Here is a 112,129-nt window from a genome sequence, read left to right on the forward strand (position 1 = left end):
GAATTAAATTTGAATCCAATGATATTATATCATTGCAGTATACGAAAAACGATTCCGAGCGAAGACGGTTTATCTGTCTAGGATATATTATAGATTATTAAAAATTTTCAAATCTTAGATTTAAAAAGAAAATTTTTTATGAATTTCTAGCTTAAAATAATTTGTGAATTTTCGTGATTTTTACATAATATGTTGTCAAAACTCAAACTTTGAATGCTTAAAAAAAAATTATGACTATGTATTTTTTTTATTTTGCAACTGCTATTGTAAAAATATGTTAGGAGCCTTGTATTAAATTTTCAAATCTTAGAATTAAAAAGAAAAACTTTTATGAATTTCTATCTAAGATAATTTGAACATTGCCGTAATTTTTACGTATTTAGTCAAAATTTCAACTTTAAATGCTTATAAAAAAAAGTCGCGCCTACGAATTTTTAATATTTTTTAACTGCTATTGTTACAATGTGTTAGAAGCCTTGTATTAAATTTTCAAGTTTTTCTACCGAACAAATACATTTTTATCGATATTTATAGAAAAAAAATTAAAAAAGTTGAAAAATTAAAATGTAAAAATAAATCTAAATATTTTTAAAATTTTATCAGATATATAAAATGCCTATATAAATATTCAGTGAAAATTTCAAGTATCTGCAGTCATTTGTTTTAGAGTTACACCAAAATAAGGAAATCGCTAAAAGTGAAAATCCAATATTGTAAAAATTTAAATTTCAAATGCTCATAAAAATTTAATTTGAATTTCCAGTGGAATTTTTATTTGTGATAAAGATTTAAAAACTTATAAGAAATCTTGTATTAAATTTTGAAATCTTAGATTTAAAAAGAAAATTTTTTATGAATTTCTAGCTTAAAATAATTTGTGAATTTTCGTGATTTTTACGTATTTTGACAAAATTCAAACTTTGAATGCTTATAAAAAAAAATTGTGACCATGAATTTATTTTATTTTTCAACTGCTATTGTAACAATATGTTAAGAGTCTTGTATTAAATTTTCAAGCTTTTCTGCCTAACAAATAAATTGTTATCGATATTAATTAAAAAAAACCTAATAATGATCGAAAATTTCAAAAGCCTATGAATATTTCAACTTGAGTCGAAATTTTTTGAAAATTGCATGGTGGATAGAATATACCTATATAAACATTCGGTGAACATTTCATGTATCTATGGTCATTCGTTTTAAAGTTACATCAAAAACCAAAATCGATTTTGTCGAAAAATGAGTATGCGTAAAATTTACCGTTTTTCCCTTCATTTTTAGTTTGTTTTTCTCGAATATTTAGAAAAGTATTAAGAATTTTTCACTTTTGACTCCTCAAAGTACCAACTAGATTCACTTTTTGATCAAACGAGGCACTGAAGTCAAAAATCGAAGCTCTATTACTGCCCCAAAACGTGATGACAGACAAAAAAAAAACACACACACACATCATGATAAAATCAATACATTCATCGCTCCGCTCAAAATCTAAAATAAATGTCATCATTATTATGCATTAAATTATATTATTATTATTATATACTCCTATGATTTACAAATTAATCAAAACAAAATTATTATTATTATATTATATCATAGGTACGATGTTACAAAGTTATCGACTTTTATTGACTGTGAGTGCTTTGGTATTGTTAAGAGTATCGTTATTTTATCGTTGGGGAAAAAAATAATTATTTAATTAATAAAAATGCAATAAAAAATAAAAATGCATGTTGCTAATTTCTAGATTATATACAGTCAATGAATGCCCACAAATCAGAAATAAAATTTTATGGTGCATATTTTTAAATTTTAAATGCATATAAATCGTTTATCCTTGGGACTCAAATTGCCTACTAACATATTTTTTCCGGGACTCAACTTACCTTCTACCTATTATTCTCCGGGACTCAATTTACCGAGTTAGGGTCATTTGGGACTCAATTTACCAATCCCTTTTTAATACAACCAGACTGGTCGCATTAATTCGAAGTTGAAGCGGGATAAAAAAAAGGTTAGGTTTATGACTGAATAAAATTCATCAAAATTAAGTCATAACTCCTAGTATCTCTTAATAAAATATTAAAAGTTATATCAAACAACAAGTGTCCACAAATCATGTAATAAAATTTCTCTATAAAAAAAATATGACTAACGAATTCAAAAAAAGTAATTAAAAGTGATATTAAAACACGTTACTCGATGATCATCACTAAATGATACAGACAACACAACTATTACCATAAGAAAATATTTTATTTTTCAGTTGTTAAGGGCCTCGCTTAGGTAAATTTTAGCTCAAACAACAGTTTTGACAAAATTCAAGTTAGTTTACGGTAATCCGGTTTTTTTTCTGAAAAAAATTGTACTAGACAAGAAATTATGTATAGATTGTACGGAAACGGAAAACTATTTGTAAAAATTAAATCTTATACCATTATGTACTGTAATTAAAAACTTGAGGATATGATTTTTTCAAATCATGATTAAAATTAATACTTAAAATATATTTCAAATATTTTTCCAGAACCAAACTCACACAACGGTAACTATAACTTTAATTTTGTCAAAAATATTTTTATTATTTAATATTATGTAATATCAGGAATACGACCACAGAAAAAGTGAAACCCATCGGCTATCAACAGTCGAACACTTTTAAAATCTAAATACTAATATTATTTGAAAAAAAAAGTGGGGCCATGGCCTAGCGCACTAAAATTCATGGGCATTGCCATATCAATAATTATCATAATCAACTGTCGTACCATTTTAAACCACAGAATGCCAATTCTTCTCCAGCGATGTGATGGGCTATCAATCTGCTGCAGCTGCAGTGTAACTTCAATTTGTTATTTTTCGATGGTAATATCACAGATTATATAATCTGTGGCTCTATCTAGACGTGTATATGATCAAAGGATAACCGATAAATACAACAAACGTTATCATTTTTATCAATTTACTCTATGAATTTGTTTTATACTTTTATCATAAAATTGCTTTCTTCAATATTTTCTTCAATAAAGTGTGTTTTGTTATTTTGTTAACATTCAACATAACTTGTATTTGTATAGTGTGTAGTATAAGTAGGTATACTGTTCACTTTAATCAAATTTGTTCAGCTTGTCGGAATTGTAACTATACTATGTTTGTGTAAAAAAAAAAGTCGACTTGGTGTAATATTACATGGTGATTAAGCATATGAAGTACCCACAAGTAAGACATGATATCATGATAGTATTTTATAGTGTCCTTAAAAATTAACAAAATAAATACTAATACTATTGTTTGTTTAACTCATAGCATTAATCATTTGACTTATTATGGATGATCCAAATCTGACTACTGCTGCATCTTCTGCTGGATTTTTACCTACTACTTCTGCAAATTATTTAGTTATGCCTTTCACTCCTACTGTACCCAGTGTTCCAATGCCTCAGCCAATGGTTTGGTCTCCAATGCAACAAGCTCCATTGGTTGTACCTGTAACACCACATGTGGTCTCTGCTCCTCCACGTTTCAATCCACGCGCCACTCGTAAAAATTTTCGTCAACCTACACCTTCAGAACCGCCCATCACTGTATTTGTTGGTAACATTTCTGAAAAAGCTCCCGACACTATGATAAGGCACATTTTGGCAACGTGTGGAAATATTGCTTCTTGGAAGAGAGTACAAGGCTTTGGTTTTTGTGAATATTATGGGGCTGAAGCTGCCTTACGTGCCATTAAAGTTTTACACGATATGGAGGTAGGCGGTAAAAAACTTGTGGTGAAAGTAGATGCAAAAGCGCAAGAAACATTAGACCAATTTAAGGCTGAAAAAAAAGGTACTGATGATTCTGAAGAAAATCAACAATTCGAAGTATATTGTAGACAACGTATAAACAGTATAATTACAGAACACAATGATGAAATAACCAAAGAAGGAAAACAAAGTGAAGAAGAAGACAAACTAAGCATAGTTGATGGGGTTGGATTTGATATGGTGCCAAATGAAGATGAGAAGAAAAATTTAATTTTTCGAGAAATAGGCAAGTTTCGAGAAGTTATGAAAAAACGAGAAGAAGAAAAAGAAGTTGAAAGAAAAAAAAAACAAGAAAAGGAAAAATTAAATGGAAGACATGCAACTCCTGATAGTCCAGATTCTGAAGAAAATAGAAGGATACGCCGTAGAGAAGAACGAGATAAAAGAGATAAAGAAAAAGAAGAAAGAGATAAAAGAGAAAGAGAAAGAGAAAGAGATGAAAGGGATAAGCGTGACAGAGAGAAGAAGGAAAGAAGAGACAAAGAAAGAGAACGAGAAAAAAAAGACAGAGAAAAAAGTATTGACAAGGAAAACCGCAAAGAAAAAGAACCAGAAAAAAGCAGAGGCCACTATGATAAAAATAGATTAAGAGAAAAGGAAATGGAAGAAGAAGAGCTGGAGTTAAAAAAAGAGGATGATAGACGAAGAGAGAGAGAATTAGCATACCAAGAGAAACGTAAACAATGGGAAATCAGAGAAAATCAAAAGAAAAAAGATTTAGCCAAAGAACGTGCTAAAAAACAAATGATAGAAGAAGAAAGAGAAAGAAATGCTAAAAAACTTAAAGAGTTTTTGGAAGACTACGATGATGATAAAGATGACCAGAAGTATTATAAAGGCAGAGATTTACAAAAACGTATTGAACTGCGTGAAAAAGAAATAGAAGAAGATGGAAGAGATCGACAAAAAGAAAAAGAAGAACTGGAAATCATTCGAGAAAAGATATATAATAATGTTGAACTGAAAGATCCAGAATTAGAATTTGCTAAGGTATTAAAAGCCAGAGAAGAAATGTACAAGCCCAAATTATTAATAGATGTCGCTGAAAAACAAAAAGATAAATTAAAACGTTATGAAATGGAAATTGAAAAAGAGATTGAAAATCAGAAAAACATAGAAGTTGAACAGGAACGTCAGAGGCATATTATGGAGAAAGCACTAACACCCAGTCCGCAGCAGCCAGCTACACCACCTAGTGTTGAGTCTCAAACACCTCCACCAGAATTTGCACCGATGACTCAACCTACCACTTTAATGATTAAGAAAAGAATGGATGTAAAAGATGTATTTAATAATGATGATGAAGAAATGCCCAGGCCTAAAAAAAGAAAATTGGTTCCTCTTGATTACACTGATAAAAAAGAAGAAGAAAGTAAAGCAGTAGAGGAAAAGAAAAAAAGTATCCGTCAGTTAATTGAGCGCATCCCCACCGATAAAGATGACTTATTCTCATTTAATCTTGATTGGACAGTAGTTGACAACCAACTGATGGAAAAACGCATTAGGCCGTGGATAAATAAAAAAATCATTGAATATATCGGTGAGCCAGAACCAACCCTGGTAGATTTTATATGTTCAAAAGTGTTAGCCGGTAGCAGTCCTCAGGCTATACTTGATGACGTTCAGATGGTACTTGATGAAGAGGCTGAAGTGTTTGTTGTAAAAATGTGGAGACTTCTAGTATATGAGGTAGAAGCTAAAAAGTTAGGATTGGTTAAACTAGAAGAAAATGGCCATAAAGATCCATAGTGTGTACAATAAATAATGTGTAACTTTCTGTAAATATAATATAATTCAAATATTGTGACGATTAAAAATCTATTTACATTTTTACCCCAACGCATTATATTATACACTATGTTTTGTCACTTCATCATTGTTTTCAATATTACCTAATTGATTTTAAATAAAACTATTTATGTGAATAACAAATCTATACTATATTTATTTCGTGTGTCTAAATATAATATACTCTGTGTATTTAAAATATTATAATTTACATTATAATACCTTTTGTACTTTATTCACCTATTTTGTACTAAATAATAATATGTATTGTATATATATAATGCATGGATTTATTAATTTTTTTTTTTTTAAGTTAAAATGTTATAAATATTGAATATTATCCTTGATTAAATACAAGTATACACATAAATTTTAATTTTGAAATATTTATAGATTTAGATAGTTCTAATGTTTTCATAAATATTTAATTATTTATGTCCATCAGTAGAAAGTTAACTACTTTCTGAAAAAATAAGTATTTCAACAATACTATAGGATAAGCTAATTCGGTTATTTGATAAAATGTTATTCAGAAAAAATCTGAATGTTTTATAAACAGTCTTCTTAATAATTACAAAATTTATTGTATTATTGTGTATTTGGAAGAATAATAGGTCATTCTTTGGATAACCTAAGCAGTGGATGGTATTAAACTAGTGTTTAAGTATTAAATTTGAAAGTGATATAATAAATTATTATATTTGATACACAAATCTAAGCATAACTCTTACTGTTATTTCACTAATTGAAAAATCAAGTATCAATATCTTAAAATACAATTAATAAATATTTTAGTTAGAATATTTACTCAAAGCATAAATGGCTTAATGAACCTTTTTTCACAGAAAAATTGTCTGGTTGACAGCTTAAAATTGTATGTATATACAATATTATTGAACTTAATCTTTTGTGTATTTATAATATACTACCTATTAGTACTACTTTAGTATAATTCTATGGTTTGCTAATGGTTAACAATTTCAATTGAAATTAAAAATTGATAACAAATAATATGTTTTAGCAGTTCATTGTAACTAGGGTCTAAAATTAAAAATATGTTCATCCTAATAAACCAAAGTCTACAGATTTAATATGGGTATTGTATCTAATTAGTATAATATCTATAATAAATACAAAATAGGTTTCTAATACAAAAACCTTATAAAGTTTTTTTTCCTGGGTAAAAATCTTGATCATCTGTTAATGGAATTATTTTTTAATTGCATTCAGCATTAGGTCTACTCGATTAAAAGCATTAAAAAAACAGTGCATAATGATGATTAGGGCTCAGATTTCAATGCATTTGCATCTTTTTTTGGGGATATCTTACGCGATGCTTTCCAAGCTACAAATATGTTTCAAGTACTTTGCAATCTAACCACAATAGTTTTTTGGGCCATTTTTAGCGGATTTCATCATTTTTAGGGTATTTTTTGATGGTTTTAATGCATTTTTTAATTTTTTAGTAAATTTTTGACCTATTTGTCGTATTATGACTAAAAAAATTGACCCCATTGAAATATAAGTACTACATAGTAATATAGTACTACGTAATAAAAATTATTTTCATTTTGAACTATTTAACATCAGGTTTTCCGGTTTTTATAACCTTTATGTCACATCATCCAATTAGCCGATATTATTGCACACAACTAAACTTTTATCGGATTATTTTCTTATTGAGTGATAATATTATATTGGTGGTGTGCGTTTAATAAATAATGCATTTTTTGATATTTTTAGGGCATTTAAATCCGAGCCCTAATGATGATATTATAATGAATAGAAATTTCCATTATCAATAAATAATTTTACTAGCCAAAATTGAGTTTTAAAAATGCTCATCATAAATTATTCTATATCCAATTTAATTTAAAAACTTACTAAAAAATTATATTTTGGCATTGACTTACTAGCACGTCTAGTCTTTAATGAATAACATGTTATTAATTAACATTTTTATATGAGTACATTGGCTACTGAATGCTGTTTAAATTAACTTAAACCTCAATATTATTAAAATATACTCAAATTAATTATAATAAAAATATGGATAGTGATCAAATGAAATAAAGTAGCAACTCTAAACATGCAGTAGGCATTTTTATGCAGTAGTCCTTTGTTCTTAGCTTCTAGGTGGGTATTCGCCATCTCCTCTGCGTAGAAGGCAACCAGGAAACCACTGCATAATTTTTTACTGTTACAAAAATATTACTAATGAAATCTGCCTAATTGTTTTTTTTTTTAAATAAAATAGGAACAAGACTTGTGTTTAAAAAAAACTTTAGTTTATTTTATACAATCATTTCAACCAACAACAGGTACAACTGGAACAGTAGGTACTGCTATTTCGGGCTTAGATTTAATATCACTGGTTGGTGCAATGGGTAGAATTTCTTCCTTAGGTTCCGCAACGCTGACATTGTCTGGCAAAGGCTTCTTTGGACCAAGTTTACCTGTTTGGTCCCACGGCAACATAATTTTAACCTTGATACCCAAAACTCCTGTAAAAATAAAGTTTATTAATAATTTTCATGAATTAAATATTAAATTGTATGATAATTACCTTGTCTTAACAAAACGTGTCTAGTAGCAACATTGACGTAATCATTGCATGGGTCACCACTGTGAATCATAAGTCCATCGACGAATTTCATTGATTTGGCACGCTGACCTCTTAATTTACCTGATACAACAACTTCACACCCTTTAGCCCCACTTTCCATGATGAACCTCAACACACCATAACACGCCCTCCTGACAGCTAGACCTCCAATCAACTTGTAACGTAAAGACTCTGCTTGGGCAACAGCACATAATCCACGTTGTGCTACTTTCTCAGCAAAAAGTTCAACTGCCTTGTCTTTGAAGTCGAAACGTTTTTGGATGAGAGATGTAAGCTCGCGAATACGGCGTCCCTTGTCACCCAATACGTTTTGGGTACGTGTTGCAGAAATAACAATTTCTGTACGTGAAGGAGCAGCACGGACATCAACCCCAGAATAACCATCTTCAGCAAGTTCTCGTGTCAAGAACTCGTTGAGTTCAGCACGTAACATACCATCAGACACAAACTAAAAATTAAATAAAATTTATATTATAAAAAAAAATTTAATCTTACATACAGGATAATAGCACTAGTTAATTGACAAGCGGGAATTTTGTTCGTACTGTATACCATTTCTTAAATAGGGGAAAAGATACTTTGAATGTACACCTCTGTAGGAGTCTTAATAAATAAACCTGTCAACTTCACCAATTTAAAATTGTAATTAACGGAATACCAGTAAAGTACAAACCATATGATAACCAAAATTACAAATTCAAATTTCATCTCAATAATATTTTGTCAAATAACATTTCAATGTATTATTAAGTACTATTGTCAAAATAAGTCATCGCACTGGTGCATTACCCTAGGTTAGGTTAACATTGATCATCCAATTCAACTAATTAAACTTTAGTTAGTTGATACAGCTATAAGCTTTAAATCAATAAGTAATAATTAATGTTTAAAGCAATTAATATGTTAAAAATGATATTGACAGGTACAATTTGCTTTCATATAAAAAGAAAGATGCACTTCATTAATAGCATATGATAACCGACACATGCAGTGAAAACATCTACTCAAAAAACAATAAACCAACTAATACTTTCTATGTCAAATTGTTTAAGAACTTTAATAAGAAATAATGTTTTGTGACATATTGATTATAATACTAGTTATTCAAGTAAATATAAAAGAAATAATGAACATGCTAGGTGCACAATATACTCACCCTTTTCTTAACAGAAGTCGTTTTAGCTGGCATCTTTTCTAAAAAATAATGTATGTCATTTAAAGTATATGAAATGGAGATTCTAATGCAATATAAAATCTCTAAAATCTTACCTTTTTAATTATTTCCAAGGGTCGATGGAAAAAAAGAACTTGACGGCACGCTACAATTTTCAGGACGTAGTACAAATGGCCTTAAAAATGTTAACCAAACAATTTCCTTGATGAAATGCCAACATTACAGTGTAACCAACACAATTTTAGTCTGCTATAGAAAGTATAGTTCAATATAAGACATACAGATAGCAATATAGCATAGCATGAATGCATGATAGCATATTTTACAAAATGATTATTAATTGCATTATTACATTATTACATTATTAATTACATCTATTGTTCTGTGTTAATTGTAGACTGTAGTTTTAATTATTATCATAACCGGAAACCGGTCCACTTTGAACAATATGATCCTAATCCTGACCATTTAAACTCGATGCTACTCATGCTAGTGATCATGAACTAAGAAGTTAGAAAATACCTATAATCTACATTCTATATCTTCTTAGACTCTTTAGTTCATGCTGATGATCAATTTTAGTTAGAGAATCTCTACTCAGTGTCTCACAAAGACACAAACGTCAAACACCAACTTACTACTACAAGTCACGATCGTCAATTACGAACAAAGAACTAAGATTAAGATATATGATCTTAAATTCTTAACCACTGTCACTGTCACAACTCAACTCGCTACTCACTAGTTGTCTACTTATAAGTCAGTTAAAGTTAAAAAATAAATACTGACAAGTTTAACATTATTAATTAAATTTTACCTACCTGCTGATGAAGTATTTCGTCATAATATTTAATTTAATTATTTACATATTATATATAATTTGTTGGATTGTGTACAATACCATTAATACCAATACCTATTCAATAACTGTTAACTAGGTAGGTACTAAATGAGTGATATTATGTATAAGTAGATACTAGGTATTGATTATAAATTTTGGTTTCATTAAAATATAATTAAGTGCAATTAAAATGAATTCTAAAATATTGTCAATAATTAATATTTTTAATAAAAATATGTATTATGAGAAAAAAAAGTGGGTAATTAACTCGAAATTTCACAATGCTAAATAGGTAGTTGTGCATTGATTAAATATAATAATAATATACATTATTTAGATAATATGCTTTTTAATGGTAAATGGTAATCATTAACTATTAATTGGTATCTGTTTACAATACATTATAATAATAATATACTTATTTCCATAATTAAATATAGGTATACTTAGTACTTTCTACTGCAATTGTATTTTTAGATTTGTTTAATCGATAAGAAATATGGAAAACATAATATGATATGATATTATGTTCTATTTCTACATTAAAAGTAAAATACTCATTAATTTACAGTTATCATGGCTTTATTTTTTATTTTTAACATATAAATCAGTCTAGTACTATTATAATAAGAGTACCTATATTCTAATTGGAACCTGGAAAGCGGGAAGAAGCAGGTAAACCAAAGTGTTAAGTGTCAAGTGGGTACTCGAGAGACGAGAGTTGTAAGTATTACTTTTAAGGCCTTTACACTTACAACTTACATGTTCTATATTATAATGATTAATGGGTGTGTCAGCAAATTACGATTAGTCTCCCCTTTAGTTTTGTTTTATACGGCCGTGTTGACGTGTTGTGACTTGTCGGGTTATTGTCTATCAGTTGATAATTTAATGAATGTATAATGTACCTATAATCTACATATCTATGTACATAGTTAATAAAAACACTCAAATAATTATTATAATAAAACAATCTTATACCCTTGATAAATTTAAGAGGTATTTTGCTTGATAATTATCATTAAAATACTAAAAAAATAAAAATTAAATATTCATAAACTTATCAATTTAATTAACATTGAACATATAATATAATCATATTCTTAATGAGAAAAAGTAAGCATTGGTTATAGGGCACTGAAAAATATATTTTATAGTTTATACGATAGTTTGTTGGAATATACATGCTTTAATCATTTGCCTGTAATCATTATAAATGTACGGAAATTAAAAAATTAGAAAAAAAATTATTTTTACTGCAGTTATAATAATAACTATGTATTATTATAAGATCGTTATTCAAATTACTATACATTAGTCAGTTATTTACCTATCAAAATTTAAAAAATATAATTTCATGCAATTAATTATAAATTACTTATACAAAGCTAATAGATTTAGCTTTAGCATTTGAGTTATTTATTTATTTAGATAGATAAACGCCAAAGATGGCTTAAGTACAGCATAATGCCATAATATATAATATAACAACATTAACATACCAATAATAATAAATACAATAACATGATTTAACATACATTCCAAACTTTTATAAATTTTAACTTATTATAGGGTTCGTTATAATACAATTAAGAAGATATAATAAATAAGAATTTAGATAACAGTTAACTCATAAATATTCGGTGGATACTTACAAACTAAAGAAATCAATTCCGGATTCATTTAGTATATTAGTTTCAGTAGACCATCCAGATCTAAAACCATGTTGATTAGAACTGAATAGATTTTTAAATGGCAGAGATAAGATGGGTTCTAACATCAGTTTTTCGAAGAGTTTAGGTAAGGAAGAAAGTTCGGTCTGAAATTAGATATATTATTTTTAGGGCCAGACTTGTGTACAGGCGTAATGTAACTAAATTTCCAAGATAAAGGATATAATCCACTTGATAGAGACCTGTTGAAAAGGACAATTTCAGGAATTTTATCTGAACCAGGGTTACAATTAGTATTTAAACTGTCCAAGCCTAAAAATATTTCTGACAGTGAGAACTGTATACTTGTTTATTACATCAGGTAACTGAGAGTTATAATTATTTGAATCTGGGGTATTGATAGAGTAAACCGAACTAAAGTAATATTTAAACAATTCAACTATTTCGGGACCATTCGATTTGCTAATATTATCAAGTTGAAAGTTCCATAAACATATGGTATATTATTATTGTTTTTTAATTTTTTAATGTAGCTCCAGAAAGTCTTAGGTTTGTCGTTTGTATAGATGTGATTGAATAGCATTGATATAATCTCTATAAATTGATTTAAATTCTATTTTGCATTGAGCTCTTGGTTTGGAAAATTCGATATAGTATGAGCGATCATTTGTAGATTTAAATAATTTATAAAGACGTTTTTTATCGCAAATCATTTTTTAAAATTTTTTAGTATACCATTTAGGGAAAGTGCTTAGGAAAGGATTTAGGAATAAATAATTTTATTGAGTTATAAACTATATCATAAAATGTATCAACTGCTAAAGAAACATTATGATGAGAGGGTGACGTAGAAGAACTAAAGGCCAGTAAATGGAACATATTTATTCATATCATTATATTTACCAAGAGAAAAATTAAATTCACGATTTAATTTGTTTAGGTAGTCAGTAGAGATAATCTTAGGACCTATAATTTCAAGTGGGGTATGTGCAGAATCAATTTAAACAAATGGAAATGAGGTTTTAGAGACATTTAAGTTAGCATTATTAGATAATATTAAGTCTAGGATGTTAGAACAGTGGGTTTTAGTAAAATTATGTTGAAATAAATGCAGAAATATGACTAATTCTTTAATCAACTCAGATGTATTGGTCATCAAACCAGTAAGGATAACATGATCATCAGAGTTATCCAAGTGTATACCAGTTAAATTAAAATCACCAGCTAATATGAAGCTGTTATGTGTAGTATAGTAATGTTAAATCGGTTTACCTATAATTTATATCTACCCACAACCTATAAAGAAGTTTAAAATAAATTCGTATATTATGTAGTTGCTATTTTTTTTCGGTTTCATGAGTAATTTATTTTTTGGGATTCCTGCAATAGATTTAATTTACTAATAAAGAATGAAGGCAATATTTAGTTATTGATTATTATTTATCACGTAATTTATTTATTTTATTTTACTTAACTACTTCAGATGTTAGTTTATAATATATAGGTTCGAGCCACGAGGTACCGACTACCGGTAACTATAAAAAAAACTTGATTCTTGATAACTTGAAAGTTAAAGTATAGGTAGGTATATAAAGTAAAAGTTTCAATTTTAAAATAGGCACTGTACTGTCTATACTCTATACTATAACATTCAAAACAAGTAATACTCATATATTCTGAATCAGTATAATATTGACAGCATTCCATGTTTTAATATTGATTTGATTACAAATTGTTTTTAATGTAGATACATTAATATCCTGTGCTGCTGAGCAAATTGTTTCAACGACGAGTATTTTTTAATTTTATAAGTTATAATAGCCTGCTTAGTAAGGAATTAAGGACTCGGCTTACATAAAATGTTTACGTATATTGTATTTAAATATAATAATTGAAGTTCGAAAGCTTTATACTTTCTATAAAAAAGGGATTTCTCCCTCGAGGGTGGCATACTGTTTTATCTGATATATGTTTCTATATATATGTAGTATAAACAACGCTGAGTTACACGATCCCTTATCCCTATTCCATTTCGCCTCAGCTCTATCGACTCTCTACAACAGATACGTTCTATTGTTCACAGAAAAAATAATGTTCAAATAAGTTAGTATATAATTTTACAAAAATTAAGGTTGGTGTTTATAATAGGTAACACTATATTTAGTTAGACATTAGTCAAATGCTTAAATAAATTATTTCTAAGATAGTAAAATACTTTACACAACTATAGAACTTTTTATTTTATATAATATACTCATTAAATTAATTATAATTATTCTCTGTAAATTTACTAAAATTACATTTAATTTTAAATGTTCACTTATCTCTTATCTATATAGGCTGACTATAGCTAAAAAATGAATTGATTATTAGTTATTAATTATTATCTATTTCGCTTTGTAATAGATTCAAAACTATATATTATGTACCTTCTTATATATAACAATAAAATAATGTATAACGTGTAAATCTATTATATTTCCTTTTTATTTTGGCTAATTTTGATTTAATCAAATGCTACCTATTGAAGTATTAAAGATTATATAAATGTGCATGCATTACATTAAATGGAACAGATAAAATCTGGACCTATAAACATTTTATTTGAATTTTAATTAGTTGCCTACAGTATAGGTACGTAATATTGATTTGTAGTTTTGTATTTTGTACTAGTTGAAAATTAATAAAATATTCATTCGTTATTCTCGACTATATTATATTATTTTGTGGTTCTTTGTTTAATGTCTATATATATTATTGTATGTATGTATTATTCGAAAAACATATCCAAAAATGTTTGTTTAAATATTTGTAGGATGATTAACCATTTTTAAAATACGGGATTTTGTTTACTCTAAACATATGTTGTGATTTATGTATATTTTTTATATATTTTAAATTTTAACTGGATCTTTGGATATAAACATATATAGTATATATACGGTGCTCGAGATTATTACTATATACAAAAAATAATACAAACTGTTTAATATAATATACATAGAACTGTTATTTGTATTAGGTATTTAGGTAAATATGTGAAGAAATGGCTGTTGAGTTATGTCTATCATCACGTTTAACAGAACTTCTCGGTGATCGTTTGTTATGCGGTTCAGCGACAGTGGAGCTAAATGAATCGACGTTCAATGGGGCTTTAATCGCTTTGTATTTCGTCCCATTATGCAGTAAAACTGTCAGAACCGACGATCGGGCTTTACGTGATCTATATAAAACCGTAAACGAGAACGAGAAAACACTAAATATTATTCAGATATGTTATCCAGAATTAATTGATGATCGCAAGTATTTTGATGAATTAACCAATGATGTTCCATGGCATTCAGTTCTTTATGAATACGCGGAGAAAAGAGTAAGCATAAAAAATATACAAATTTTCCCTGTCCACAAATATTCAGTAAACAAATATAAAAATATAATAAAAAATAAAAATATTGAAAAAATTTAATGGAAATATATTTAAATTGATTGATTATAATCGCGATAATTTATAACTATTACTATATTATGTTATAATTTTATATTGATAGTCCCTTTCATTTTCCTTTTAGTCTTTAAGTCCTCAAATAGATAAATTTTATCATTTGTACATTATAATGTAAAAGCATGGCGAAATTGTGTGTTTTGAAAGTCTAAAGGTTATACATTTATCACATTATTTACTATAAATAAAATAGATTAGACTTTAAAAGATTAAAATATTAAAAATAAAGTAAGTATGGTTGATCGGTCGTTTAACGATATAACTCACTCGGAGCTTATAAAAATACTTTTAAAAGTTTAAACCATAATCCAATTAAATATTTATATATTGTTTCAATTTCAGAGAAAAGTGGAATAAAACATTTTCACAAATTAAGAGAATTGAAATAAGCCTTATACATACGGTGTTTCATACCAGTATACCACACTGTTTCAAGTTTAGTGGTATTATTGATCCACAAACACATATTAATTTAAAACTTCGCGCGTTAATGTATAATATTTTTTGAACAATAAACTTATATATGTTAAGATATTTGCTTAAATAAAATTATTAAAAAAATAATATAAACATTAAGTCGATTAGCAGAAAATATGGTGTCTCGTATTAAAAGCAACATATTTTTTTATACTTTATATATAATATTATGTATACCTATCTATAAATAATATGTAACAGATCGTAGTAAAAAAATTAGTAGGGTGTTCATTTTACTTTTAGGGATAACGCAGTATAACACAACAGAGACCTCCTATGGTCACATTCCCTAAAGTACGATTTATTGTAACCCCCTCGGGATTCTCACATTTTAATAACAACTAGTTCCTCCTCTCCTATATCATTCTCATTTAAGCTTTCATGCACATCACATCTCCCCAAGATTTGGCACCCCCAGTAATTTATTTTTTGCATTTTATTACTTTGGGGTTGTCCGCTTTGCTTATAGTGACTCTTCAGCAAGCACCTGCATTAACATTAACCATAGTGGGAAAACGTTTCTGATTTATTGCAATTTTACGCATTCAATATTCCTCTCTATTGTAACACTTATACACCGACCATTGTTGAATCAATACTGCCATAAAGTACCACGTTTATGATACACTATACTTTTAATTTTAGGTACTGTTTATAGGAAGCCATTAAGTGAAACAGTTTTTACTACAAATCTAGGCATGCATGATGCTTTTGTTGAAGTGGTTAGTAATACTACGGTATACCTATATGTATACAATATACATGGTGGGTACCTACTATTGATTTTTCGCTCTGTTTAAAAACAGATTTAGTTCATGATATTAACTAATTTTCGGTGTAGGTATATACCTATAGGTATATCTATACTTCGATTTTGTTACGTACATTTTCTTTTCAATATAATTACCAAATCATAGTATATTATTTTATTGCATTTTATCTTGCATTTTTTTATAAACTTACAACTTACATATTATACTTAAAATTGCAAAAATTCACTAACAATAATAATAATTTATTATTTTTTATTGCATACTTCATGAATATTCATTTTACTGCAGCAGAACGCAGAATCGTTTTTCATAAATCAGATAATGATTTTATCATTGAAATAAAATGTGTGCACGACATCTACTAGCCCGGTAGAAACTTTTAATATTTCACTATTATTACCTACTATAATTCTCCATACACGCGCGATGTGATTTAAAAAAAAATAAAAATTTTTTGAATTTTTTGAATTTCAAATTTTGACGAAGCTCGTCAAAATCATAAGAATTTCCAAATTATTTTTCAAATCAATTTTTAAATTGTTATTGTTAAGGCTATAGACAATTTAACACAATAGGTATTTTGACTTCTGCAGAGTGGATCGATAACTGTATATATTAGAATATTTTACACTTTTACTTTATATGCATAAAAACTGTTTGGTAAATATTATGGTGATAATACAAATCTCAACATTTTTCTACAGTATATATAGGTAGATCTATCTCCCAAATAACAAAAAATATAATCTATAGATATAAAAATGGATGTATGTCTGCCAATCTATATAATTAATAAACCTTAAAACTACTGAACCATTCTTTATAAAAGTTATATTAATATATTTCTCAAGATTTGGAATGTATTTATACAGCTTATTATTTATTCAACTCTCAAGAATATAATATCTATACCTAACGGACAGATCAAGAAAAAAAGAATATTTTTTTGTTTATTTGAATGGTTACATATTATTATTTTATTACTATTAAAATTAGTAGAAATATGGCATAAATATTTTTTATTACAAATATATTTACTCGTAAAAAAAACCTTTGACACTGGCAAAGTGGCAACGCGGAGTGGGTTAACTAGTAATGTATAAAATTAAATAACGAATTAACCTGTTGGCTGTTAGTATAATATGCAATAATTTTTTAATTTTATATATTTACTAGCTGATCCCCGCATTTAGTTGCTGGTTAAAAATACCCACTTTATATAATTCAAAAATGTTGGTTAATTCGTCATTTACACCCGGCTAGTCATTCCCTTGGATTTACCCTATTTAAATTTCCATTCAAGTTTTTTAACACAGTTATTTAAAATATACAGGACTAAAAGTATATTCAATCATAATATTTTATCACATTTTTAGCTTTGTAAAGGTGAAACAATTTTTAAAATTGGTACCTAATAACAAATTGCTAATTTCTTATTCGTCATACTAAATTGTATGGTCAATAACAACCATATAATACACAAAAATATATTTAATATTATTGTTATTTCCATAAAAATCACACTATAACGGCTATAATACTCACAAAGAATGTAGCTTTCTTATTGGTGAAAGAATTTTCGAAATTAATTCAGTAGATCCAGAGATTACCCTCAACAACGTCAACTCCTCTTTATATAATAAAGTATAGATATTTATATAGATTTTAGATAATGAAAATATTTATAAATATTTAATTTCCATTTGATATGTATTCCTTATGTTATAAAATTATACTACAAAACTTGCGTAGTATTTGGAGTTATTTTAGTCAAAGGTTGATAGATGTCTTATATAGGCTATAAAATGTTAGAAAGTAGTTAAAATATATTTAAGGTAGCAACCTACTATTGCCTATGGTGAGGTAAATATACAGACCATTTCTCCTTAAAACTATCGTTATTTATCGACGATCTAAAGTCACTGACTTATCGCCCCTCTTATCTCACTCCTAAGTCCTAACCACAGTCATTGGTAAGCTATCACGAAACCTATCACTGCGATCACCTTGACGGTATCGCTCATGCTGACTCTACAATATTAATTAACTCAATAATCAAACACTCAATTATTATGCCATTTTACCAAACCACTAGTCTACAAGCCACTAATATTCCTTTAGTGCTTAACAATATTCCACTTACTATATTATCAGTGTAGTGTCCACTTAATCAAAAAATAAATACTTATGTTTTTACTCAATTTTTTATTTCTCTCGGAAACAACTTTCTTGCTGGGAGTAACTGCAAACATCCCCTTTGGGGATCAAGACCAACAAATACCAGAGACCGTGTCTTGCAGAACTCCATATTGAACCAAAACCTAAAGATACTCTCTCCCCCAAACCCAACATACTGGCCATTGCAAAATAATAGATACCCAGACATCTTTGATTTTTTCGTCACAATACTCACAAATCATATCAACTACAACATAACTAACTCTCTAGATCTCTCCTCTCATAACTCTCCAGTCATTCTACTCTAAACGACGATTCAATAACTACCCAAAATAGCAATATTGTTTCTAACACAACTATACAACTTTATATTCAGACACCAGGGCCGTATTTAGGAATTTGACACCAAGGGGCAAAAAAAAAAAAAAAAAAACGCTTCATTAATCATTATACAAAATACAAATTTAAATTACAAAAAAATTAGCCACCCTCTCCTATTCAGTCGCCCGGGGCAATAGTACCCTGTAGCTCCCTCTTAACACGGCCCTGGCTCAGACTATCCTATTCCCCTGACTCTTGGAAACATAAATTAATAATAAAAAATAAAAAAGGTAGCAACTTACTTTTAAACAAAATAGTTATCAGTTGTATATTTTGCAAATTTTAGGTAAGATAAGTTATAAGCTTTGTTCGGAATAATAGAATCTGAAGAAAAAAAATGATGTTATTAAATTTTAAAACAATATTGTGTACCTATATATATATAACATGTATACTATTTTTGATATTAAATCTATTTAAATGTTTTTAGATTCGTTTGAGACACAAATATTGTGTTGGGAATGCAGAAACTTTGTTAATTCTGAATGATAGCTATTTGGAGAAAGTTCATACTCGAAATGGTCTTAAACTTTTGTCATGTAGTGGAAAAAGTTTTCCATGGACAAACTTATGGATGGAAAAAATTTGTCAAGAAGCTTTAAAACTCTCCTCAAACGAATCCAATGAAACGATATATGGTTTATATTTTTCTGCGCATTGGGTATTTATTACGATTAAGTGTAACAGATTAATTTATAGAACTCATTAACTGTTGTAATTATAGTGTCCACCATGCAAAGCATTTATTCCACAACTCATTCATGCTTACGATAGTATAAGAAAAAGAATCCAGTTCGAGATTATTTTTGTCAGTTCTGACAGGTATTGTATTTTAAACAGAATTTTGATTATATTATTAAATAAGTTAAGATGACGCTAAACAAGCGTGATCGCGTGCGTTGTTTTCGTCTTATAAATGCATAACATAGAAAATTGTATGCTCTAAATAATCTATATAACTCTGTTATGTTTGATATTATAGAGTGAACTAATCTATTATAAAATTTAGAAGTAAAAATTTAGAATATTATACATTGAATATTACAATTTTTTTTTATATTTCAATTTTAAAACGAGTTATTAGCATTTTACGTACCTATGAGTGTAACGTTTTAGCGCCCTCTTATAAATATAGAATACATTTAGACATTTAGTATGTATTACCAGTGTACCACTGTTATTATCACCATTGTAGCTATAATCTATACTCTATAATAATATGTAACCTATAATAAGTATGCCTATAGACCTATGTATCATAAAGACACAAAATAATATAAAACGTTTGAAAATATAATTATATTTTTATTTTTATATTTTTAAATACTATAATTTGATCATTTTGAGGAAACAAAGAATATTATTATACATATAATTATGTTCAATTTTCATTGATTTTACATTGATGTATGTTTTTATCTTTTATTTAATTTATTTTTTGTGTAAGGACATTTATTTAGCAGAAAAATTCTCCGATCATCAACTCCAATGGAGGTTATGGTAGCAGATTTGATGTAGTTTCTACTTAGATAAATTAAAAATAGTCTAGTAAAAAATAACTATGGTAACCATGGTTACTAAAAAGTTAAACCAGCTTCGCTCAAATTTTTGTTTTTCGTATACAATGATAGGTAGGTATTAGTTAAATATCGAGATCAAATTTAACACATCTATTATAGTTAGGTACCAAAATACTTATTCAACAGGGAAGTGCACTCGATACATAATATACTGTACAGAGGAGTTACCTACTTGCCCACTTTTTTAATTTAGATATAATTGAAAATACTTAGTTTTAATAGAAATGTATAATAACACTTATTAAAATGTTGAGTTACATAGTCAATTACACAACCAATTAAGATAAGATTTTCTTAAAATTTAATCTACAACAAAATTTGATAACTAAAAACAATATAACATACTTTTTTCAGAAGTGAACAGTCTTATAATTCTCATGCGTCATCAATGCCTTGGCCTTCTGTTCCATATTCAAATACTACTTTACGACAAGACTTAACTGAATGTTTTAATGTTCGTGGTATTCCTTATCTAGTATTAATTGATAGCAATGGAAATATCATCACTGAAAATGGTCGTGCGGAAATCACGGAAGATCCTGATGGATTGGTAAGATATTTTTCTATTTTTACTGAATCCACGTTAACAAATTTAAATTTTTATTAATAACAGTATTTCCCATGGAGAAGACGATTTGTATATTCACTTTCTTCAAGACTACTACCAAAACTTCAAAGTTACCCAGCTGTTGTTTTATTCATTGAAGGAGACCAAGAAGAAGAATTAGAGTTGGCTGAAGGTGTTTTGTTGCCTGTAGCACAACAAGTTGCAAAGACCCAGTCAAGTGCATTATATGATCTCTTATTCTTTATAGCTCCTGACGTACGTACAATTTATTGTAATAAATTAATATTACATGCACGAGTATAATATAATAATTAATAATAATAATATATACTGATATAATAAATTAATTTTAATATTTATAATCATATTTAATTACATTAGGACTGCACATCAGATACTTTAAGACAGTTTACGAGATTAACTGATGACACAGCTCCATTGTTGACCCTAATAGATATACCAATGGCAAGAATTTCCGTAATGGAATACGGAATTCATATTACAGAAAAATCTATAATGAATTTTGTTCTGGGATTTTTTGATGGTACGATGAAATTTACATCAATACTATAAGCTTAAATTCATAAGAATGAAAATACTTCTATATTATAGTTTAATGTAGAGGTATTTTTATATTATGTTCTTTCAAAAGAGTAAAGACTATATTTCATGGCTAGTAATGCTAGTATATTCAATTATGTGAATTTGGTATTATATATATTTATATCACGTAGTGTGAGATTTATAGATAAGCCTAGAATATTATTATAATACAGAAAATAAAATAAAAATGTATTTAAATAAATATATTAATTAACAATTAAATGTATTATTATTACGATTATTATTATTTTATAAACATATAAGTTATCAAATTTTGTTATGTCAATAATAAATTGTGTCTAATTATAATTTTTTTTTAAATACTTGTAAATTGTATTCAAGTATAAAAGTGATAGTACTATAGAAGTAATATATAGTTATTTTTATTTTTCAATGATTAATAGAACGCTACATAACCATTTGTTGTCTCCGTCTTACAAATGCAAAACATAAAAAATTGTACGTGCAGCAGATCACGTTTAGCTCCGTTAGTTTAGAAATTAGAGTAAATTGACCTATTATGAAACTATTTGTATTAAGAAAATTATCTGTATTTGTGTCTCGTGTGTGGGTTTTTAATGTAATTCAATTTTGTAGCAAGTAATGCGTAAATAAAATACCATAAATTAAAAATGCTCATAACTCACTTCAAAACTAAGTTATCGTAAAAAATCCACATACAAACACAGATAATGTTCTTAACATCAAGTTTCAAAATAGGTAAATTTATTCTAATTTTTAAACTAATGGAACTAAACGTGATCTGCTGAGCGTAAATTTGCTATGTTACGCACTTGTAAGATGTAGCACGTAGACAACAAATTTAATATGTGTGTAGTGTACTCTTAATATAAAATATATTATATGGATACTGGAATCGAAATTGTTGAATAAATATAAAACCTTTTATGATAAATATTAAATACTTATAAAAACTATTATGCAGTTTGTGAGCTTAATATTAGATATTAATATCTAATAATATTATTAAATACACAATTTCAACAATTTTAATTTCATTTAGCCTTTTAGGTATCTAAAGAGTACACTGGCAACAATGTCAATGTGATAAATAATTATGAAAGACATTAAAGCTGTTTTATGAAATGAAGTATTTTTAATTTATTCAATATTCATACATTCAATCAAAAAATGAAAAATGTTGATTAATATACTTATGTATATTAATTATCTATAGCCTTAATTATTTTGAAATAAGTCTTGTGAATCTGTTTTTCTTACCATCTACTTATCTAGTTATCATTATTTGCATTGTTCCAAAAAAATAAACTATGAGCCAAGAGCATTTGTGTTTATCTTTGTATGGGCAAAAAATGTACAATGAACTATACTAATATTATGATGACGCCACATAATGACTTACCTATCTAGTTGAATAGATTATGTACTTATATCTTACAATATGTGAACTGTTTACTGTGACGGTGCTATCGCTACGGCCTATGGATGACTTGGAGGAAAGAAAAGTGGAAGTTTTGTTTAACCATTGATTTTATAATATACTATATATAGTATAAAATCAATGGTTAAACTAATTCTTCTTTTAGCTGAATCATTGACCATGAGTGTCTATAGTTTATCATTAATACATTCTGTAATAATTTATTATTAACTATAAAGTACAAACTACCTATACCTGCAGTTTATACCGGATCGATAGTCGATAAACGACTATAATATTATTGTCTTAATAAATAACCTAGCAATTTTAATTATTTAAAATTATGTCTAGACGAAGATGACTATAATTTAATATTATCTTTTAAGAAAAACATTCAAATTTTCAATTAGCATCTTAGAAAATCGAAATAATTTATTAAAAATTAGCAACACTTATATTATTACGATTAAAAATGTATTTAATAGAATCTATACTAACATAATTTGTTTTGAATTTAACTAAATATTCTAATAAGTAAGTTCGATGATGACATTTTTATACATGCACTTCACAAGCGTAGACGTACATTAATTAAACGTGTTTATTGCTCACTTATCTTATCTTGACGTTCAGTGCCAAATCTCCGAATAAAACGAATTCAGGTAATATTAAGCATAAAAACTTAAACTATAATTTTATTTTAAATAAATTAGTTTTTATATAATATACAAATATACGTAGATACTTAAGAATACGAAAATAATTACAATAATAATTAACTCTAATAATAAACGCATTGTTTTTTAATAATTATCTATTAATAATTAGTTATTAATAGAATAGTCGCATTCAGTACTTTATGAACATAAGTTAACTAAAAACACTTGACAATTTTAAAGCCATACCAATATTGTACAACAAATTTCCAATACACTTAAATTATAATTTACCTACATCAGCACTATAAATTAATTAAATATGGTTTAATTTTATATTAAATAATATACATACAATTATTTGTATTCATCCGTTTTCCAATCAGTCATTTTTGTTTATTTATGCCAAAAACTTAACTAAGACAAAACAACCGGGTATAACGTCCTCTTAAAAATTAATACAATTAAAATAATTTTAACAAATTATTAACAAATTATAACAATTATTGTAGTTCTTGTTGGCTGATTCAGGACTTATGGCATATATTAACACATCATCGCAGATATCAGTGTTGCTAATACATATACCTACTTTTAATAATTATTATTTCACTAAGTACAGACAGTGGCGTGGCGAACTCGAATATTTTCAGAGGCAGTATATTTTGCGATAACCACCCACCCATCAACCATAATTTTGTCTCTCAATTGGAAATAGAGTTGTGGGGAGGGGGGTTGATTGCTTTTCACATACAATTGTACTTATTAGGTAGGTATTAATACCAACTAATGGTTAGTAACCACTGCCTACTGGATACTAGCTTTCGTTTATATAAATATTAGACAATATTAAAATATCATTTTATGTGTTATTTTCCTAAATTCGTTATTATGAATTCAAATTATTTCCCATTCAACCAGTGTCACCCATCACCCACCAAAAAAAACTGAGAGGTAGCCGCCTCTCGATTACCCCCATCGCCACGCCACTGAGTACAGACTAATATTAATATAACTAAACTATGTTTTAATACTTCTCAAATATTATCCACTAAATAAGACTTATTTGATAAGTTGGCATTTATTTTATTCGATAGCGTTTCGCCTACATAAAACACGTTTATTATTGTATTATTGCAGTTACTTGTGTAAAAATGGCTAAGTAAAAAATAAATATTAGATCTTAAGCACTATAAAGATATGATATCATGAATAAATACGAAGTATATTGAATTTAAGTAAACTTATTTGGTTTCAATAATTTTATTTACTTGGTGAGGAATTATTTCTTAAAAGAAACAAAGTGTGATGAACAAAATAATTAAATGGTGAAGGACTGTTATAATACATTATATTAAAATATAACTTATTATTGTTTTGAAAATATTTATATTTATATACTACATATTCTATATAATTCCTCGCCAAGTATATAAATTATTGAAACAAAATAAGTTTACTTTTTTTTTTTTTATTTAATATATTAAAATGTTTCAGCATATTATATGCTATTACAAGTTTACAATTGTTTAATTTTACATAATATAATGTTGTGTTGGGGGGTGGAGTGGCTGAGCGGACTAAGGTGTCGGTTTGAATCTCGGTCACAGGCGGCATCGCTCTTTGGGCATTTCGCGATGTCTGGAGAGAGAGGCCGCTGGCTCCCAACCGGGCATGGCAGAAACCCACGGGCGCCCATTCAAAATTCTGCCAAAAAAACCCACGAGTTAAAACCTTACAGTACCTTCCCCTACAGTTCCCCAGGCTAATGACCTCAGTTGTCGAAGCCCTAACCATAAAAAAAAAAAAAAAATGTTGTGTTAGTTGATTATATAATAGGTATAGATATTTTTAAGTAATACAATGTGAAAAGGAATAGAGATAAGATATTATGTTAATTAATTAATTTTAATGTGGATAAGGTTATGGAATAGTGCTATTAGCTGTAAGTGCATTTAAGAATGATGAAAGAAGGGAGATAAGGGGACTAATTAGTGAGTTTAAATTTGATATAAAACTTGAGAGAGTGTCGGTGATTTTGAGTTCCGTGTGTGAATTTTGATAATTTTTGGTAGCTTCAGCGTAAGATTTGGTATTTTGGTAGGGGTTGGAATCAGAGCCCTTGACAGGGTGGACGGTTTTTTTGTAAGCAGCTTTGTAAACTGGGCATCCTTTAAAGTTAGCAGTATGTTCCTTAGTGCAAAGTGCACATTTGGCGGGACTATATCGGTCTTTGGAACACTCGTTCGTATGATGGTTTTCGCCACATTTTACGCATTTAGGTTGGTGGCAACAGTTATTTCGCGTGTGTCCATAGGATTGACAGTTCTGGCATTGTGGTGGGCCACATCTTTTTTTGTGTGGTTTCTCAATCAATACCTTAGTATTGACTATTGAGTAGAAACTTGATGTCGAAGATGTCTTTGTTATTGTCTTTTGTTAAAATATCCACAAAAAATAAAGGTAGAGGACATTTATTTTTATTTTTGACGTTGTGTATGTGTTTGGCTGAGTGTCCCAGCTCAGCCAAGGCACTGACAATGTCATTACTTAAGGTGGAAAAATTCAGGTTTCTGATTACGACCCTGTAAGTCCGAAGGTTACGTGGGGTGTATGAATGGAAACTAGCGTTAGTTTCATGCAAGTGGTCTATGATTTTATTGAAGTTTTGGCGACCTGTAGGTTGCACGATCAGGTATGATGGTGTTGATCTACAGGTAAAGCCATTTGAGTTGGTGATATTAGTTAGTACCGTATTGAAGGCAGAGTAGTCGGTTATATTCTTGATGTGGATAGGTGGAGCTGAAGGTCCCATGTCTTGTTCAGTGTGAGGCAGATTCACTGCAGTAACATCCCTGAGGTTGGTTGAGGGCATAGTGGGCACTATGTCATTGGTGTCATCAGTGGAGAGTAGGTCGAAGCGATTTGGTGAAACGTAGATTTTGGTTTTTTTGTCGTTTTGACTTGGCGAAATTGAAGAAGTTGACAAATTTCGTTTTGTGGGTTTTGGTGTACGCGGTGAAGCGGAACCGGCTTTATGTACGTTGCTCATCATAAATTGTTATTATAATGTTATACATTGGCGTAATTTCATTAAATTTTAGCGGGTGCAAAATTTTTATCGGTCTAATAACCGTAATGACAAATTGAGTCATATTACTCATATTTAAAGTTAATTGTATTGCTCGCGTGTACTATAGCCTATAGGTATCTTTTTATATTTGATAACAATATAAGATAAACAAATATCAAAATCTGTAGGTACCTGTATTTTAAATACTATAATATGTACTGTATCTGTATTCTGTACTATGATACATTATATACATATAAAAATATGATATGTATATGAAATTAATTAAAGTGATAACGAAATTTTTAAATAAGTTTAAAAAAAATTCAACAAATCAATGAAATATAGTTGATATTGTATTTTAATTGGTATAAAGTTCAGCATATTCTGTAGGTGCAAAAGCATATCTTTGTACCTGCAAACCAGGGGATGCAAGTGCACAATCGTGCACCCCCGTAATTACGCCACTGATGTTATATAATTGGGACTGATAGTTAATAATGACCGTAATAAATTACTAATGAGCGCATACAGCGATAACGGAGTGTATAGTATGTACGATTCGGCGTACGTGTGTTCATGATGGACGCTACAGCCGAACTAAAAGTTTACTTAAATTCAATATAGGTAGTTATTTTAGGTAGTTAGCATTTATTCATAATATCACATATTTATAGTGCTTAAAGATCAAATATTTTTTTTTTCCTTAGCCATTTTTACACTTAGTTTACGAAGGGTTTTGTTGTGATATATTTATTCGTATGTAATACTAGACTAGATAAAGACGTAAAAGTTCATCGACTCCATCGACCATCGACGCTAAGGTAAATTAACTCGCGTTAAATTTACGTAGTATACCTAAAGTTGCCAGCTATACTTACTACCTACCACGGTTATCTACACACATCTAGATAACCGTGCTACCTACCTATATGAGAACATGAATAACGATAATATCATAAAATTAGTTTTTTTTTAGTTTACACGCCAAACGCGTTTATAATACGGTTGTTGAATCAGTAGCGGATCTGAAGATCATTTGAGGAGGGGGCGAATTGGTATCATAGATTGATAGGTAATAAGTAATAACAAAGACGTAACCGAATACACATTTCCGATTTTCATATTAAAAAAAAATACCTTTTTTGTATCATTTATTCATAAGTTTAATGTTATAGCTATGACTTATATCATATTCTTTTTATCATAGTCTAAGTAAAAAAATTTCCTATGGAGGGGTAATCGCCACGTCGCCCCCCCTCAAATCCACCACTGTGTTGAACACAGTATTATTGTACTAAAATTGTTAGTTATTATATTAATAGCATTTAGGCCGGATAGGCCATTCAAGCATTCGAGAAAATCTCGAAGGGCCTCTAACATTTTAGACTGGTATGACTGGTATGATAATTTGGCTGCAATGCCACATACGATTTTAATGACAGCTATACAGTCAACAAATTCGATAAGGTCATTAGTATTTATTAATATTAAAATTTGTCTAATATGGGCTACTATATAGCAAATTGTAGGCCGATAGATAAATATTTTTCTAAGGTCCGAAACTACCCAATAAGGTCCTGATAAAATTAAGTAAAAATGTAAAACAATGCGTAAGTAGATCATTGATCGGAAATATGTATCATCAATAAAAAAAATATTGATCGATCTATTTGTAACTAAATGTTAGATAAACTATTTAACTATGGTCGACCATGTACATTATACTTAAATGTATAGCTAGTATGTATAGTTATATGCGTATAAGTAGAATCTAAACAGTTCCGAAGGAGGCTGGAAAATGTCCATGCCAGTATGCCATCCCGATTTATATAATATATGACGACAGTTCAACAAGAATCATCCGAAACGTGACATTATATTATATATAAGTTATCTCCTATATGTTGGGAAACCATATGTGATGTATGTATTTACAAATTAACATTAATAATCATTGACTAATTAGATTTCGAATTAATTTGCATAATTAACATTTTTTTTATATATATTATATGTGAGTACCTACTTTGATGTAATTTCGCGTGACACATTGTGTGCAAATATAGGTCAGTATACTGACGCTTTATTGTTATATACATGATAGGTAAAAATATTATACACAATCAGCCATGTAACCTACTTATAATAGTGATTCTAGGGTGTGTGAATATAATGACTTGCGTGCGGTAAGCTTAAATAGAATAAATAGAATAAAAATACTGTACAATACAAGTTTAACGCAAATATTTAATAATAAAAACGGAAAATAATATTTTGTATAGGCGTAAGGTTGAACGAGATCTCACGTCCAATCTATCGTCTGAAGCACCCCGGACTTCGTTTTATGTGTAGGTTAACTATATTATACTGGTATGTAAAATATATTATATTATAGACATGATTATAATTTTCATACAAAACGTACTTTATAGTGCAGGCTTCTGCTGAACGAGGTTGTCGAGCAATCAAAGTTTACGTAGCTTCTTCGTCGGTGAACGGTGTTGACGTCGCCGTTGTCATCCGACTGAATATATAGCTAGGAAGCGACGATCTGGGATAGGGTGGACATAGGGATATAATTGGGGAGAAAAAACGTTTATATCTTTTTTTCCTTGCTCCATCATCAATATATACATTATAACTTTATAAATGTCGGACAACGTTTCATATATATTATACGTATATCGTACAATGAACAATATTAGGTATAAGAAAGTCTCAATATAAAAACCTTTTATAACGAATGAGTCCCGGGTGGTTTTAGGTGCAGATTTCATATTTATTGAGCCTCTACTGAAGTACAAACTTCAGACAGTTTTTAACAAACTATTCTACAGGCATGGTTAAAAAATATATTAGTTATGAAAGTTATAATAAAAGCTTATATATTTTTTTCAAAAATATATACGTTATAAGTGTCACTTATCGCCACAGCGAGCGTTCACGTCCATGCTGAACGCTATCAGCGTGTCCACTATCGTCTGGCGGCTCAGCATAGCGATCGCCACGAGCGGCGATCTGGGCTGACTGTCGATGTGTAGCTTGTTCAGCATTTCGGGTTCTACGTACGCCAGCAGGCACTACAAAATGTCTACGTCCCCAGGAAAAAAAAGTATGGTAAGAAATATACATAATCATGCGCAGACTTGGCTCGCAAGATATTTGATTGATAAAATGTTCTCCCCGAGAATATAAATGACACCCTAAATAAATGAACGCACTAATGCTTTAAAAATATTCATTATAATAATTTTTTTTAGCTTCTTATTATTACCTATAGAAAATATTCAACAGTTGTTCTTTTTCTGTAGATGTCGAAATAAAAAAAAGGTACATTTTTTTTTATAAACACGTATTAATTGAAAAGTGTACGTATATAATATAAACTTAATCCTGTAAATAAAAAGGTCAAGGCCCGAACACCCTCCTGAAAAATTTTCCTAATCAAACCATAATTATATCTAATATCTACATTGTGGCCAAGTTTAATTTTGTTTAGTCCATCATATTAAAACAAATGAAACCTAATGCCTATATCACCTAACACTGAAATCAACTACACTAGTGTCTAGTTATTGTTCTTTAAAACTATTTTGTGTATTATATTGCCGGTTATATGAGTGCATGCGTAATATAAATTATTTTACAATGATCTATGATGAGTTAAAATTATCATTTGAACAGTTAAATTTATTAATATAATAATATATTATTATTGTACACTACAGAAAAAAATAACGATATACACTTGCTATAATATAATACCGTGTATTGCAATTATAACTTAGTTAGTCGTATATACTAATTAATTTTTAAAAAAATTTTTACCTAATTATTTAGGCTTATATAAATTTACCATCCGTATATAAATCCATATAATAAAACCGTTTTACGGCAAATAACAAAATATGATATCATTAAGTATAACTTTTCTATAATTTCCTGCCTACACTGTAAGTTGATCAACTATATTATACGTACCTACCTAACATGTGTACCTAACATGTGGTTACCATATCTACTCATATACAACAATAACAACAACAATTATTATATAATATATTTACAATGTTATTTTAAATTTTTTAACACTGTTTTAAATTTTGAAAAAAAATTGCAGTGGTGGACCACGTCATGTCACAATTCGAGCCAAACGACCACTTGCTCTCCGAGGAATTCAACGACTACGAGGACCGGAGACGGTACAATTCGCGACGAGCGACACCAAGTCTCCGCCGGTCTCGGAACCGTCGTCCGTCGGTCGGACCTGACGATTGTGTCCAAACAAAACTTAGCAACGCGGACATAATTCTTATAGTGTTGATGGTGGGTCTGGTGGCTGGAATTGTGTGGATGATATATAACCTGGAGAGTAATAATAACATCGACGATAGTAGACCAATTTGTGCGGGTCTATCACGAGGAAATAAGCACCAGAAAAAAATGCAAAAACCACCACTCCTAAAGAGATTATGGCACGTGGTCTGGCCGTCGAATTCGAAGAGTATCCGCTTCGGTCGATGTAAATACGCATAGTGACGATTGTTTAGTCGAATATTGAGCCGTTGTTTGTTGTTTTATGCGCACCACTATAGAGACTATAGAGACGCTTGTTTTACAGAATATAATAACGCCTGTATGTAGGCGTCTTATCTTAGATATTTTGCTAATGCGCGACAAGACAATAGTATCGGTCCTGTCGGCAATTTAGTCTTGAACCCGACTCATTCGAGTTAAGTAGTGTGCTTGTAGTATAAATTACATTTTTAAAACTAATAAAGTATAATATTCTCATTCAAGTCTAAAACGTGTATTCTTTTTATTAATAAACTATTAAACAACATTTGATTATCACCCGCTACACAGAGAACGGTTTCAACAAATTGTCGTCTTCGGATACAACCAGAGACACAATATAAAATATAACAGAACATCACAGGTATCCACGGTGACGTTCATAACATTGGTGGGATCAATCAACCTAACCCTGTGATGTTCTGTTATATTTTATATTGTGTCTCTGGTTGTATCCGAAGACGACAATTTGTTGAAACCGTTCTCTGTGTAGCGGGTGATAATCAAATGTTGTTTAATAGTTTATTAATAAAAAGAATACACGTTTTAGACTTGAATGAGAATATTATACTTTATTAGTTTTAAAAATGTAATTTATACTACAAGCACACTACTTAACTCGAATGAGTCGGGTTCAAGACTAAATTGCCGACAGGACCGATACTATTGTCTTGTCGCGCATTAGCAAAATATCTAAGATAAGACGCCTACATACAGGCGTTATTATATTCTGTAAAACAAGCGTCTCTATAGTCTCTATAGTGGTGTGCATATAACATTGTGAACGCTCGCTGTGGCGATAAGTGACACTTATAATGTATATATTGTTGGAAAAAATATATAAGCTTTTATTATAACTTTCATAACTAACTTATTTTTTAACCATGCCTGTAGAATAGTTTGTTAAAAACTGTCTTAAGTCTGTATTTCAGTAGAGGCTCAATAAAAATGAAATCTGCACCTAAAACCACCCGGGACTCATTCGTTATAGGAGGTTTTTATGCTGAGACTTTCTTATACATAATATTGTTCATTGTACGATATACGTTTACATATGTATATTATGAAACGTTGTCCGACATTTATAAAGTTATAATGTATATTATATTGATGATGGAGCAGGAAAAAAAGATATAAACGTTTTTTCTCCCCAATTCTATCCCTATGTCCACCCTATCCCAGATCGTCGCTTCCTAGCTATATATTCAGTCGGATGACAACGGCGACGTCAACACCGTTCACCGACGAAGAAGCTACGTAAACTTTGATCGCTCGACAACCTCGTTCAGCAGAAGCCTGCACTATAAAGTACGTTTTGTATGAAAATAATAATCATGTCTATAATATAATATATTGTACATACCTACCAGTATATAGTTAACCTACACGTAAAACGAAATTTTAAGTAGCATACCAGTACTGATCACTAACGGTTGAAGAAATAACGACGTATATCATTTTTCAGTTATAATTTATTATTAATTAGTTTATTTACATGTTGATTAGAAAATTATTAAAAATTTTACAATATCTTTACCTTAAAATCATAGTTAATATTTATATAATAATATTAATTCAATTTTAATTAATTAATTTAGTTAGGTAATTATATATCGTTATATTTTCCCAAAACTGTTTTCTATTAATTGGTATAATTTGATTTAAATTCTAAAGTATATCGTCACGTTTTTCTTGTGGTATGCCACAATTCTTTGTATGCATTGAAAAAAATCAGAGTAACTTATTTTATATTCTGAACGGAGCGATGAATGTATTGATTTTACCATGATGTGTGTTTTTATTTTTTTTTTTGTGTCTGTCATCACGTTTTGGGGCAGTAAAAGTGTTTCGATTTTTGAAAGTGAATCTAGTTGGTACTTTGGGGAGTCAAGAGTAAAAAATTATCAATATTTTTCAAAATAATCGGGATAAACAAACTAAAAATTAAGGGAAAAACGGAAAATTTTACACACAATCAGTTTTCGACAAAATCGATTTTGATTTTTGATGTAACTTAAAACAAATGACCATAGATACATGAATTTTTCACCAAATGTTTATATAAGTATATTCTATCCACCATGCAATTCAAGTTAAGTTGAACTATTCATAGGTATATGAGATTTTCGATCATTATTAGTTTTTTAAAAATTAATATCGATAAAAATGTATTTGTTGGGTAGATAAGCTTAAAAAATTAATACAAGACGCTTAACATATTGTTACAATAGCAGTTGAAAAATAAAAGAAATGCATAGTTAAAATTTTTTTTCAACAAACATTCAAAGTTTGAATTACGACAACTTATGGAAAAACTAAAATCACGAAATTCGTAAACTATTTTACGCTAGAAATTCATAAAAAAAATTCATTTTATATCTAAGATTTTAAAATTTAATACAAGGCTCCTAAAATAATTTTACAATAGCAGTTGAAATATACAAGAAATAGGTAAGTACATAGTCACAATTTTTTTTTACAAGCATTCATATTTTAATTTTGACAACATACGTAAAAATCACGAAAATTCTCAAATTATTTTAAGCCAGAAATTCATAAAAATTTTTCTTTTTAAACCTAAAATTTGAAAAATTTTAATAATCTATAATATATCCTGGACAGATAAACCGTATCCGCTCAGAATCGTTTTTCGTATACAATGATATTATATCATTGGATTCAAATTTAATTCCATCCATTACAGTAACCTACTTGCAACCTACTGTAGTACTGTACAGCAGAGCGATGACATCTACTTTCCCGCTTTTTTTTATATGTACATTTCTTTTCTTTTATTAGCCGCCCTTATTGCATTACCAAAATCTTCAAAACCAATGTTTTAAAGATAGTTCAACTTAATGGTGAAAACTATCGGCTGACCTAAATGTGTGCCCTGCTTCAAAATTATTAAAAATAATTTCTTGGTCACAAATATCACATGAGCCAACTATGCATACTTACCAAAAATTACAATAAAGTATAAACACTAGTTCTTATTAATTTATCGGGTTAAATTACTCGATATGTGTCATCTATTAAATATTGATATAAATATAAATTTGTCAGTTTATTACCACAAAAATCATCAAGAGCCTCTACTTGACCATTGAGATAATGTCTTAATACCTCTATAGAACTCTATCATTTCCTTTTTAAAGCTTAAGGTGGTCAAAAAGGGTTATTTGCATACTTGTATTTTATTACCTCGGTCATCAGCTATATAAAATTTTAAACTATATTTATGGTTAGTAAAGTAAGTGCTTTGTTTACGTGTTTTAACATCTACGCTTTGACACGTACTCAATATGAAAACTACATTCTATCCAAGTCATATCAATATTGAAAATTCACATCAGATCGTCTGTCTTCTGTAATTTTTTCAAAGCACTGTTTTTTACAATTTTCTTTATCACGGCCTGGCAACACTCTATGTTGATCTTTTTGTAAGTCTAATTTTATTTTTATATAAATATACCCCCATAAGGCCAAAACTAATTTTTGGGTGCGTCACTGCGGTATCCTTGTATAATCCTATTAGTATTTATTAGTATTATTTATTAAATAGGTACTGACTTTCAACTAGTTTGTTAAAAAATTAATATTTATTATAATTTATTTATTTTATAGATTAGCTGTAATTATTATTGTTATTAAAAGTATTGGTTTGCTATTCTTGAAGTAAACATAGAAAAATAGTATGAAATTGTTATGAAATTCACTAATATATCCTGAAGTAGATATAACAAAATCATTATACTGTAGGTATTCATTTTTATTTATAAATAAATTATAATATTTAAATTACTGTATTAGGTATGCCTATAGATCTATGATTTACTTGCCATTTACGTAATCGGTTTGTTATTATTAGAGATTAGACTATATATCTGATATCAATTTAAAACAAAATAATAACTAAATTTATAAGCATAGACGTGTAGCTATCAATATATTCATGCATATAAATAACTATTTTAAAAAACGATCAGAATTCTACAATAGTTTCTAAATATTCAAAATCCTAAATTATGCAACAAAATATAAATAATAAGCAACATGCAGGAATAAAAATAGTAAAGAAAATTTCAAACACCCTACTAACGCAATAGTCAACGTAAAACAAATTTTAATTTAACAAATGTGTCTTAACCAAAATTCTATTTATAAGATTAAAAGTAAAATTATCATATAATTTCAATTTTAAACAGAATTTTTAAAGATTCTAAATAATAATTATACGAGTATATTTTATCCGTTAAAATATAGAATTTTTCTACTATTATAAACAATTCATTAGGTTAAGTTGGTAAAGGGATAGTAAAAGAAAAAAATAATGACTGGTTATGTGTATTAAATTTGATACATTATTAATATATTTTTTGAACAAATAAGAATTGTATACCTGTCTTTTATTATACGTATGCAAAATATATATACTTTAGACGACTTTATTTTACAGTATACATGTAGCTCATAGTTATATCAACGTATTTTATGCTTATATAGTCATACGTTATAATATATAATTTACAAAAAGAGGCAAGTTTAAATTATAGGTTCCGGTTCGAAAAACAAAAGAAAAAGTCATCAGTGTCCCTGTGCATGACTTATTAGATATTCATCACTTAGTACTTTAGTAGAACCTTGGGAACCTTTATAATGAAAATCAATAGAATCATTGTTAAAATATTTACGTATATGAACATTATGAACAGAGCCAACTTCAGTTGTCCGTGTGGTTTCAATTGAGTTTCCAATATGAAGTTCTCAATTAATTTCGAATGTTGGTACCAAATAAAAGCGATGACAATTAGAAATATGCTCATTAAACGGAGGGAAATCAAAAAAACAATGTCTGTGAGTAAATGAAATTTTACTATTAAAAATATATATTAACATAGGTGCAATTTCAATAAAATAAAAACCAAGGGTGCTTAAGCTATGTATCTATTTTATCATTTTAGTTTTTTTTTTTTTAATAAGTTTGATACATAAGCACAAACATTATTTGAGGGTACTAATTTAAAAATTGGTGGTGCTAATACCCCCCCCTAAGCCCCGATATTTGCGTCTATGTACATTAATAATAAATTATTAATACTTTATAAATAAATCATTAAAATAAATTAATGTTTTTCAGGAAATCGCGATTCCAGTGTACACTTTAGGGCTTTTAGTTGCGATAAAATTGTTGATACCCAATCCTTATTTTCCACCAGTAACAGTACCTCGAGAATCTCCAGATATGTATAACTATTTGTATGGAAATATAACTGTAGCGCCATCAACTAAACACGTACAGGTAAACTTTATAATTTAATGAATGGATATTAACTTTTGTTTAATTATATAAATATATCTATATAACATTATCATATATGTATATATTATATAGTTAGTTGTTGAATGATAATGTTTTAATTTAACGTGTAACCAAATTATAGATTTTTTTAGAAAAAATGAATGAAATTTGGATGAAACGAGATGGAGAGAACATTAATTTTAGTGTTTATCAAAACAAAGAAGATATATTTGAAATACAGCGAAATAATCCGGAAATGGTTTACATAGCCTTATTATTCGACGACGATCCTATTAAAAATCACTCGATAAGGTTTTATATGGCTATTATTAATAATAATAACGTACCTATGTGGTTATTCCTTATGTTATATTTTTATCGTATACCTACCAAATGTATATATTATCTGATGGAATAAACTAAAACTGAGCTAAATGTTCATACATTTCGTATAACATGGATCACACGATAAAATATTTTATTAAAACAAAACATAATTGTATTTATTATTACAAAAAATAATACGTTTCAAAAAAATAACTTGGCACAGTAGTTACATATTTTTGATGAAATATTTGATTTAATTCTTCATATTCTTCAAATTATTTATAGCAACTATATTAATTAATCCACATTTGTATAATTTTGTTTTAGCTATAAGATCCGTACAAATCCGTTTTATGATTCATCGCCATCACCGTCTAAACTTCATGGATCCAGCCATCAATGTCGAAAAGTGTCAGCTAATAAATTAACGAAAAAGTTTCTCTATCGACATCACCATAATAACAATCAGCACGATGAAGAAATAACATGTCCAGCTATTCATTACATATACTCAGGATTTCTAGCCCTTCAGACTTTAGTTGATATTACTAAGATTTCTCTGGTCACTAATTCATCGATAACATTACCAGATTATAGTTTTGTACTTTTTCCTAAACCAGCATATACAGCAAGTAAGTGTGAATTGTTTTTAGTTTTATTTAGATAATTCTATTTTAATAATAATTGTAAAATCAAAATTATTTGCAGATTGGTTAATGGTATTTCATATGGTTATACCTCTTTATGTAGTGATTGCTTTGTCACAATTTATCACATATCTTTTAGTACAGTTAGTTGGTGAAAAAGAAAGAAAAATAAAAGAAGGTATGGAAATAATGGGTCTTAGAGAATTGGTATTTTGGTGTTCATGGTTCAACATCTACGCAGCTTACGCTATAGTACTATCATTAGCCAGTACTCTAATATTATACTTACTTGGAGTTTTCAATAACACTAATTGGGTATTAATATTTCTATTAGTGTTTTTGTACTCAATTACAGTTATTTTCTTCAGTTTTATGATTTCTCCATTCTTCGATAAATCCCGAGTAAGTACTTACCTGTTCCTTATAGTATCAGTGGCGTATAGTTACGATATCCGTAATATTGGAACAAATTTTTAAAAAATTAGCAAATTTATTTTAACCGTTATTTTAACTTATCCCAAGATTGTTATTGTTTATTTTAAAAATTTCAATAATGTCACCTGATATTTTATGATTTTATGTTCGTTAAAAATAGCTGAGACTTCAATCACTCAGTTTCTAGCAATTATTTACTTTAATTAAATGATTTAAAAGTTTTTATACCCTCTTATAGTATCAAACAATATTAATCATATAAATCTATTTGTTAATCATAATAATTTATTAAAATTATCATTAAATTATTGATATATGAATTAGTAAGGGATGGTTTACATTTCATAAATATCTTTCCGAGAAAGTGTATCTTACTTATGCCACTGACCTGAACTATTGACATCTACACCAAATTAAAATAAATGATTATTTTTTTAGACGGCTGGAATACTGGGAAATTTTGTACTGAATTTGATAAGCTTAATGTATTTTTTGCATACTTTTATCGACCCGTCAAGTAAAAAACTACTGTGGCTAGTATCTTTATTAAGTCCATCTGGTTTTGCATTAGCTGTTGATAAAGCTATGCAAATGGATTTGACTGGTGAAGGCCTTCATTTTAATAATATTTGGGATGGTCCAGGAATGTCATTTGGCGAAAGTTTAGTAATAATGGCATTTGATACGCTTGTCTACATGATTCTAGCATATTATTTTGAGATGATTTTGTCAAGCCAATATGAACGAAATCGATCTCTTTGGGTTTGTTTCAAAACTTCATTTTGTAGTACCAAACTTCCAGAATCCATAGAATTTGATGAGATCGATAGATATTCCGTTGCAAATCCTGACTTAGAACCTGTACCAGATTGTATGAAAGAGTTTAAGGCAATTCAAATAACAAACCTCTGCAAGTCTTTCAATGGATCAACAAAAAATGTTATAAATGGTAAATAAGTTACTTAATTATATTATATATTAATATACCTACATATAATATAACACATGTAATTATGTATATATTTATAATTTATATATAATATAATATCTTTAATTTATAAGATTGGGCAATACAATTTATTTTATCAATAAATAAAATTGTCCTTATTTAACTATTAATTCTGATTTCAGGTATTAATATGACAATATACGAAGGAGAAATAACTGCTATCTTAGGACACAATGGTGCTGGAAAAACAACGTTATTTAATATACTGACGGGACTCACTGAACCAACATCAGGCACAATAAAAGTATTTGGTTATGATGTTAGAAATCCATCTGATGTGACTAAGATTAGAAGAATGATTGGGGTTTGTCCACAATATGATATATTGTTCGAACGGCTTACTCCAAGAGAACATCTAAAATTCTTTGCCACTCTTAGAGTAAGTAATACTTACTAAGTAAACATGCATACCTGATTAACATAGAACGTTAAAATTCTACCAATGACCACGTAAAAATAGCAAACCACTATGCATACACTATACAGAATAATTTGCACTGATTACTGACATGGTTATTAAATTTGTTAAGGGACTGACTTCAGAAAAAATTGATGAAGAAGTTCAAAGAATGCTTTTAGAACTTTATTTAACAGACAAAGCAGATAATATAGCAAAAACTTTAAGTGGAGGACAGAAACGAAAGTTGTCTGTTGGTATTGCAGTAATTGGAAATCCGAAAATCATAATACTCGATGAACCTACTGCAGGTGTTGATCCACCAGCAAGAAGACATTTATGGTCACTTCTCCAAAAGAGAAGAAAAGGAAAGGTACTTACTTTTATAACTAATAAATCTGTATAAGAATTTATTTTAATATATAAAAATATGTACATATGTAGGTAATATTGTTAACAACCCATTTTATGGACGAAGCTGACATCTTAGCTAATCGTATAGCTGTTATATCAAAAGGTTGTGTAAGATGTTGTGGTTCATCTATATTCCTTAAAAATAAATTTGGTATTGGATATCATTTAACGTAAGTTTAATAATTGAAATCATAAGGTACCAATTTTGTGTAGGTATAATATTTCCAAAACCTTTTATCAATATTTAGTATTTTCCGTACAATTTTGAACTGATAAATCTATTATTGTTTAACACTATAACCAAAAAAATTGATTTATAACAAATATAAGTATTATATATATATATATTTATATATTATAGCAATTTGAGAATAATAATTGCAAATTTATTTCCGCGAATATATCTTGTCTATATTATTAAATACTTTCAAGCTATTTTAATTAGTGAATAACTGATATTCATAGACTGATTCTCAATAACCAATCAAAGGAAAATTCCATACTAAAAATGATTAAAGAACATGTACCAAATGCAGAACGAGCACGACGCCATGGCTATGAATTATCTTTTGTACTACCATATGACAGTGTGAGTAAATTCCCGCTTCTGTTTGGACAAATTGAAACAGAAATTAAATCTCCAAATAATGACTTGGGTATTCAAAACTATGGTGTATCAATGACTACGTTAGAAGAAGTATTTTTGTATCTTGAACAAGGCGAACATAATAATGCTGAGAAGTTAGCAATTGAACTGTTAAAAGGGCAGTCGGTAACAGATTTTAATAGGTAATTGATTATAAAATATAATATCAGTGATTTATAATAGCTAATAAGTTATAAATTAATAATTACAATACTATTATTATAACCAGGCCAGTAGGCGACAATTTAGCACTTTAAATAACTATGATCAAGTAGGTCAGGCACGTAACTAGACATTTTTCTATAAGGGGGCCAATATTTTTTGGCCCCTTTCTGTTTTTTGTACCCAATACCACTCCTCTCCTTATCAGACAATATCTATAAAAAATAATACTAAATTTCACAATGTATTGTCTGTATTAGTTAAGCATTATATTTTTGTTATTTATTAATATAGGTATACAATATACATCTTAAAAAAACTAAACTATATTAGGACAAGTCGTCTATTTCTATGGTTCGCTGCTTTGTGCTAAGTCTCTAACTCGATAGATAATAATATTATATTGGGACATACAGGGGCGGTGTGGGGAAAAAATTCAGGCCAGGAAAATTAAGTTCCTCCAGGCCACCCAAAATTTTCATCTCCTGGTTAAAAATTGTATTTTATCTAATTTTGTATGTAAATATACGTATATAGGCAGGAAAACAACAAATAGGTATTAAAATTATATATTATAGTGTATGTATTTTACAAATAAAACAATTAACAAAACTATAAAACAGAAATAAAATTAGGTACACAAACCAAAATAATAATAAATCATAATATGTTCTAATGAAATTAAAATAATAATAATTTATTATAATTTAAAATATCAGAATAATAAAGAAATAATAATTAAATTCGATTTCGTCTTCGTATATAGATAAATAAACTCTTTCATTACCTACTCTACATTTTTTATTTCTATCTATACTTTAGGTAAACGGGCCAATTAGCTTCCAGGCCACCCGGAATTTTCAGTATCCTGGTGGGCCACTCCGCCCCCGGGGACATAATTTTGTTAGGCATGTTTATTTTATTATACGATTACCATATTGGTCCACTATTATATACAGTATTGTCTGTAGTTGTGTTTATCAAATGTGCGTTCGATACCCGTATTTGGCATTCCTAGATTTCAATTTATTAATAGATGTCTTATTGTCTATCTTGTATTATTGACGAATATTTTTAAAATTTCGGAATTTAATTTTTGTTATACGATCGTTAACTTAACTATAGGTATTATGGAGTACCATATAATATACAATTAGGATTTAACCGGCTTGGGACAATTAAATTACACACCATAATATTTAAAAATAAAAATCAAGGGGGCCAATCCGGGGCCACTGACATTTCTTAGGAGGCCAGGCCCCCTAAGGTCCCCCCCCCCTTGGCAAAGTAGGTATAGACGTTTAATCCTAACGAACATTTTTAAAAATGTATCTAAAATATAATAACTAAATAGAAAAATAAAATGTACTTGGAATTTTAGAATCTCTGATGTATAGCTATAGCTTACTCTTACCCTATTTTTGTTTGTATCCTATAATAATTAATAAATGCTATAAACATCGAGCCCTAGCTGTTCTCTGGTTATAAGTTAGTTATTTTTTTCATACGTAAATGTTGTAGTTCATATAATGTAGTATAGTGAATATGGTCCATAATTTCTAAAAAAAAATTCCTTTAACTTCAGAGGATCAATTGATACAATACATAATGTGACGGTGAGATCAAGTATAATATACGATCCAACTAATTGGAGTACAATAATTGCCCTTTTAAAAATGCGAACCAAGAGAGTATTACGAGATGTTCATAAGCTATACGTCATGATATTATTACCTGTCGTATTCTTAGCGACTGGAATTATCTTGAACAAATTAAGTCATGAAATTCAGCCAATACGAAGTATCACTTTAAATAATGGTATGTATACATATAGCTGTTATTTTTTTAAATTTACAATAGAATTTTTAAACATATTTTAATTCTTATGTTTTTATTTGGTAATTTCCAAAACAAATCTAATAATAGTTGGATTGCATATTGAAGAATTTAAATGAATTGAATATAAAATTTTTTAAATTGAAGTAAAATTTTGTAAATGTTGATATTGTGTAGAAATTAGAATTTATAAACATATTTAGTCAAAATAACCATGCGCTTGTAATCATGTAATAAAATTGGACACGTGGAAGTAACACTAATAACTCGTCATATTAATTATTAATAGTACATAATATGTCATATATATATACGAGTATATATAAATTATATAATATAAAATATAAATATATTATAATGATTTATTTTAAATATTTTATTTTATTTAAACTTAATTTTTTTATTTATTTTAATATTACGTTTTTAAACAACTTCTAGATGTCTATAAAGAAGAAAGTCGGCTAATCGTAACTTCGGAAGAATTATCAAATTATTCAACACTAGATTCAGACATTTACGCTGGCACATTTTCTGGATTATTAGATTTGTCTCCTCATTTAGGAGTCCTGCGAGAGCGGCAAACACAAAATATGACTTATTCATCAATATTAGCACTTACGATATATTATAATGACTCATGTATACATTCATTGCCAATAATATTGAATTCTATCACTAGTACTTTACTTGGGTAAATTTCATAAAAATATCTTATAAAATATTGATACCTACCAACTAATTTATTTTGCAAGACTTATACTAATTATTTTTATTACAGGTCATATATAGTAGAATAAATTATAGTTATATTACATAATAATTTTATATTTTAATTTTGTATTTAAAACAACGGGGTGGCGGGGTGCTTCTCTCCTGCTTAACATAAAAAGCGATCTAATAATATAATATAATATAACATATGTTTATAATTTATATCCACTTGTATGACCTATATGAGTATATGGCAGATACTAAACAGTATCATATTGATCGAGTGCAATGTGTCTCATTTTTTAATATTTAAATTCATTTTATAGAGATCAAATTGATATCAAAACAGAACCGTTTAAAATGGAATACAAGCAAAACGAGTACAGCTTTAGTCGTTGTTCATCTGCATTCTTCTTAGGCATAGTATTTGTTTTAGTTCCTGTGAGTTTATCTGCTGATCTAGTTTATGATAGAGAGGTAATAACCAATTAAGTTAATGCATAAATTATTATATTTTATTCGTATTTTATAGATAAATTTTAATTGTTTTTAAAATAAATTATGCATTGGGATTAAATTAGGTACACCTACTATATTCTAAATTAATTGGTATTTAATTTAATTTTCAATGTTTTTACAGTAAAACTTTACTTAATGTCTAATGATTCGTGAAATATTTAAAATCAACATAAAAGTATAAAAACAAAGAAACTATTAATTATCATTAGATAGCAGAAAAAATATCTCCAAGTACCAATAAGATTTAATATTTTGTTTTTAATTTTAATACTGAAAAATATGTCAATATGTGAAGTTTTAAGATTGTATTTTTTTTTACATTTTATAGATTAAAGCCAAAAACCAGCTTCGTATCAACGGTGTAACTTTTATGCAATATTTCATTTCATATTTTATTCTTTTAATTTCAATGTTACTTGGCATATTCTTTATACTAATAATTCTTATCGCTTTATTCCATGTTGAAGGTTTGGATACTCCTTTCGCAATAACAACTATGATAATATTAATTATAGCATATTGTCCAGCAGCAATATTAGCTACTGCGTGTGTATCATATTTTTTTGAAAAAACTGATTCAGTGCAGTCTATACTACCAAATATAACGTCATTAATTGGCGGTGTACCGTTCATAATAGTAGCTTCACTAGATATGCTGGGTATTGTTAGTGATTTAGGATTTGCTCTTCACGTTCTGTTTTCTTCAACGAATTTCGTCTACGTTCCTTTTGCCATAATTTACTTCATAAATAGTGTATATCGAGAAAACGATGATCATGCCCCTTTTATAAAATATGTCAATAAAGAAATAGTTGCAATTTTCATGGGTTGCATAGGCCAGATACCAGCATTATGGGTAATTTTAAAAATATTAGATTCTAAATCAAAAAATAAAAAAATTTCAAAAGTTACTATTGATACTCAAGATGAGGGTGACAGTGATGTAAAAGCTGAACGGGCAAAAGTAGATAATATTGTTAACGATCAAGTGGATTGGCCAGTAATTGTTGTTCAGGTATTCAATGCTTAAAAATCATAACTATTATTTCAAACTCTATTTTTTGGTCTTTTAATTTTATTTAGAATTTAAAAAAAGAGTTCACAACTCAAAATATGAACTCAAGTATAAATTGTCTAATAAAAAAAAAAAGAACAAATACAATTAATGAGAGAAAACTTGCAATCAGAAATCTATCGTTAGCTGTAAATTCAGGAGAAGTTCTTGGATTACTAGGTCATAATGGTGCTGGAAAAACCACAACTATGCGTATTATCACCATGGAAGAAAAAGAATCAACAGGAAAAGTTTGTAAAAATTTAACACTCTTAAAGCCAATTTGATTTTAATTTATGTGGTACATTTTTAAAAATGTATATATATTTTTACTATCTTATGTTTAAGATATTTATTAAAGGACATGATATTCAAGAATCTGTAGATATTGCATATAGAATGATTGGATATTGTCCTCAACATGATGCCTTATGGAGTTCTTTAACAATCAGAGAGCATTTACGGATATATGGTACTATTCGAGGAATCTCAAAAGATCAAATTAAAAAGTAAATTATTATATTAAAATCTTGATAAAAATAAAAATAAACTTGGATAAATATTTGTGGAACTAATTATAATTGCAAAAATATTATAGTGCAACTTTATACATTTTAACTGTTATTTAAAAAAAAAAAAATGTATTTTTAACTTTTAAAAAGCATTTTTCATTTTTTTTTTTTAGTATTGTTGAGAAATATATTGAAGGCCTTCAAATAACTGAACATGCAGATAAACAGGTCAGTTGTTGTTCAGGCGGAACAAAACGAAAATTAAGTTTTGCTTTAGCAATGATTGGAAACCCTAAACTGGTATTGCTGGATGAGCCTAGTACTGGTATGGATCCAAGGTCAAAGAGATATTTATGGGATGCTATAATTAGCAGTTTTCAAGGATCCAAAGGTGCAATATTAACCACACATTCTATGGAAGAGGCAGATGCGTTGTGTTCTAGAGTTGGAATAATGGTTAACGGCCAACTCAGGTAATCTTTTTTATATATTTAGATTTTTTACGTTTAATACCTTTTTTTTTAAACAATTGATAGATGTTTGGGTTCTACTCAATATTTAAAAAACCTTTATGGCGCTGGATATACATTAGAAATAAAATTAAAGCCGCATGGAGACATGGATGATGTTAAAAGTTTTGTCATAACATCATTTCCAAATGCGATTCCTGAAGAAGAATTTGCTGATCGATTAGTTTTTGGAGTTCCTCAATCTACAGTTGAATCATTAGCACATTGTTTTTTAAATCTTGAAAATGGTATTTAATTTATAAGTTATCATTTTAGTAGGATTTCATTAATCCCTGTTTCGATACTAAAAAAAAGACTCATACCCATGCTAACATTCCACTGAATAATATATTTACATTTTACACACATCTTTAAGTAACGTTGTAGCTAGAATGGGAAGAAATTGTCACCCGCAATATGAAGATTGGAATCATATATATAACTTTATTGAGTAACATGTAATAAATATTTTAGTTTTTGTTAAACTAGAGAAAAAATTAAGTGCCCCCCTCCCGCCCACAAAAAAAAAAAAAAAACAAAAAATTAAAATTAAAATTAATATCTGGCTACACAATTAATAATAATAACTTTATTTCAGAAACATTAGATACAATCTAAATTTTAATATAATATTTTTTTCTGACCAAACCTATAAGTAAATTTGTTTTAGGTTTGGATGAATCTTAGTAACAATGGAATAATAATAACAGAAAAAAATATAATAATAATAAAAAAAATAAAAAAAATACAATAAATTACAGGTTGCTATATTCTGAATTGTGTTAAGTTGTATATCACAGTAATCACACTTATACTAGATTAGGATCATAGTAAAAAGTGGTTCCTCAATCAATTCGTGGTTTAAAAATAAAAAACAGGTCAAGTAAATAACCACTCTGCTGTAAGTTAGTCACTATTGTCATTGAGTAGGTAACCTAACCTGGTACAGTCACTGAAATAAGTGAGTAAATTAGAATTATATTATAAATGATTGTGTATAAAATACGATTCTGAGGTCTCCACTCACTCTGTATGTATTATACTTTAGTCAATATTATTGGCATAATAGTGTTTTATTTTACTATTGTATATTATATTAAACCTAGTAATACCATTTAATCATCATTTCTAATCATTATTTTAAATTAACATAAAAAGAACTAAAAAGTAGGAAAGTGGGTATCGCTCTGCTGTATAATAATAGTGATGGAGAGCAGGTCACTATAAGTCTATAATTTATGTGTTAAATTTGGATGCAATGACAGATATCATTGTATACGAAAAACGATTCTGAACGTAGATGATTTGTCAGTCTAGGATATATTAGATTACCTACCTATATTTAAATTATAATATATTTTTATACACTCACAAAATGTTTTCTATATTGACTCTGGAGTTTTTTCATGATTCCATCCAAATTTTCGCAATTTCGACATATTTTGTAAACATTTGAACTTTAAATGCTTACGCTTTTGAACACTACTGGAAATTTACTTTTACCCCCCCCCCCCCCCCCCCCCCAAGTACCTACTAGATGAATTTTGCTTTTCAAAGAAGAACTGAACTTCTGATGTCAAAAATCAAAGCATTATTTCTATTCCAAAACGTGATGACAAACACAAAAAAAAAACATACATCATTGTAAAATCAATACATTCATCATTTCGTTCAAAATCTAAAATATTAACTTTAAAAAAAAAATTATCCGCAATAAATCTCCTTTGGTTCATTTTTGTGCATAATATAATACATTGTTTAATAATAAAATAAAATTACCTGTACATTTTGTGTAGTAATATAATTGATCACAGACTCACCAGGAGCTCACAAAAAAAAAAATGTATTAATTAGTTGAATCTGGTGCACCTATCTACTTTAAACCATTGTCCATTAGTCATTACCTAATAAGTAATAAGTAATGGATATAAGATACCTTATGTATAATATTAACTTTACTTTTGATTTTACAGCAAAAACTATGTACGACATTCAAGAGTATAGCTTCAGCCAAACAACTTTAGAACAAGTATACTTGAAATTTGCACATTATGAAGATAAAGAAGTATTGGAAAACATTACAGTTTAAATTGAATCATTCAACTGCGCTTTTATCAAAATACGTATAAGTACTTAAGTTTAAATTTTAACTGTTTAAGTTTTGGAAGTTGTGTCACTGGACGCTCCTTTCTCTCAAGTTTTTACGTCTTGTAACTATCATCACATTTACTTAACTTATAAATTTCTTTTATAATATATATTATATATATACATATATAAAAAAAAAAATTATTTAGATCGAAAAGTTTTTGTGTGATATGATAATTAATTTATATTATAATTAATAAATTATGAATTATAAACTTAAAGATAAAGTATTTATAAATTTTGAATACTTCAGCTCAAGTGATTTCAATCACGCATTTCGAATTATGAATTATTAATATTATTATAATAAAAAATTGTTTTAATATATTATATATATTTATAATTAATGATCAAATTATACTAGTAAAAATTAAAATAAATAAGTTTTTGATAGAAATGATATGTGTGTCATAACCATATTATAAGTATAATATTATATGGCATTTGGCCTTTGCTTATAGATGTAATAAAAGTATTGTTTTCTCTAGTATTGCATAAATTATTAATCTTTATTTCATTAAACATTTTACCAAAGTTTTGTTCTGCTCTAAAAGATGATGAGCATTGACTCCATTGGCGATGAGAGACACAAAAAAAATATACATGAAAAAAATGCACACAGGAGACAGGAAACAATATTGCTACACGGTCCACACAGACTCTAAAAAATATTTTTGACTCCTCGTACTACCCACTAAAATATCACTGAAATATTATGTGTACATTTATTGTACTCTAATCGGAAGTCGGCGGAACCCAGAACGGCAGTCAACAATACTCATTAATATTTTATAACTAATAAGTTGGTATATTAAAATAATCATTATCCATTAACTCGTTTTATTATTATAGTAATCACCTATCTATCAATTTATTTTTATTTAAATAATATAATTGTTTTTGAATTTAATGTGAAAAACAAAATATTAAAATAATGAATATTTTTTAATGTAGATATAATAATATAAAATTATATAATCCAATACTTTATATTATTACTCGAGTAATATTGTTATTATCATAATCTACGATTTTATTCTACATTTATTCTACATAATATATATATATATATATATATGATTAAGTTCGTGACCCTAAATTATTATCATTGATATTGTAATGGTTTTAACAATTTTTACAATAATACAAATGGATGCCGTTATATTCAAACTTTAAATTAACCGTCGTGGGAACTCCTAAGCCGTACGCCCGTAACTGATATTGTAGAATTTAGACGTATGTATAAATAAATAATAATATAATAAAAACTATAGTAATATCTCATTAGGTTCAACTACTCTATAATATAAGGAAGCATTAGCCATTAAGTCTATAGGCCCAACACACCACAAGTATTAACGACAAAACATAAATAAAAAAAAAAAACCACTAAAATATAATATTATTAGAATAATAAATAATATATTATTATAATTTATAATGCTTATCCATTAGGTCTATGGGTACCGTAAACCGACCGCTAGTCTGCGTGACAGTCGGCTGTTCGAAGCTCGGTAGCCGTTATTACCATAATAATATTAAGACATTATTACACACTAATGACTAGCTATTTGTAACGACTTATTACTATTATATTATTTAATATCAAATATCAATCGATTACCAAATAGTCATCAGTGATAGTGAATATTTTATAGTTAACTGGTAGCAAACTTGAAACTAGCAACTACGCCAACTAGTTAACAACTTTCGACTACATAGGACTGTTCCGACTACTGAATTAAATTTAGTTTTGCGCTTCCGAATATTCTGAGTTCAATTTCGATAGATTTCTGTCGAGTCTCGATCATAGTGCTGTAGCTGCACAAAATTATTTTATATATTGCTGAACAATTATGGAGGAACATTGCAAATCCCTAGCTTTACAATACGATTTGTTCGTCAATAGCACCCTCAAGTATTTAGACACGACAACCGAGAGAGGTAAGTTGTATAGGTATATAGCTTGTGAGGAATTTGTAGGTACTAAATACTATCCAATAATAAATTACGAACTTGAAGCACATTTATGATTCTTCGTGACAACGTACAGAAAACAATCGCAGTTTTATTACATAACTTATGCCTTTCATATTAAATGTTTATGTTTAGCTGCAATTGCTTACAATTTTTTATACATAAGAAAATCCTACATTTTTTAAACTAAACACATAGTGTTTCTAACTTTCTTATTACCTAGTTCTAACCTAATGGCTTTAAGTAATTATTTAGGTTAAAACAATTTTGATTAATGTACCAGACAAATTCAATACTGTATCAGTGTGTAATACTAAAGTGGATTTTATTCTATGACTAGAATCGTGACGGCAATGTATAAGTATATCATTATTGAGGATCTGATCTTAAAATCATTTTTGAATATTTCATTGTATCAAATCCAAAAAGTAGGTAGGTAGGTATTGATATATTGTGATAGAATTTTTATGATTTTGATTTTGTATGCGTTTAAAAATCAAAAGCACAGCATTCATACATACAACATTCATACTTTTAATACTGTAAACAAACTAAATCATAGCTATACTTTAGGTAATAAACATTTATTATATTTATGGAAAAATAGTAAATAAAGTTACCTCTAAAAAGTGCCATCCAAAATCTGTCTTATTCATAGAATTGTAGGCACTACTTGAAACTGAATTTATTTTTAAATTGTAACTTTATGAACTTAACAACTAACTTTCAGTCAATGAGTTTAAAATTATTAATAAATAAAAGCATATATATTAAATACCTATCTATATAATATGTATCTATATTATTTAGAAAAAATATATTTACCTTGATCATTAAAAATTAAATAGATAAGATTAATAATTGGTATTCACAATCATTACTTATATTAACTTTATATTTATTTATTTGGTTTTGTAATTTACGCTTGACAGGCAATTTTACTAGGTAAATATAATATAACAAGTTGAATTTTGAGCATAGCAGTTGAAATTATAAATGAATTATTTTTATAGATTACATGCTAAAATTAAAAGTCATCGATCAATTAACATATAGAATCAATCAAAGTGAATCTGATAAAGATATTATCAAGAGAAATCTAGAAGCAGTTCAAGATGAATGTTCCAAATTAACTTATAAACTTAAAACTTCTGCTCGTTTATTGGATGAAGTTCGAGCAGAAAGAGAAAAACTTGTCTTTGAAAAGGAAGCCATGGTAGGTACCTAAATAATACATAAGATTTTTATAATGTTTTAATTTTATATGGCAGGTTATATTGTTTTTTCATTTAACCAGCACAGGAAAATAGAGTGGTTGTTTTTGTAGATAAACATAATAATTTTGACTGTTACACAAATTTCATATATTTTGATATCACTTTTATGTTATAGAAATCTCAATTAAAGCAATTACACAATATTATGAAAAATCATGATATTATGGAAAAATCACATAATTCACTCTTAAATCATTCCGATTGTGTAAAATTGGACGAAAAAAAGACTTTTAATAACACTGGTAAATTAGCATTTATTTAGTAGTTAATTTAAAAAAACTAGTTATTACTTTTATGGAAGTATGGTAGTATTTTGGATTAAATATAATTCATTTATTTATAAACTTGTATTGTGAATTGAAAACTTTTTAAAATTATTGAATTAAATTAATTTTTAATAGCACCCTCTACCTGAATGTGTTGTCTCTTTTACTGTGTCTTACAGGTGAGGTTAGGTTATACTAGTAACAGTATAGTACATCATACATTCTGTATAATCCACTTAACTCTATTATGTTTGAACACACAATTTCCAATTTTTAAATGATCATCACTCGCTTTAATATAAAAATATATTTTTAAAACTAGATCACTTGATAATATTCTTACTTTTAAACTTTATTTAGGTCAATTCTGTCTAAAATTAAACATAATAGAGTAAAATAGATTATTTAGTACAATTTGGTATGTTATACATTTATAAGGAAACAACTCATCCGGGTGCAGTATCCTCATAATATAAAGTGCATATCTTGTTAAAATACTAATAAAGTAATAGATATATTATAGCATATGATTGATTTACTAAATTAATTTTTATTTAATTAATTACTACATGTTTATATCTTTTAGATGCTTTGTTATCAGATATTAGTTATAGTCATTCTGAAGATAGTTCATATGAACAATTATTGAAATATCCCAAACAAAATTCTGCACTCATAAAAAAGCATTCTACTGGCAATATTTTCAATAACTTGAACACAAAAAAATATGAGGTAATTAAACAATTCTAATTCATAATACAGGAACCTATAACCTATAGGTGTATTTTTTAATGGGGCTTCTTAACAGTAAAAATCTAGTAGCAATTTAATTTTGTTTGCATCATGACAATTTTGATTTGGTTGCCAACATTTATAGTTTCATCTATTACACATTTATAAAAATGTTTCTCTTTTTTTGTTGATAAAATGAATACATTTTATATTATTTAATCATTAATTATTTTAGATTAAAAACTTGAATACTACTAACAAACAAATTATTGCTACAACTATTTTAACTATGGATTTGGATAGTATAAATGCAAAATCTGTTATAGAAACTTATCCAGCACAAACTTCAAAAGTTGCATTAGTATCATCATCGAACGGTAAACTTTCAATTTATTTTTAAAAAGGGTGTAATAAAGTTAAATAACTCCTATTTATATATAGATTCTACAGAGCCATTGTCTACCAGTGATTCTGAAATGGAAAATAATATAACTGAAAAAAAACACAATTTTATACAAAAAATGGTTGTCATTCCAGAAATGTGTGGTCACTGTCATAAAAAGTTTGTTAAAAATATCTACTGCTTTTATAATTAATTAATAAACAATTATCAATATTAAATTTTGATTTAATGCTAGAACTGGACATTTTTTTTTCAGAATAAAGTTTAACAATTATATGGTTAAATGTTTGGACTGTAAAATTATAACTCATCTGGAATGTAAGGATTTTATACCTACTTTATGTACAATTGATGAATTAAAAGTTATTGCTTCGAATGTCAGTAATTTATCATCATATATTTTTCTTTATTATATTATATTATTTTTACCGGCAGTGTGGTGTCCCACCTTTCATTGTTCACTGTATTAACGAAATTGAAAGAAGAGGATTGGATACAGTTGGATTATACAGGGTGTCTGGTTCTGATAAAGAAGTGAAAAGTCTAAGAGAAAAATTTCGTAAAGGTTTACCGAATTTAAAAGATATAGACATTCATGTATTATGTAGCTTTTTGAAGGACTTAATTCGTACGCAAGAAAATAATCTTATATCTCCAAGTGATTTATCAAAGTTGACTAATGCATTAAAAGACAAAAATGATGTTTCAAAGTCACTTTGTCAAGTCGTATCTGAATTGCCACATAATAATCGTATCATACTTGCATTCCTCATTCTTCATTTGCAAAAGTATGTTATTGTAATTATTATAAATGCTTATTTTTCCAAAATTATTCTAATTCCACATTTTTTTTAAGGGTTGCTCTTTCATCAAAATGCAATATGGATTATAAATGTCTAGCAATTGTTTTTGGACCTACAATCGTTGGTGTTACAAGTACTTCCTTAGATGAATTACATATTGAATCTGAAATTGTTTTTGAAGTAAGTGTCCTAGTATGTATGTTAATGATTTTTAATTTTAAACATTGACTAAAAACTGGAACAAACTGACAATTATTATAAGAAAATCAAATATAAAATATGATAGATATTATTTATTTAGGTTGTAAGAGAACTGCTAATGCTGCCTTATAATTTTTGGCTTAGTTCTTTGAAAACTAAAAGCATTTCTTCTGATGAACCGTTATATAGTACTCCCATCAAAAATCAACCGCAAACACCAGGAACATCTAATCGTTTTTTTTCTGCTGGGTAAGACAAATTAAAAGCCATTATTCATTTTATAATTTTATTATCTTATTTTATTTTTGGATAGACTAAAAAGACGGATATTAGACTCCCCCAAAAAAAATAAAATTGCAAAACAAGATAAGTTTTAAATCCAGCATTGAATTAAGAAAATAGTTAAAATATATTAATGTTAAAGTATATGTTACGAATGAATTAATTTTTTTTATGAATTTGACTTAAACACTAAACAGTTAATTTTTATTTTTATACAATTTTTATTTTACAAATTGTTATTTGTATTCCTTTACCTAAGTAATTTTTATTATTATTAGTTGATTAACATAAATTGGTGTATTAATTAAATGAAGTGCCATCTATTTTTTTTTCTGTAAGTAAATTTTAATCATTTTGTTTTAACAAAAAAATTGTTTTCCTTTACCTAAGTAATAATTTTTTATTTTGATGAACATTAACTAGGTATTGTATTTCTTAAATTAAATACTATCTACCTTTTGTGCAAGTATATTTTGATTCATATTGTTTTAATAATTATATATGGTATCTGTTTTAATGATATTTGTTAAATTGTCAAATAAATTTAATCCCAGTTAATTAACAGTTGGAATTTTTTTTTACATTGGTGTTTTTATTTTATTTTATTATTATCTGGTATGAAATTGTGTTGATTTGAAATAGGTTTTTGATTAGTATTTTTCAAATGGTGTATGATTGTACAAAATCAAGCTGATAAAGGTTGTACCTTTTTTAGCATCACTGTAAAAATTTAAGAATACATAAAAATTCCTTAACAACAAAATTTTAATGATTTCATTCTCAAAAACAAAATTTGTATAAGCAAGCTTGCTTGGCAAAGTTCCTTGAATCCTTTATTAGCATACATATTTTAGTATTATTAATTTGAACATTATAATTTAACATTCAATAATGATTCTGTCTATGGTATCGGGAAATATAGTAATTTTTTCTTCAACAAAAAAAAAAGTATGCAATTTTACATTGCTAATTCTTAGGTCAGATCTAAACACAGTGTTTTCTATAGCATATCCCGTTGAAGTCAAAACGCATTGTTTTATATTAAGTAGCTATACATGATGGATGTTATATACCGCATTTCAATCCACGGCAAAAAATGTGACGGATACGTTTTGTATAGCTGGTGAGTCAGAAAACGCATTGTACATACTTTTGTATGACAAACAAAATGATTTTAATTGATGTAATTAGTTTAAAAAAAAAAATATTGAATATCTTAATGTATTTAAAATATATTGATATTATGTAAGTATAAATTAAATTGGTCTAGTATAATGTATAAAAATAATTTAATTTAATTTACTTGATTTTACGGAACGTGAAATTAAGTCTAATTTTTTTTGCATTTTTTTCTTTGGGAATCGAGTGAAACCAATATTCATTTGTAGGCTGATTCATCATTAAAAGACTACCGTTATGTAAGTCTAATTTTACAAGTTCTACTTGTCTTATCTTCTTCCGTACATCGGTATGTTTAAGGACAAATTTCCTTGTTTGGCCCAAAGATACAGATGCAATGGGTACTGTTTTGTCCAATTCTACTTCATCATCCCTGTGTTCGCCCATATGATCTTCTCCATTTTTATACCTTAAAATGTTGATCATGAAATAGGAATCGATCAGATTAGTCTGTAATACTTCTTAATTTGCTGAATTGTTGATCAGCAAATTAGATTGTGCCCATGAGGACATAACTTCCATCTATATTGTTATTTACCTGTTGACTAAAACGAAATTGTAATCAACCCCACGAGCGGTGCAAATTTTATTTTTCAGATCATAAAGCGGTTGTGGCCACGTTTGCGCCGGTACAACTGTACCAGAAAACTTGTATGATACGCCAACGTCGCCGAACGCAACTTGCTGCCTGGGTATGGTATAATACTGTCCGAAAACTTTCACTTGCGAAAGTCGTCCGTCGAAGTAACTCACGTTGTTCTCCATGTAATTCAGAAGATTGGCGCTCTCGGCCGTTGTCAAAAATCTCTCGCAATAATCCAAATCTAAGTTTTCAGCAACGATTTTTCGCCACTGTGACAGTTGTGCGTTTTTCATCAGTTTTTCGTATAGAGTAACTGCCATGGTCATCAATAGCCGAATGATTAGATGATTAATCGACAGACCGTATTAAGCGGAAGTTCGGGATTGCGTTGAAAATGACGTTGAAATACAAGATTAAAATAGAACATTCTGATTTTTGTAGATACTTACAAATTTCAAAAACATTTTTATCAGTAAGCGATAAGAGTGTTGTTTAAAAGCCCGGCAAACCGGGCAAACTGTGTTTTTCATTGGTAATATTAATAATATTAATAATATCTATTTAGTCATGGGTAATAACCATTGACATATTAATATGTCTATGGTAATATCATAGAACAGTAATGGTAATATTAAATCATCTATGGTGGTTTTTTCGTTGTTTTTTTTGTGATAAAGATCTAAATTGATAATTGATAATATGAGTTGAGTCAAATTGTTTTTTAAAAAATGTAATAAAAAGTTATAGATTTGTAAGCAATTATGTATTATGAATTTTATGATTATTATTATTTATTACATTTATATCTTAGGTAGTAGATACATTATAATGAATTAATCATAAAAATAATTTAACTCATTAACTCGTGGGGTTATTATTGTATGTACATAGAGCATCGTTGTACATCGAATATCGAATTTTGTGTATTTTTTATTTTCACACAAATTGTATTCGATGGCGCATTCAAATAAAATTAAAGCACTGTTATCTGATTTGGGCAGATCAACTAAAAGAGGTGTAAAAAAATGTCCATCGTGTGGAACATACAATGGAACAAGAACTGTGGTATGCAAGACGTGTTATTTATTGTTAAAACCAAACAATAAAAGAGTTTCGCCGTCTGAAGTGTGTCGTCTACTTACACCTTCTTCGTCACGGGTATATTAATCACTGAAACTGTTAAATCAAAAACATTATGGAGTTTAAATATTTCAGATTTTTTCTTACATATCTTCTGAAAATATTGATTTTGAAGAAAGAGGATTCATCCACTTTCCAGATTCTAAAAACGAAGAAATCAACAATCTGGATACTGGAATTTGTTTAGTTCGTTCTTGTGGTGGTCGTTTATTCGATAATAATATTCTGCAGTGTCATGCAAGTTTAATTATAATAGTATTAAAACTATCATGAATATATCTTGTTTGATATTAATTAACAAATTATTGATACATCTGAATTTGAGTTTTTTTTAGTTTTTCTTTTTTATTATTGAGTACTTAACATATTTTTAAATATTTGCCAGCTTATTTCAAACAATTTATAGATTCTTTTCAAGAATTTACAATTCTTATTTATAGAAATTTAAAAATATTTAAAAACTATATACTATGTAATACTATGTTTATGAGTTTAAAAACTAAAAAATGCTTGCAAATGTGCATAAAAAATATATATGCCTTTAAAACAAATACTTAAGGCATTATATAACTTCTTAATAGTTAATATATTGTATTAGGTATTCATTATTTAATAAAAATACACTAAGGGGCATTCTTATAATGTCCGGTTAAAGTTAACGGACATTGTAAGAATCGTCCCAAACATGTTTATAATATTAATAGAATACATTTCATAATGTAAGTTGTGATACCAAAAATAATACCTTCCAATAAGTATTGGTAAGCATATCTGTAAAAGTATGTATAACACAAAAAAAAAAATACTATTAAAAACAAAAAAAGATTTGAATACGTGCTATATTAAGTTTAATATAACTGCTGTCATAGGTATCACTATAAAAGGTGCAAAATTAAAAGAAAAATATTATATAAAAGTCACAAACATCTTGGCTTTATTATTACCTTCTATAACATAATAAAATATAACTTTGTTAATTATGTTTGCTACTTAATATTGAATTATAAATTATAAAAGTGATTCCTCATGATTAGAGCCAGGAATTACATTCTTTTAAAATTGCCAAAATAAGATGCAAAATGCAAATATTCTCTTAAAAAGTTTAAAATAGTCTTCTAATATTTTTTAAAAATCATAATATAATATGCTAAAAATATATTTTATTAATATAATATATTGAATTAAGACTAGTCTTTTATATCTAAAATAATAAAGCACATAATATTAAAAAATTGATAATAAATAAGTACATAACATAATAAAATATAATACATGTTTAAAAAAATTTGATTAAATTGTATTAATGCGGTATTTTTAATTTAATTAAAAAACGTCGGTCTATAATGGTATATAATGCGTATATAATATTTCAATATCATATCACTACTAGTGGACGTATAATTTATATTATTTACGAAACTGGAACATAAAATATCAAACATCTTTTTTTTTCTTTATTTGGAATAAGCAATCTATACCTTAATACTAGGGACACAATATGCTTATGTGGTTATAGTAAATATATAAATTAATTTTAATAATCAATTACACGATTAAAAAATATCAAACATCTATAAAAATGTATCGATTTATTCTCTAATATTCTTTATCATACAATATATTCTTTTGAATATATATTCTTGGAATATTCTCATATATGCAAAAAAAAATTTTGTTATTTATTTACCTGTTTCATGATTTGCAAAAATTTTGAATCCAGGTCGTACAGTATATACTCAAAAAAAATTATGCAAAACAATTTCATTCCTGTCTCTATTCATGATGTATTCTAATAAATCATACTTTAAAATAACTATTAAATTGCTATTATGTTGTTCTATTACTTTTAACTCTGATGTCTAAGTCAATTTAAGAGTTAATAATAATAATAAATTAATATTATTTAATTTATTAATAATAATTATTATTATACTCTATATTTAATGGTTATTAAAATTAATTATCAATATGAAAATTAAAATTACTTCTAAAACAAAATCAAGTTATACATAATAAAATAATTTAATATGCAAATATTATTTGTTATAGGAAACCGTCTTAAACACAAATATTCAAAGTGTATCTTGCAAACATATAGAGACTTGTTTTGATTGTAATACAATTGGTGTATCTTTGAAAATTGACCAACAGATTTTAGAATCTTTTAGAGTTCCTCAAAACGTAAAACAAGTATGTTGCTTTATTTATACAGTAGTGGATCTTGGATCTTCATGATGGGGGTTGGGGTCATAAATGGTTATGAATGTTTTCTCTAATATCAGAGGGATAGTTTTATAGAATATAATTATCAGAATGAAAATGAATGCTGGAGAATGAGATCCGTTCAAAATTAATTACACATTTATATCCACCAATATAATAAACCATAATATATCATTAACTACTGCACAACTAAAATTATGGAAAACCAAACTTATATGATTTGGGACTTCTCACATTTGCATGTTGTTTTGTAATAGTTGATGATTATTCTAGATTATTTTTAGTAATTTTATTTGTATATTCACATGCATATTTTGAACATTTTTTAATCCCAAACCCTACTTATAAGACTTAAATCAATATTCAAAAACCACGATTCATGTAATGAAAATATTTAATTCAAATTTTTGATCACTAGTATTAATAGCCTACTTGATAAATTTTTTCAACAATAAAAAATGTAAAATCTATTTAAGAAATTCTATTAATCAAGTACATACTAATGAAAATATATTGTAATATTTGTTTTTACATTATAAAATTGAATGGGTTGCCATATTGATGGTTTATCAAACAATACCTTCTAATGAATAATCGATATTGCAGCTAGCTTATTAAGGACATTTCATTTTTTTTTTTATAAATTAAATATTTAATGATAGAATGTTTACATAATTAATATTTATTTAAAATCGTGTATCCCTGCTTTCCCCTATGAGAAAATCCTAGAACTGCCACATAATAAATTCAACATCTTAAAGAAAAAAAATTTCTTTAAACTGCCATAGGTAACTCTTGTAACTTTGTATGATGTTAAGCTAATTTAACTATAAAGTGATTGTTTGTAACATTTTTGATTTATAATTTACTTCAGGAAGTATGGACAAATTTCGTTGATAAAAAAAAACCATATTTACAACGTGTATCAGAAAATATATTCGTTGTCCGATGTAAAATTACCACTCAAAATCCTTTGGGCTATTTGCACTGTATTATTGGAAAATACAATAGATGCTTTTGTTGTACCAATACATTGGTTACAGTCGATCAAATGGTAATATTATCTTGATAAATTATAATCTATATTTTATTCTTTCATTTTACTTATTTTATTATTCTATAATTTTTGTCAGGATCAAATACCAGACTTAAATACATACTTTTGCTGTCATTACATTGCATGTTTAAGCGCTATAGCAACTTCTCGATATATGGTACAGGAGTTTGAAAAAAATCTTAATCCTTTTGTGTCTGTTTCTACATTGTCAGCCACAATTGTTCAACTTGAAAATTTGCCAAGTAAGTCATCATAAAAATAATAAATACCTAGATTTATTGTTAAAAATTTTACAAATATCAATTTAGTTTAGTTTAGTATTATAAGGTTGTGTCACACCCGCATGTTGTCTCTGTCTTACAAGTGCATAACATTGCAAAAACTGTTTCACACAGGAAAGAACCAAAAAAGCTACATTTATAACTAAGAAACGAAATTTTCACCATATGAATAGGAGAATTTTGTCTATGCAATATCGTTTTTATTTTTTCGATATCACTTATACTAAAAAAGTTCTTATTTTTCCATAATACATTATTTTTGTGTTTTTTAAGCACGAATAACTTTTTTTGTAGTTCTAATATTGAAAAAATTAATACGATATTGCACAGACAAAATTCTCCATTTTATATGGTGAATATTTTGTTTCTTTGTTATGAGTTTATCAGTTTATGACTGACTGTAGTATTCACGGTTCTTTCCCACGTGAAACAGTTTTTGCTATGGTATGCACTTGTTAAACGGAGATAACACATGGGGTGTGGCTTCTTTTTAAAATGTTTTTATTTTATAAGTAAATAACAGATTCAAGTTATAATACTAAACGTAAAATTGAAAACTTTGGAAGGCCATAACTTCGAAACTAAGTGAGAGCGACCAATTCTGATTGCACCATCGTTCTTAACTCGATAAGTTACATAAGTTTCGATAAAAAATTCAAAATGGCAAGGGGGAGCTAAACTGCAATTATGCCAAATCATTTTTTGGTCATATTATAAATATTTGTCTATTACTGGTTTTGTGTAAAAATTCCTGTTTTTCTTAACTAACATTGGAATTTATAATCCTCACTAGCAAAAATGTTTTTGAAATCAATTTACCATTTATGTGCATATTTCACAAATGGCCAACAAAGAAATTACACCCAGTCATGCTATGTTTGCCACTGCTTATAGACTAATTTTAATTTGACATTCTACTATTGTGTCTTGTTAAGCAAAATCCTGATAAATAGTTAATATTGTAACTTATAGTTTGAAGTATCAAATAAAAAAAACTGATTTAATGTTTGTTTTAGATGTCCAGGTTGCAATGGCAGAAGAAAGTAATGGGCCAGTCACATTTTTTGATGATCAGATGATTATCACAAGTGAAACTAGCGTCTTAGAAAGTATTGCTCCAAAATATCAAAGAACTGTTCCAAATATACTAGCGAAAGTAATTATTTTAATTCAACCAATTGGCTTATGTATTATTACTTCTCAATATCCTCAATTTAAACAATTTTGATGTATCTTATATTGTTCTAGTTCATGATTAATAAAACAAATGGCATATGTTAGTTTTTAATAATTTTTATTTGAAGTATAACAATTTAAAGAATATTTCATTCTAATGTTCAAATGTTCTTCATTTAACTAATATAAAAATATAAAACTTATTTTTTAGAAACGATCAAAAAAACCTCAAAACAACTCGAAAGTGAAGAAGAAGATCTGTATGATATTAATATTATATTATTTTAGTGGTAAATATTTTTATTTTAATTTACAAATAGTGTTTATGCTTAGGTCATGAAGAACCACAATTCATAAATCCTAATCCAGTATTAAATTTTGAAAAATGGATTTCTTCTGTTACTGAACGCATTAACCAAGAAATGCATTATCAATTTGATGGCAATCCTCCAACAATGGTGTTTCATATTCATAAGGTTAGTAACAAATTTGTTGATATGACTAATATTGATGAAGGAATTGAATAAAACAATTCTTTATAAAGCTAATTGATAAAATTAATTTCAAAAGCTTTCTTGTTATAAATAGAAATATATATTATATATAGAAATTTTGTTTTACAGACGTTTTTTGAATGTTTGCGAGAACGTATGTGTGTGGCTTCTGAAAAAAAACGTTTACCCAATTATACTTTAGTGTTTGTGAAGCGTGACTCATTACCTTTAGGAACATTCACAAAGTATACTTGGCATATTAATAACATATTGCTAGTGAAGAACATTTTTGAAACACCTTTAGTACCTCTTAATATTAGTCGCAGTTTCATCAGAAACACAGATGGAACATACGATGCTTTTGAGCATGAAAAGTATGACACTAATATACCAACTGATAAGTCTCATCAACCAATACAACCAAATGATTTTAAGACATTTCTAAAAGTTGGTTAGTACATTTAAATTATAATTCTAAGCATGGTTGTAAATGTATGACGGTTATTTTTAATTCATTGAAAAAAAAATGTTTGAACTGTTTAAAGAGCTTTTTGTGTTGTAGGTATTGTCAGTGAGCATCAAAAAGAACCAATACCATTTATTATTGAATGGATTCCTGATGTTCTCCCTATAACTGAGATTGGTGAATTAAGACTGACATTCAAATATGGACATATGCCCCCTAAAGAAAACACATCTTAAAATTATATTTTATTTTGCATTCTAAATTAATTATAACCATAACTACTAAATTTATGATATACTAATAATTTATTCACAGTTTTCATAATGTAGTATTATTTTTATTATTAAAATATACATTGGGAATAATTTTTCAAATATTTTTTTTTTTTTTTTTTTTTAAATATTTATTAAAAAATATACAATCTATAAACATAATTACAATAAGCATATGAGCAAAAATACATTATATTGACAGTGAATGCTTGAGGGAAGTAATTAGTCAGCAGTAACACTCGACGAAATATTTGTTAGGTTATTTCACATATAAATACATACATGTTACATTATTATTTTTATTTTATTAGATTAGCTAATTAAGTCGTGGCACAGGTGACTTTTAAGTCATTTTGGTGGATTACCAGGAATGTTTGCTGAGTTAAATGCAAGAATAAATGGATTCGTGTGGCTTTTAAGGCTAAAGTGGAAACGTAGGTAACAGTCAATAATCCAAGATCTGAGTGTTGAGGTTGAGTGAGGTATGAAACAGAAGAGTGCGTTAGTAACAAATATGTAAAAAATTATTAATCAGTATATTATTTTTAATGTGTTGCTATTTATATAATACAATTTATTTAATTTAAATGTTTAACACTTGTGTTTTAACATCTGAATAAAATAAACATTTAAGTATTGGCAATGCCAATTTATATATTCAATGTATAATTTACTTATTTCTTAATTTCCGTTGATTTTCTAAAGACTTTCCATTTTCCCAAATTTCGTTATCAAATTCATTCTTTCCAGAACATAAGGCAATCAATCTAAAACATAATATAATTGAAAGTAAGCAAAAAATAGCTATCTAAATCTAAGTTTCAAAACTTACTTTGAAATCATCATAAAACGATGCAAGTCATCACCAGAAACATTTTTGGGATCAGCTTTTCGCATCTCCACGTAATCATTTTCAATCACCTAAATAAAAAAATAAAAGAGTGAATTGATGAATTAAATTATTTCACAATAACTTAATATTAATTGACTTACTTTTAAAATATCTTGATCATATATAAAAGGAAATGTTGAAATTATTGCGATATATTTTCTCAATTTGTTCAAAAGAGGTAACTGACTGTTTAGGTAACCATGTACTGAATTCATTGTCTCTTCAATGCCAGAACAAGATGGGTCTGGCTTCAGCACAATATCAATATCACACTAAAATAATATATGTAGTTATTAATTGTACATTTGAAAACAAATAATAACTAATTCAATTACAGGTAGTAGAGATTTTCCAATTGATAATGTCAGTGTTGGTATTTGGGTTTCATAATCCATTCCATAATAAGTGAAATCATACTTCATTTGTTGGTTGGATATTATATTTTTTAGAGCTTCAAGATTTAGGATTCCTATAAAAAATCATAACATATAATTTATAAAATTTATAAAATATTAAAACATACCAACATTAATATTATGGTATACTTATAGTTTGTTACAGCAATGTTTAGAGAACTAAATAAAATTATGGAATTCAAGACATTCCAACTATATTTTAATTAAAAAATGTTTATTTTTTAAATCTAAAGCCAAAACAAAGAATTCTTGAATTATAATTAATTATTTTTAAATTATATTTAACAAAATAATTTACCTCCCAAACCTTCCTTTTCCTAATTTAAGTCAAATTTGTAATAAAGATAAAATAAGAACAGTTAAAGACGAGAAATATTGTAACTGTCCAATCAAAATAATGTGCCAATACTAAGTAGTAGCTATAATAGTACTTTCTATGAATTTCAAACATATAATAGGTTAGACAAGAAAGGATTGTAATACATCCATGTTCCTATCTTTAGTTAAACATGCATAAATACACAAAAAATGTTTTTAAACCTAAAAGAAACAGAGACAATTAAGGATAGACAATATTAATTAATTTTCTTTGGATAGAGGCAGTTAGAAAGGAATTTGTTTTGCAGCCATGTGTCTCGATGGCCCCTAAAACTGGAAAAGAATATTATGTTAAACTATATTCTGTAATTATGGTAAAATAATATATTTAAATAAACATGTTAAAATACCTTTACTATCCAAATTACCCGGCTGTAAATCTGTTTCATCTAAGACCAAATGTGTCCTATCTGATAGCTGTAAAAATCCTTTCAATAGTCTATTGGAAGTATAACATTTTCTGAAATAATATAAAATTTAACTTATCAGTTTAACTATAGCATTATATAACCATTTTATCAATGAGAGGTTAAGAACATTTATTTAGATAGTATATTCAGTGAAACAAAGGTCGAAAACCACTGAATCACAAAATATCAACTTGGTAACTAAATTAAGTTCTAGCGATTGACTGATGATAAACTCTTACTATAACTATATTATTTATTATTATCATAGTAAGTATCAATAATATAGCGATTAGTAAGTTTTGAAACATTTAATGCATAAATATATTTTAAAATATTTTCAAGCTTTTTTAATATATTGTATAGATAGGTATTACGATAATATATATTATTACCTTGGAATCAAATCCATGTTATTCAAAGTGTGTATTTGGATTGGAATGTACTCACTTTTTACAACCAAATAAGATATTAATGAGTATAAATATTTTGTGTAGTTTTGTCCAATACCATTAGGAATCCCACGAATGTTTAATGAAAATTTTCCAGGAACTAAATTGTGCTGTCTATTATAACTATATTAAAATATTGAGTATAGTATACACTAACAGTATTTGTGTCAAAATCAAAAGTATTTTTTTTTGTATTTAACATTAAATATACATACATGGTAGATACAAGATAGAATAATAAATAATCAGCCGCTAAAGAGTCTCCTAATAATGCTTGAGTTAATACAAATTTCAGCTCTGCACGAATGTTTGAAGCATCATTCCAGATAGATTTATCTAGTTGATAAATTTGTTAGGGTTAAAATAATTATTTTATTAATAATTATTAATTACACATAAAAATTTCATATATTAGACATAAAAACACAATTTTCAACTTACACATTTCTTCATCATCTGGAATTAAGTTTTTTAGCAGTTTCAATTGAACAGCATGAATACAATGCATTTCTTTAGCTATTGAAGATTGTTCTTCTAAATCTCCACTGTCTTCTTGAATTGTACGTCGGTCAAGAAATCCAACAACTTCTACAATTTGGTTTAACTTGAATTCACTGGTATTAATATCTTCAGGATATACCTTAATATATAAATGTTTACAATAATAATAATATTATAGTAATAAAATGTATGAAAAAACAACAAAATTAATACTTACAAAAATAAATATTTCCTTAGAGTATTTTTGACATACTGGATCAAGACGAATACGTTTATTCACATTTTCTTCACTAAATAAATATAATATTAAATTGTATAAATTATCTAATATAAATTATTTTGGAAATATACTCTCTCTGTCTCATAAAAGAAAGGTACTGTGTCTTAATGAAAACCAGTCGATCATGCATATCTCCATGCAAGACAGTTATAACAACACTAGTTGTCTACTAGGGTCATTGAATTGAGTAAATACGATGGGTGCATCAAAGTGGACCAATCATTTGGCATTGTGACATATCAGTAATGATAGAGTACGAGTAGCACTTCGACAGCAAGGCAAGTCACAATCTGACAGTCTATTTACACAAAACAGTACCTCACTTTTGTAAGACAGATTATAGTACTTAATAATTAACACACAGTTGAACTTCAGCATTTTTGTTTGTATTAGTTACATCTTTGGCCCATTCATTCAATCCTGGAATTGGGATACATGCAACAATTTGTCGTTCCATCAATGTATCTCCTCCAAATACAACTTCTTCTCCGGGCTACAAAGTGAATAAATTGTATACAAAAATATAACTAAATCTTTTAATTCTTTGTACCTATATGATTATACTTACTTGAAGATTTTTTGTGCTGCTTTGATATTTTGCTTGATGCAAAATAAATTCATCATTCTCAGAATTGACAATTTTATAATTGCTACTATAGTATTCTGGATTTAACATATCTTGTATCATTCCTTTAAATCGTACAAAAGTCCCAAGAGCTAATTTATCATCAAATAATAAAGGCACCTAAAAAGTAAAATTATTTTCATGAGAAATTTGCAATAAAATAAATGTATTAATCATAACATTTGTAACTAATATAGTATTCATTGAAATTAAAAACAGACCCTAAGAAATATAAAAAATTATAAGTTGCCTTTGATTAAAAAATATTAGGTAGGCATAAAGTAGTTAGATTGTGTATGACATTATTAAGAATAAATGCCTATCTGAAAACATTTTTTATTTAACAATGTTTGTAAAATTATAATTTTAACTAAAAGTCAATAGTAGTTATTATAGCATGATCAAAATAATATTATTCTTAAAAAACTAATTCTTGATGTTCATGACTTTTGCATATTAATTAAAGTTGTTTATTGATTTTAGGCAATAAATAAGAAGCGATAATTAACTAGGTAGATAACTTTTATAGTATTTTTCCAACTTTTATTTTTTTGTCTAAAAAATGTACCTAACATTAAAGTAAAATAATATACTATATAAACATTATTCATGTTTCTGTTCTGGTCGGTCATAAACTAATGTCACAAGACACAAACATATTTAAATATATAGGCTGTTCGTCCTAGGTGTCTAGGAGCTTAATGTTGATGGAAACTTTTGCAAATGTATGTATAAAAAATATGCATTTATTTTGAAATGCAATCATTCTACAGATCAACAGTCACTTTCCATTACCTTCTCCCAATTCCCTGGTTCATTCAGGATTCTCTTGCATTCCTCTACATTGCCATTCCAGATATCAGCAGTCCAAGTATCCATAATAGTGAGCGTGTAATAGGTGGGCGAGATGTAATATTATAATAAAAATTGTAGTATAGTAAAGTTGAAGAACAAAAACAGAAAAAATAGTGATAGTTCAAGTTATAAATGACTGTGATCTGTGAAGATCGTAACGGAGAAAGAACGATACACAACACTGTAAAGGACGAAAATATAAAAGGATATAGACTGCTAGCGCACCGCGAAAATTTTTACTTTTTATACCTTATGGTTGATGCTTGACTGCTTGAGTCTTTTATGCCTTATCAATTTAAAGTTTTCCCTCGCTTTTCTTTGTTTATCTCCACTATGCAGATTATCAATATCGTAGACCGTGGTCGTGGTCCATCCACTAAATTGTACCATGGAAAAATTATAGTAAACTTTTTGTACTCAGTAAGTTGATAGATAGCGTAAATAATATCAAAATAATTCCATCACCATGGTTATTGCATTTATGAGTTTATGACCTATCTATTTTTATAATTTTACACTCGAATAGTCGAATAGTTAAATTGTTTGGCAAAAAAAATTGAAATGTCCCATATAGCTTCATTACACAAACTTTTGTATAAAACAAAAACAATAAGGCTAACGATTATCATAATAATCCTATTAGACAATAGTTAGTTAAATATTGTAATTATTGTTATGTATGTATACTTAATAGTTAAGTTATAATACAGAATTGCAATTATAACTTTGTATACCTGGAATGTTTTATATTAAGGGAATGTCAGCGGACTATTTTCAACTAAAATATAAAAACTTGTATGTCACCAAATTATTTATTTTCTCTAACCACGCGCAAAACCCGAGACCAAAAATAGCAAGTTAATGACGTTTATGTTCAGAATATCCACTCTTCTATTGTTAGCTTAAATTAGAGCAAATTTACCTGTTATTAAACCTTAAAACAAGATATTATTTATATTTATTAGTTGAATTTTTTACAATTTATAAATTTTTGTGCAAATTACCTTCACAAATAATCTTTGTAGGCTTTAAATTTGAGAAAAGGTTAATTCACTTTATTACTAAAGTTAATAGCACGAAGTTGGTAAGTTGGTTCTGCCGGCCATAAATTTGGTATGTTGCAACATTTGTAAACAAATTGTGCTCTGAAATATTAAATGGATTAATATGTCGAAGCTGTTGTAAATATACACGAACGTAATTTTTTGGTAAATATTTATAATTGATAATAATAGTACCTACAAAATTATTAAGAAATAATAAGAATACTTAAATAAAATATAATTCTTTAGTCTCCTACTTAAACATTTTCAAAATAGCCTCAATCATGAACAAGTAAGAGATATCTGTATAAAGGTTAGGTTAATGCCTTAGTGCTTTTAAATGCTACAAAGTAAACTTCTGCACACTCAAAAACTATTATACATTTATACCTATGTAACTGTGTAAGGAATGATACTTCCGAATCAAATCATAAATGAATATCTCTATTAAATTATAATGTAATAATATAATAGAGTAATACGCTAGATATAATTGCTTGATAGTAAAGTTTCTTTCACAAGTATTAAAGATAAGTAGGTATTATACATTTACACTAATACTCTATAGGCAGAGTTGGGTAATATTAAAGATAAAATTGTAACTTGTATTTTATTATTATATCTTATATAATGATACATTTTATACTAGTATCTTGTATTTTTTTTTTTTTTTTTTTGCTAAAAGATACAATATACTATTATTGTAAAAATGTGTACTGACCAAGATTTTTCGCTTTTTGATGTCAAATAATTTCATTACGGATAGTGTTTTAAGTTTTTACGAAAAATTGTCCAGGTGCAATCGAATTGAAATTAACGATAACAAAAAAATGTACCATACAATTTTATAACTTGTAAAGTTGTGAGATAATTTGAAAAATATAAAATTAAATTAAGGTGCCCGTATATCCTTAGCCCATTTACGGTATACACGTATCTACAGTTATACAGATAACTTATAAATCGTAAGTCCATAAAACCATAACCAATTTAAATTATTTATTCATTAATAATTTTTCAATTTTTACAGACCATATAAGTCCATAAGCAATTATACAAATGAACTATATTATACAAGTACACATTAAGATGTAATTAATTTTGGTGTATTCATATTATATATAGTTATAAATTTATAATTAGTACGTATTGACTATATTATGAAATATAAAAGTATCCTGTATCTTGTTATATTAAATGTATGTATCATGATACTTTTTGTTTAGTATCTCGCCAAACCCTGTCTATAGGTAATTATTAAAATTATTTACGAGTGCACGTCCTATGTCGTATATAGGTAGGTATAATATGTATATGACTATATCAAAATCTGCAAATGTAAATAATGTAGGTAGTTGTTATTATTATAATATAAAAAAGTCTATTCTTTATTTTATGAGATATAATTACTCAAAAAATATAGGTAGTAAATAAATAAATTATAATATTATAATAGACCATTTCAAAATATTTTCTAGATCAAATCAATAGTGAAATAATTTGTTTATCAGACAAAAATGTGTAGGTACTAAATTTATTATTGTTTATAAATTATAAATTAATAAATAAAACAAGTAATTATTGAAAATAACTGTAAAAAAAAAGTAATTACCTATAATATAAGCAAATCAACATTTTGGTTGTACCTATATTAACAATTTGTAATATAACGTCACCTATATAGATGGTAAATTCGAGTAATAATAATAGATCAAATGAAAACATTAACCTATAATTTAAGGGTGTTAGAGAAAGTTATTCGTTTTCTAAAGGTATATATGAGAATGTTGTGATAGAGATGCCAAAAAAATTGTAATAGGACAATTTGCGTAGTTAATAGAAAGGAACAAGTGGGGAGCAAATGTGAGCTTAAATATAACACGAACGCCATATGACTGAGTATGGCTAAGTTTAGTGTTTCGCTAGCCGATACATATTGTATTTTTAAACCTCCAAGATCCGAGAACCGCAAGTAGCTTGGGCCCAGTAGCTCAGTAGTGTTCACCTTCTCTTGGCATTAATAACGACTACAGAAAACAAACAAAATGGTTAGTACACATCTTTATTCTTTATATTACCTAATATTTTAAAATTATTCATAATAAGTTTTAGTATTTTAAATTTAAAGTTTGTATAACAATACAATTAGTTTCGACAGTTAGGTATTAAAAAAAAGTCAAGTTGAATTATCGTTTAAAATAACTAATAAGTTTTAATAATTGAAATAATAAATTATGATGTCTAGACTTAACTTAATTGAATAATCTTCATATTATATATATTATAATAAATAATATTACATCAAGTATAATATTATATATTGAATATACCATATTAAATACATTATAGGTATTCAAATAAGTAATTGGGGTTTCGTTATTATTATTTAGTTTTATTAAATTATGTCTAGTAAGTTTTATTATTACTATTATTAGGATACAATGATCCTGAAAACTAATTAAATATTTTATTTTGGATTTCATCATGAAAAAAAAAATACTCTAGTTCAATTTGGTTTTGAATAATAATAACAAGAAATTAAGAACTAAGAAGTTTTATTTAAGTATCTATGTATTGATATTTTTACATTATAAATTAAAATCTTTCTAAAAATATTAAATATATCATGAAATTAAATCCATCAAATGGCAAACATATGAATATTTGTTTTAAAAGTGTATTGAAATGTTTGGTTATTTTTAAAATAGGTACCTAAATCTAGTCCAATGTTAAATCAAATATGTTTTTTTTTTTATTGAGGGTTGTGGCTTCGATAACCAGGGGGTCATTAGCCTGTGGAACTTTCGGGGAGGGAACTGTTGGTTTTGAACCACTAGTGGATTTTTTTGGCAGAATTTCGAATGGGAACTGTAGGTTTCTGCCATGCCAGGGTGGGGGAGGGGGGTAGCCTCTCTTTCCAGGCAGCATGAACTGCCCAGAAAGCGACGCCATCCATGACCGGGATTCGAACTGGCGACGATGCGCCCGGCCACTACACCCATTAAATTTAAATATGTATTTTCCTTAATCGATCTTTATTTTGTCTAACAACTTGACCAAACATAAACTTAAATAATCATATTAAAACAGATTTCTTTATAAATAGTTCTAAGACCACGATTTTCTCTATTTATTAATTGTATTATGTTTAACATAAATACATTATACTATATATACTGTAATAGTTTAAAATAAAATATATTTACAGACGTATATTAATCAATTAATTATATCTATTTAACCTAATTTTAAAATAATTTTAATTAGAATATTAATTATGATAAAAATTACCTACCTACTGTGAAAGTTTCTATACTCTTGTATACTAAACCTTATGTACTTAAACAAAAATTATTTCAGTCATTCGACATTTTTGTTTAAATTGGAATTTTTGAACATGTTAGATCAAGTATAAAGTTGGCAATAAGTTTTGTTCATTATCTAGACTTTGCTAGGTTTATATTTAGAATATGGCACCGTACATGACATCATATTGGCAAGTTCCCAAATTACGTAGTGGGTATTTGTAAAGTTGGGAACTTCATTGAACTCATCTGCCTGAAATAATAATGGTGGTGACTATTATAAAAACAAAAATTATAAAATTTAAAAGAGACTGTTTAATAATATATTACTGACACATAAGATATGCAATATTAATGCATTCGTGAATTCATATTTAACTTATTCAATTTCAAATATGATACTATATTGAAATATCCTCATATCCTCATACTGAAGATGTATATAAATACATTTTGTTAAGTAGTTATAAATTAGAACGCATAATTTTCAAATGATCTTATAGAGTAATGTTTTTAATACTTCGGTCTTTTTATAAATATTCTGAAAATTATTATTTTTTTTATATAAATTATGATGATATCTAAATGTATTTTGTATCAAATAACAGTAAACATTTTTCGGGTACATTATTGTATTTGTTGGAATATTATTCAGTAAATATGTAATAATTTTAAGTCAAAGATTTATTTAAATTTTTTTTTTGATAGACATAACATATAAATATTATAAACTTACATTGTTTATTAAGGCTGACAAAGAGAAGGTAAAGAAGAAGAAGGTAAAGAAGGAAGAACCAAAAGAATCCGCACCAGCGGAAGAAGTACCACCACCAGCACCAGTCGCTGAACCCGAAGCACCTCCTTCTCATTCCAGCACAAAACACAGCAGCCGTAAAAGTTCATCCAAGAAAGTCCGAAGGTCTGGCAGTAATGTGTTCTCTATGTTCACAACCCAACAAGTGGCCGAATTCAAAGAGGTAAATATAGCCTCTTCCATTAAATGCATATTAAGTCATATAGACTACAAACAACTGTGATTTTTAAAATGATTATCTTAAATTTTTTATAATTCATTGAATAGGGTTTCTCGATGATGGACTGGGATAAAGATGGCATTTTAGGCAAAGAGGACTTGAGAGCCACTTGGGACAAAGTGGGCAAACTAGTTACAGACCCAGAACTCGAAGCTATGTTAAGCGAAGCTTCTGGCCCAGTTAACTTCACCCAACTGTTGACCTTATTCGCAGCTAGAATGTCTGATGGAGGTCAGTGAACTGTTCTAAATATTTTCTATAAGATTTGGTATTACATTAAATTATTACGTAACTAATATTGTAATTTTATGTATTTATTAGGCCAAACCGACGATGATGAGACTGTTATTGCTGCCATCAAGTCGTTCGATGTCGATGGTAAAATCGACAGTGACAAGTAAGTAGTTATATATTATATTTTAAATGTTTAAAGCCCAAGAATAACCGATAATTTAAATCGTTTTAACGTATATTTTAGGCTGAGGTATGGTCTATTGAACTGGGGTGACAAATTCTCGGCCCAAGAAGTCAAAGATGCTTTTGACAACATGGAAATTGACAAAAAAGGAATGATCGACACCGAAGACCTTATCTCCATGGTTTTGGGATCTGGTGACGACGAATAATTTGTATTTATTTTAAATCAATAACCAGTTTTTAATTTATTTATATCCCTGATTTTGCCCAACTTGTGTATCAATTGGTAGATCACAAATGAAAAGTTTGATGAAAGTTATTATCGAAATAAAAAGGAAATCCTCTCTATACATAACTTTGTATTTTATTTGTTATTGTTCTTATAATATAGTGTGTTATTGCATATTATGCAAAAAATATTTCTAGCATATTTACATGAATATATAGGTAATTTAATCTTGATTCTATAGAGATGATAAAACACCTAACTTTATTATTCTATCGATATTTGTCGTATTCGAGACTTGAGTGCATAAAAATATGCCAAAATACCAAATATTAAATATAAACATTAATATTAATGGAAATGTGTATCTACGCTATTGTCACTAATGGTTTTCTCGACTTACTTATTTTCTATATATAAGCCGAAGGTATATATATATAATATATTAGATACATTATATGTATATAACCATTAACAATGGACAAACATTTTTGTCTTTAGGTTAGGTTTTTCTAAATTAAAAACAAAATTGTTTCACAATATTGTGATACAACGTCTCTCCGAGCTTGGTGTGCACGTCGATGGCGACCGGAATGAACTCAGAACTGTCAGTATTATATTATTATTATTATTATTACTCGTCAAGACACCCTCGCGGCATCCGGTTGATGATCGCTAAATTAGCGACGCTAACGCCTGGTCGTTCGTCACGTAACTACGTAAGTGCACCCAACGCAATAAATTGTATGGTGTGCTGACAACAGGTGTCGGTGTTCGAAAGATTGATCGTGTCTACCCACCGATCGTGGACTTAAAGTCCCGGTACTACCTGACGTCCCAAAGTAACGCGTTGGAAGTCGCCGCAAGTACTTCTGTATCCATCTGTTCTGGACGCAATTCAACAAGACACGATTTACAAAACGATGTTGTTCGACGGCCACTTGGTTCTGTTAGCCACGTCGAAGTGCTACGAAAAATACAAGAAGGTGACGATACAAATCACTCGCTGCTACTGTTGCTCTGTCTCGCCAGTGTTATTTAATATTCACCTATATCTATATAGTTGTTTAAATTTAAATTTAATAGAATAATATTCTACGATTATACCCACAACCAATTTACTATAGTCAATTGGCGACAATGACGAAGTGGCCTGATGGTAAGTGGTAAATTATTCTTTGTTTTGTCGAATCGAGCTGCTGTTGATAAAATTGTATTACGAGAGGCAGGGACTTACAAATTTTGTTAAATATATGTTCCCCCCCGCCAACGCCAAACCAAATTCTTAATTAAGCCATTGTAGGGACGTGACGTGCTCACGAAGGGATGAGGGTGTCATAGCACCGTCCTTTTGATTTATTTTTGTCGTATAAAATATATGTTGAACAATGAATGTATTACGTGGTCAGAGAATAGTCAAACATTCATACCATCCCCTTTTAAAAAACTGAGCACGCCACTGACGAGAGGTCAAAATACCTATATTTGTGTATAATCATTATCGATTATCACGTACAAGGGCGGTGGTAAACTCTCCCGATTTTTAAAACTAGTAAACTCTCCCGATGGTAAACTCTACCGAGTACCGGGTAAATATTTTGTTTACCTGAAAGAAATGTGTAAACTCTCCCGGGTCAATATTATGTTTACCTGAGAGAAATGTGCAAACTCTCCAGAGTTTTTTTTAAATGTTATTGCTACCCTATGAATTAGTTACACTGCAGAGATTGTGATTATAATTTTTATTATGAATTGTATTACCGTATTTAATCTGTATTTATCTTGAGTTAACCTGCATTTGTCATTTAAATATTTAATTACCGTTAAAGTATTTTTAATTTAAATATTTAAAACGATATCGACTATAATGGCTCAACCAATTCTAACTGTGTAAAACGAATAATACCCTATGCTGCCCAGCTAGCTTAGTAGTACTAAAGTAGACTCGGGAGAGTTTACATGTTCCCGTCAGGTAGTATTGGACTAAATCCGGGAGAGTTTACCATCGGGAAAGTTTACATGCCATTAAAATCGGGAGAGTTTACAATCGCCCACTTACAACCCCAAGTTGTATCTTGTATATTTATCCTGAAGACGCTAGACGTCCTAAGATAATGTAGCAGGTAGTAGATGCGGCTCTCTCACCCGTACCCATTTCAAAAAAGTATACATACTAAAAAATGCATAAATAAAATATACTCAAATGAAAATAAAAATAAAAATGTATCTTAATGAAATGATTCTTTTAAATTTCATCAGTTTAGAAACAGTTTTTAGAAAAGACTAGGGAACAATTTTACTAATCCATTTTTTGGTGCCTATAGATACATAAGAAAAAATTCAGATTTACTTACCTATAATATTGATAAAATAAAATGTCTTTAAATAAAAAAAAACATAAAATTATTAAATAGATTTTATTCATAATAAATAAATTGACACCATTAATTTTTCAATTAAACATTTACAACAATTTGTTTCGATCGATATTAATATTTAGGTAACTAGTTGCATAATATATATAAACAAAAACAAATGTGTTAACGTGTTACTCAATATAAATATAATTCAAGAAAAACTATTTTTAAAATAATCTACTTAGTAGATAAATAATAACAATTAATAAACAACTTTTTTTTACAAATTATCTAGTGTGTTTTTTGACAGCATTTCCGTTGTCCTGAAAAATATTTGATAAATAATTTTATGATTTCTCATTTAAAATAGTTTAGATATTTACACACATGAATAAAAAGATGAAATTTATATGTAAAAACATTTATAAAGTTTTATTGACATAATATAATATAGCACATCACATTCCGGACACCAAAATTCAAGGGCCAACGAATAATATTTTTTAAATCATAAAATAATAACTAAAATCGTAATTTTTTATAAATCCGGTTTTGAAGAAATTTAAAATGCCACTAAATTTTTTTTTAGATTTCTACAATAAGTACTGAACAATACAAATTTAAAATTATACATATTTTTAACAACAAAATAATTTGCAAATTACAACTAAAATTGAATTGTAACCTTTAAAACTATAATATTTATATAATATATTGAACCGCTGAATTGAAATTGTATTTTATTACCTAACTGTTTGAGATTTTGCGATAATGCTTTTATTTATTTATAACTTGATAAAATAAAATAAGTCTTATGAGTTATGACGATTATCTATTTAGATTTTAGACAATTATGTGTGATTAATACAATTTGAAAACCGTTTTTGTAATTAAATTCAAGTGTTACAATTAAAATATGTCCATAAATTAATTATTAAGTAATTAATTGTTTCGTATTTTATTTGTTCCCATTAAATTTTTTTTATTAAACGACCAATTTACAGTAAAAATATCAATTTCACTTTATCAATGAAATATAATATTGTTAACAGGTAATTTATTAATACATTATTATGTATAATTTTACTTGTTTCAAGACCGACAATCCAAGTTTGGCTGAGTGATGAAAAGGTAAGCTCACTGAGATATTAGATACTTTGAGTCTTGGAATATGACCTGTATAACCAGTTATAGGTGGTAATTCAGAAGACACTTTATGATCTAATAAAAAAAAAATATTAATATTATTAATAGGTACCTAATTATTTACATACAATATAAGCAAGATAAAATTGAATTAAAAACTATTTTAAAAAGTAGAGTAGTAGAACTACTGAAACTCATACTTGCAAGTAAAATATGAATACAGTATTAATTATTTAATAATATAATATGATATACATATGCCTATCTATAAAATTACAATAAGTATTCTCAATAATGTATACAAGTATACTTATATTATATCAAGGGTGTTATTTCAATTTTTTTTTTCTTACGTACAACGATTTCAAGTACACCATTTTTAAATTTTACCAATCCACAGATAAATATAATATATACGATTTACCTATCTAAATTGTCCCGTTTTTAATTTTTTCCATAGACCATGGATTATATAAATATAAACCGTGAAAAATAATTTAAAATCCAAAAGATTATCAATAATTGATTACTTAACCTGTGGAAACTAATATAGTAAGAAATAAGTAATAATATTAGTAATGCGTTAAAATCTAGAAGAAAAATGTAATGCAATAACAAAATAAACGAACATAATATTTACTTTTATTAATTTACATATTTTATGTTCCATATTTATTACTTTTACGAACAAAAGTAATATATTTTTAAAAAGCGGATACTTGCGATTTTTAAGTTTAGACCTTAGAATATACGTTTACAGCGTCTATTAGATTAATATAATTAACTTATATACTTTTACAAAATTATAGGTTGGAGCCTTGGAGGTTCTATCGTTTAATCATTCAATCAATAGTTTTTCACTACCTATGCAGTGCGTAATATGACTGTTTACAATTTTTGAGAGATGAAAATAACTGTTACTTGATTAATTGCAGATAATAGATATAGTATATGCTGTATGTTTATTAATTTCATTTGTTAGGTAATATTAAAATACAATTTAAATTGAATTATAATTAATGAGTATTGTTTTTATGTTTTATATGTGATTCACTATTTTGGTAAGCTAATTGGGATTATTTTAAAAGTAAGGGGTGCAACCCCTGCACACTGACCTAGAGACCTCCCCAGCTCTCTTCCCTAAATGAAGTAATGACACCTTTCAACCTTTGTTTATATATATATATACATTTATATGTATATATATATATATATATATATGTATATTGTATATCAATCCTTTGGTATATAATTTAGGAAATTTCGTGTTGTGCCCTTATATATTCTAGTATAAGAGTATAACTAAATGTTTCTTTAATAAATCTATAAAAAAATGAATACTAAAAAACTTATCATATCATATGTATACATGGTTAAAATGTCACTATATTCATAAAGTTATAACTTGTAAGTCATAAGTTTTCAATTATAAAATGATATACTTAATAAAAAAAACCATAGATATTTTGGTTTTTTGGCCCTAATTATTATACATTTGTAACATAACGTTTACCTTTAAAATCTTTGCTTCTTTTATATCTATTCAAAGTATGTTGTAAACGCATGTTGGCTTTATCTGGAACCATTTTTGGAGGCAAAAAACGAACAGGTCTATCGATAGCTTGTCGACTTTGTTCTGACGATAATTTGACAAGCATATTGTCTTCACATTCTTGAGCAAGTCTACAAAAAGTTTTGCCATACCGAAAATGCATTCCTGGTATATATCCTATAATTAACACAATATATTAGTAATAATATAAGTATATTAGTAAATTTCTATAGGTATTAAATAAATTTACCGGTATAGCCTAAAATATATCTTTGATAATTATTGACTGTTTCTTGTTCTTTGTCAATATTAATTTTTAAATCGTTTTTATTTGATTTTGGAGGTAGTTCATCTAATGGGCTATCTCTCAGGTACACATTTTTTAAATCACATTGTTTTAACACACCTTTTTCACGAAGTTCCTTAAATTTATGAAACCAATTAAAACCATGTACCAATATATTTGAATTAAAAATCAAAATTTTAATTAAACAAATCATCTTATATTATATAGATCACCCCTACATACACTCTACCCCTCCCAAAGTGAAAAGACTTCTATAAAGACCTTGGGGTCGTTTCGATACAAAAACATTAAAAAAAAAATAAAAATATTATATAGGTAGGTAATAGTTTCTCTAAATTCAAACCTGAATAATGTCTAAAGTATTAGCTCCATATCGTTTCCCAAAACGGAATTTCAATGTTGGACAATGGCCAGTGTAACTAAAAAATATAAAATAATTTATATTTTATATGAATATTCTTATGTGTATCTATATAATTGTGGTTAAATTTAGATACCTATATACTATATATTCCACGTAATACGTATATTATGTAATATTTAAAATTAAATTAGACGATATAAATTTAAATCTTAATATTATGTTAAAATCAAGGTAGGGAACTATATGAAACATAACACAACAACACTATGCTAAACTTATCGATTTTCCAATCCACTATGTTGCCTACTTTTAGTACTGAATAATAAACATTTTTACCTGCTAAAAGGGCTTTAATTATGTCTGGATGAATAAAAAGGGAAACAATTCTTATCGGTTCAAAAAATCTATGATTGAAATATTAAAATAGCTTATGCGAGCTATTCTATATGTTTTTGTACACATTAAAATACAAATATATAATAATAAACTATTTATTATTAATATATAGACTGATTTACTAAGTATACTGATACCCATTTTTTTTATATAATTATTTATTTATTTAAATTCCGTTTTTTGGAAATTTTAAACGTAAGTACCTCAAAGTCATTTTTTTCAAATTCTTGAGTTTTTTTGTATTACTTAATGGGTGTCCTATGGTGATACGAACTTCTGTTCTAAAAAGAGAACCCCCTTTTGGCCCTTTTTGCTGTAAATTATGAAGTGAATTAGGTATTAGATGGATAAATGTATTTTTGTACCTTATCCGAAATTCACGTAATTTCATACTTAATTAACTAGCATTTTCAAATCTTCATATCTTATAAATCCATTAGCCGGCCCTCGGCAATTACCGTGGACCTTTTATCCTTGGAACACAGAGTTAAATAATTTAAAATTACTTATATGAATTTTGATTCTGATTCTTCAAAATTTTTAGAAAAATTATTGGCTGAATAATTTACAGTGTAATAAGAGGGGGGGAGGGGTTCTAATTTGAAAATTAGAAAGTTGTATTTACACAGGACACTCCTTAAAAATTATAAAAATCCTAAGAATTCAAAAATATGATATTTAATTATATAAAAATTCCAAAGATCCAATTTTAAATATCTATATCATTGAAAGAAAAAGAGGGTTAGCATGCTAGGTGAATCACCCTGTATATTTTGAACATTTATAACACACATATAAATATAATTTACTATTTTGAGAAAAATGCGATATGTTTATTGGAAACCCATATAGATAAATGTTATTATGTATATTATATCTATTAACGAAATTTAATTATCTAGATAAGTACCTATAGGTAACATAAATATAATTTGCACATTTAAATCAACATTTTTATAATTATTAAACAAACAAAATTTTTAATTACCCAGGTATACAATTCATTATATACAGTTGCATCCAAAACCGCACACTTTTGATTTTGACCCGAAAAAAGCTGGTAGACAAAAACCGCACACTTTTTCAATCATTATATAACAAAATACCCCAAACCTATAGTGGTTAAAACCGCACACTAACTAACGGATTAGATAAGATTACAAGATTTACTGCAAAAATCATGCTAACACGTTTTAAGACCTTAGTCACCACTCGTTATTATTTTATTAGTAGGTCTTGTCTCTTGTGTATACAGTATACATATACAGTGTTTACCAATAGGTATTTAGTGGTTTTTTGCAGTTTTATTAAATTATTAAAATATTTTTAATTAGACATAATAATGATGCCGATTGAGATCGATTAAAGTTTTTAAAAAATGTCGGTAATTGATTTCCAAGCCATTTCAGCCAAACAAACTTTAAAAATTTTACACGCTTTACGTTTTTAAATTTGAATAGGTACTTGTAAGTACATTTTTTTTTGAATAAATTATAAAGTATTAAGTATATCTAATCTAGGTAAGTATAACCTTTTTGGTGTCGAAATTAAAAATGTTTGGTCTTTGGATACAACAATTTTAAAAATTGTGCGATCTTAACCTATTAAATGTATGCGGTTTTAACCTACCAAAAATGTACGGGTTTGTTCTGTAGTTTATTAAAAATGTGCAGTTTTAGGAGTCAACGGAATAATATACTATTAATAGTATATTCATTGTCTGGGTAAATAAATTTTTTTGTTTTGTTTAATCATGACACTTAAAATAATAGATGTACCTAATCAAAACATTAATAATTAGGTACCTATAGATCCTAGGCATAGTTTTATTTCATGAATTCAATATTTTATGATGTGTCACTAATCATTTTCATTTAAAAATCCATAAGCAATGACAGAAAATATACTATAAATGTTAGACGAAAATATATATTTAAAATAATAAGATGGTACCATTACGTTTATATCATATTTTATAGTAAGAATCTAAAAGACAGGAAACGCATACTTTTACATAAACTAGTGTCTTTATAGGCATATATATGTTATACATTGTAGTGTAATAGCGGAAAGTAAGTGTAGCTGGTACTACCAGTACCAGGGCCAAACAACAATAACAATCAGTTGACACGGAATGGTAGAATGTAGAAAGGATTAGTTTTGACTGAGATTTCTACCAAGGCTAAATAGAATTGTCACGTTTTTTTGTTAAATAATAAATAGTTCAGAAATCGTTTAGTGAAGACATAAAAATATTTTATTATCTTTAAATACTTATTTTATAAATTTCATATTACCTACATATTGAAATGCATAAATAAAAATAAATAAGAATATTATTAAATTGTTTTTATAGAAATTTTCACATTGGTGAAATATAAATCAATAACACGCCAACATGCGTAGCGAATATCTAAGTATCATTTATGAGAAAACTTCTATGAACCATTACTAATTACATTCGCTATAGTTGCTGACATAATTAGAAAAGTGAGATCTAAGAAAACCACTTACTACAGAGAAAAATGTTCTTTTAATTTAATTTACCTGCAGCCGGCAGGTATCAATAATATTTTATGTGTTAAATCTCATGCTTAAACATTAAAACAAGGAATTACAAGAAAATAAGTAATTAAAATAACTGGACTGTGCAAATGTGCAATGTAAAGTATTTTAGCATCTATTTATTTATTGTTAAATTATACTCGTAAAACCTAAATAGAATTAATTTTAGATTATAATATAAATTACCTTATACTAAATTTTTTGTACAGTTTTAATAACTACTAAATTTAAATGTCATATAATGTTATTATGCTAGGCATTGCTAGTACCTAGTACTAGATATATATAGGTAGTATAGATAAGATGAGTATAGATAGGTAACTAGTACCTATCTTTTGGTGATAAATTTATTTTTCATATGAACTTTCTTTTTACAGTAGATTTTCTTCTAAATTTGATGCGCCTACATCGACATTTGAAAAAGGAATTTAAGATTAGTTAAACTATTAATAAGTAGTAAGTTCGATATGATAATGTTCCATCGTTAAAAACGTTTATGATAAAAAATTGATCACTTTATCCGATGTTATGGCGTTATGGAAGTCGCTTTGATGATATGCAAACTTAAGCAATAATTATAGATTAATAAAAACTATATTTGAATATACTATTTGAAATTACCTATACATAAATAAGCGTTACTATTTTAAGCTGCAGTAGTGTTTGTATAGCAAACGCCAAATAAGGAATAAATATCATTATAGATGTTATGAAAAATCAATGTATATGTCTTCAGGTATGCTTAAAAAGTTCAATAATTTAAATAACTGCATTATTAAAGGATATAAGGAGTGAGCATGTTTCGGGAATCATTATGTATTATTTTTAATAAAATTACTAAATCAGACTAGGTATCAGAGTATAAAAAGTATATATCCGTGATCCGTAGCTATGCACCTTGGAGTGAATAACGAATTCGTAAATGGAAGTTTTGAATATGTAGTTATAACTCCTAATAAGTATATAGGATATGTTATTATGATTGTCAAGGCCAGGGTCATATTATAGTATTATACACAGTTTTGTTTATTTCAAAATTGTTCATTTTGTTATATACAAATTTAAATGTACTTATAATGAGTATAGGTATTAAAAACTACTTGAAATTCGAGTTTAAGTACGAACTATATGGATCATTTTCTATTCAGTAGGTAAAACAAATTACTATAGAATTATTTAATTAGTAATTACTTCCTATTCCTAACTTTTACATTATGCAACGGATTTGAACATTTTTTGAAAATATATTAGGTATGCATAAATTACAAACAATTAAAACATATTTACATAGGTATACGGTAGTATTACGCATACGGCGTGCGGCTATAATTAATGTATTATATTAGGTACGTTATTTTCTACGCGTATTTTAACGGATTAATATGTAAAAGTATAATAATGTATAACATAGAGTAATAGCAGGCAATGCTCTTATATACTCTCGTATAGTCAATAGTCATTATATTATATAATACATAATAAATAAGCATTAAACACCAAAAATCATGAAATTAAAACGTAGATTTATAATGTTAAACATATTTATCAGAACAAAAAAAAAAAAAATTAACTAATTATGTACAATAAAAATTCAAAATAATAATCGTATTATTCGGTAATCGTTTTTAATTTTTTTTTATCGAATTTCATCCATAAAAATTCTATTAACTTGAAATATCGTTAAATATAGATATACCAGAATAAACATAAGTTTAATTATATACAACAATGAATTTCAAAACAAATAACATACTTACAAAAATTTTTTTTTTTAAATAAGCATGTTATACCCCTGTCCGCTGTTATTCTAGAGCACATAGTATACATGAGCACAAACAATAGGTATATAGGTAGTATAATTGTTTATTATCGATTTTTATAAATAAAAGAAAAAAAATTATTATATTAAAATATTTATAAATATTTTAATTTTTTGTAACCCTGAAATATTATTTACTTTTTATTGCGGCATTGTTATGTTAAAGTGTTCGGTGAAACTCTTCTCCAGCTGGCAGTACCCACAAGAGTCACAATTATTTTCGCCGATTAATATTGAGCTTTGAGTTGTAAGCTTATTTTATAAAATAGAAAACGATAGAACTAAAACAAAAATATTCTGGAGAGTCGAGACTATGAGATATCTAGTCAAAGTTATAGATGTTTTTTAATAAGCTGGATTAAAAGGCTTAATAAAAAGGCTATGCCGTCTTGGATAGGAGCATACTAGCATTGTCGTGTGAAAGTGACGATAAAAGGAGAAAAATTAAGTTTTTTACAGCTATAGGATGAATAATAGATGAACAATTTATCAATTTTATATTATAATAAAATTAATAATGATTCGATTAAAACTAATGGAGCATTTACATTCAATATTATTAAGTTCCAATGTTTTGACATTAATTTGATCACATATAGTATTTTTGATATATTTATACACAAAATCGAAATTTTTAAGGTTAGGTAAATAATTATACCTAATTTTCCGATGGATATTTATGATTTAAATTGTTGGAGCACTAGCCTGCATTGCCTGCTCAAGATTTTATAAAAGTATAGACTATAGGTAGCTGTTTTTGTTCATCTATATTGGTTCGGGATCTAACACACCTACGTAGTTAGTTAATAAACAAAATATTTTTTGAAGACTTGAATACGTCTGATATTATCAAAGATTAAAATTGTGAAACAAAAATTTAAAAAATCCAGAAAATTAAAATAATAATTCATTCAAATCACTCAATAGATTCTATTAAGTAATATATAAAATACCCATTAAATTACATCTATAATTAAATAATTTTAAAAATGCGTTGTGTTTTTTATTACCTTTTATTCGAATATTATTAAGACGAGTATATAATATATAATTATCAATTATGACAGTACATTAAAAAATAAATTGTAATGATATATTTTTATATTTTAAGTTTGAATATTGTAATTTATATAATATTTTTAATTGATATTAAATGGTAGTTTCATTATTGTCTTTTAAAATAATCCTATATATCATATCTGAATACCAACTATCAACTAATTACAGTGAACATTTTTCTTTTAAAACATAACATTAATTATAATTAAAAAAAACTCTAATTAAAAACATAAATACATTATAATGTCAGCAAACGTATCATATAACATGGTTCGAAGGTTTGAACCTACGCGGAACAGACATTTTTATTGATTTTTTCACATCATAAATATATAGGACTTTCCATAATATACATACAGCAATAGGTACACCCACAAGAAATAACTAAATAACAACTTACCCTGGTAATAGAGCACCATTAGACTGACTGAAAAGTTTTTCTCGTTCTTTTCTATTACATTCTATTACCATTTCAAATTCGGTTTTAGCTAAAAAATAATGTACATTTTTACTAAATACAGGCATGTTAAATAAAAATTAATTGTTGTTAAAAAAATTACCGAAATTCTTTAAAACAGTGAAAGTGTAGTTAATTAAAGTTTTTTCAACTTGCGATAGTTTCCGATATTATTTTTGTAATAAAGATCAACATTCAACAACAAACAACCTACCTCCTTCACTTACCTCCGACTCTCCGAGTTCTAGGTACAATGGACTACTGGATACAGATTTTCGCTTTACGATATTTTCCACGGTTCCACACTTCCACGAAATTTAAGCAAGGGTCGAGAGCACAATAGTAGCGCCATCTGTTAACGTGAAAATTGTTAAGATATATCAAAATTGTGCATTTGTTTGCGTATTTAAAATGGAATAAAATATATCTTATCCATTCCGTGGTTGTGCTGTATTCAGTATTCTGTATTGACACGACAATACAAGATACGACACGCAACAAGTTTAGTGTTAATCACGGACTATGATTAACAGGACTGGAAACGAACAATAGTGCACAGTATAATGATATGATCCACATTTGTTACGGATGGTCAACGAGCGATTGTAGCGCCATCTCCTAGTTAATTGTGAACAAACCTAATATTAAATTAAATTAAAAATATTAATTAGAATATTAAATTAATTAACTAACTAGTAGTTGTTTACATTGAAAAATACTATTTCCCTGGCTATTTGATTATTGTTTACACAACTGAATTGTTTAAAAATTACGGACTAAAAAGTCTGTTCTAAAAATATAATCTTTGTGTATGGTGCTAAAAATAAACAAAAGATGAATAGCTATTTTTTTATAATATGTATACAATTACTCTAAATTATATTTTAGAGAACTATACAATAACATTTCCATGTGATATTCATTCTTCAGAAATTGTAAAAACGATAAGTGTTTATTATGTAAGAATGCGAATGCGGCAATATTGTGCAATGCAAAATCGTCAACAAAAGAAAACATTTGTAAAAAAAAAAAAATTAAGTAAATTAACTACATCATAAAATTGTTAAATAATTACTATATTATACAAATTATAGTTTTAAAATTATATTTTTTGTTTTTGTTCATTGTTAATTTTTGTACTTTATATTTCAAAATATTTAATATAGAAATTAGTTTGTTCATTTAACACAATGAATATAAAATATTCACTATTACTATGAAAAGTTTATAACAATAATTAATTAGCTTTAATTAGTTGAAAAATAACTAAATATCTAGATTTATATTATACATATTGTATAAGAAAAAAGTGCAATTATAATTATGACCAGTTTTTGAATAAAATTATATATTTAATAGTTTTAATAAAATATTTTATTTATTTAATATTTTAATGGTACAAAATACTTATATATTTTGTATTTGTCTTTTTTCATCAGCTTCATATACTGCAGTATTCGGTGACTTACTCAATTTTATAATATATGACTAATAGATAGCGCTATAATCGCTCATTAACTTTCCGTAACAGACCTTGTTCAAATGATAAGGGTTCGTTTCCAGTCCTGTTAATCATAGTCCGTGGTGTTAATATCCATATTCTATAATAGTGCGATCGCTTGATAAGTATTATCATCCCATATATGTGTCATGTAACTATGTAAGGACTATTATATTATTATTAATCTTCTGGAATTTATCTTGTCACAGATAATTCCAAATTTCCAATAGTTCGTAGAAAAAATATTAAAGACTAAGTTTTAGAATACAACACTACTACAGTACTACACTGCTACTGTATAGTAATCACTTTACTATAATAGTAGGTAAGTCAGTTCTATAGTATTTATAAATATTGAACTATGACAATTTATTATAAAAATTTGTTTTTTTTTTTATGTATATACTATTAAGAGCACGGCAATGTGAACTCCATAACCAAAACATTTACTCCTAATCAATGCTGATTCAATGAGTTGAATTAGTATTTTTTAACAACCATTGGAATGGTTTTCCCAAAGTTTTTGTTGGTGTTAGTCATCTTCCCATACTTATACTGTGAAAGTCTGGATAATGGTAAGTGTTTAAATTTAATTTTTTAGTTTTGTTAGATGTTTAGTACAAACTTAATAAAATACAATTAAACCATAAGCGTCAATTTTTCCTATTTATCCATATTATGTGAAAATTAATCCATATTGGTTTTTTAAAATCGTATATTTAGTATATTATCAATAATATTATTTGTTTTTTAGATGAATTTAACAATGTAAATACCACTGTTCAGTTGATTTCAAGATTTTCCCAAGATCTAATTCATGGCTCAATATTGTTTTCCCAACATTCTTTGATTGATGATATTATTCAAATTTCTGTTTCATTAAAAAATTTTGGCAACTCATTACAATGGTCTTGGCAAATAAAAGAATTTCCCGTTGACTATTCTATTTTAACTGATCGGTGTAGTGACAAAAATCTTGGAAATAAGTAATATATTTCTCTTGAATAACTGTTGTAATATGCACATTTAACAATGAATTATAAACATGTATTTATAGATTATTAAATTTTGATGATACATTTGGAGAATTAACATTAGAAAATCATACAAGACTTCAGTTTTCAATTTCAAAATCTATATTAGAACTTACTGGACCTTTAGGAATTTGGTATAGATCTTTGTTGCTTAAAGATAATGCTGGAAATACCATTTGCTCAACAATTATGGTTTGTATTTTATTATTTTAACAGCAAATTTGGATTATAAAATAAATTGCTTACTTAAATGTATGATTAGTATTAGGTATTAATTTAATTTTAATATTAAATACTAGATTTGTTTATACAGTTGACTGGGGTTAAAATATGCTTATATTTATTCATTTTAAGGTGCAGTGGTACATACATGGTACTTCATTTTTGAATATTTAGAATATTTATGCATTTTTCTATTTTATTGAGCACATTATAATAATTTTGATAATATTATTGATCTAATTATATTAATGTGCAGTTTTTCATTGAAACATCACGATTACCAAAATTTTATCAAAATTTCAATAATATATTTTTTTCACTGAAATCTATGAGTATCATTGCAACGTTAAATTATTGAATATATACATTTTTTTTTTAGATATGAATGGATATTTCTTGCTATTTCATAAATTGCTTAGTATTTACTTTTAATCCCCATATTTGTAATACATAGTTTTAGATCTTTATTGCATAAAAATGCTTTTGAACTTTTTAAGACATATTTCAATACATATTTTGTCAGTTTTTACTGTTTTTAGTGTACAAGAGCATGCTCCATAGCATATTTTAACATACAAAGTACGGGGCACTAGTGCCCCCCAGTGATATTTTAATGCTACCCACTGGTGGGTGATCGTGCCACACTGCCACTGACTAATACATTCTCATAACGACCGATAGGTACCAATGTCAATTATTATGTATAAAGAACATAAAACTATTTTAAGCTTTCAACTCTTGTATAGTTTATCCCATACTATATAATAAACAATAATAGGTAATATTTTATTGAATGTAGAACATGCCACATGCTCACAACTATTTTGTCGGAATTGTTTATATTATATACTTCTTGATAATATAAATAATACGAATAGATATAGTTGTACTGATGTAGTACGAAAATAGTACACGTAATTTTAACAATGCTATCAATTTCTTCGGAAGTCGTCAATCGTCACCTTAAATTGAAGGTTGGGTGGGAATAAGGTGCTATATTACAACATTTCTAATTTTCTACATATTTTGAATTTTCGTCCTGTACTCCTGATGAAAGACAGGCGAGGCGATACAGGCGGTACACTGTATAGGTAAATTTTATACTACTTTTATACGATTGTTTTGAAGTATTCATATTTCATAGCATTGTTCTGTGATTGAAATATCAAATACTTATACTCGTCCAGGGCCGGATTGGATAGTCTTGGCCCTTCGAGAAATATTTTTCAATCGGTCCGTAATTTGCTATAAAAGCCCATATTGGACGAATTTTAGTATTAATAAATAGTAATGATCTTATCCTGTTTGTTGACTGTATACCTAGTGTATACTATTATAATATAGCTGTCATTAAAATGCTAAGTTTCTGGAATCTAAAGAGAAAAGAAGGAAACTACCTGACCCAGAGCTATACCAAAATCAAGAATTTATACAAACATTTTTTTCCATAGATTCAAACATATAATTTTAAATTTTAACACGTATTTTTTTAAATACAGATACTTATAGAAATATATATACTCTGTTCTACTTATTTTATCAAAGTTATATTATTGAAAAATCGGTTATTTTGATATAATAATAATATCTCAAATTCTCAATAAATAAACCTATATACAACTTGTAGATGTATTTTTCAGTAGAGTACAGTTAATAAACCTATATCAAAATTGTTAAGATAGGAGAGTTGATTTTCTTTCTATGTTCCTCTGGTAGACAATTTTATTGAAGTGCCACCCAGTGAAAATTACTTAAAATATGCTCTGGCATGCTCATTTTATATTGTTTAATAAACAAATTTAAGTGGTATTAGCTACTTATTATCATATTTTATTCATTCATAGAATTATTGCTGAATCGAATAGTATTTGATATTATATGTGTCGATAATTAATTATATTTTAATAATGAATTTGATTATTATAATTTAGTTGTAGACCATTAGGTTAAAAAATAAATCAAAATAATTAAACTTTATTTTATTTTATTTCATCACTGATTCAACTGTTAAAGTTTAAAAGCACTTTTTTAATTATTATTTAAATGTATAGACTACTGTATAATGATTAGAACATAAAAATACTAGAGATATAATTAAATATTTAAATCTGTCTGGCGAGAAAAAACTTTTCTTGAATGGGTGTATCAACTAAACTAGAACCATATTTTTAAATAAACTTTTTACAGGCAAAAGATGATTCAGAATTGAGAGTAGCTGAAGCTAAGTTTCAAACTCGATTTTTTGGCAGTATTTATATAGTTTGGGTTGGTATATCAAGAAGTTTAATGGATGCTGTCATATTAACTAATCTTGAAGATAGAAAAAGTTTAAAAACTGAGCTCACTACCAATAACTGGAAAATATTTTCAACTGATGTTCTTGAATCTATTTCAGGTATGTTACTTATACATAATTATTACAATATGATGTTGTTTTTATTAAATATAATAATGTATTTTGTAAATTTTTTTAGATAAATCAAAATTGAATTGTGATGCTCTTCAGATTTTATATGATCCTGAATCTAATGGCTTAGGTGATTTAAGTGCTAGACTTGGGCCAGTTAAAATTGGAAGAAAATCATTGATACGAGATACTAATTTAGCAACATTTGATATTGAATATGATAATAGAGTTTTATACATGGTTTTGTTTGATAGTGAACGAGCTGATAATATTTTAGATTGTGCGCAAATAAATCTAAAAAAAAGCATTACACTTAAGTAGTTATTTTTATTTCAAATAATTAAATTAGCATATAATACATATAATTAATGGATAACTATATATTATTATTTTTTTTATAGGGGATTTATTAATGAAACAAAAATAAAACTTGAGTTGACTTTATGGCAAAAATCAAAGTTTGAAGTTGCTAATATTTATACCAAAATTGATTCAATCCAAAATGATATAACTTTAAGATTGCATGAAATGCCATTAATTCCAAAAACGTATAAGACACCATCAAATATAAATAATAATTGTTTGGGTGTTGGTAAAGTTTTTAATCCAACTGGTAAATTATTTCCCGCTGAATCTGAAAGACAAACTCAAGATAAATATGCTATTGGCGACTTAAGTGGAAAATATAGCTATGATAGTTCTAACTGGGATACATATTTACCTCTATTTGGAAGCAATAGTGTTATTCACAGATCATTAGTTTTATACATGTAAATATTATATAAATTTTATTTAATAAAGAAATTAATGTTATATTTTTTATTTTAGAAATAAGGAAATATTAACTTGCACTACATTGTTACCATTTACTGGTCCAAATTCTCAAACTAAAGTTGCATACTTAACATCAGAAGCAATTTTTCGCTACCCTCTAGTTGGTAGAATTGTATTTCGACAACCTATAGACATTGGAGCTACCGAAACTGTAATAATAGTTGAAAGTTTAGTTCATGCTGATGGTACAACGCTTAAAGATTCGGACGAACATAGGTGGTCTATAAATGTACAACCACCGGGAAAAGACTTTTATAATTGGATGGATCGATGTAAAAGTGCAGGTCCTATATATGATCCTCACAAGGTATTATTAATTTATTAATTGATATGATTCTAAATTTCTAATTTTTTTTCTGTGTAATTATTAAATATCTTCAAAATAGGTTGTGAAAAATAATATGACATCTTTATGCAGAAAATCTCTTAAATACTGCAGTGTAGGTGATTTATCTTCTCGTTTGAATAGTTTGTCGATAGCCGGTAATAAATTAAACGCAATAGGTGTGAGTAGACATATGTTTGTGGATGAATATATGTCATTGTTTGGAATAAATTCAATTATTGGTAAATCACTGGTGATTTATGGTGATCATGGTCCAGAAGCTCGCGGGGATCGTTTAGCTTGTTCAAAGTAATTTTACAATAGTTGAAATTATATGGTGGATGTATTTAATAATTAACAAATCTTGCACGATATTGTATTCATTTTAAATCATAATTTATTATTAGATAGGTAAATGGGACTTGAGTACTTGACACTTGTTAAGTAGAAAGATTTTATAATTTGCATGTTTGTAATTTAAAATTAGATATGGTAACTACGAAATATTGTATGGTTAAAAAATTATGTTGTATGAAATTATACCCTGAAAGTTAATGATATGTATTTTAAAATCACTGGGCCTGGCAATTAAATTATATTAGTGTGCAATATATATTATGATGTATGAATACAGTAAAAATAATTTATAAATAAATTGGCTAAAATAGAATATTTTTCGTGCAGTACTGCAGTTATGATGTCACTTACAGATTATTCTGAAATTTGTTCAAATTAAAATATTAGTAATAAAAATAATTTATTCATAACATGGTTTTAAATTTATATTTTTATTGGTTATACATTAATATAAAAAATTTTAAAATATTATTTAATTTTAATTTTTATAATTATTTATATAAATTGTAATTATTATTTATTATAGCTCAAAACAAAACATTTTTGTTTTGTAAATTAATTAATTAATATATTTTTGTTATTTATTTGAATTTTTTAATACTTTATTGTGTTTACCTTTAATGTTCAACTTATTTGACTGGATTTAATTAAATATTTGATATGGCTGGGTCACGCTGTCAATGATTTTAACTGTATCAATGTTATATTTATTTTCCGGTTGGCTTTAAAAACTATGTATAAATGATGAAATATTTAAGAAATCGGTTAACATGTATACATTATGTATTATAAGGTTAATTAAAATTGTTAATTATAAATTTTAGGATAGAAAAGGTGTGGCATCGAAAAGCTGTAGTAAAAGACTGGTACAGTGATACTGACACAAATTCTGTTTCTGGTAAAATTGAATTATTCCAACTTTCTGAGTATGATCCAGTTGATTTTGAGATCAACCTCCAAGGTGTACAAGGCGGTTTTGATTATTATGTTTATTCAGTAAGTGTATGATAAATTAATTTGTTAAATATTAAGCTTATAATTTGTAATTTAATATATTGTATACTACAATAGAATTCAGTTGATGGTAGTTTAGACTTGCCATGCGAGAGTTCAAATTTATATGAAATTTGGGATCCATGGAGTAATAAAGAGACTGGAGGTTTACGATATGGAGATTGGAGTTTGAAATTTGGCTCAATACATGGTGCTAGAACTCTGTCTACATTTGGAAATGATACCCACGCTCAGTTATTTGGTCAATTAGTATTTTTAGGTCGTTCAGTAATAATACATGGCATGCCTTCTAAAAAAAGGTAGATAAAACGTCATAGTTAAATAAATTTGTGTTTAATAATATCATTGGTTGTGTATGATTTTCATATCTTGTTTGTATAATGTTAATAGATTGGTGTGTTCTACAATAGAAAGAGGATATGCACCTTCAGAAGCTCGAGAAATCAGAGCGATGGCTTCATTTCATAATCCTAATGGTTTTCTTTATGGTTATATACGAATGGTCTGTATTTAATTGATATCTCATAATGCAACTATGAACATTTTTTTCTGTACATTTTAGACTCAACTAGTTTATAATGACGGAAGTAAAAGTGATACCGTAATTGAAGTTAATTTACATTACCCAGGTTTATATAATAGAAATATGGTAAATTTTGAGTTACATTCATTTAAATTTGACTGTTGTATAATTAATATAATTTAACTTTAGACTAAAAGTCATAAATGGGCAATTTATGTTAACCCAGTTGGTATTGATGCTACTGTTAAAGATCATGGAACTCGGTGCACTGCAGCTGGGTATCTTTGGAACCCATACTACACACAACTTGCTGATCCATTGAATGTAAAGTTTATGTAGACAATTTATTTTAAGACTGTTGTAAATGTAAAAAGTTCCACTTTTTAACTGATTGTATTAATTTAACTATAAATAAATAATTTCATATGTATTAGGTAAAGCTGTATGAAGATGAATGTGGGCCCGATCAACCTTTGCGGTGTTATGTTGGAGATATATCTGGTCGTTTGGGTAATATTGATGTTGGTTCACATTCAATGGTATTTTCTGATCCAAATTTACCTTTAGGTAATAGTTTTCAATATATGCATACTCAAGTAAAAAGTTTTTTTAAATTAATATACAATTTTAGAAGGAGACATTTCAGCAATTGGTAGATCGATTATCGTATTTTCAAAAAATGGTTATGAAAAATTAGGATGTGCCAACATTGAGTATGATAAAGACATCATTAAATATGTGAATGTGAGAAAAACTACTAAGTACGAGACGACACATTTTTTTGAAGCTGTGAGGAATGCAATGGGAGTTCCTGATTGGATGATAACTGTAGATAGTAGAAAAACAAAAATATTACATAATGGCGCATGTATTCAATATTTGGTCCATTTTAAAGGTATATTTTGTTAAAAATTATTCTTGAGTATCATAATAGTCTAATAATTATCAACATTACAAGATTCAATAGAAGTTATGTTATTCATAACTTTTCTCGTTAATAATTACTTTAAAGAAATATAAGTTTTAGCAAGGTTATTAATTTATTTGTTTTAATTAGGTGCCCTTGCTAATGAATTGGAATCTGATTTTAGTAAACTATTAGCAATTGGACAATTGCCTGCTCAAACACTAAAAATAAGTGGTTATTATCCTACTAATGTTAAATTAAAAATTCCATATCAAGGATGTCCTGTGTATAACAAAAAATTAGCTTCAAGTAAATTCGATAGTCTTCATGATTCAATTTTGATATATTATGATTGTTGAATGATTGATTTTTTGTTTAAGGTATATCATCTGCAGGAATGTGGATCACAAGCAATTGTTTAGTTATAACTGCATTAATTACATTTGACATAATTTTTTATATGGTCGATTCCTAAACTCAAGTTAACTATTTTTATACAATTCTTTTTTTTTATTTATTATTATTGACTATTGATTATTATTTATGTAAAATTTATTTCTATTATGGTATGGTACATCGGGATACATAATAAGTATATAATGTACCATACGACCATAGTCTATAAATACAATTTTATATGTTATATTTAAAAATTTTAAATATCTTAAATAAATTCCTTTTATCTGGATGGAAAGTATTTTTAATTTGATCTTATCTATATATTCACAAAAGGATTAATTAACTAATGAATAAATTGACCCTATAACATGTAGCTAATAAAAACAAACATTTGTTTCTATCACCACTTATTGGAACAGTAAAAGTTTTCGATTTTAAACTTTGAGTGTGGTTTCCCAAAGGAAATTGAATTTAGTTGGTACTTCAGTATTCAAAAGTAAAAATTACTAGTAACTCAAAATAATTGAAAAAAAATCAAGGAATTTGATGTGAAGTGTACCTATGTTATCTTTTAGCTTCTGAGCAGATCGATGAAGGTATTAATTATACAATAATGTATTTTTTTTTGATTCTGGGTACATGGTAAGTAGTTGAAATAATGCTTCATTCATTAATTTCAGTATCTTTTCTAGAAGGAAACTAAATTACCTGGTGCATTTGAGCGGTCGAAATTGAAAATTCTCAGTAGTTTTTGAAAGCACCAAGGAAAAAAAATAAAGAAAAACGAAAATATTTATGAAATTCAGTTTTCAACTCACATTTATATCAGCTTTTTTTTGCATGGTGTAATTATAAAATATTTTTATTTTTTTTTGAGCTATTTAATTTTCAATTTTTTCAATTTTTTTTTTTAAATACTTATTCATGAAAAAATTCTTGATATGGTCAAAAAGCTTGAAAATTTAATTATAAGTTGATATAATAAAATTTTAAGACATATGGATGATCTTTTTTAAGCATTCAACTTCTATGATTAAAATGTTGAAAATATTAATCAAAATCATGAAATTGTACATATTAATTTTTTGTTAAGTATTTATCAAATGTACAATATTTAAAATAAGAATTTAAAAATTAAAAATCATAAGAAATACACAAAAAAATGTTTAGAATGAGGTTTTTGTAAATATATTTTTAAATGACGTAAAATATTTTCAATTAATTTGAAAAAATAGTTAAAATGCATCATTACCATCAAATGATTTTAAAAAATGACATACAAATTAATATTTGGTCTAAATAAAAAATTTCACACAAATATAATACTAAGATCTTTATCTTGCTTAAAAAAAATATTCTTTCTTTTCGATTTTACTTTTTCTTGTTTCTTAATAAATTATTTTACTAATTTGACTGTAAAAATTGAAGGAAGTTAAATTTGATACTCGGAAATTAATTATTGAATTAGAAAGGTTCTTTTAGTATTAAATGTGTTATATACAATTTAACATTAAGTATGCGAATAATATACTTTGATATGTAGTACTGTCCTTATATATATACAATTACAGCTTAGACTAAACCGTTTAAGATATATTTTTATACTTTTTAGATACGAAAGATTTTCAAATTAAAATTAAGATTAACCTTCTGTACTATGTACTACCAAGCTGATTAAATATACAAATATATATTATGTTATCAGCGGTACCATAGAAGAAAGATAATGAGCGGTACTACCAATACCAATGTCTAATAGTAAAATAATATTATTGAATAAAGGCTGACGGACATTTTTCGCTCAGAAATCAGAATCGTTTTTTATATACTACATGGTTTTCTATTTTTATATCAAAGAATTAAAATTTAACATTACTATTAAAGTGATTTCTCTAGGTATCCAATTTACAGCAGATCGTTAACTGCACCGCTAGGCAGTGGCGCCGAACCCTATGTTAAGGTTGGGCCATGGTTCGACATATTTTGAAAATTTAAGATAGGGCCGCTTCATATTGACCATTTTCCTCTCCTCTCCACGGTATGCCATTTTTTCCGATATTAAGATGTTAGGCCTCTTGAAATATTTTTTGCCCTACTAGATTTTTAGGGCTTCGGCGCCACTGCGACTAGGTAGGATCTGGGAGAAGAGGCCCGCCGGACCCACCCAAAATTTCACCAATATTTTACAAATGTAGAAAGTAAATAGGTATTTATTATTAATTCAGTTACATAATATGGCCAAAATTTCAATTAAATTACTTATTGACTATTTTGTCAAACTGTGTTTTTGATATTTCTTTATCGGATTATGAAAAGCTAAAAAAGAGCCTTTTCGAGCTTTTTCACTCATAAAATAAGTCTATCAGGTTTATAATGGTACATAATTGGAAAAACTAAGTTAAAATTTTAATAAAATGATTGAATAGCTCAAAAAGGACAACATATTTTGATAATTTATTTAATTTAATTATTTTTTATTATTTATTACTATTATCACACTTCCAAAAAATTGTTTTTTAAAAACACGCATAATTCTATTATATAATATACCTACATAATACATTATATAATATAATAAATAATAATAGGAAGACATTCATCATTTTTAAAACCATTTTATAACGATATTTATTTTGGTTTTTTAACCTATTTCAAACATTATATAAAAATAATATTAAAAAGTAATAGTAATAAACAAATAACTATAAACATATAGCCAATATAAGTATATTATATTTGTTGGATATAATTTAAAATTTTTAATTAGCATTTTCTTGACTTGATAAAAAAAATACAAAATATTTCAGGGCTATTTATTGAGGTTTACATTTTGTTGTCTATTTTATTACATCATAAATGTATAATTATTGTACCTCAATTGTGATAATATTTTACATTTATCTATTTTTATCATAAATTGTGACTTCGCAGTAAAGTTCGCATACCGGTAGACGGTAGTGCGACTTCGAATTATTACGAATGTCTGCGATGATGCGACATCTTCCACGATTGTCTTGCTATCGCGTACCTATCACGGTCGTCATGTGATAACAGAGCATGTGACCACGTGAGGTTGTCCAATGTCGAAGTTCAATTGTACCGAGACGATTACTGACTACCGAGTTGACTAGGTTGTGGAGTTGAGGAAAACGCGGTCCATAATAATAAAATATAATTTTTAGTTGTTAATAATAAATTCGGGAGCGGTGTGTCTGTGTGAGGCAAGTCGACGCCGATCATTGATCAACAGTAAAATTATCGACATTGCTGATATCGTCGTCGGAAAACGGTTTAGCGCAAACGGCCAACGCACTCGCGTACGTACGTTGTATGCGCACACGCCATTCACTCGCTCGTTCGACACGTTTTTATTTATGTTTTTTAGTGTTATCGTTTCATGTAGTATAAAATTACAATAAAATTATACAATAGCGCTGATCCGGTCGGTGTGTTATTTATAATAATAGTTCCTAAACGTTTGACGACGACATCCGTCCCTCTGCAGCAACCGATTATTGTTTCTTTGGATAAGTGCGCGATCCTTTTTCTTTTGGACGGGTTAAATGTGTCGTTGATAGCCATTGTTCCAGCCACTACAGCAATAATTATTAATTACCATACTCCCATACTGTCATCGTCGTTGCGCTTTTGCTTATACGTTCTATTAATCAATTACTTGGTACTCGTACTAGTCAGTTGTCTACGAGTACTACAACACAACCATCTACAATTGTTAGTTACTAATTGCTATCATTACTACTACTTTTACTACTATTTTAATATAGTGTACCATTACTCCTACTTCTGAGGGGCACTGTATATTGTCCAAGTCTTAGGGTAGGTAAGTCCATAGTTTTAATTTAGTAGTTACTACCGTTGAAAGACAATGTCACTATTTATTGCTATTACTTGTTTTTCACCACCTTGCATGATTTTTGATTCATACTGTTTTCGAACTATTTTTATTTTTGTTGTTATTTTTTTTTTAGGTAAATTATCCTTGCTACAATGTTTGATTATTTGTAGTTGTTTTTGTTGTGTCGTAATATATTTATCAACCTATCTAATATTTTATACCCAAACACTATTACGCATAGATACTAATTCAGACAACACTTGGAAAGTTTTACTATACCGCTTTCTTTTAAATTGGCAGTTATGTATTCAGACATGATAGAGTGAGTTTCAGATTTACATTTTTCTTTTGTTCAGATTTATAATTATTTCATGTTGTAGGTCACCATCAAAGGATTGTTTCTCCTTCAATGATCAGTCTACGCCTTATGACATGGCCGAGGTATAGATTATTTTTTTCGTTTTTTTTCACATCATTGAAAAATGGAAGTTATTGTTTAATATTAAACTTTCTATTTGTTTCAGGTGAATGAAATTAGTAATCAAGCCAATTTGGATTATATTTTTGATTCATATTATTCTTCGTGAGTTATTTTGTGATTATTTAATATATATTTAATTATGTGCAGTGTATCCACTTATTTATGTGGAACACTTGTATGTTTATGATTAAAAAATTGTATTATTCTCTTATACAAGAATAATTACGCCTCATGTAAAGATAAGTAAGATGGTATATGAGACTTGTATGAGTTGAACATTCAAATTTGAAAGTCACCTAAAAATATATATATCATTGATTAGATAGTCTAACATATTCTTAATAGAGTTTATGGAAAATTGATAAAATATTGAATGTAAATATTAGATGTATTAAAATATGTAATTATTATGATTTAAATTGACCTTTTATAAATTATTTAAATTATCTTGAAAATATATTTTTCAAGGTTATATTATATATTTTAATAACACTTCAAAGTGTAGAATATTTCATGAAACATAAACAATTAGGGCCAGTTGTACCGTCTACGGTTAAACTTCGATTACGCTTAATCAACTGATAACAGATATTTAACCGTGCAAATTCGGCCGATTAAACTCCGGTTAACTTTAATCAGAGACGGTACAACTGGCCCTTAGAGTGAATGGAAATTTACAAAAAATAATTATTTGTTTAGTTTTTAAGATAAGCATATAGATAAGGTTTCACTTACTAAAGTATAGGATCTCGTTTTTAATTTCAACCATATTGATAAGAAAAATTTAGTTTCATTAAAATATAATATCAAATAAATAATGAAAAACATAAAAAATATTTATAGCAAAAAATTATGTGAATTAATTAGTAATTTAAAGTCATTAAAAACAATATGTACTTGAGTCCTGAATTGTTTTTAATTTACAAATTTATTTCGTATACAATTATTATAAATAATATAGTTATTAGTGTTATTACTATTTACTATAATATAGCCAACATTCCATAGTTTATTCAAGTATCTTACCCAGAGGCTCACTTGTATACAGTGGCACAGCTTCACTACAAAGTAGGCATACAGATAGTAGACTTGATGCCTGGTGGTGCCAGTGGTGGGATGGTTGTTGAACTGATGTGGTCATTGAAATCTGTTCTGTCGAGTATGGTTCTTCTATTGAATATATTTTGATTACATGTATCTAAATTTGGTTGATATTATTTACAAAATCTATTATTATTATATATTATATGCGTAAGCATATAGTAACTAGTGATAATTTAATAAATATATATAACAGGGTATTTGCTATAATTATTTTTTAATAAAGGGCAAATTAAAAAAAAAATATATATATATATATATATATATAACAGGGATATCCATGCAAGTATTTTCCTATTGTTTTTTGATATTTGTCTGAATTAAGTTTTAGTAATTAACTTCTATAAGCTATCCTTGAAAATGGATGATATATTGTTATTGAATGATTAAATAACATTTAGATATTATAAAAGAATAACGATGCATAAATTAAACAAACTGCTTGAAAACTAAATGATACGTTGGGGATTGGGGAGTTATATCTTGTTGAGTGGATTGGCGGTAATAATGAATTTAATTGAAATAGACTGGGGTCCTAGTCAGTGCCGTAACTAGCTTTATGTGCGCCTTTGGCAACCAATGTTATAGATTTATAATGAATTTTTAGTATTTAAATGATATAAAAATTGCGCCCCTAGTGCGTTCATTTTAAACTGCGCCCTTGGCCACTGCCCACCTTGCCAATGCCTAGATACGGCACTGGTCCTAGTTAAGTAACATAACGAAATATATATGATACAAGATGATATATATGTACTTAATTTTCTTGATTTAGTTTTAATTAAGCTGCAAGTAATGAAATTTTATTGTGGTTATTTATAACTATCATTTTTATTGTTTAGGGTATCAAGATATAATACAGGATTTGAACTTCCAGAAGACTGTAAAAATATGAGTTTTTCAGAACTATTTGATCAAGAACTGTTTAGTACTCATGGTAAATATGTTTAATACAATCTTCCATAATTGTTGAGTTGTAATAGTATATATAATAGTTTAATTTACTAAAAGCTGATATATATATATATATATATATATTTAAAAAAACATAATCATCATCATTATTTCAATAAATATTGGTTCATAAAATGTTGTTTCAGAAAATAAAGACTGTCAAATCACAATAAAAATTGAAAAAGAAGAACCGTTAAATGAATGTTATTCTGCTGAAAATTCTATAGATACTACTGATAGTCTAAATTTTGTAAAAGCAGAAGAAAATATTCCTTCTTCATCATTATCAAAAAGTTTTGCTCCGAAACGAGGCATTAATAGAACATCTATTAAAACAATAAGAACTTCTGATGTCAAGCATCTCATACATAATCCTTTTTGTGAAACAGAACAGGTAAATAATCAAATGTTGGGGTATATTAACTCATCTATTGTTAAATGTGAAGTTGAAGATGTCAATGATGTTGAAGAAAACATGGCTGTAATGGATGTCAATCCATTTTATTCTACTGATGATTTACAAAATAGCATAGGTTTGGAAAAAATTGTAGAAAATGTTTCATCTTCGTCATTAAAATTTTCTACTTCAAAGGCACAAGGAACTAACAGAATTTCCATCAAAACTCCTGATAATTCTGATGTTAAAGATATTTTTTATCCTTTTTGTGAACCTAAAGATCCTGCCAATGATCAAATTCCGGTTAATTTTCAAACACCAATTATTAAATCGGAACCTATTGATGAAAATGAAACTATCGAAGACACCATTTTTGATCTTAATTATTTTGCTGATGATTCACAAACTACATCAAATAGTCACAATAATATTGTAAAAGTGAAAAATAGTGTCAGAAAATATGGTTCACAAAGTAAAACTAACAGTCATAATGTGGTTAAAGTTATAGATGATAGTGTTACTCCGTTGCTATTAAAAAAATCAACTTCAAAGTATGAAGATATCAATAAAATATCTTTAAAAACTACCAATAGTGTTAAGCAACCCATATATAGTAAATCAAAACATTTAGGTACTAATCAAATCTCTGTTAAAGTTCAATCACCAGTAATGAAATTTGAACCTGAAAATGTCTATGGCTCTATTGAAAAACCCATTGTTAAAAAAGAAGTAAAACCTTGTTATTCTGCCAACAGTTTGAATTGTACATCGAATATCCACAGCTTAGTAAAAGATGAAATAAGGTTATCACCTCCATTATTAAAAAATTCTACTACTAAGCATCGAGCTAACAATAAAAAGTCTATTAAAGCTACTGAAAATGGTGGCGTTAAATACATTGCAAATAACTTTCATTATGAACCGAAAAAATTAGGTAATGGACGAATTCCTATGAAACGTACAACACTTGTTATAAAATGTGAACCTGAAGATTTTAATGATACTAGTAAAGAAAATATTGAAACGGTGATAAATCACCATTCTTCTAAAGGTTTACAAAGTACTGCTGTAGGTCATAGTTTAGTGAAAATTGATCAAATTGTTTTATCTTCGGAAAATTTTGCTTCTCAACATCAAGGTCCAAATGACAGTTCTATAAAGACAACTGACAATTCAAAAAATCATTTAATATACAATCTTAATTATAAACCGAAAGATCTAAGTAATGATCTAACTTCAGTGAAGGATAAAATAACAAAACTTGAACCGGAAAATAATAAGAGCACTACTCAACCCAATTTTAAAATAAATTTAAAAACTGAAAATGAAACAAAATGCGTTAATCCAATTAAAATTCATTCTGCTGAGAACGGAAATGTTGAAGGTCGAAAAATTATCATAAAAAACATGGAAACTATTGTATCTTCAATAAAATCTGAGGATATAGATTCTCAAACTGATAAAAAAAAAATCTCGTGGGAAGAATTCAGAGCAAAAAGAGAAAAAATGGGTTTGATAAATATTTCAGGTAATATTTGTATTATATATTAATAATACATACTATATTGTATCATAATTTAAAATTTTATTACAGAGATTAAAGAAGAGCCTGCAATAGACGTTGTTGCAACAGATAATGTGAAATTGAAAGCAATGAAAGAAGAGTTTGATCGAAACACAGCTGAACATTTCATTGGTCAAAAAAGAAAGATTGATGATAAAGAAGAACAAAATACTGCTTCTAAAGAAATAAACAATGAAGATGAAGAATTGCAAAAAAAGCGGATGAAAATTGAATACATAAAGAAACTTCTACCATCATCTTTTGGTAATATTGTATTATAGATTTATTAAACTAAAGGACTACTTATTATGAAAAGCAAAATTCTACAAAATTGTTTTTTAAAATTATTATTTGGTAGATCTATACTATACATTTTATTTTTGTGATATTGTTGAATTGATTTGTCTATCCTAAACCACTTTTTAGTAACTAAAATGCTTTTTTTTATCATATTATAGAATAGAACCCCTTAAACTAACTAAAATTGTTTTGTTCTTTTAGCATCAGAAATAGCAAAGACCTCAAGCTTGATGAAGGGCAATTTAATAGAAGATAATGGTTAATTTTTTTATTTAAGTTATATACTCTTAAAATTATTTATTAAATAATTTTTGTTTTTAGATAATGATAATACTTCTGATGATTCAATGTTGTGCAATGATAAAACACAAGGAAAATATTCAAACATACATGATAAGTCCCAAAAAAAAGGCCACCAAACTAGAGTGCATTCATCTCACCGTAATTTATCAAGGTTTGAGTTAAAAATGATTTTAAATTATAAGCAATATATAAGTTAATTATAAATATTTTACCTCATTTAATTTATAAGGTCTGGTTATAATAATAGAAGTAGCCGCTCATCATCAACATCATCTAATCCAGATGATTATTATAATCGTAACAGAACTGATACTCCTTCACAAGGATCACTATATAATCAAAATGCACGAACCACTCTTCAAAGGTAATGAGGATACACATTATTGTATAATTTTATACTAGAAATTATATTCAAAATGTGTTATTACTGTACAAATTGAATTATCTAGGAACAAAGACCAGAAAAGGGTGGTATATGTTGGACAAATACCAATCAAACTTGGAAAGCGTTACTTATACAATCGGTTCAAAGAATTTGGTGCAATACAATCTTTAACACTTCACAAAAAACCAGAGTACTTATAAATAATTAGCAAAAGTTCTTTTTCCCATATTTTATATAATTTTATTTTATAGTTTTCGCGTTTATTATGCATTTGTAACATATTCTGAGAATTCAGAAGCTGACCGTGCTATCAGTCATGGAAACGATGATGAAAGTCAAGTCCAATTGGATATTAGGTTTGGCGAAAGAAAACAAACTCAAACTCCTTACTATGATTTAGGTAAGTAATATATTTTTATTAATAAACAAAAAAAATTCTGCTATTTAATGTAATTAAAAATTGTTTAGACGATGAATGGTTAACCGACTGGTATGGATACAAACAACCTTTAGCACCAATAGTGAAAACACAAACCGTTGAAAAAGTTTCTTTTGAAGAAGAATTGCAAGAATTTTATAAGCTTGCTCAAATTAAGAAGTTAAATAAAATTAAGTCTTCTCAAGCCTCTTGACATAAGTTTTTTATTTTATTTCATCTAATAGTGTTGGAATAAAAATGTAATAAATACTGTTATAATTTTTCTCTTTTTAAGTTTTTTTGTTTTATTTTACAACATAAGAACCTTGATGACAATTAATTTTTACACAAAAATAATGTGTGTATTAAAAAAAATAATAATTGATAATATCATGAAATGTTTTTTTCAGTGTTGTCTTGAACAATTTTTGCTACTTTTCGGTATTCTACGGCACTTGTTTTTGTACATTTCATTTCTGTCCAACTAATTGGGGTCATTGGATGCCCTGAAAATTACACAATATGAATTTTAACAAGTATTAAAATCATGGATCAATAAATATTCCAACCATATTCACTGCATGCAATAACTACACCAAGTTCATTTTCAGCAGTGGTTAGTTTAAAGGTATGAGCTTCAGTCATTGGCAACTGAAAATTAAATGCGAGTCAAAAATATTAATGGTGGCTAGGTATGTGATATTTAAGATGATCAGATATCCAAGACTTACTATTCTAGCTAATATTATATCTCCTGGTCTAAAACACTGTAACATATCGATTTTGTCTATTTCTTTCATGCGCACATCTTGTCTTCTTAGACTACTTCTGTACGTTTCATTCAGCTCATGTCCACAGACACTTGTAATAAGACACTTGCACATATCTTGGTTTATTGTAGTAACCTAACAAGAAATATGTTATACTTAATTGTTAAAAAAAATCATAAATTAATGTTATATTACCATTGCTGTTACAATGTCTCCAGGTGCAGGAACAATAGTCTTATCTTTACTTCGAACTTCCACTACAGATATCTAAAACATGATTAGTTTTAATCCTATTTTTATTTATTTATTAAATTCTCTTAAGAGGACGTGATACCCGCAAGTGTTGTCTCCGTCTTACAAATGTGTAACATGGTACATTTTTCGCTCAGCAGAACACGTGTAGCTCCGTTAACTTAAAAATTAGAGTGAACTGACCTCTTATAAAATTTAAAGGTAAGATTATTATCTAGACAACCTCATATGCTTTTTATTTTATATCAAATTTAAAGCGAGATATGAGTATTTTAAAATTGTACATTTTTTGTGCATCTTAAAATACTCATAACTTCCTTTAAAATTTAAATATAATAAAAAGCATATGAGGTTGGCTAGATAACAATCATACCTTTAAATTTTATGAGAGGTCAATTCACTCTAATTTTTAAGCAAATGGAGCTACATGTGTTCTGCTGAACGTAAAATTTACTATATAATGCACTTGTAAGACAGAGACAACACATGCGGGTATCACGTCCTCTTAACTTTTATTCACCTTATTGTTTGTATTATCTACATTCACGATTCCAGCCAAACTAGAATAAATGTAATCTTGTCTTTTGTATGTCCCTTTACCTAAAGTGTGTGTCGAATCTAGTCGACAAAGCCGTTGTCCTAAATATAAACAATTCATTTAAGTAAAAAATCTATTTTGTTTTTTTCAAAACAAGTAAGTACCTTTAATATTTCAATACATAATTAATAGTTAACTAATTTCTCAGTTGGCATAATTTTACAACAAAAATATAAACTTCAAAATAGTACATAAAATAATATAGGTACTTTAAATAAAAATGTTAGTAAAATAGTGAATACAAGAAAAGTACTAGCATTAAATTAATAGTTTGTTTAAGTAGCAAAAATGAAATAGATATCAATGACAGAAAAAAAATACATATAATTGTTTAGTAACTTTTATAATAATGGGAAATACAAAATTTAAAATAAAATTGGTTTTGAACAATATTGTAACATAATTATCGGAATCATTCATAAAAGCTACGTATTTTAAATTTTAAATAATTAACATCTCATCAAAACAAAATCAAATATAAATCTCGATACAGCAACGTTTTCAAATAATTTTGAGTTTTGTGTATCATCTATGATAATCACAATGCAGCTATGCTAAGGGTTAAACATTTAATTTAAGATAAAGCTAATTAGAAAATTATAAGTGTAATACCATAGTGGTAAATGGTGAAAAATCACAAAATTTGCAATGATATGCAAATATTTTGCCATATGAATAACATAAATTTGAAATAAGAGTCAGTATACCTGTTTTCTACACTGCAAATATGATAAGTATACCCAGAATATTAGTAGTATTAACAATAATATTGTATTACCTATTGAATGGAATTCAAATATATTTTTGAAAATCAGCTATAATAAATAAATTATCTTTTATAAATCTACAAAGTAACAATTAATGTAAATATTAATAAGGGAGGTCAAAAGAATTAAGCATTATGCATTATTAGAGAAAATGTAGTTTTATAAAGATTTAAAATAAAAACTGGGTTGAACTCTGGCTTTTGGGTCCGGAGAAAAAAACGTACCCAAAAGCCAGAGTTCAACCAAAAACTGGTTTAAAAATTGTAATTTGATGGCAAAACACAAGTATATTTTAGTATATCATTAAAAACTTACCGGGCACACAAATTATTTTATTTTGCATTGTGTAATATGTAATAGAGTTGCGATGGTCGCGACTGAATGAATCAAAACGAACGAATCTGTCGAGTGAATTCGCGACCGAATGATGTATATGTATTAGCCTATTAAAAATATTCGGTCAAATAAAATATCGATCTTTAGATCTTTGGGCTGTTTTTAATGAAACTTTTCTTTTGGTTCTGATACGACAAGTGAATACTGATGGGTATTATCACTATTATCGAATTATTGGAATGGACACCTCGTCGTGCCGCTCGAAAACGACGAAAACAAACTCGAGTATAAGTGACACGAACTAAGCCACTAAGATAAACAAATAAACTGGACTGGAATGAGTCGAACGAGATAGTTATCATAGAACAGTTATCTACGGAACCACAGTGTAACCATGGAACAGTAGTTACACTGTTCTATAGTGTAACGCTTCTAGTTCAAGTGCAATTTTAACGCCATCTATGATCCATTCTAAGAAATATTAATACATCAGTGTCCGTTATTCGTTAGTTACTGTAGCATTGATTCAATATTTAATCAGTGACTGTAGGTACTACTAAGCTGTTTAAAAAATAAATATATTCGTGTAACTTGTAAGTTTTTATTAATTCTTTAACAATCTTTGCTTATAATATATCCAACTAAAATTAATTTTTTTTTAAAGTACTTAATATACACTGTATTGATTCAATTTTAAAGTATTGTTGAAAATAATTGTAAATTAAAATTTAAAAGCTATTAAGACTTAAGTAATAACTAAGTTAGCATCATACTTCTTTTTCTTTGAATTTATTTTTGTTGGTTTTTATTTTCCATATTGGAATATTGTCGCGTTCTTGTTGTGATATAATACTTGAGGATAAACATTAAAATTTCATTAAAGTAGTATACATTAAATACTAAAATGCTAATACCTAAGAGCTAATAGGTGCGTATAAATGTAATAAAATTAAACTATTGTAATTATAAATAGAAATAATATGCAAATAAATATATGTGTAACAAATGCTAAATATTATAAATAGATAGAGCCACATTTGTCCATGTACTGCAAGCGTTCCGGCTACCCGCACTCCTCCCGTCCATCGTTTCCAGTCCTGTTTATCTTAGTTCGTGGGTAGTGACTAGTGATGACTAATCGCAGAATCGTTTCGCCATCTTTTACCCAGTCATGACACCGGCAGACGACGACATATTATAAAAATACATATACAGCACGGTTTAATAATTAATTTTAATAATATACAATTATCTATGTTTAGTGATATATTGACATTTGTTATAACGCACTCTACCGATGAATTATTATAAAAGAACCTTTAAGATTTTAATTTTTTTGGTGGGAAATTATTTCCCACTGCCCTATGGTGTGTTTACATTTTTAAAATATCTGCCTCACCTATCATACGGTTCACGAGCCGCCACTGGTTTAATATATCTTAATATATATCTTAAACCGTTATATACAGCCACGAACAGTCTGTCAACGTCCTTACGGACCAAATCAGTAGAAGAATTCGATTCAAATGATTCGGATCGTTCAAATTACCGGAAATTCCCACCTCTAATTTGTTAGCAGTATTATTAACAATATTAACCAATGTAAATATAAGTCAACTGAATAAATGAACATCAGGAACTAAGAAGATCTTCTTAGTTCATGATGAACACTGAAAAGTGAAAGACTGAAACTAGATTTATAGTAGTAGACTCTGCTGCATTTCAGTCTGTGCCTCTGTAGTCTAGAATCTAGATTAATAATAAGAACAGCAAATTTGGCCGGCCACAGCTTATCAAAACGTGCCAAAAAAGGCGAAATAATAAATGGCCACTACTCTACTGTGCTTAGTCCATGTCTGTAACAATTTTAAATAGGTACAATAAGTAGGTACGTAGGTATACTATCTGTCAAGATGCCTTATTGGTTTTTGTAATGAATATCAATATTTAAACATAACCTATTTTATCTATTTAGTAGATTTTTAAATAAAATATTAATAAATACGCATGAAAAATTAATTCATTTAATGGTTCAATGAAATTTAATGAACTAATCATGTGCCATTAAATTATGTTTAATTGACCAATGGATCATAAGTTCACTATTGATTCATTAAATGTTTAGTGATCGTTCATGCAGCCTGGCAATTATAAAATATTTATTTAATATTAAATTGTTGTCAAAACTGTAGTCTGCAATAGCTCTGAAAATATGTATCAATGTTTTCAAATCAATTTAAAAATAATTCGTTTCTTTATACATTTGTGGTATTTAATATTATTTTAATTGATTGCTTGTGTGTTCTAAACATTTTTATTCATTTGTAGTTGACAATGTTGACATATTTAATTTACTATCCAAATCCAAGGGCGTAATCAAGGGGAATTAGGGGGATAGATCCCCAAAGCCTTTATAATATAAAGATTTATAAATATTTAATATTACGTTATAAATAATAATAATAATATTATAGGCGTGTCTACGGGGGAGGCAGGGTGGGTCCCGACCACCCCGGTGACTTGATTCTTAGCCTCTTGGCGTATAATCTACCGTGTTTGAAACATAGATTTCTATATTATAGTGTTAGTAGTGCTATATAATTTCCATACAAAAATAAAAAGTTACAAATATAGATTATAAAATACAGATCGTTGTAGTAAGTAAAAAATTTAAATTTTTTAAATGGCCTCTCCAGCCATGGAGGCCTGGACACGCCTATGATTTATTTATTAAATTGTTGCTTGTGGGATTATGTGCTGACGATAAAATATAGGTACTTTAAATATTTTTGATAAATTAGTAATCCCAGCAGGTAGCTACCTACCAGTCACATACTGTTCTTGAAAATTCAGTAATCTATGTGTAAACTAATTCTAATCTCCCCTCTCCTCCTGGACAAATTCCTAATGAAGCCACTGTCTTAATTCAATATTACAAACAATAAATAGTTCATATTATTGTTCATAAATAGGTAGAATAGGTATTTAAATTGGTTAAATTAAATAACTTACGTACCTATATAGTATAGGTAGGTACCTACTTACTCGAAAATATTAGTTAAATATTTATGAAATGCCGAATAATAATAATTTATATTTTTCTTTTACATTTTATATAATTACCTAATTATTTTTTAATTCATAGGACTTATGTCTAGCTTACAATATTCAAAAAATTATATTAATTAACTTAATAACAGTTATGTACTTAGGTATACAATAAATATAAATTATATAAATTATAATATAATTGAATACGCTATTATACACTACAAGTAGATAAATAATCATAGTAGACAATAGACAGTAGTACCTAGTAAAAATGCAATTCAATTATTTAAGTGATATAATGAAACTATAAAATAAACAGAAATAAAAAAATACAATTTACATAAATTGAAAAAATGCGATTAGAAATATAAAATAATTTTTTAATAGTGGCATTTTAGTAGCGTAGACAGGAATTATCCTTTGGGTGGAGGGGAGTTTTTTTTAAATACCGTACCTATACTATCTTTATTATATATAATATATATTTAACATATATTGGTACCTACCGTAAAATGTAAATACATAAACTCAGTATCTCGCAAGTCTGAGTAAAGGTGCCATGTTATTAACATCCCCTCCTCCCCTTCCGGCAATCATACTCTTTCATTGCGCAGCATCGCACCTCTGAATCATTCAATCATTAAATACATGCACATTTGCATTATAGATTCCCAAATAAAACTCATCAGAACACAATAATTTTTGAACATCTAGAATAATCAAAAAAGTAATGGAACATTGACGGATTAATACTAGAACAATAATTGGTGTCTTTGCAGAATGCAGGGTATATGGTATATGGACTAAGATATTATATTATATGTACCTACATCGCACGTACGTTTTTTGAAAACTGTATTTCGAATTATGGAAACGGACGTAGGAGGATGAGTTGACCCTATAACAAAATCGTTTAGCGAGAAAGCTGTTAGCTGTAAGTATATATATTGGTTTTACGACCGCGGGTTTTCTATTTTATTTTTTTGTGAGTAGTATGATTTGGTATGTTCAGAAGGCTGATCCTTGCTGATCCTTGCTGCCCCGCTGATCCTTGCTGATCCTTGCTGATCCTTGCTGATCCTTGCTGCCCCGCTGATC

The 112,129-nt window shown here is 27.4% G+C and overlaps 13 protein-coding genes across 26 annotated transcripts; 8 read left to right on the forward strand and 5 right to left on the reverse strand.

The window, feature by feature from the left end:
* The first annotated feature begins 3,000 nt into the window (after window positions 1–3,000).
* Window positions 3,001–5,741, forward strand: LOC107169998 (RNA-binding protein 25). The gene is made up of 2 exons (XM_015519978.2): window positions 3,001–3,219; window positions 3,307–5,741. Exon 2 carries the CDS (start codon window positions 3,327–3,329, stop codon window positions 5,556–5,558), a length of 2,232 nt encoding a protein of 743 aa, XP_015375464.1. The 5' UTR covers window positions 3,001–3,219; window positions 3,307–3,326; the 3' UTR covers window positions 5,559–5,741.
* A 2,122-nt stretch (window positions 5,742–7,863) lies between these two features.
* On the reverse strand, window positions 7,864–9,637 carry RpS3 (ribosomal protein S3). 2 transcript variants are annotated; one of them, XM_015519979.2, is made up of 4 exons: window positions 9,493–9,637; window positions 9,380–9,417; window positions 8,164–8,671; window positions 7,864–8,101 (listed from the first exon to the last, which is right to left on the reverse strand). In XM_015519979.2, exons 2-4 carry the CDS (start codon window positions 9,410–9,412, stop codon window positions 7,905–7,907), a joined length of 738 nt encoding a protein of 245 aa, XP_015375465.1. In that variant the 5' UTR covers window positions 9,413–9,417; window positions 9,493–9,637; the 3' UTR covers window positions 7,864–7,904. The 2 variants fall into 2 exon arrangements, with proteins under 2 accessions (XP_015375465.1, XP_015375466.1); XM_015519980.2 differs by having other exon boundaries at window positions 9,380–9,412; window positions 9,493–9,584.
* A 4,283-nt stretch (window positions 9,638–13,920) lies between these two features.
* Window positions 13,921–23,084, forward strand: LOC107170004 (nucleoredoxin-like). Of its 2 annotated transcripts, none has more exons than XM_015519984.2 (7): window positions 13,921–14,042; window positions 14,934–15,281; window positions 19,653–19,883; window positions 19,947–20,044; window positions 21,157–21,352; window positions 21,416–21,625; window positions 21,752–23,084. In XM_015519984.2, exons 2-7 carry the CDS (start codon window positions 14,958–14,960, stop codon window positions 21,941–21,943), a joined length of 1,251 nt encoding a protein of 416 aa, XP_015375470.1. In that variant the 5' UTR covers window positions 13,921–14,042; window positions 14,934–14,957; the 3' UTR covers window positions 21,944–23,084. The 2 variants fall into 2 exon arrangements, with proteins under 2 accessions (XP_015375470.1, XP_015375471.1); XM_015519985.2 differs by having other exon boundaries at window positions 13,927–14,014.
* Window positions 23,085–32,888: 9,804 nt separating this feature from the next.
* Window positions 32,889–48,583, forward strand: LOC107169997 (cholesterol transporter ABCA5-like). Of its 2 annotated transcripts, XM_089224492.1 has the most exons (20): window positions 32,889–32,990; window positions 36,398–36,539; window positions 36,823–36,984; window positions 37,127–37,296; window positions 37,639–37,943; window positions 38,020–38,360; window positions 38,832–39,342; window positions 39,525–39,781; window positions 39,933–40,172; window positions 40,244–40,383; window positions 40,679–41,002; window positions 42,607–42,839; window positions 43,296–43,548; window positions 43,895–44,045; window positions 44,416–45,102; window positions 45,171–45,392; window positions 45,490–45,650; window positions 45,827–46,126; window positions 46,190–46,410; window positions 48,136–48,583. In XM_089224492.1, exons 2-20 carry the CDS (start codon window positions 36,441–36,443, stop codon window positions 48,249–48,251), a joined length of 4,893 nt encoding a protein of 1,630 aa, XP_089080618.1. In that variant the 5' UTR covers window positions 32,889–32,990; window positions 36,398–36,440; the 3' UTR covers window positions 48,252–48,583. The 2 variants fall into 2 exon arrangements, with proteins under 2 accessions (XP_089080618.1, XP_089080619.1); XM_089224493.1 differs by lacking the exons at window positions 32,889–32,990; window positions 36,398–36,539 and having other exon boundaries at window positions 36,849–36,984; window positions 37,137–37,296.
* Window positions 48,584–49,413: 830 nt separating this feature from the next.
* Window positions 49,414–54,792, forward strand: LOC107170005 (rac GTPase-activating protein 1-like). 2 transcript variants are annotated; one of them, XM_089224494.1, is made up of 11 exons: window positions 49,414–49,546; window positions 51,301–51,503; window positions 51,680–51,806; window positions 52,417–52,562; window positions 52,798–52,939; window positions 53,004–53,124; window positions 53,222–53,342; window positions 53,401–53,753; window positions 53,822–53,948; window positions 54,070–54,218; window positions 54,283–54,792. In XM_089224494.1, the coding sequence occupies exons 2-11, from the start codon at window positions 51,306–51,308 to the stop codon at window positions 54,344–54,346; spliced, it is 1,548 nt and encodes a 515-aa protein (XP_089080620.1). In that variant the 5' UTR covers window positions 49,414–49,546; window positions 51,301–51,305; the 3' UTR covers window positions 54,347–54,792. The 2 variants fall into 2 exon arrangements, with proteins under 2 accessions (XP_089080620.1, XP_015375475.2); XM_015519989.2 differs by lacking the exon at window positions 49,414–49,546 and adding an exon at window positions 49,857–50,254 and having other exon boundaries at window positions 54,283–54,790.
* A 664-nt stretch (window positions 54,793–55,456) lies between these two features.
* On the reverse strand, window positions 55,457–56,581 carry LOC107170007 (DNA oxidative demethylase ALKBH2-like). Its single transcript, XM_015519991.2, has 2 exons — window positions 55,969–56,581; window positions 55,457–55,839 (listed from the first exon to the last, which is right to left on the reverse strand). Exons 1-2 carry the CDS (start codon window positions 56,337–56,339, stop codon window positions 55,551–55,553), a joined length of 660 nt encoding a protein of 219 aa, XP_015375477.1. The 5' UTR covers window positions 56,340–56,581; the 3' UTR covers window positions 55,457–55,550.
* Window positions 56,582–56,713: 132 nt separating this feature from the next.
* LOC107170003 (uncharacterized protein C2orf42) lies at window positions 56,714–63,224 on the forward strand. Its single transcript, XM_015519983.2, has 10 exons — window positions 56,714–57,171; window positions 57,229–57,390; window positions 59,203–59,343; window positions 60,251–60,430; window positions 60,510–60,675; window positions 61,731–61,870; window positions 62,102–62,150; window positions 62,224–62,366; window positions 62,514–62,835; window positions 62,947–63,224. The coding sequence occupies exons 1-10, from the start codon at window positions 56,968–56,970 to the stop codon at window positions 63,084–63,086; spliced, it is 1,647 nt and encodes a 548-aa protein (XP_015375469.1). The 5' UTR covers window positions 56,714–56,967; the 3' UTR covers window positions 63,087–63,224.
* Window positions 63,225–63,639: 415 nt separating this feature from the next.
* Window positions 63,640–68,207, reverse strand: LOC107170001 (mini-chromosome maintenance complex-binding protein). The gene is made up of 12 exons (XM_015519982.2): window positions 67,869–68,207; window positions 67,017–67,193; window positions 66,811–66,941; window positions 66,386–66,458; window positions 66,109–66,307; window positions 65,883–66,003; window positions 65,611–65,790; window positions 65,159–65,268; window positions 64,350–64,483; window positions 64,116–64,286; window positions 63,955–64,043; window positions 63,640–63,889 (listed from the first exon to the last, which is right to left on the reverse strand). The coding sequence occupies exons 1-12, from the start codon at window positions 67,950–67,952 to the stop codon at window positions 63,793–63,795; spliced, it is 1,566 nt and encodes a 521-aa protein (XP_015375468.1). The 5' UTR covers window positions 67,953–68,207; the 3' UTR covers window positions 63,640–63,792.
* Window positions 68,208–70,860: 2,653 nt separating this feature from the next.
* Mlc2 (myosin regulatory light chain 2) lies at window positions 70,861–74,082 on the forward strand. The gene is made up of 5 exons (XM_015519981.2): window positions 70,861–71,019; window positions 73,026–73,253; window positions 73,358–73,541; window positions 73,632–73,707; window positions 73,789–74,082. Exons 1-5 carry the CDS (start codon window positions 71,017–71,019, stop codon window positions 73,934–73,936), a joined length of 639 nt encoding a protein of 212 aa, XP_015375467.1. The 5' UTR covers window positions 70,861–71,016; the 3' UTR covers window positions 73,937–74,082.
* A 2,273-nt stretch (window positions 74,083–76,355) lies between these two features.
* LOC107170009 (uncharacterized) lies at window positions 76,356–86,488 on the reverse strand. Of its 3 annotated transcripts, none has more exons than XM_015519997.2 (7): window positions 86,203–86,488; window positions 85,919–86,006; window positions 79,659–79,734; window positions 79,259–79,430; window positions 78,970–79,185; window positions 77,398–77,531; window positions 76,356–76,633 (listed from the first exon to the last, which is right to left on the reverse strand). In XM_015519997.2, exons 2-7 carry the CDS (start codon window positions 85,987–85,989, stop codon window positions 76,598–76,600), a joined length of 705 nt encoding a protein of 234 aa, XP_015375483.1. In that variant the 5' UTR covers window positions 85,990–86,006; window positions 86,203–86,488; the 3' UTR covers window positions 76,356–76,597. The 3 variants fall into 3 exon arrangements, with proteins under 3 accessions (XP_015375483.1, XP_089078773.1, XP_015375482.1); XM_089222647.1 differs by having other exon boundaries at window positions 86,190–86,488; XM_015519996.2 differs by having other exon boundaries at window positions 86,079–86,487.
* A 1,078-nt stretch (window positions 86,489–87,566) lies between these two features.
* Window positions 87,567–95,787, forward strand: Rsod (superoxide dismutase family protein Rsod). Of its 3 annotated transcripts, none has more exons than XM_015519993.2 (18): window positions 87,572–87,797; window positions 87,890–88,051; window positions 88,231–88,462; window positions 88,534–88,702; window positions 90,920–91,127; window positions 91,207–91,456; window positions 91,541–91,909; window positions 91,968–92,280; window positions 92,360–92,607; window positions 93,480–93,651; window positions 93,727–93,968; window positions 94,060–94,171; window positions 94,232–94,318; window positions 94,382–94,516; window positions 94,627–94,759; window positions 94,824–95,087; window positions 95,250–95,408; window positions 95,480–95,787. In XM_015519993.2, the coding sequence occupies exons 2-18, from the start codon at window positions 87,982–87,984 to the stop codon at window positions 95,572–95,574; spliced, it is 3,258 nt and encodes a 1,085-aa protein (XP_015375479.1). In that variant the 5' UTR covers window positions 87,572–87,797; window positions 87,890–87,981; the 3' UTR covers window positions 95,575–95,787. The 3 variants fall into 3 exon arrangements, 2 of the variants coding, with proteins under 2 accessions (XP_015375479.1, XP_015375478.1); XM_015519992.2 differs by having other exon boundaries at window positions 87,573–87,801; XR_016191031.1 differs by lacking the exons at window positions 95,250–95,408; window positions 95,480–95,787 and having other exon boundaries at window positions 87,567–87,801; window positions 94,382–94,558; window positions 94,824–94,841.
* Window positions 95,788–98,560: 2,773 nt separating this feature from the next.
* On the forward strand, window positions 98,561–105,551 carry LOC107170010 (uncharacterized). 6 transcript variants are annotated; one of them, XM_015520002.2, is made up of 13 exons: window positions 98,561–99,339; window positions 99,488–99,676; window positions 99,735–99,795; window positions 99,879–99,937; window positions 101,779–101,873; window positions 102,037–103,815; window positions 103,882–104,115; window positions 104,353–104,409; window positions 104,473–104,605; window positions 104,702–104,818; window positions 104,904–105,029; window positions 105,091–105,239; window positions 105,308–105,551. In XM_015520002.2, exons 2-13 carry the CDS (start codon window positions 99,657–99,659, stop codon window positions 105,469–105,471), a joined length of 2,994 nt encoding a protein of 997 aa, XP_015375488.2. In that variant the 5' UTR covers window positions 98,561–99,339; window positions 99,488–99,656; the 3' UTR covers window positions 105,472–105,551. The 6 variants fall into 6 exon arrangements, with proteins under 6 accessions (XP_015375488.2, XP_015375484.2, XP_015375485.2 ...); XM_015519998.2 differs by having other exon boundaries at window positions 98,563–99,339; window positions 104,684–104,818; XM_015519999.2 differs by having other exon boundaries at window positions 98,563–99,335; window positions 104,684–104,818.
* On the reverse strand, window positions 105,537–108,325 carry Csl4 (exosome component 1 Csl4). Its single transcript, XM_015519990.2, has 6 exons — window positions 107,960–108,325; window positions 106,800–106,918; window positions 106,223–106,294; window positions 105,989–106,162; window positions 105,827–105,908; window positions 105,537–105,763 (listed from the first exon to the last, which is right to left on the reverse strand). Exons 1-6 carry the CDS (start codon window positions 107,985–107,987, stop codon window positions 105,648–105,650), a joined length of 591 nt encoding a protein of 196 aa, XP_015375476.1. The 5' UTR covers window positions 107,988–108,325; the 3' UTR covers window positions 105,537–105,647.
* Window positions 108,326–112,129: the final 3,804 nt, after the last annotated feature.

This window comes from Diuraphis noxia, unplaced genomic scaffold, assembly GCF_037042655.1.
Source record: "Diuraphis noxia isolate RWA-SAM2 unplaced genomic scaffold, SU_Dnox_SAM2 contig0003, whole genome shotgun sequence".
Classification (NCBI taxonomy): Eukaryota; Metazoa; Arthropoda; class Insecta; order Hemiptera; family Aphididae; genus Diuraphis; species Diuraphis noxia.

Coding starts and splice junctions, on each gene's coding strand:
- LOC107169998 (XM_015519978.2), top strand. CDS start 3,327: ATGGATGATCCAAATCTGACTACTGCTGCATCTTCTGCTGGATTTTTA.
- RpS3 (XM_015519979.2), bottom strand. CDS start 9,412: ATGCCAGCTAAAACGACTTCTGTTAAGAAAAGG. Junction 8,672..9,379: donor CGACTTCTGTTAAGAAAAGG/GTGAGTATATTG, acceptor TTTAATTTTTAG/TTTGTGTCTGATGGTATGTT. Junction 8,102..8,163: donor ACACGTTTTGTTAAGACAAG/GTAATTATCATA, acceptor TTATTTTTACAG/GAGTTTTGGGTATCAAGGTT.
- LOC107170004 (XM_015519984.2), top strand. CDS start 14,958: ATGGCTGTTGAGTTATGTCTATCATCACGTTTAACAGAACTTCTCGGT. Junction 19,884..19,946: donor TATATTTTTCTGCGCATTGG/GTATTTATTACG, acceptor TTGTAATTATAG/TGTCCACCATGCAAAGCATT. Junction 21,626..21,751: donor TATTCTTTATAGCTCCTGAC/GTACGTACAATT, acceptor TAATTACATTAG/GACTGCACATCAGATACTTT.
- LOC107169997 (XM_089224492.1), top strand. CDS start 36,441: ATGAAGTTCTCAATTAATTTCGAATGTTGGTACCAAATAAAAGCGATG. Junction 40,173..40,243: donor AAAAGAGAAGAAAAGGAAAG/GTACTTACTTTT, acceptor GTACATATGTAG/GTAATATTGTTAACAACCCA. Junction 45,103..45,170: donor GGCCAGTAATTGTTGTTCAG/GTATTCAATGCT, acceptor AATTTTATTTAG/AATTTAAAAAAAGAGTTCAC.
- LOC107170005 (XM_015519989.2), top strand. CDS start 50,167: ATGGAGGAACATTGCAAATCCCTAGCTTTACAATACGATTTGTTCGTC. Junction 50,255..51,300: donor AGACACGACAACCGAGAGAG/GTAAGTTGTATA, acceptor TTATTTTTATAG/ATTACATGCTAAAATTAAAA. Junction 53,343..53,400: donor TAAAAGTTATTGCTTCGAAT/GTCAGTAATTTA, acceptor TTTTACCGGCAG/TGTGGTGTCCCACCTTTCAT.
- LOC107170007 (XM_015519991.2), bottom strand. CDS start 56,339: ATGACCATGGCAGTTACTCTATACGAAAAACTGATGAAAAACGCACAA. Junction 55,840..55,968: donor AATTTCGTTTTAGTCAACAG/GTAAATAACAAT, acceptor CAACATTTTAAG/GTATAAAAATGGAGAAGATC.
- LOC107170003 (XM_015519983.2), top strand. CDS start 56,968: ATGGCGCATTCAAATAAAATTAAAGCACTGTTATCTGATTTGGGCAGA. Junction 59,344..60,250: donor TTCCTCAAAACGTAAAACAA/GTATGTTGCTTT, acceptor AATTTACTTCAG/GAAGTATGGACAAATTTCGT. Junction 62,367..62,513: donor TGGTGTTTCATATTCATAAG/GTTAGTAACAAA, acceptor TTTGTTTTACAG/ACGTTTTTTGAATGTTTGCG.
- LOC107170001 (XM_015519982.2), bottom strand. CDS start 67,952: ATGGATACTTGGACTGCTGATATCTGGAATGGCAATGTAGAGGAATGC. Junction 66,004..66,108: donor TCCAGATGATGAAGAAATGT/GTAAGTTGAAAA, acceptor TTTATCAACTAG/ATAAATCTATCTGGAATGAT. Junction 64,287..64,349: donor TTGGAAAATCTCTACTACCT/GTAATTGAATTA, acceptor ATATTATTTTAG/TGTGATATTGATATTGTGCT.
- Mlc2 (XM_015519981.2), top strand. Junction 73,254..73,357: donor AAGTGGCCGAATTCAAAGAG/GTAAATATAGCC, acceptor TTCATTGAATAG/GGTTTCTCGATGATGGACTG. Junction 73,708..73,788: donor GGTAAAATCGACAGTGACAA/GTAAGTAGTTAT, acceptor CGTATATTTTAG/GCTGAGGTATGGTCTATTGA.
- LOC107170009 (XM_015519997.2), bottom strand. CDS start 85,989: ATGGTAATAGAATGTAATAGAAAAGAACGAGAAAAACTTTTCAGTCAG. Junction 79,431..79,658: donor ATACTTTAGACATTATTCAG/GTTTGAATTTAG, acceptor CATAAATTTAAG/GAACTTCGTGAAAAAGGTGT. Junction 79,186..79,258: donor ATATATTTTAGGCTATACCG/GTAAATTTATTT, acceptor TGTTAATTATAG/GATATATACCAGGAATGCAT.
- Rsod (XM_015519993.2), top strand. CDS start 87,982: ATGGTTTTCCCAAAGTTTTTGTTGGTGTTAGTCATCTTCCCATACTTA. Junction 92,608..93,479: donor GATCGTTTAGCTTGTTCAAA/GTAATTTTACAA, acceptor TATAAATTTTAG/GATAGAAAAGGTGTGGCATC. Junction 94,760..94,823: donor TGATCCAAATTTACCTTTAG/GTAATAGTTTTC, acceptor ATACAATTTTAG/AAGGAGACATTTCAGCAATT.
- LOC107170010 (XM_015519998.2), top strand. CDS start 99,657: ATGTATTCAGACATGATAGA. Junction 99,796..99,878: donor CGCCTTATGACATGGCCGAG/GTATAGATTATT, acceptor TATTTGTTTCAG/GTGAATGAAATTAGTAATCA. Junction 103,816..103,881: donor GGGTTTGATAAATATTTCAG/GTAATATTTGTA, acceptor ATTTTATTACAG/AGATTAAAGAAGAGCCTGCA.
- Csl4 (XM_015519990.2), bottom strand. CDS start 107,987: ATGCAAAATAAAATAATTTGTGTGCCCG. Junction 106,295..106,799: donor TAGATAATACAAACAATAAG/GTGAATAAAAGT, acceptor ATCATGTTTTAG/ATATCTGTAGTGGAAGTTCG. Junction 106,163..106,222: donor GAGACATTGTAACAGCAATG/GTAATATAACAT, acceptor ATTTCTTGTTAG/GTTACTACAATAAACCAAGA.